Source organism: Miscanthus floridulus, chromosome 9 (assembly GCF_019320115.1).
Source record: "Miscanthus floridulus cultivar M001 chromosome 9, ASM1932011v1, whole genome shotgun sequence".
In the NCBI taxonomy this organism is placed as follows: Eukaryota; Viridiplantae; Streptophyta; class Magnoliopsida; order Poales; family Poaceae; genus Miscanthus; species Miscanthus floridulus.
This window is the reverse complement of record NC_089588.1, coordinates 71,958,237-72,102,415: the sequence shown is the minus strand read 5'-3', so window position 1 is coordinate 72,102,415 and position 144,179 is coordinate 71,958,237. Positions and strand designations below refer to the sequence as shown.

Below are 144,179 nucleotides of genomic sequence, written 5' to 3'. Positions count from 1 at the left end.
CATGTCAGTCATTACAAAAAAAAATGACGAGAAAGTCAAATGGCGTGATTCTCCCAGCAGTCGGTGCGTTCTGTTTTATACCAATTTCCTACACTGTTATATCTAATAAATAACGGAGATGAGATTCTCTTTGTTCCCTGGGACCTCTGTGAACAAAAAATAAAACATCGAGCACTGAATGGAAGGGCCTCTGCTTGCTTTTCAATGTCCATATCTGCATGCAGAAACTTGATCTGTCCTGCAGCTTGAATTTCACTGGGAGGGCAGCAGGTGATCTTTGCTGGTATGAGCTCACAGCTTGCATCTAGCTGGTCTCATTTGAACAAATGTATTCCTCATTTTAGGTCCTGTTTAGTTCCACCCCTTACAATTGCAGCAGGCATCTTCACGGAAAGCAGATGCTGCCTTTGCACCAACCATTGTCAGTTTGTGTCTTTCTTCCACTAACAACTTGCTTTTTGTAAGTTCACAACACTTTTGCGGATGAGGATGAGATGCCTGACTCGACATTGGAGCACACTTCCTTATACGCTACTCAAATCTCGCCACGTGTGTAGTGGTCGCCTTTCGCTGCACGCTGGGTGGAGTAGTTCCGCTGTTTGGTGTTGGCCGCCCGTAGCGACGCACCGTGCGTAAGCGCTTACGTGATTCGCAATAGTATACTCCCAAAGATGAGCAACGGGCCGGCACGGCACGGCACGGCCCGAGCCCGGGCCAGGCACGGCCCGATCGGGCTCGGGCCCTTTTGGCCCGCCGGGCCACCGGGCCGTGCCTGAACAGTCCACCGTGCCTGTCGGACGGCCCAGGCACGGTCCGTGGGCCGAATATCGGGCCGTGCCAGCCCGTTGAGCCCGCGGCCCACTGGTCCATCGGGCCGGCCCATAGCCCGTTACACAGTAAACACCATATTTAACAGCACAATCACAGGTTCACATATTCATATTTAACGATCACAGAAACACCGGATGACAAAATATTTGAGCTCTTTATGCAATGCCGCCTCATTAAAAACCATTCTAGGTAAAACTCACATCTCGTGAGATAAAATCCTAGAAAGGAAAATAGTACGACCAGCTCAATAAATTAAAACGGGCCTCCACCGGGCCGGCCGTTGTAAAACGGGCCGTGCCGTGCCGCCCGGCGGGCCGAGGCCTCAGCCCAAGCCCGGCCTGCTACGGGCTTCGGGCCGGCACGGGCCCGGTTAGGGTTCGGACCGTGCCGTGCTCGGGTCGGGCCCAATAACCGTGCTTTGGGCCGGGCCTTTGGCCCACGGGCTGCATGCACATCTTTAACTCCCAGAAAAGTCGTACAAGTTGTTTAAGGCTGTGTTTAGTTAGGTGAAATTTAGGAATTTGACTACCCTAGCATTTTTGTTTTTATTTGATAATTAGTGTTCAATTATGGACTAATTAGGCTCAAAACGTTCGTCTCGTGATTTCCAACCAAACTGTGTAATTAGTTTTTTTCGTCTATATTTAATACTCCATGCACGTATAGCAAGATTCGATATAACAACTACTGTAGCATTTTTTGAAAAACTTTTTTGAGCTAAACGTGGCCTAATAAAGACAGGCATCGAGCGTGACGTGCGGACGCCGCCCGTTGATGGCAGCGCAAAGGGCCAGATTCAGTCGGCAGCTTGCCCATTTTTTTTTCCTTTTGTCCTTGGTTTTGGTGCACCAGAACCAGAACACGAAGAAAAAGACCTGGGCTCGGGGCTCTGTGGTGGGTCAACGAGGAGGGTCTGCAGGTGGGGACGTACAACTTGCTTTTTTTTAACTAATTCTATTGTTTTTACAAATTTTGGGAGGTGCCTTTGCACCCTCTCTTCGTAGTGTAGCTTCGCCCCTGCTGCGCCGTGAGGCTACCGTGCAACTCATTGGAGAGCACGGCGATGTCCACGACCTCTTGCAGACTCTTTGGAGAGTTGCTCTCCGCGCTTGCCACGAGGTACCTCTTGCAGACTCTTGACGGCTGCCGCGGTGGCCGTGCGAAAGAAGGCTGAGCGTGAGCAGCACGACGGGCAGCAACACAGCCAGTGGTGCGCACGCTTGGCCGCCTCGCTTCTGGCCGTCACTCAGCCTCTCACGCTCGAGCTAGAAGCACGCTGGGGCTGGTGGCCAATGGCTATTGTAATGTTGGCACTGCTGCTGTTGGTTAATTGGATATCTCGATGGACCTGATTTGTTTGTTTGTTTTTATGAGACTTCGATGGACCTGATTTCTGATCGGGTTGGATTGGATGGAATACTTTTGCTGAATGTGGGACAAAACTCGACGTAGATATATTGTATGTGAACTTTTTCTTAGATTCAGTTTATGTGGATGTGGATGTGGATGTGGATGTTCATCTATTACTATTCTACTATATCTATAGACAACAGAACAGACACCATATACAACGGAGATCGTCTATTTGACTGTCTACGTACTATTTAGTGTGTGCTTGCTTGGTGGACTAGGAAACCTGTCTGGCCCAAGCAATGATTCCAGGTGGATCTAGCCTCCTGCCAAGCTAGGGAGGCTAGGGAATCTTGCATGGACGAGAGCTCCCAAGCTAGGGCATCATCCAAAGAGCCCCTTAGGCTATGTTTGGATCAATGGAAACGTAAAGAAAAAGTACAGGAAATCTCAATCCAAAGAAATGACTATAATTTGCCTGTTTGGAACGGAGGAACATATAGTTCCGTTTCTCTGGAATCCTATATGTATGGTGTGATTTCACAGGAATCCAAAAATCTGCTTCTTTCCATTGTTTTCTCTTCGTACGCGATGTCCAAGGTAGCTGCAAGCCTGCAACAAAGGCCCCGTTCGCTCGTCTGAAACTTTGCTGAAACTGGTTGGTTGTGTGTGAGAGAAACACTGTAGCGGCTGGTTGATAAACAGTGCACCTGTGAGGAGGAGCAGTCGGCTGGTCTGGTTTTTCTAGACCAGCGAACGCAGCGAACCTTTGGTACCTTGTAACTAGTAACCTACTTGATCTAATCACACGCTCGAGCTTAATGCCGCCATCCTAATTTTGACAACCTGCTGCCATCGTGCTGTACAGCCCATCACTTGATTACGAACAAGATGAGCAGATAATGGATGACAGATATGAATAGAATAGAAAGATTCTAGCCTCACCTTGGGTCCTCACCTATGTTTTCTCGTTCCTCTGTTTTTGTCACCCCATTCCTATGCCTTCCCTATGTTTTCTTCTTTTCCTCTCTTTTCTAATCCTACCTTCCAAAAAGGCCCTTAATGCATACATACAACTATGATCTAGCATGAATATGATCCATTTACAAGCTATTTTCTAGGCAGCAAAGAAATTAATAGCCCAACAAACATGCTGGGGGCACAACGCTACTGTCCAAGTAGTCGAACATGATGATTGGTGCCATAGAACACCTTAATGGTGTAATATGAATACTCAATCGTGGAATATACCATTGATAATCATAAACATCCAAAATAAATCATATAACGTCACCTATATACTATACAAACATCACATATACCTCATGGAGTGCTAGAAATAAAATGATAAAAACCAAAAATTAAATTACTAAAATAGATAATTAGAGTAAAATTATGAAGAAGAAAAAGGGTAATAAAAATGAATAACAAATGCTATGAAATATATAGTAAATAAAATAAATGAACCACTTAAATATAAAATAATATTAATCAAAGATGGAAGAAAACATAAGGGAAAAAGTGACAAAATAAAAACGTTACATAATATAATGGAAAGTAGAAAAGAATATCAAAGGATACTACTCAAACAACCTAAAATATACGTTCCCACTGATCATAGATCAGTTGGTTAGATTTCTTTTAGTGGAACCCGTCCACCTAGGTTTAAGTCCTCGACTTGCACGGGTGCTCGCATTTTTCTGGATTTATTCCAAGATTTAACGACGCTATGCTTTCAGTGGTAAGCGACGTCTCCGTCGACAGCGAGGCATCCATGGTGACTTCATGAATCTCAAGATCTGCCAGCTCAGTCCTTCGGAGGTGCTCATAGGGTAGGGTTTGCGTAAGTGTGTTCATAGGGGTGAGTGTGCGTGCGTGTTGTGAGCGTCTGCGTTGTACTATGTAATTCTAAAAATCAACCTAAAATAAACCGCAGAACATCTCAAGTGTACTATGTAAATAATCAAAATATGTCTTAGAACATCCCGTTTAAACTATGTGAGCATTGCAAAATAAACCATGAAACATCTCATTTATATTTTGTGAATAAACAAAAATGATCATTAAATATCACATGTATATTAAAAATACACCATGAAACATCTCATTTATATTGTGTGAATAAACAAAAATGATCATTAAATATCACATGTATATTATGTGAATATCATAGTATATATGTGTGTAGTCTTATTGTAAGGAAAATTAGAGTCCCTGAAGAAAAGCAGAGATCACATTTCATATCCTACAAAGTGGTATAAACTTCAATTGAAATTCTACAATTGTTATCAATTTGTTGTCTTTTAATTGGTATCTTTTATATGTTTTCCCTATGCATTATATAGACTAAACTCCCTTAATGCATTAAATATTGCCGGTCATGCATATGCTTTGCCACTGACTATATGTATGCATCCACTTAGGGGGAGCTTAGTCTATGTAATATGAAAGTCAAGTTCCACTCCAAATATCAAGGATCACAAACTTGACCCTCCCTTGTGCTACTAGTGTCTTCTTTTTTGATGTTTGATTTCAAAGGGGGAGAATTTTTGGGAGAAAAAGTAAGCTCAACCCATGATAAATACAAAAACCAAATTCAAATTTCTTGAATAGGGGAGAATTTTTCATAGAAAGGGAGGAAGTGGATTACGGAGTTAGAGGAGGCTTAAATCCATAATACCATATAAGGGGACATGTATTCAATTGGTAAGAGCAAAGGTAAGATTTTCAATTTGATACCATGGGTCATGTTACATTCAATTGATATCGTGGTCTTGCATTGCATCCAAGCAAGTAGATAGATTGTTTTGGTCATTTCTATAATTTGTATCTAGTATTTGCTTGCTTTGGTCATGTTTTCATCAATCACAAAAGGGAGATATTGTAAGGAAAATAGCAACCGACATAGGTCATTAAATTGATTTTGGTATTTGCTGAACAATATGACCATTTGGACTAGTATTTTTTCTAGTATATGAAGAAAGTTCAAATGGATGTAAGGTGGACTTGGACTTGGTCAATATGGAGACCGGAGTCATCAACCCCTCAAGAGAAAGACATTAGAAGTCGTGTTAAAGAGACTAAAAGATTGCAAGAAGTCCAAGGCACAAGATGAAATCGACCTAGATGAAAAGATGCGAAGAAACTGAGTAAAATGAAGCTGCTATGCAGCACCGGAATTATCTGGTGCCTTCAGGCAGAGACCACTGGAGAATGTGGCTAGCAGAGCAGAAACTAGGGTTTTTATGCCCCACTAGGAAACTCCGGTGCATTCTAGAAGCCAGCCCTGGACTACGTGCAAACAGTGCCCACCAAAGAGCATTTTCACCGACGGGAAGACTCTGGTGTGGATAGAAGACCAATACCGGATGAAAAAGTCGCCACTAGAGAGGGAAATTATGTGCCGGAAAACTCTGGTGTAGGCCACAAAAAAAAGCATCATCTCCGTTGAGCTCGATGCCAGGAACACGAACAGAGGAAGTGCTCACTGAAAAAGTCCGATGGCACCAGAGAAGTTAGCTTGGAGAAACGAGGCAATGGTCAAATTCTAATGGCGAGTTTTTGCAGAGGCATCGGAAAATCTATGACGGCCCCATTGGAGTATTCGGTGAGTACACGGAAAGTTGCGTACTATTCCAATGACTAGTTTCAAGTGTTTGGGCTATATATACCCCCCGTCTAGCCATCTTGAAGGAGTTGGAGCGTAAAGAAGGTTTAGGTGAGCTCATCTCTAGTTGTTCTAACCATAAAGTGCTTAAAGATTTCATTAGGTGATTAGCAATAGTACTTTGCAAAGTATTTAGTCTACTTATAAACCATATTGGCGCTTGCATAGGCTTAGGCATAGTGTTTAGTAAAGTTTGCACACCTCTTGCTCACACAGTGCTTGCATGCACCATTGTTGTATATTAAAGGGGCTTGTAGTCTTGCGGGCCACACCGACCGTATTTGTGTTGCGGCCGCCACGATGTACCAAAGGGAACTAGGCCCGCACGGTGATTTGGCCGGAAGCTCGATAGTGAAGACGGTGGGAAACGATCTCGGAAAGGCCATCTTAGAGACCCACATGTGCGTGGAGAAGAATCGAGGGGTACCTCAGTTGTCACCTGATCAGGAGCTTGGCCCTTGCGAGGGACTCCGACAAGGATTAGTGGAAAGCATGAGATTATTGGTACCTCGGTAAAAACACCGGAGTAATTAACGGGAGTTTACATCTCTGCCTCAATTTAGCTTCCATATTTACATTATGTACCTAAGTTGTATACTCTTTTGCAGTAGAGATAGTTTTACACTCAGCAAACCGTAGTGCATATCAAGATAGCTCACTTTCTTGTATAGATTTTTCTAAGGTTGACTAGAAACCATAGTTATAGTAAAAGTTTTAAGTTATCTAATTTATCCATATCTTAGGCGTCATAGTCCCTTCACACGCTTGATTTAAACGCTGATCAGCTTGTTGTTGACCGCCTCACTCACTGACGCGGTTGCTAACGCCCTATTCGCTTGACTTATAAGCCGTACTTTTTTAGCCAACGAATAATATTTTTCTCTCAAAACAAATAAGCCAACAATGCTTTCAGCAATGACTTATCAGCCAAGCGAACAGGACAACTGTATCGTGGACCGATGTATCATCGATCATTGCACTAGTCTGATGTAGCACTAACTAATCCGAATGCATTCCGCCATCAAAACTGAGTTGGCCTGTGCTCTTGGCCGCCAAGCCCGAGATTAGACCTACACACTTGGCCACCTGCTAGTTAGGGTGAGCCAATGAACTTGGCCAACCAAACGGAATAATAAACAAATGCACTCGACCAAGATCCTGTTTGGATCTCTACAGATAGGCCCTGTTCATTTCTCTTATAATCCGTCTTTTTTAGCTTATTTTTTAACCGAAACAATGTTTTTCTCTCACAACAAATCAGCAGGAATAGTATTTTGGCTTGTTTTTTTAGCGAAACGAACGGGACCATAGTAGTTATCAGCTAATAATGATCTTTTAGGATCAAACCGATATAGATAATAGACTAATTAATTGTTACCTGGATCCTTAAATAACAACTATCTCACTAGCTAGACCAAATCAAATAATAATGTATTAACCAGCTAACTATTATCAGATAATGAATCCAAACACGGCCTGACCAACCCGAATAAGGTTATGCACTCAGGCGACCAATCTGAATGTGCCGAGCCAAGTGACATTTTTTTTACTGTCAACAATATATATTTGTTGTAATAATACTCCGTGGACCGAGGAGATTAGTTGTGATGGTAGTACCATCACGGTCACTACCAATGCGTGTACCAGTTGAGAAGGCGGGTTGTAAAGGCATGTTCCGTAGTATAGTGGCAGGACATAAGGAAGCGGCCATGCGGCCGGTTGAGGGTAGCAATGACGTGCGAACAACGAAGGGAGGGGGACTGAGGTCCTGTTTGCTTGAGACTCTGGCAATGCTGCCTGGTCGAGGCAGCAAATCCAGGCCATCGATTTTGTCTGCGTGGGGTCCAGATGGCTACCTGGCTCAAGCCACCACATACGCCCTGAGTAACAGCGGCGCAGTGACAGATCCTCGTGGACTACGGAGGACCACACATCTGACGCCAAGGAGGACAAAACGCTGGCGGAGCTAGAGCTGCCCCTCAAACAAGGGCAGAATATGTGGTAGCCTGGTAGAGGAGCACGCAACTGCAACGTGCAGGACCCCTTAAAAAAAAGACTGCAACGTGCAGAATTGCCACCTCCTTAAAGTCTCCGCAGCACAGTGACGAAATCAGTATAACAACAGCACTGAAACCAGCAAGCTCCAAGCCCATGTGGACACAAGTGGTGTACCACACAGTCCCGTTTATGCTTTTCAACGAGTCCAAGTCGATTAGGCCATCGATCTGCGCTTGAAGCTCGAGGGGGTAGTTTTACACATATGAAGGCTTATTGGAGAGGACGCAATGCAAGTGCAACGATGGACTGACTCTACGGCGGTTCAAACACTATCAGCGTCTTTGGTTAGCGTCATGATACGGTGCGGAATCATACGGACCTGTATCCGAGCCTGAATCTGAATGTTGCGTTTGGTTTGCCAAGCGGACGGGAGTCGTCCGGCATCATGTCGCACCTGCCGCAAGGCGTAAAGGCACCACCACCTCACTCCTCGAAATTCGTCGGACGACACCGTCCGCCAAGCGCCTTCCGAGTCTAGCTGGGAGTGATTCCATGCCGGATGACAGATGCCACTCCACAACCAAACACGCTGTATATTCTTTGCAAGAAAGATGGGAAGGCAACCTGGCCGTGGAAGGACACCTCCCAATTTGGCTGGTACATGCCACCTCCATTTCAAATGTCAGTTCACTTTGGTTTTAGTCCGTCCATCGACCCGTGCTCTCACATAGGCTACAACTTTAAGAGATATAATTGAGTATTAGTTATTGTTTAATACATATAGCTAATAAAGAATTACTTATATTAAGTTATATGGTTTTTCTCTTTGTTTATTTTTTAACATAATAGACATAATAGATACTCGCAGTCTATATTTACTTATCATAAACTTATTAATAGTCTTTTTTGCATGTGGCGGATCTATACATTTTCTTTATATTTATATATATTTCTTTTGCATGCCACCTTTGTATATTTTAAATATGCCATTAACTATGATGGCTCTTATTCCACCATATATCATATGAAGCCATGAATCTAAATTTTAATTTTTTTTATAAATTTTATTCTTATTGACTACTACATTAAAGCTTTTGTGCTTATTGTATATTTAATTAACTCATTTTTTACACTTTTTAAAATAAGGATTTTAGCTTGTAGAGTATGTTCTTAAATACTATACAATACCACACGAAAATATTTGAATCCTGCACCATGTCGCTTAACATAAGTGATAGAGCTTGAAGTGTGATCTTAGATGAGGGTAGGTGCTAACCTCAATACAACTTTAATACTCAAGCCTTATAATGATCCGATAGTTTACTCTAAAGTAATCTTAAATGGCCAGGAAAATATAGCTACCAATAGACTCCCACGTGCAACATTGGTCAACTTCACAACTACTACAGGCTACTAACGGGCTAAGATGTTGTGTTCTAATAATATGATGAAAAAGAGGTTACACAAGCTATTTATCGTAATATGAGGACATGGGTAATTAGATGTAAAATTAGGTCTACTTTAGATCATATTTTTTAATGTCATAGGTGGGTAATTTGAACATAGAGTTATTGGTTACTTTATGTTATTTTACATAATAGCACTGATGAGTAATTATTTAGAAAATAGAGTATATCCAATAGCTATTATTAGCAGTGGTGATTAGGTTATGTCAAATTGATGGTCAGATGTTTCTGATTTTTTAAAAAGATTTTCTAGGATCTATCTATAGTTTTTCTATCGAGTCTTGTGAGGATTAACGTGGAAGCTCTATTAGGCATCTAGTTAGAATTTATAGTATTTTCCTTTTTCTTGCACGGTATGTATTTAAGTTGAAACCTAATCTAAAAATATATAAACTCTTGTTGCATCTATTTTTTGTGACTATATGAATTTATATGCAATGTTATACTTGCTTTTGCCAAACAGAAAAATCTTCATTGCCAATTCTCAAGGCCAATTTTGATAATGTTCATGGCATGATTTGAGACCGGAAGTAAATGAATGAGGCAATGCACAATAAATTGCATAACTGCAAAACGGCATAGCGGCCGTGTAAATGCGTGCGGGCCATATACTTTGTTAATTAGTCAGTAATATAATAGTATAAGATAACTATTTTTACAGTCATGATCAGCTGAATTATGACACTGTGATTCTACAGAACGGCACGTACCTAAGGAACGGGCCAGGTCTGTGGGACGTCGGCGGCCACTCCTCCCACCACATATTCGACGGGTACGCCGCACTGGTACGCATCTCTTTCCGGCGAGGACGCGCCACCGGCGCACATCGTAAGTCGAGTCGGACGCGTACAAAGCTGCCATGGCGCACGGCCGGCCTCTCCACCGGGAGTTCTCTCAACTGTGTCCCTCCGAGCCCGGGAGCCTCCTCGGCCGCGTGCGCAACGTCGTCGGCCTCGGAAGTGGCACTTTGCTGTCCGACAACGCCAACATCTCTGTGCTGCCGCTCGGTGACGGCCGGGTGATGTGCCTCACGGAGACCACCAAGAGCTCCGTTCTGATAGACCCGGAGACTCTCGACACCATCGGCAAGTTCCATTACACGGACAGGCTATGGAGCTGGTTACAGACCACGCACCCGGTTGTGACAGGGACCGAGTTGTTGACGCTGCTCCCGGACAACTTCCGGCGTGGCCATCGTGTCGTCAGGATGGCAGCCGGGAGCAACGAGAGGAAAGTGATTGGGAGAGTGCACTGCCGGGGAGGGCACACACCGGGATGGGTGCATTCGTTCGCCGTCACTGAGAAGTACATTGTCGTTCTCAAGTCTCAGCTGACACCTTGGTATCAGCCTGTTCGCTTGCTCGTAAACGATCGTAAATTTCCAGCCGGGAACAGTGTTTTTCTCTCACACTAAACCAGCCAGCAGTAAATAATCCACGATACGATACGGCCTCCTGAACAGGCTGTATATCTTCGACTGGCTACCGGAGTCTGGGAGCTACACGCACGTCATATGCAAGTTCTCCGGAAGGACCGTACACTACTGGAAACTCGAAAACTTCTGTGGGTGATGAATTTTTCTGTGCGTGTTTCTCTATACACATTTTCTGTACGTTTCAAAAATCCCGACAGAAATATTCGAAAACCCACAGAAAAATTGCGTGATTTTTCTGTGCGTGTCAATACACACAGAAAAATTGACATTATTCTGTCGGTCTTTTCAAAACTCACAGAAAAACTAGATACACGCATAGAAAAACTATATACACGGAAAAAAAACCTAAACCTATCTCCAGACGCGGCCGCCCATCCCTATCCCAAACGCGCCGCCCGCACCCACCTGAGACCACGCCCGCACTCCCGTCGCTCCTAGGTCTCGCAGCGGCCACCCCCTCCTCCACCGGTGAGGCCACCACCCCCTCCTCCACCAGATCTGCCTCCCGGCTCGCAGCATATGCCTGCTCCTCTCCATACCTTTCCCCTCCGCCATCCCGCACGCCTCCATCTTCTCGATTTCTCCTTTCCTCTTGGTCCTAGACGCCACGATGCTTGGCGGGAACGATTTCGGCTTGTGCGGGAGATCTTGTCGTCCTAGGGCCTGGGCTAGGGTTACCGCCCCCATTTCGCGCCTCTCCTTCCTCCTCTGGTTTGGTGCGCTCTCTCCTCTTCCTCCCCATCGAGCTCGCTTGACCTATACGGTCAACCTCCACCGGCGGATTCGTGTTGGTCCTCCAGTGCTCCGACAGTGTATATCTCACCTGGCCCCATCTCCTACCTCTCTCTGTGCGGTGATTTCTGTTGAATCGTTTATGGATTTTGTTTGTCGTCCACCGATATTAGGGTTCATGTTCTTAGATACTTAGATCTGGAGGACATTTTTGTTGATCTACATGTTTACATTTGCTTTCGTCTTGTTCCGCCCTTAGATCTATGTGATCTGCACCTCTTATTTGTTGTACACATGTGTTGTCGCCTAGATTTTGCACATGATGATGCCTAGTCCGATTTACAAACTGAGCAAAGTGCCTTGGTCGATGATGTTTACTTAACCCTAGGCGCTGGAGGAGCACCCTATGGTGTGGCAGCCGCGTCTTGCTTAAGTCCATAGCTCTGATTCTAGTGAGGGTTCTTTGTGCTGAAGCATCTAGAATTTATGACACTGATGTTCAATCTCTTGATATGACTGTGATGTTCAAACTCTTGATATCTATTTGGCCAATGATGCAACATGAAAAATAAACTCTAAGGTGGCTGCAATTTGTTTTTTGTGCATTCTGTATGATTCTCATGACTGTCATCAAACCATGGGACATTATCTTAGTTTTCTTCTATCTGTTTTTTTTGCCTTGGCAGCCACCTATGATTGAGTATCTGGAAATTGTACCAACATATCGTTAAGCTAAGGCCTCACTTACTTTGCCAATGATGATATCATATTAAGCATGCCAAGAACTGATGACCTTGAGCTTGTGTTGAGGTACTGGAACTTTGTTTCTTACTCTGTTTGTTTCTTATGCTCCAAGCTCAAGGTCAACCGAGGAGCAACTGATATCTGAGGCCAATGTGTTGAATACTACATCATTTGATCACCATCTTATTATTGGTATTTTGTGTACCTGGGCTACATGCCATGCACAGCCACCTATGGACTAATGGATGGGAGAAATAAAACCCCATCTCAATAACTGATTCTTTTGGGACTTTTAGATGCTCATCAGACTCCATCTTATCTTTCTCACCCCAACTGGATCCTGCATTAGACTTGGCACTTCCCATGAATTATCTTGATCTGCTGGCTTTGCAGCCGCTCCACCTCCACTACTCCAGCCTCCCCAATCAGTGGAATATTTTGTGAGTTTTCATTTCCATTTAGGTAGATATAGCAATTTAAGATATTTTGTTCTATTTGCTGCTTTCTCTCAATTCTCTTGGTGCACGTAGGGGACTGGTGGTAAATTTCTCTGATCTACAGGAATTGCTCAATGGATGTTCTCAGCTAGAGGTAGGTTACAACTTACAAATGGTTCGATTTCATTCTCTGATCACTAGTGTGCCAACAGATTGGCACAGTCATTTGGTTTCTTTATTACATGAATCGAGGAAAGCATGCTCCTAGTGTTTATAATTGTCCAATTAATAAATTGAAGTCAACTGATATAGAAAGTTTGTGGTATACATACCATGATCTGTATCTTGCTTTATATGTTATTACTTATTAGTTCTTGCTTTATATTAGTCATTGATGAGCCACTATGATCAGACTGTACACTTCTACTAGTGCATACCTTACTGATTTTGAATTGGCCTGACATTGTTCCAACCTTTTCAGAGTCTGAGATTGGCACTTGATTTCTCAACTTTTGATGACCCCAACTGTAAAATCAGTAGTAAGAACCGACTGCTTGCACTTGATAAATATGAGCTTATTTTTGTGAAATCGCTAATTGGCGTAGCACCTCAAAGTGTGATTCTCTCAACATTTGACTTCAATAGGATGCTCTCTGATTTGTATCATAGCTGTCTTTAGTGTTTTTCTTAGTGTATGGTAGATGTGCTGATACCAGCTCTGTTTTTGTGCTACGATTGATGCTAAGAGTTAGGACTTGAATGTTTGTTCAGATTAGATCAGGTTTGGCTCTTATTGAACTATGCAATTTATTTTTGGAATTTGTTGCAATACAGTAGGGTATCGGGGACTTGGGTCTGTCAGTTAACCTTGTCCATGGGATAAGTATGTATGCAACTTGAGCCCCGGCTACTGTCAGTTAACCTTGTCCTACACTATATCATATAAGATCTTTAGTTTCTGAGCCCCGGCTACTGTGTCTTTGAGAAAAATTAGATATGCTAATTTGGGCTGCAACTAAGTGCTCTTATTATGACGCAACTTGCTTAAGCATGTCACTGCTATTCTGTGGTTGTGTGAAATAATTTCTGTAACTTAGGAAATGATGAACTCCCTAATCAGTGGAATTGTCCTGCACCGTAGCATGCACTTCCCATGAATTATCTTGATCTGCTGGCTTTGCAGCCGCTCCACCTCCACTACTCCAGCCTCCCCAATTAGTGGAATTGTCCGGCACCTTAGCATGCACTTTCCATGAATTATCTTGATCTACTGGCTTTGCAGCAGCTCCAACTCCACTACCCCAGCCTCCCCAGTCACCAGAATCATTCGCAGCACTAGCATTTTGTTCCCAACTTGAGTTTATTGTTGTGCCATTTTCCCATGAGCTGCCTTTCTGAATATTTTGCTCTCCAACTTAAGTATTATACAACACTTGCTTGAAGCTTCCTTTCTTCAATTACCTTTTGCCATAAGCTTGCCACCAGGGAAGAATTGCAAGGGAGTCCGTAGTGATGTGGCGGCCAATGCTCAAAACATTGAGCAGATCAGGCAGTCATAGGTCAGCCTTGCTGCACACCTCTACCAGATCTTCTAGCCGGCGACTCTAGGTATTCCTTTGTTATTTATTGCTCTAGTTGTGTCCCTTGCGCGTTTCACAACCTCTACCAGATCTTCTCGCCGGCGACTCTAGGTATTCCTTTGTTATTTATTGCTCAAGTTGTGTCCCTTGCGCGTTTCACTCCTTAAATTTCCTTATTACGCTTTTCTGACTCAAACCTCGCCTTTCTTGCAGGTGTAGCTCCGGCGTCCTATCCAGCATCATACTCTCAGGGATACACTACATTAGGCTCAGCTTTGATCGGTATTGACTTAGGTTTTTCTTCGCCTTCCTGGATTTTATGAGTTACCTAGTCCTAACCTAGAGAACTTAGTCCTAACACTTGCTTCTTTGTCGCTGCAGGAGTGTCGCCGACCATGCCTACCACTGCCACCTTTCCGTCGCCGCACTCCTCGCAGCAGCAGCAGGAGCAGCTACCGCCGCCACAGTAGTGAAGCTCATCATGGTGTCCTAGTCGTCCTCTCGTGATGGTTTAGAACTTTGATGTCGGTCATTTGAAGTTTGCTTGTCGCCCAGCCACATCGGGCGTGATACTTGTTTTGGTACTCTTGATACTTATCGGTTGTGTGGTCATCCATCAAGGTCCCTTCGAGTACTGTATTTATGTATTATTTGAATAAAACCTTATTGTCATGCACAGAAATTACTGTATGGAAAATATATATTTTAATATGCTGTTGCTACTGTTTTAAAATAATTTTTTTTTTGCGTTTAACTCTTTTTTTCTGTGAGGCTGGCTACACAGAAATATTTTTTTTAATTTGGGCAAAATGAATTTTTCTGTGAGTTTACCTAGACCGACAGAAAAAAAACATGTGTTTTTCTGTGCATTTATTTCTTTTTCTGTGTGGATTAACACACAAAAAAAATTAGTTTTAATCTGGGCGAAAACAATTTTTCTGTGCGTGTGAGACCCACAGAAAAATTGTTTCTGACGGTGAACTCACAGAAAAACATTATATTTTTGTGGGTATTTTTCTGAGGGTACACCGTCAGAAAAATATTTTTCTGACGGTATTCGTATTTTTCTGTGTGTTTTCGCACACACAGAAAAAAAACGAGATTCCAGTAGTGGTAAGAACTCTTAACTAACATCATTATTAATTACGTACTGTGTATTTACGTTGATCTTTCCGTGGATGTTTTCTTGATGTTATTTACATGTACCTTCTTGTAGGTGGCGAGCGTGGAGGTTCCTCCTTTCATGGCATTACACTTCATTAACGCATACCAACAGAGAGATGCGATCATCGCTGACGGCTGCGAGTACTATGCTGATCCATCTGTCATCAAGGCACTTGCACTACATAGACAAAGATCGTCTGGGATTAACAAGGATGCATTCCCTGATGCTAGGTACTTGATATACCGCTAGCTACAGGAATTATTTTGACAAGTACTGTACTAATCCACCGTATGCGTCTTGTGTGCAGGGTGGCCCGGTTCAGGATACCACTGGATGGAACCACCTCTGGCCAGCTGGAAACTGTGCTGGACCCTGATCGGTGCACGGTCGGGGAGTGGAGTTGTCTTCCATCAATCCGGCCTACCAGGGCAAGGAGCATCGTTATGTTTACGCATGTGGTGCCCAACGGCCATGCAATTTCTTCAACTCGCTCACCAAGATCGATCTACTGGAGAAAGGTGCCAAGAACTGGCACGAGGTGGGCTCTGTGCCATCAGAGCCCTTCTTTGTGGCGAGGCCAGGTGGAACGGCTGAAGATGACGGTAAGTTTAATTGCTGAAAAAGTGCGTTTAAGATGATGATTTGTGCTTCGTTGAACCATAGGAATGTATGTAGGGGTTGTGATATCTATTGTGACGGGTATGCGCTGCTGCTGGATGCGACGACTTTCAAAGAAATTGCTCTAGTAAGGTTCCCATATGGCCTACCATTCGGCTTCCACGGCTGCTGGATTCCAGAGAAGATATGAGAATGTCGTATTGCCCCTCTGTTCAAATTGAAGCATGACCTATGAATTACTTTAGTACATAGATATGTTTCGCACACAAATGCTGAAACCTCACACAAGGATTGGTTCGATATATATCGATTACTTCCGTATATCGATATGTGTTCGCATACAAATGCTGAAATACTACACAAGGATTGGTTGATTCGGCATGGCAGCTCATAGAAATAAGAGCTATGCAGTTTCTTTTTTGCTTCCGATGGATATGTGCGCGGTGTTTTAGGTTTCATATATATTGGTCTTTCGTGTTGAACACAATTTTTCTTGCATAGCAGAGTCACGATTGTAATATATTATATGAACTAATGCCTTTTTTTTGAAGATGTTCGAAGCCAAAATCTTTTCATTATCTAAACAATCTGTTATGACCGGCGTGACTTACCAGCGCCGGGGCCACGACGGCAGTAGGCGGCGCAATGCCTAGGATTTTATCTCATTTATTTGTTTCCCTTTATTTCCATAAAAGCAAGAGCTAGATTGATTTGTTAAGAGAGGATATATACCTCTAAACTGTGATTGAGTTAATTAAGCGTGGCAATTAACTTTGCCTGGCCTCAAGGGCCATCTTCCACGCCTACCCCCTCTCTCTCATGCGCTTCTTGCTTGTCCTCCATGGCACCACACGCCACCGGGGGTTTAGGCCCGGCCACTGATCACCTACCCCAACAACCTAGTAGCCGCAGTAGGATCACCCATCCTATCAATCTGGTATCAGAGATGTCGAGTGAAGATGACAAAGATGTGCAGCCACCGGTTCCACCGCCGGCCACCGACGCCACCGCGAAAGCCCTAGCAGACATCACCAAGCAGCTAGCCAATCTCTCCACCCGCATGTCGTCCTTGGAGAACCAGCAGGCATCCTCTTGTGCGGGCGCCATGCCCTAGGGTTTACCCTACGGGATGCCATGATACAGGACAATGGTGTTCCTAGCCTTCTCCACCACCACCGCTGTGCCGCCTACCACCACCCAACCCACCACGACGCCCACCACCCTCCTGCTAACTACAACAGCCACAACAGCCCCATCCGCCCCCCTTCCCATCCACTATATCAACTTTCCCTCCTTGCCATCCCCACTGCCAACGTTTCCACAGTGGCCACCCTTCTCATCTGTGCCAATACCCTCCATTGTCGGTGCTACCGGCGAGCCCGCTTCAGCAAGCTCAACTTCTCCACCTACGACGGCAAGAAGGACCCCCTGAATTGGCTCAACCATTGCGAGCAGTTCTTCCATGGGTAGCGTACGCTCGCCTCGGATCGGGTCTCGCTCGCATCGTACCACCTCGTGGGTGTGGCCCGGACATGGTACTATGCCCTGGAGCAAGATGAGGGCATGCCATCATTGGAGCGATTCAAAGACCTTTGCCATTTGTGGTTCGGCCTAGCCATCCGCAGCAATCGCCTCGCCAAACTGGCATGGCTACCCTTCCATGCCACAGTCCAAGAGTACCAGGAGCGCTTCAACGTGCTGGTGTGCCACAAGCTGAATCTTCTGCTGGTCTAGAAGGCCGACCTCTTCATCGGGGGTGTTTTGGAACACATTCAGGTCGACTTCAAGCTCCGAGAACCCCAGGACCTATAGACAACAATGCACCTTGCGCGTGGAGGCCGGGAAATAGGCTAACCTTCTTCTTGCTTCAGCATGCAGTCGCAGTGCACCGTTGACCGCCTTTCGTTGCAGGTGTATACGCCGCATGCCCTTTGACTTTCTTCACGGAGGTCAAAGGACCCATCTTGTTGGCGGTCGGCACCGGATCCTTCATGTTGCCGCCTTTCCCCCAACTAGCGGCAGTCGATGTCGCCTCACCTTTGCCACATCCCACGTCGGTCCACGCCCTCACCTTTGCCCGCCCTGTGGTGGTTCCGCTACTCTGCAATGCGAGGCACATGGCGGAGGGCTCACGTCTTCATCGGAGTCAAATAGGTAAAGGACATCGCCATGCACTGGGATCCAACCCCCTCTGCCGCCCGAGGGGCGAACTGGCCTTCCTCATTGCATGGTTGGGTCTTGGCGTTGAAGCCACATGCACCTGCCACTCGACATTGACATGTGCACGCTGCCAAGTTCAGAGGCGATAGGGTTTGGGAGAGGAGAGGCGATTGTGTTTGGGTGAGGAGGAGGCGATGCGGTTTGGGAGAGGAGAGAGTGAGCGAGGGGCAGAGTATACATTTATTTCTACTAGAGGTGGCTCCAAATGGTTCTTTAGAGGCGGCTTTACCAACCGTCTTGCAGAGCGTCCCTATGAGGGTACGATTCCCTCAGCTCGGGCCACACCTCTGGTCATCCAATATTATAGGAAGGATTGCTAGTACTATAGGTAAGCCACTTTACATGGTGAAGCAGACTTATACCAAATCCCCTCTCGTGTTTGCTAGGGTCTATATTGAAGTTAATAGAGCAAAGCAGCAGCCTTCGAAACTCTGAAAATACAATCATTTTCATAGACGACCGGTAAAGCTAGCCGCCTCTAAAGAACCAGTTCTAGAGACGGTTGGCTTTGGAGCGTCTCTGAAGATGCATCTCCAGAGGTGGCTTGGTTCACAGAGCACTATAGAGGCGACCCCTGATTGAGCCGCCTCAGTCCAAAAATATTGTCGTGGCTGAAAATCGTTTTTTAGCAGTGACAAGCGTTGCCTGCGTTGCCGTGCACGGAGCCAGCCAGGCCCATTAGAAATGAACATTGATTCAATATCTGCAGAGAAATCTTGGTGGACGCTTTTTGCATCGCGAAGACTAGGTTCAAATGCTTTTCCAGGCAACCAGGGTGTCCATTTGGTTCACATACAGCGACGGAAACGCAAATTAAAGGGAATGCATAAACGACGATAATGGAAATGGACCAGTTGCTTGCTTGTTTTATTTGGCTGAGCAGGCAGTCAATCAAATGATTACTGCAATCCTTTACCACACAAATCGAGAGGGAACGGATTTTGGCAGCATAATACGTTGAATATTAAACAAACAGAAATTAATGTAATTGGTTGACGCTGTGATCGGTTCGCCCTGTAAAACGAGGAAACCTAACAATTGCATGAGGTTCGCATGGACGCACTGTATACACGCAACTAATGACATCCTTTTATTCGAAAAAAAAACTAATCACGTCCTTAATGTGGGTCAACGTCGCGACGGTGGCCCCTCATGCGGACCATTGGATGGCCGAGAGCCTTCAAAAACGTTTTGAAACATGTTTTTTGCACAAAAACAAAATCTTAAAGCCGTACACAACACCTTTTTTAACGCTTATGTGAATATTAGTTTTACTTTAGAAATATTATTTTGTTTTAACTATATTATTTTTTGTTGTTCAACTAGATGCTAGATAACTTTTTTGAAAAAATGTGAAATTAAAACCATTATTCTACTAGTATTATTTATATAAATTAAAATTAGATTTTGGGTTGTGACACGTGAATGAATCATGAATGCATAAAAAACATGGAGTGAAATCTAGAAGAATGTAAAAAAAAAAATAGTCTCTTTGTGTTACTTATTCACACATCTCGTGTTAGTGTGATGGTCTCTTGCTGATGTTTCTTTTTTTTTTATTTGTCACTATTAGAGCCGCTGGGTAATCTTATGACACTATCTAAAGAAAACATCATTAATCTATGACATATTTCTCTATTTTCATAAGAAATGCATCAGGGAAGGCTTGATTTGATGGAGTATGACTAGTGGACATGCACGTGCGACACTCATGTGGATATCAAAGGAAAACTAGCTCATACATAGCTGGCATTAAAATTCTGGTTTTTTTTGAAGTGGAAAATTCTCAGTTATTGGTGCCAAATTGACAACATCAGGGAAGGCTCTATTTTCATAAGAAATACATCAGGGAAGGCTTGATTTGTTCTAGTATGATCAACAAACGCCTGTGATTTTTTACTTTCTAATAACGTCTGTCACTATTTAACTATTTTCACCTGGTACCTACGGATATGGCAGCGTGGTTTGTGTGAGATACCGAATGTGTGGCCCAAGTACTCAACAATGTCCCTGTCCAGCACGTCGTAGTCTCTCAGTTACACCATGGTCGCTATTTTGATGGTGCCTTCTGCGGCCCCATCAATTAACCGTCAGCTTCGGCCCCGCTGATGCTGCTTGCCGAGTTGCTATTTTGTGCTGTGGAAGCTAGCTGGTTTGCAGCTTGAATCAATAGGACACTGACCACTTTAAGAAGCTTTGAAAATAGAGTAGGTATTTAGCACCGTTCTGGAATCAAAATACACTACGATAGCAAAAACAATCCTGATTTTCACCGATAATTATTGTTCCATACCGGCAGTACAAATGATTTTCACCATCCGTTCGAGAGAGGAGATGACAATGAAAATCGAATGAACCTAGCCTCCGTGCATGTGGTCACGTGACCCTCCACATGTGGCCCCACGTGTTTGTTCCCACCACTTGTGCTGTCTCGGGTGGCTGATGGTTAGGTTTATGCAGCCATGTGTCGACACATGAATGGGAGCACACTGGTCGATAGGCCCATCCATCTATCGCATGTTTCTATTCTCCCTCAACATCTCGGCTAGGACGTGCCCGTGTGGGCTCGGTGCATAGTAGTGCACACTAAGGTGGTGCCCAGCGTGGGCTCGGCAGCCCCGAGCACAGGGTGCGTTATGGCTCCCCGGCAGCAGCCATTTGGCACACGACGGCCTTGCTCCCTCCCTAGCGTTTTCCTCCATCCCTCCCTAGCATCTCCATCGGCATGGCACACGGCGAGACGGAACCGGTGTGGGCTCACCGGCCTCCCTCCTTCCCTACCACCTTCCCGCCTCCCTGGATCCTCCCTCGTTGAATAAGGGCCCTGCTTGGCAAGACGGCCCCTAGGGTTGCTAGCCCTAGGCACGAGCCTATTGCTGCTCCCCGTCGGTGGCTCCGGGCGTGGCCTGCCACACCCCTCGGCGCATGGTGGCCCCACTACTTGAAGTGGCGGGCGGGGCTTGGTAAAGGAGGCCGTACGACGTCGATCTATGGTTAGGCAAGTGGTGGATATGCGTGGCAGTGGGGCAGGCAATGACATGACATCATGGGGTTGAGAGAGGGCACGATTGGGCAGGGACGGACGTGACTGGTCGGGGCTCGCTAGGGCCCCGGGCTGCCGAGCGACGGTGGCTAGAGCCTGACTCCATCCCATCACTGACCCGAGCGAGTGCTCGCACTACAAGGAATGTGGCTTTACATGACGGATTACTTTGGTCACAGACACTCAAAAACGCGTCACGGTTAACCTACCTTGACGATCGAAAAAACCGTCATATATCTCGTGTCATACATTTGCTGGAATAAATTGGGCCGTCGTAGATTGATATTTGTGTTCATCATGGATTAGTTGTCCATTCACTAGACCCAATCCATATCCAAGCCCAGATCCAAACTATAGTGACGAAAAAGAACATCACAGATTAGTGCGAAATCATCACTGCATTAGCATGCAACACATCTCATAATACACCAATCATACGAACAAACATTGATTCTTTCATTTATTGGCATGTCCACTATTGTCACATATAGTTTGAGGACAATCAATTTACAGCCAAGCTAACAAGTACGTATGAACTAAGATTTCATTTCTAGGGAGTCTAAAATAAACAAACATTATCCATAATTCCAGAAGTACTTCAATTGGCTTGTTGTCCATATGATGTGCTACCAAGCACCTCCAGAAGCTACCTGAAAATCAATTGAATATGAAATAAGTAGTTTTGAGCAAAGATTCTAAAAATAAATGCCATCTATTTATTAGGAAGCTTTGTAAGAAAGTTTTATTGGCCCAGGTGCAATCATACAAACAGTTTCCTATGAGAGAAGCACGTGGATCATGAAAGCAAGAACACATTAAAGTAGAAGACAGAAACAATCACAGTAGATTGTTCTAGAATTGCACTAGTCAAACTATGTACTGACTAATAAAATTGATTGTTGTAGCTACCAGTGTGTGGTAGAAAAACCAACAAGTGACCAACCTGAACAAGACATCTTTGATTACTCTATGGTGTTGACAATGCTGTGGCAAACCATTTTTTTCTACATTCAACATAAAAACTAAGCATCTAGAACCGATGTCTCGAGCAACAAGCAACCCTTTAAACGGGCGCGAGGCGCTGTCCACCACTCCCTCGACAGGGTCACGCAATCAGCGTTTCGCAATGGGACAAACAACTTCACCAACTCTAAGGACATCGGGCTCTAGGGCCCACTCGTCAGACGCTCAGCCAAGGAAGCCTCGAGAAGGCTTACCCCGAGGAGGCCAAACCACAGCAGACAGCCCCTGATGGTCAAGTGTCAAGCAGCAGCGACGTCAGGCGGCACCAGCAGCTCCTACAACTCCCCTACACGATGAAGCCGAGGTCCATCCGCGCCGCGACAGTACTCTCTTGCACTCGGCGCACGTAGGCCATAGACTGAAGCTACAAACCTACTTGTACCTGACCTTCCTCGGAATATAAGGGAGAGAGGCCGATTAGACAACAGAAGCATCGGCCGAGAGAAACGCAAGCGAGTTCCTCCCTCGGCAACTTGGCAAGAGAGAGGGCCGGTCCCTTTCTTGCTCGGAAGAACCTCACCGCCGCCGAACCATAGGATAGCACCGAGCGATCCCTTGTCAAACTCTCATTCTCCTCCATTGTAACCCCCGATTTGGGTGCTCCTGATGAGTACGAATAATACTTCACTGTTGGACATAGGGTCTCGATAACCCGAACTAGGATAAACCGTTGTGTCTCTTATGTTTTTTAGTACCTGAGCCATCGGAGACCCACACTTTTGGCTTCTAACTAACAACCACGATGCTTGTCGCGGTTACAAACTCGCGACAGCTATGAACGACATCAACTATCAATTAATTGCAATATAATAATATTGTTGCCTAAGTAGCACCATGACTATATATCCAGTACTATAAAATAAATGTAATAGATTTGCCGGGTAGCCTCGAGCTTCGTCGTCTATCCCTCACACACAACACAAGAATGGCTACCTATCCCTCCACGCTACGTGCTGCTCCTAAATCATTCTTCTTGTCCAACTCTCTCTCCAATCAGACCTTCCTCAATATCAGCTTGGGAAAGGAAAGTCGTAGGCATGTCAGCTGTGTGAAGGTCGCTGGAGAATGCTGGACGAAGCATCCTGCATGGAGCAATGTTCGGCAAGAACGGTGGGGGTGATATGGACGTGGAAGGACACCTCCCTACTTGGCTGGTACGACCTACTTTTCAGCAGAACATCTTATAACATCATGAAAGGATCAAGATGCCCAAGAGGGGGGGGGTGAATTGGGTTAATTATAAATTTCTTTGCAATAATCAAAACTTATGGTTAGCCCAATTAACACCTTGTGCCTAGAAAGTGTTTATATTGATCTAATGCACAAAAGTTTAGCACCCTAAGTTCCAATCCTACTCTAGCATGGCAATTCTAGGAATGTAAATGACAAGTAATGAATTGCTCAAAGTAAATGCTTAAAGTAAAGAGAGGAGAAGGAACGTGGCGATGTTTTGTCGAGGTATCGGAGAGTCGCCACTCCCCACTACTCCTCGTTGGAGCACCCGCGCAAGGGTGTAGCTCCCCCTTGATCTGTGCAAGGATCAAGTGCTCTCTACGGGTTGATTCTTCGACACTCCGTCGTGGTGAATCACCCACAACCGCTCATAACTTGAGTTGGGTCACCCACAAGCTCCGCCGGATGATCACCAAACTCCCAATCACCACCAAGCCGTCTAGGTGATGGCGGTCACCAAGAGTAACAAGCATGAACTCTCACTTGACCACGACAAGCCTAATGAGAAGGTGGATGCACACTTTGCTACTCTTGATCTTCACTAATGACGGCTCTCTTTGGGATTCTCAAATCTCAATCACCTCACTAAGACCTTGCTCTTTTTGGCACTCTCAAACGTGTTTCTCAGCTGTTGGAATGAGCAAAAGTACCCCCACACACGAGTGAAGGTTGTATTTATAACACCGGCTGAAAAACGAACCGTTATGTGCCTCTGCGGGGTGACCGGACGCTCCGGTCATGTTGACTGGACGCTCCGGTCAGTACACCCTGAACTTCAGTGGTTAAATGTTGAGCGAACGCTGGCCAGCGTCCAGTCACGTTTCCCCTCACTAGAACCTTACTGATGTCGACCGGACGCTGGACCCCTAGAGTCCAGTCACATGCTGAGCAGCATTCGGTCAGTAGCCGGAACCTGATCAGTGTCCGGTCAGCAATGACCGGACGCGCCCGATCAGGATTCTCCCTCTCTGGGACCCTACTGGAGTCGACCGGATGCTGGCCCTCAGCGTCCGATCACATGACCTCTCAGCGTCCGGTCACTTCTAGACGCTTTCACCTTGGTCAAATGAACTGATCGGACCCTGAGCCAGCGTTCGGTCACACCGGAGCCAGCGTCTGATCAGTATTTGACCCTCCATTAACTTCCAACTCTCAATCATATGTGAATGTAGTTTGCTCCATTGGATCAAAGGGTTGTTTTGGAGCTACCTAGTGCTAGTTTTAACAAGTGTGCACCACACCTAACTCACTAGACTCACCTAGGTCAAGCTACCCGTTCATACCCCCCTTAATAGTACGGCCAAAGGAAAAATAAAGTCCTAAACTACTCTAAGTGTCTCTCCAACTCCAATCGACACTTAGAACTAGTCCATTCTTAACCTTATCGTCCATCCTTTGAAAACTGAAACAATTTCCATCGTAGGGGCATGACAACCATAATTGCCTAATCGATCTCCATTACCGTGACCTAACTTAATTGCCTCTGCAAAACACACATTAGTCACAGTAATCACGGATTGTCATTAATCACCGAAACCCAACTAGGGGCCTAGATGCTTTCAATCTCCCCCTTTTTGGTGATTGATGACAATACTACCTCGAGTGAAAGAGATGAGGTTTTTAACATGCTTGGTTCATATAAGCTTTTGGCAATAAGAACAAAAGTGTTAGGCAAGCTTATGTGACCCAAGCCAACATGATGTACTCAAAAGATATGAAATAAGCATGAGTACAAGTAATGAAGCTCATTTGCATCAGAGTAAAATGCAAAAGCAAAGGCAAATGAGCATAGCACAAGTGATATGACATGTAAATAAATTCACAGTAGAGAGCACACATGTCATATATCATGATCACGTAGAAATCACTATCACATAGATATAGTTTAATGCATAAATGTAAACACACGACAAATGCATAATAGTGTATCACACATAAAAACTCCAAATGTAAATAGGTAAGCTAATATAATAACTAAGCTCCCCCTAGATATGTCGCTCCCCCTAAGGCTAACATACTCGAACCCTCTCCTCCTTTGGCGTCAAACACCAAAATCTAAGGGTCGGTCGGCGGGGCTGCAGCGGATGAGCTGGGCATTGAGGTACGAGGAGCGAGGTGGAACTGGGTGCCATCATCATCTGATCCTGAGCTCTGAGCTGTCTGGCCCTCTGTAGCTAGAAGTGATGCTGAAGCAGTCGGGGTCGGATCAGGAGCTGGTGCTGCTGTAGGCTGTGCTAGTATGACTGAAGCAGCCGACTCTGATGATGCCACTGTGGAAGGGAGCGTCTCTGTAGTCATTGTGATATGTGCAGCCGTAGAAGGACCTGGAACATGCAGGTATGGAGGAGTGGGCTTCCCTGTCAACTCGCTGAAGAAAGCTCCAAGACTCCTGGAGACTGAAGTGTCTGGCACTAGCAGCGACGACGTCTGTGCCGGTGTGAAGCCCGTCTGAAGAGGTGTGAACTGCGGGGCTATCACTGGCGAAGTGAACCACTAGGACACCTACTCTGTAGATGAAGCATAATGTGCTGGTGGTTGACCCTGACTCTAAAGCCCACTAGGCTGTAATGCTGGAGTCATCGAAGTGGTGGCAGGCTGACCAGGCTAGGGCAAAGCCTGTGGTGGTGGGGCCCCAATCGCTGTCACTACATGCTGCATGAATCCGAGAAGCTGCTGCTTCATGAGGATCTACTGCTGATGCAAGGCCTGCTGCTGCTGCTATAGAGCCTGCGTCTACTGCTAAATAGCTAACTGTTGTCGCTGAAACTCGTCCTACCGAGTCTGGAACTGAGCAAATGTAGTAGCTATCTCCTGAGTCTATCGTGCCTGGTCCTGCCTCATCCGCTCAAGTATAGCAAGAAGAGCAGGACCTATCTATGGGGTAGGTGGCGCTGAACTGGAGCTACCGGCCTCAGCATCATGTCATCATGGAGGCATCTGAGGAATGGGCTGATAGTCATCATCAGAACTGTCACTGGGCTCGCTCGTGACCATCCCCTCCTGCTGAGCAAGCTGCTCATCCTCTATAGCTGCAATACCCCTGATAATATCATCCTGCTGGGCTACAGTCTCTGGCACCTCTGGGCGACGGCGCGGCTGGCTAGGTGCCTGTGGTGCACTATGGCAGATCATCTAAGTCAGGTTATAAGCAGGAAACTCTATAGTGGCACCACTGTACTCAGCTAGCATCTCAGGCGGCCTCACTGTAACTGCTCTGTGGATAAGGAATGTGATCTAGTGAGCATAGGGTAGCTGCCTGTGACCTCTAAAGCCCTTAGCTATAGTGTCCTCCATCTCTGACAGAAGAAGATCCCAAATATCAAAAATTATCTGCTGCATCAGAGAATTGAGAAGCCATAGCTATATACGAGTCAATCCCTGTCTATATCCCATCCTCAGAAGTAATGTCCTCCTCATGATAGCCTCAATCACGCGAGTAGTGGGAGTGAGATCACTAGGGTTCCTCCTCGACCCTTCGCCAAAAAGGCTCTGTGAAACAGTGACGAACCAAGTCCGTAGGAGGCACCATACCGCTATGAGGGCGTCTAGGGGGTGCGGTCTGTCCATAGCAAACCTCATGAAGCCTGACTAACTGCTCTTGAAGCCTGAGTATCTCCCTGACCCTAGTGCTCGTCAGCCGGTAGTCTCTGCCTCCGAATGCAAAGTGTATAAACCTGTGCTGCAGGTCAATCCAGAGTGAGGCATAGAACTGTCGAACCCAAGATGAAACATACAGCCCTGTCCGTCCAATAATATCTATCAGCCCTGGTAAATAGGATAGATACGGACGAATATGCTCTCCAGCTGCTGCTACTATAGACTCTATGTTGCTCTACGATCTGAATACTGCTCCACTGTTGAGATAGGCATTATAGAAATCCTCCTACAAAGGTGTGTAGAACCCCTCTAATGCTCTCTCATCCCTCCTGGGTGGAAACCACACCTCAAAGTTCATGAACCTCAGCTGCTGCACCTGCTTGGCCGTGGTGGCCCTCAGGTCAAGATGGGTCACTAGAGGCGGACCCTGTGGTCTAGGCGGTGGACGAGAACCCCTCCGCTGAGTGTCTGCCCTCGGCGTGACTGGAGCACGAGTATGACCAGAGCGGCGTAACTGTGGCTGAGGTGCTATTTCTATCTCCTCAGCCTGCTCACCCTCCTGAGTCTGCTGTGCTGGCTATGCCTCCTGAGTCTGCTGTCCTAGCTGTGCATGTGGCTGCTGCTGTGACTCCCCCTGAGGGTGAACCTCATCAATGGCAAGACGCCGTCCTCCAATCATGAGAGTCCCAGCTAGACCACCATGAAGGCGCTCAACTCGCTCAAATGAAGCCCTCGCTTCTGGTGAAAGCTGATCAGCAATCCAGACTCCACTATGAGCGCCTCCTCTCTCGGCATGCTCTGTGGCCTCTGTAACTACGATGGCTCTCACTGTCTCTGCATCTAGATACTTGCGCTTTCTAACTGCCAACTTCTTTGTCGCCTTGCCTTTCGGATCTGCAGGCTGGCGAGGCGGGGCCTCGGATCCTCGTCACCAGGACCACCTCCAACATTCTTCGTACGAGCCATCTGATGGATCTGAGAAGAATCAACTATGCTGACAAAGATCAACTATCACTTTCGAGGCTTGGCCTTGTTCCATACTCGCAAGCTTGGCCCCGAGTTAACTGACAACTGCCACCGATACCTCAACGGCACCGACTCGCTGCACGATGGAATAGATAGGATATACAAATAATTATAATATATCTAATAGATACGAAACCCTAGGAAGCAAGCAATTTAGGTACGAAATTGAAACAGAGGCTTGCTACCTGACGAATCGGCGACCCGAGAAGAGAAGAGAAGCGACACACGGGGAACCACCGAATTGGCTAGGGTTAGGGTTCGTGGATTCCGGCGAAGTGCGATGGCTAAGCGATGCAATTTTAGCCCTGGTGCTTGGTTGTTGCTAGAGTGAACTAGGGCTATGGCTCAGCGGTGAAATCGGCAGCACTGGCACGAGCGTTGATGGCGCGGTGGCGCGCGGGCGGTACTGGTGAGCTCGATGGCGTGGGAGGCAAGGGTGCGGTGTGGCGGCGGGTAGGGCAGTGGAGGCCGCACACGGGCATGACTGTGGTGGCGTGGGCACGGGATTCGTGGCGAGCTTGCGAAGGCGGCGCTAGGGAAGGGCACAGCGGTGCGGGGAGCACGGCGTTGGCGAAGAGAGAGCGGGCGCGGCTGCACGGGGAGCGGCGGTGGCGAATCCAGAGGTTATGGCGATGCAGCGGCGCAGGGATGATGGCGCAGTGAGAATACAAGTTAGGTCAATGCGCACGTGGCTTATATGGGGTCCCCCACGGAGTTGGATAAGGAAAGAATAAAAGAGATCCCATGCCGCACGATTCCTATTGACCGGACTCTCTGGTGGCAGTGATCGGACGCTGCCACCTAGTGTCCGGTCGATTCTAGAGAGGTCCAATTCCTCTGGAATAGCGACCGGACGCATCCGGTGGACACCGACCAGACGCAGCCAGAGTCTGGTCAATATAGCCTTCGTCTTCTCCACACGATCGGACGCTGAAAGCCTTCTAACCGGACGCTAAAAGCCAAAGTCCGGTCACTCCTTCGCAGCAAGTTCACCTCCTGTGAACTGACCGGACGCTGGACTCCAAAGTCCGGTGCAGCGTCCGGTCACTCTTTCTTCAGCAAATCTTCAAAGTTCTTCGTGCTGCCTGTTCCCAATCAAGTCCCAACTTGAATAAGATCCAAATAAACACCAATTGGGACTGATGTGAGTGACCTCTCTCAAACCCTCAAGTTTTTCAAAATATTTTGCCTTAGGCTATAATTCTTTTTAAGAAAATAGGCAATAAGAGGGCAATTTGAAGACAAATGACAAAATAACATTCATGCATATGCAATGCAATACTTATAAGTAAATCTAGTTGCTTGTCAAGTTTGATCCAAGGTTAAGCTTCTTCACACGCTTTTCGGCGGTTATCTTAACCATGTTAGACAAGCCCTATATGCATTACAAAATATTAAACATGTTGTATATTACAATGCAATGCAAGGGACAACACACGCTCATTTTTTAGTGAAGTTACTAAAATCAAGCACATTGAGCTCATTCCGCAATCTACAAAATGTCGCCTCATCTAGCGGTTTAGTGAAGATATCCGCCAATTGATCCTCGGTCCTTACACCTTCTAGTGAAATATTATTTTTAGCAACATGATCTCTAAGAAAGTGATAGCGGATATCTATGTGCTTGGGGCGAGAGTGTTGAACCAGATTATTTGCAAGTTTTACCGCACTTTCATTATCGCACAAAAGAGGTACCTTTTCTAGAACTACTCCATAGTCTAGCAAAGTTTGTTTCATATAAAGTATTTGTGCACAATAAGCACCTGCGGCAATGCATTCTGCTTCGGCGGTGGACAAAGCCACACTATTTTGTTTCTTAGAGGACCAAGACACAAGTGATCTACCAAGCAAATGGCACCCTCTGGATGTGCTTTTTCTATCAACTTTGCAACCGGCATAATCTGAATCGGAATAGCCAACTAATTTAAATATAGCTCCTTTGGGATACCAAAGGCCAATGCTTGGTGTGTGCTTAAGATACCTAAGGATTCTTTTTACGGCAATTAAATGAGTTTCCTTAGGATTAGCTTGAAATCTAGCACACATACACACACTAAACATGATGTCGGGCCTAGATGCGATCAAATATAACAAGCTATCAATCATAGAGCGGTAGAGAGTTTGATCAACTGGGTTACCTCCCTCATCTAGGTCGAGATGTCCATTAGTTGGCATTGGTGTCTTGATTGGCTTACATTCATCCATCTTGAATCTCTTGAGAAGATCATTAGTATATTTCTCTTGAGTGATGAAAATCCCTTCTCTCATTTGCTTGACTTGAAAACCAAGAAAGAATGTAAGCTCTCCAATCATTGACATCTCGAACTCCTTCGACATCAATTCACCAAACTCTTTGCAAGAATCTTCATTTGATGATCCAAAGATGATATCATCAATATACACTTGACAAATGAAGATATGCCCATCAAGCTTCTTGGTGAATAGTGTGGTGTCGACCTTCCCAATGGTGAAGCCCTTCTCAATGAGGAAGTCCCGAAGGCGCTCATACCAAGCTCTTGGGGCTTGCTTAAGCCCATATAATGCCTTGGATAGCCTATAAACATGATTAGGATATCTAGGGTCTTCAAACCCGGGAGGTTGATCAATATAGACTAGTTCATTAATAAAGCCATTTAAAAATGCACTTTTCACATCTATTTGATAAAGTTTTATTTCATGATGTGATGCATATGGAAGGAGGATACGGATAGCTTCTAATCTTACAACCGATGCAAAGGTCTCTCCAAAATCCAAACCTTCAACTTGAGAGAACCCCTTTGCCACTAGTCTTGCCTTGTTCCTCACAACAATGCCTTGATCATCTTGCTTGTTTCGGAACACCCACTTTGTTCCAATGACTCTTGCACCTTTTGGCCGCTCTTCTAGAGTCCAAACTTTATTGCAGGTGAAGTTGTTCAACTCTTCATGCATTGCATTTATCCAATCCGGATGTGTTCTACCTTAGTAGGCTCAAAGCAAGAGACAAAAGAGTGATGAGCAATAAATGAAGCAAGTTTTTGTGATCGAGTCATTACACCCTTTGATGGACTCCCTATGATGAGATCTTGTGGATGATCTTATAGTAGAGGTGTATTTCTTCTATTGACCACTTGAGGGGGAGGTTGTGGAGCATCAACATCTTGTGCTTGTACCACCATTTGTTCATAGGAGATATGAGTATCTTCATTTTCTACTCTCCCATCTTTTTCATCATCTTGTGTCACACTTGATGAAGAAGGTGGATTAATCACTTGTACATCATCTTCATCATCTTTAGGCTTGATGTCTCCAACCGGAATGCTCTTCATAGCCTCCCTCAATGGTTCATCACCTACATCATCAAGATTCTCATGTGCTCCTTGGGAGCCGTTAGATTCATCAAATTCCACATCATATGTTTCTTCAACCAAGCCAGTGGCATGATTAAATATTCTATATACTTTAGACTTTGATGAGTAACCAACAAGAAAACCAATATCACAACGTCTTTGAAATTTCCCTAGGTGTTGCCGCTTCTTGTAGATGTAGCATTTGCAACCAAAAACCCTAAAGAAGGAGACGTCCAGCTTCTTTCCATTGAGCAACTCATAAGGTGTCTTGCTAAGGAACTTTTGAAGGAATAGGCGGTTTGATGCATAGCATGCGGTGTTGATAGCTTTCGCCCATAGAGTTTCGGGGGTGTTGTACTCATCAAGCATTGTTCTTGCAAGAGTGATCAATGTCCGGTTCTTCCTCTCAACTATACCATTTTGTTGAGGAGTATATGTTGCGGAGACCTCATGTTTGATCCCAACTTCATCACAATAGGCTTGTATGTTTGTGTTGTCAAATTCCTTCCCATTGTCACTTTTTATCTTCTTAAGCTTCACTTTAAATTCATTTTGTGCTCTCTTGGCAAACTTCTTGAAGCAAGATGCAACTTCGGATTTGTCATGAAGAAAGAATACCCATGTATACCTTGAATAGTCATCAACGATCACAAGACAACAAAGATTTTCTCCCAAACTCTTGTATGTTGTTGGTCCAAATAAATCCATATGAAGGAGTTCTAGCACTCTTGCGGTTGACATGAAAGCTTTTGTTGGATGGGTATTTGCAACTTGCTTGCCGGCTTGACATGCACTACAAAGCTTGTCCTTCTCAAACTTCACATCCTTCAACCCTCTCACCAAATCATTCTTCATTAGCTTCTTGAGTGAGCTCATACCAACATGAGCAAGTCTTCTATGCCATAGCCACCCAAGTGTTGTTTTGGTGAATAGGCATGTCTTCAAGTTTGCATCTTCGGAGGTGAAGTCCACTAGATATAGGTTGTTGTATCTAAATCCTTTGAATATCACATGATCATCATCCTTCTTGGATACAACAACCTCCTTCTCGGTAAACAAGCATTGGAAGCCAAGTTCACACAATTGTCCAACGGATAGCAAGTTGAAACTCAATGAAGCAACATATAGCACATTGGAGATGGAATGATCATTTGATATAGCCACTTTGCCCAATCCTTTGACCTTGCCCTTTGAGTTATCTCCAAAAGTGATTCTTTCTTGTCCATCTACTTCTTCATCTAGTGAGGTGAACATACGAGGATCACCATTCATATGTTGTGTGCAACCACTATCAATAACCCAATGACTTTCACCAGTCTTATAGTTCACCTACACATAAGAGATCAAGCTTTAGGAACCCAAACTTGTTGAGGGCCCTTCACCTTCTCAACAAGTGACTTTGCAACCCAAATTTTTTTAGGCCTATTCTTGTTGGGAGGACCTAAGAACATGGCTTTCATCTTTCCACTAGAATCCTTTCTAAGCATGTAGTGAGCATTGAAGGCAAAAGGTCTAGCATGCTTGGGCAAGGGTTGTGGTGGTGGAGTTTGGCACTCATGAGCAAAGTGGCCTTCTTGTCCACACTCAAAACATCTCTTTGGATTTGGCTTGGACTTATGTTGTTGTTGAGCTTGAGCCTTCTTCTCTTGATTTGCCAAGTACCCAATGCCACTTCTATCCATCTTCATGACGGTGTTTATTAGTAGCTCACTTTGAAGATGCTTGCCTCTAGTGAACTTGCTCAATCCAATCTTAAGATGCTCTTTCTCCAACTTGAGCTTTTTGTTTTCTTCCTTGAGAGCATCATTGTTTTTCTCTTCCTTGAGCTTCTTGTTCTCATCTTTGAGCTTCTTATTCTCAAGGATCAAACCATCATCATGAACAATAGTTTCTAGCACAATAGCCTTGGTGGTTTTGAGTTCTTCAAGATCTTTCTTGAGCTTTTCATTGTCACTCTTGAGCTTGACAAACTCATCATAATCATCGGCTTCAACCACTTGCTTGCCCTTGCTACTAGAACTTTGCTCAATGCTCTCAATAATCAAGTCATCACATGATGTAGCTATATCAATCTTAACAACATCGTTAGTAGCATCATGTGGCTCATTGGATAAGAATTCTTGAGCAATAACAAGATTATCATGATTAACCTTAAGAGTAGTATATTCTTCTCTTAGCTTGTTGTGGCTAGTGATGAGCTCATTATGTGTCCTCTCAAGTTTATCATGTTTTTCTTTAAGCTCTTTCTTAGAAGATTTGAGCTCCTTGAGTTTGGATGATATAGCATCATTTGCTTCTTTAAGCTCAACACTAGCCTTTTCCGTTATATCACATTTGGCTAAAAGAGAGTCATTTTTAGCTTCTAGCTTTTCATTTCTAGCTCTAGTTTTTATAATGATCTTAGTGTATTATTTTAGCAATCTAGCAAAATCATCATAAGAAGGTGATTCATATTCTTCATCATCACTATTGCTATCATCATCACTAGCATGCTCATCATCAGTACTATCATCATTGTTAGATACCTTGCGGTCACCCTTGGCCATAAGGCATAGGTGTGTAGAGGATGATGGCGGTGGTGGCGATGAGGATGATGAAGAGTTGATAACAATTGCGGCCACCTTCTCGTTGTCACTATCATCATCGGATGAGGCACTAGATGAATCAATGTCCGTGAGCCAATCACCGACAATGTATGCCTTTCCACTCTTCTTCTTCTTGTGGAAGTCCCTCTTCTTGCCATCTCTCTTCTTGTATGGCTTGTTCTTCTTCTTCTCTTCTTCTTCTTCATGGCTTGAGTCATCTTTCTTGCCCTTGTATTTGTTCTTGAACTTGTCTTTCTTGGGCTTAGTGCATTGGTGTGCTAGATGACCAAGTTCTCCACAATTAAAGCAATCCATCTCGGAGATTGGCTTCCTTCTAGAGCTAGTGAAGAACTTCTTCTTCTTGCCATCAAACTTGATGCCACTCTTGTTGAGCTTCTTTAGCATCTTGGTGGTCTTCTTCACCATGAGAGCAAGACTTTCATCATCAACTTCATCATCACTTGAGCTCTCATACTCAAGTCTTGCTTTACCCTTCTCTTGACTAGCTTTGAATGCTAAGTCCTTATCTTTCTTCTTGGTAGAGGATGAGCCATCTTGTGGCGTGATGTGCATGTACATCTCATGAGCATTGATCTTTCCCAAAATTTGTGTCGGTGTAGCGGTGGAAAGATCACCTTGATGAAGCACGGTCACAACATGTCCATATTTATCAATGGGGAGGACACTCAAAATCTTTCTTACAACATCAGATGGTTGCATTTGAGTGAGTCCAAGCTCATTGACTTCCTCTACAAGAACATTCAAACGTAAATACATCTCATTAGCACATTCTTTAGGAAGCATTTCAAAAGAGTTGAGCTTTTTCATGACAAGATGATAGCGTTCCTCACGCTCACTCTTAGTTCCCTCATGGAGCGCACAAACGTCCGACCATAGTGCATGGGCGTCTTTGTGGTTCCTCACCCGATTGAACACATCTTTGCAAAGGTCTCTAAAGATGGTGTTTCGAGCCTTTGCATTCCACTTCTCATAGTTCACCTCATTGCCTTGTAGGTGAGTAGCATCCCGAGGTTTTGGGAAGCCTTGTGAGGCGGCTCTAAGAATACCAACATCTAGAGCTTCTAGATATGCCTCCATGCGAATTTTCCAATAAGGAAAATCATCCTCCTCAAAGATAGGAGGAGGTCCATCCCCGTGAGACATCTTGCTCTAGGCGGTTAAGCCTAAATATGTGAGCACGAGGCTCCAATACCAATTGAAAGGATCAAGATGCCCAAGAGGGGGGGGGGGGTGAATTGGGCTAATTACAAATTTCTTTGCAATAATCAAAACCTATGGTTAGCCCAATTAACCCCTTGTGCCTAGAAAGTGTTTCTATTGATCTAACGCACAAAAGTTTAGCACCCTAAGTTCCAATCCTACTCTAGCATGGCAATTCTAGGAATGTAAATGACAAGTAATGAATTGCTCAAAGTAAATGCTTAAAGTAAAGAGCGGAGAAGGAACGCGGTGATGTTTTGCCGAGGTATCAGAGAGTCGCCACTCCCCACTAGTCCTCGTTGGAGCACCCGTGCAACGGTGTAGCTCCCCCTTGATCCGCGCAAGGATCAAGTGCTCTCTACGGGTTGATTCTTCGACATTCCATCACGATGAATCACCCACAACCGCTCACAACTTGAGTTGGGTCACCCACAAGCTCCGCCGGATGATCACCAAACTCCCAATCACCACCAAGCCATCTAGGTGATGGCGATCACCAAGAGTAACAAGTATGGACTCTCACTTGACCACGACAAGCCTAATGAGAAGGTGGATGCACACTTTGCTACTCTTGATCTTCACTAATGAGGGCTCTCTTTGGGATTCTCAAATCTCAATCACCTCACTAGGACCTTGCTCTTCATAGCACTCTCAAACGTGTTTCTTAGCTGTTGGAATGAGCAAAAGTACCCCCACACACGAGTGAAGGTTGTATTTATAACACCGGCTGAAAAACGAATCGTTATGTGCCTCTGCGGGGTGACCGGATGCTCCGGTCATGTTGACCGGACGCTTCGGTCAGTACACCCCAAACTCCAGTGGTTAAGTGTTGATCGGACGCTAGCCAGCATCCGGTCAGCACTGACCGGACACGTCCGGTCACGTTTTCCCCTCACTGGAACCTTACTGATGTCGACCGGACGCTGAACCCCCAGAGTCCGGTCACATGCTGAGCAGCATCCGGTCAGTAGCCAGAACCTGATCAGTGTCCGGTCAGCATTGACCGGACGCGTCCGATCAGGATTCTCCCTCTCTGGGACCTTACTAGAGTCGACCGAACGCTGGCCCTCAGCGTCCGGTCACTTCCAGACGCTTTCACCTTGGTCAAATGAACTGATCGGACCCTGAGCCAGCGTCCGGTCACACCGGAGCCAGCGTTCGGTCAGTATTTGACCCTCCATTCACTTTCAACTCTCAATCATATGTGAATGAAGTTTGCTCCATTGGATCAAAGGGCTATTTTGGAGCTACCTAGTGCTAGTTTTAACAAGTGTGCACCACACCTAACTCACTAGACTCACCTAGGTTAAGCTACCCATTCATACCCTCCTTAATAGTACGGCCAAAGGAAAAACAAAGTCCTAAACTACTCTAAGTGTCTCTCCAACTCCAATCGACACTTAGAACTAGTCCATCCTTAATGTTGTCATCCATCCTTTGAAAACCGAAACGATTTCCATCGTAGGGGCATGACAACCATAATTGCCCAATCGATCTCCGTTACCGTGACCTAACTTAATTGCCTCTGCAAAACACACGTTAGTCACAGTAATCACGGATTGTCATTAATCACCGAAACCCAACTAGGGGCCTAGATGCTTTCACATCACATGTCTTGTAACTGCGCTTCTACAGAATAGCACGTACCTAAGGAACGGGCCAGGTCTTTGGGACGTCGGCGAGCACTCGTCCCACCACATATTCGACGGGTACGCCACACTTGTGCGCATCTCCTTCCGATGAGGATGCGCCACCGGCACTCATCGTCAGGTCGAGTCCGACGCGTACAAAGCTGCCATGGCGCATGGCCGTCCTCTCCACCGGGAGTTCTCCCAACTGTGTCCCTCCATGCAGCCTGGGAGCCTGCTCGATCGCGTGCATAACATCGTCGGCCTCGGAAGTGGCACTTTGCTCACCGACAACGCCAACATTTCCGTGCTGCCTCTAGGGGATGGCCGGGTGCTGTGCCTCACCGAGGCCACCAAGGGCTCCGTGCTGATAGACCCGGAGACTCTCGACACAATTGGCAAGTTTCGGTACGAGGATAGGCTATGGGGCTTGCTACAGTGGCGCACCCGGTTGTGACAGGGACCGAGTTCTTGACGCTGCTCCCAGACATCTTCCGGCGTGGCCATCGTGTCGTTGGGATGGCAGCCGGGAGCAACGAGAGGAAAGTGATTGGGAGAGTGCACTGTCGTGGAGGGCACGCATCAGGATGGGTGCATTCACTACCGGATACAGGAGATTTGCCGAGTGCCAGGGACACTAGGCGAAGTATAAAAAACACTCGGCAAAGGGTTTGCCAAGTGTTACACTCGGCAAACGACACTCGGCAAACTTGTTTACGGCAAACGCTAGTTTGCCGAGTGTTTTATGTCGGGCACTCGACAAAGAAGTTGCCGAGTGCAAAAAAATCACTCGGCAAACTTTTTTTCCAAAAAATAAAATAAAAAAAGGTACGCCGACACCACTGCCGAAGCACCAGCACCGCCGCCACGCCGGGGAAGAAGGGAGGGCCCCACCACGCCGCACCACCACCATCCACGCCGCCACCACCATGCCGGGGAAGAAGGGAGGGCCCCACCACGCCGCACCACCACCATGCCGCACCCCCGCCGCGCGGGATCCCCGCCGCCACGCCGCCAGGGAAGGAGGGGGCGCCGGATCCGCGCTGCCACGCTGCCGGGGAAGGAGGGAAGGAGCATCCGTGCCGCCACGCCGCCGGGGAAGGAGGGAAGGAGCTGGATCCGGCGAGGGGGCGCTGGGAGAGGGAGAGGGCAGGGCGCCGCCGCGCCGGAAGAGGGAGGGGGGAGGGCGCCGCCGCACCGGGAGAGGAGGGCCGCGCGCGGCGCGCTCGGGAGAGGAGGGCTGCCACCACACACGGAGAGAGGGAGGCGGGGCGTGCGGCGGATTTGGGGGCGGAACGCGCGTGGATTTGGGGGCAGGGCGCACGGCGGATTTGGAGAGAGGGCGCGCGACGGATTTGGAAAGAGGAGGCGCGGGGCGCGTTGCGGATTTATTACTAAAATTTGTTTGCCGAGTGTTCTGGATCTGAGCACTCGACAAAGTTTTTTTTTTCATTTTTTTTCTTCTCCTTTGTTTTTAGAAAAAAAATTATTTCTTTGCCGAGTGTTTTTTTAACACTCGGCAAACACCCTCTTTGCCGAGTGTTTTTTTTTACACTCGGCAAACCCCATATTTGCTACGTGTTTTTTTTTGTCGAATGTTTTTAGCGTAGCACTCGGCAAATAACTTGTTCGCCGAGTGTCCGAGGAAATACACTCGACAAACATAAAAACGCTCGACAAATTTGAGGATTCATTCGCCGTCACGGAGAACTACATGGTCGTACCGGAGATGCCCCTCCGATACTCCCTCGCCGGCGTTCTCAAGTCTCAGCTGACACCTTGGTATCTCTTCGACTGGCTACCGGAGTCTGGGAGCTACATGCACGTCATATGCAGGTTCACCGGAAAGACTGTAAGCACTACTCACATCACCATTACGTATTTACTGATGTTGATCTTTCGTGGATGATGTTCTTGATGTTTACAAGTACCTCGTAGGTGGCGAGCGTGGAGGTTCGTCCGTTCATGGCATTACACTTCATTAACGCATAAGAACTAGGTATGCGCTACTGCTGGACGCTGTGACTTTTGTAGAAATTGCTCAAGTAGGGCTCCCCTACGACCTACCATACGGCTTCCACGGCTGCTGGATTCCAAAGAATGTATGAGAACGCCGTATTGCCCCTCAGTTCAATATTGAAGCATGACCTATCAATTACTCCAGTACATCGATATGTATTCGCATACAAATGCAGAAATCCACTTCGTAGCTATGATTTTAATTACTATCCCATCACCATGGTAACGATGTCTGCTACTATTGCAAGCATGTCAACAGAACATGCTTCATCAGCAAAAGACTTCTAGATAATCAATCCCTTAATAATAGAATATAATTTGCTAGCACTACGATGTTTTCACTTTTCTGAGGCGTCCAAAAGGAACTTAGAGAGGCGGATCATCACTATCAGAGGTTGTCCGTAATGGTGTCCGTCTCTGAAATCGTGTCTCCGCATACCAGCACAATTGGCTGTGTGCCTTATGTTAGGCAGAGGCAACTTGATGTATTGCTTCTGAGGTTTTAATAAAATCTTCCTTTATAAAAAAAACATACTAGCGTAATTACAACACTTGGCTCTAAAAATGGATAAAAAACAAAAAAATAGTGGCCACCATCGGCATTGCCATCGGGACCACCTGCTGCCAAGGCCTGCCACCGTGCCCAACACGAGCCCCACCGCCGCACCTGCCGCTAGGCCTCACCACCATGCTCCCTAGCGAAGCTTGAATCCATGGACACTGTAGAGGCCTGCGCCTGCAAGCCTTCCATCCTCGAAGATACGCTCCTCCAGGCCCAAATGAGATCTATCGCCATTCCCAACCTGGGAAACTAGAAGAGTGAGGGTGAGCAGAGAGGAGAGGAATGAGAGAAGAGATGAGAGGCTTACCCTTGCCGCCAAGGTGGATCCATCGTAGCTTGATGGAAGGAGCACCAACTCTTGGCCGAGCCGCCTTCGTGGCGCCGAGGGCCAGAACTGCCGAACCCCATAGATGAATGACGTCGAACCAGGGAAGGGTCGACAAAGACGACAAAAGCTTGGTGCAGGTGGCGGTGAGCCTGTAGTGGAAGATGACGAGGCGGACTCTGCCGACCCCCATGGTGGCATCATGTCCAAGTCTCTTGGATTTGCGGTCCTCTCGTCGGATCGACTGTCCCCGCGCCAGATCTCGCAAGAGAGAGCACGTCGAAGGGAGCTTTGATGGTTCGGAGACAGTGGTGGCGCAGATCGAGCAAAGAGAGGAGGTGGCGGAGAGGGCAGCGTTGTAGACCAAGAGGTTGAGGGAGGATATCAAGCGGAGGGAGGAAGGAGAGGTGGCAGCACCCATAGCAACACCATCAAGAATAACGACCCCAAGCATGGAATTGAGGCAAAACGGGAAGAAAAGAAGATAACCAACCAGTTTTGGAGGAGAAACGCATACAATCCACGAACGAAAATCAAAACCCTAATTTCTCTCCCTCTCCTGTCTTCTCTATTCTCCGATCTTCTCTCCTCGTGTGAATATGAGGCGGCAGTGGCCGCTCATCAAAGGATATAGGTATTAGGTTTTGTGGGGAGAGATGAGAAAGACATGGAAAAGAACTGGGCTCGGTTACAATACGGGCTCCTTTTTCCCATTAAAACTTGTGTAATCTATATCTTTGTGACTCGATATCCAAACGACATGTAGTAGTCAAACAGAATGCATTCGACGAGCTCTATGTATCTATGGCATCTGATCATCCATCCAAGCAAGGAACAATTTTTTTTCACTCATTAAAAGTTTAAAACTCCCGTTGAACCATATACCACTTTGCACTTTCTAATATAAATAACATATTCTGGATGTCACACAGAATGGAAACCAACGTATTCCAAAGAGCCTTCGACCCTGGCTGGCCAACGGTACCATGAGAAAACTCGTAAAGCAAGAAGCTCAGGACAAACGGCGAAGGCCCCTAAGTATGGCGACACCTGCACCAGCCCGTGGTGCGCGACATCGGTCGCCATGGACCGGCCAGCAGCAGAGGCCTTCAGAGAATACCACGAGAAGTCTCATCCCCCAAGAAGCCATCAGCACCAGCTAGCACCGAATCAGCCGGTGGAAAGCCAAAGGCCTGGTAGGGCCCCCAGAGCCAGCAGTGAGAGTGCCCAGAAGCTAGTGACCCCGGCACCTAGCCTCGGACTCACTCCATGGCAACGTTCACTCGAAGGAGACGAAGACCACAGGCACATGACAAGCATGAGTTCGACAGCCTTCGGAGAAAGCCCACAGAGCACAGGAAGGCGTGTAGAAATCTGCCCACGCTCGTGCTTCCGTATCCCGAAGTGCTAGAGCCTCTCTGTTCCGAGAGCGCAGGCCAGAATCCAAAAGCCCAAGATCAGAGATCCAAGGCACAAGGGAGCTCACTTCTATCCAAAATATTTGTATAACTATCTCTCTTTGACAATACATAACACATAATGCCTTTGATCTCATTCGCAACTCGTAACTCGCACTACGACAAGAGTAAAAAAACCCAAGGGAGCAACGCCCAAAAGGGTATCACACAAGTTATCGTCTAACATTGGGCAAGCCACAAAAGCAAAGAGCCGAAGGCCCTCACGTTGACAAAGGCCTTAGGGGGGAGACCCTCGAGTTGTAAAGGGCCCCAATTTGTCAGCCAATTACAACATTCGAAAAAGAAATAGTAAGAAAAAAGTAGCATCTGCATATGTACTTGTGTAATTCGCAAAAACAAAAAGAGGGAGCAACACCCCTCAAAGACATGCAAATCAAACGTTGTGAGACACACATTCCTTACAACCGTAATATGAACAAACAATTCACAGCAGTTACAACAGCCCCGAAGGGGGAACTAGCCCGAAGGCAAAAGAAAAGGCGTTCCAGATAAACCGCAAGTAAATTAATCAAACAACTCGAAACGTAAAGGATCTCGTGAACTCAGTGCCTTCGCCGTACGTGCTTTCCACGAACTGCCACATTTCAGCAACCGAAGGCCTTTCATGACTCAGTCGCCACGTCTCATAACTCCCCATCAGCATATAGGTTGTCATACATCATTGTTATAGGGGTAACATCTTGCATAGGCCCCCAGGAGGAAACTTGCACAGGACAAAATATATTCAGCTCAGACAAAATACTCCGCCCTTTTTACAAAGCTAAAACAACTAAACCTTCTACTCCTAAGTAGATAAGATGTACACCTTCGGGTTAGCCTCAGCAGGAACAGGGCCTTCGACAGGAGCCTCCGTCAGCCAACCAGCAACTGTCGTCGAGGTCTTACCAATCTGGGCCTTCTCAGCATCACCACCAGCTTGAACCCCGGCAGCCGCTCCCGGTGTAGCCTGCGCAGTCTCCTTCGGTTTCGACTCATGCCAAATAAAACTAAATAACGTCAAACCTACACCAAAACCAAGCCTCTAAGAGAAACCTTAACAAACCAACACAAGCCTGGGCACAATGAGCCTCCGCAAGTCTGCGAGCATGATCCCGCCCAAACAAAACCCAAAACTCCTTCATGAAGCGCCAGCTCGCCATGCTCACAGTCTTCGAGAGCTCTCCAAGTTTATCAGGAGAATCAAACACAAAGCTCCTCTTGTGGAAGTCCCCCATATGCCGACAACCTGCCTTCTCCAACATCGACAACACATTCGTCACACTAGAGAAAGTGGCAAAGTCGCTGGCCTCCCCGAAAAAGACCGACAAAATTGTAAAATTATTTGAAAACCACTTCAGCACGTCGAAAACCGGTGCATCCGTTGCCACGGCCTCCGTCACACAGCCAAAGGCCCCAAGCACACTGGCATACTCATGAACAGAAGCATGACCCAAAGCCTTCACACACGACAGCTGCTCCTCCAAGAACTTCACACCATCTTTGAGCTCAGAACTCAACGCACGCTCTCTCTCTCCACTTTGTCGCGAAGGCTTTGAGCAACATCGGCCTACTTTTTCAGGCTCTCAAGGGCAACCTCGATCTTTAGCATTCACAGATGCACTCAAATTTTTTTCCATGTTGTCAATCTTGTGATCCGCTACAGCCTTCCCTTCCCTCAGCTATTTGACCTCAACATCCATATTAGCCCTTTCAGCCATCAGTGCCTCGTTCGCCTTATGGAGATCTTCAACCTCCTTAACGAGCCTTTCCGTTTCGGCCTCAAGACCTTCGACCTGCACTTGAAGGGTGCTGATCGAAGTCTCTCGGAGAGCAAGAGTGTTGATAACCTTCTTCTCGACAATCTGCGCGATGTTGAAGCTCTGCAGCAAATGAAAAGAGTAAGGCACCCACAATAAGCCAAGTCAAACTGTCCAGAAAACAATAACCTTGGCCTTTTTCATAAACTTCCTGGTCTCCATACTTTGCACCAATTTCTTCAAATAGCCGGTTTGGCCAGGGAACGCGGCCACCAACGACGGCAACTCGAGTAGTATACTCCCACTACTACAAAAATGATTTTGCGAGTAACCGAGGTGGTCACAAAATCTAACCGCCTCGGAAAATGCCGGACAATTAACAGAGGTGGTCGTTTCATTTACTGAGGCACCAAAAAATAACCGCCTCGAAATTGATTAACAGAGGCGGTTGGTTTATTTACAGAGGCGGTCAGAAAATGGCCTCCTCCTTAAATTGATTTACCGAGGCGGTTGCCTTAAGACAACCGCCTCTGAAGACTATTTTCGAAGGCGGGCAACTATAAGGTGTGCCTCTATTAATATAGTCGAGGCCCTCTCTCCTCTCCTCCCTCTCCTCTAGGCGAAACCGTAGGCTCTCTACCTTGCACCGGCGGCTCCCTCTCCTCCCTCTCCTTCTCTAGCATCCGCAGGCAGGGGCTCATACCGGGGCGATAGGATGCACTCTCGTGCCTCATGGTGGTAGGCCACATGCCCCTGGCCGGCGGCGGCGTGTGCGGCAGGGAGCAGCGGGGTGGATGCAGTCGAGGCACACGCACCACGGTGGAGGCCCGACAGCGGGGAGGCGGAGGCGAAGGTCGGACGGGTCTAGGCAGAGGTGAAACTGCATTTGCCACCTATGTGGGTTTTGGTGTATTGATGACATCCAAATTAGGGACTAATGAGGTCTTAATGAGATATATTGCAGCTTTAGTCCCTTGAAAGCTCTAAAAGAGTTGATCTAAGATGAAATGGTATCCTCAATTCTTTAAGTGCAAAAAGCGGACGAACCCAAAGCGCTCTCCAAAGCTTTTTTATTTTGTTTTGGGTTTAGATATGTCGTACTATAAAGAGGGATGCAAGTTTAGGTGGTCTAAGAAAGATAGAGTGCTCAAGCATAAAAATAAAATTAAAAGAGAGACACAAAATCACCTCACGAACACTTGGACATAGTTTATGGACTTTTGGTAGCTGGAAGTCCTGGCGTGAGCCGGGAGTTTCGGCTGTCGGAAGTCCCGACATTTGGTGCCAAAAGTTCCGGGGCTTGCTGAATTAGACGCAGCCCGCCTGCGCATCTTTGCCCGTCGGAAGTCCCGACGGGAGTCGGGAGTTCCGAGTGCCGGAAGTTCTGGCTCCCTCCGAAAGTCCCGACACTTCACGACTTAGCTGCCTACGCATCTTCGCCCGTCGGATGTCCCAACGGGAGTCAAGAGTTCTGGGTGCCAGAAGTCCCGGCTCCCGCTGGAAGTTTCGACACCTTGGGACATAGTCACCTGGCTCGTCATGTCTGTCAGGAGTCCCGGCGACCGCTGGGAGTTCTGACGATAGCGAGCAAGCCCAGTGGACTATCTGCGTGAACAATGTTTTTGCGTTGAGCCAGAAGTTCCGACGATCTGTGTCAGAACTTCTAACTCAGATCTGAACGGTTGGATTTGCCTTTGAGTATAAATAGCTCTCTCCTCTCTTTCAAACCAAGAACCACTCATTCTTTGCTCACCAACCTTCATCCAAAACAGCTCCCAAGCATTCAAGGCACCCCTCTCCTCTTCCCTTTGGTCCAATCTTCGATTCCCTTAGGGTCTTGAGTGAAAAGAGAGTGAATTGAGTGAGAGGATCACTTTGGCAAGCTTGAGCACTTGATTTCTTCGTCAAGCGGGTTGGATTTGTGTCTATTACTCTTGGGTTCTTGGAACCTAGCTAGCTAGGCGTCGCCCAAGAGCTTCCATCTTGTGGAAGAGCCTTGGGAAGTTTGTATTACCCTTGATTTCTTAGTGGAAAGCTCGAGTGACCTTTGTGGTTGCTTTGAGAGAGGCAAAGAGGTGGAAGAGACTCCGACCTTTGTGGTCACCTCAACAATGAGGACGTAGGAGCTACTTTGTGGGGTTTTCGAACCTCGGGATAAATTCTTGTGTCCCGCGTGCTTGTTGTTGTTGTTGTGATTTGTGCTATCATATTTGTTCTAGTTGGTTTGTCTTCCTCTCCAACACTCCTCTTAGGGTTTGGACTCGATCTACGAAGTGATGACCTTCCGGCATCAAAGAAGCAACCCTAACACTTTACCTTACCACTAGGGAGTGGGGTTGTAAGATATCCTTCACTCAAAGTTCATTTTAGCACTTGTAGTGCAATTCTCGTAGGTGCCGGAACTCCCGGCTATTTGCGTCGGAACTTTCGGGTTCTGGCCCAAACTATCAGGACTTCTAACTGTCACTGACATTTGACTTTGAGATTACGTAGAAATTTTTAGATACGCCTATTCACCCCCCTCTAGGCATTGTTTAGATCCATTGAGGAGGTTTTGGTCGGATCTAGGTCGAGGTCGGCCAGCTGTGTCTCCCTCTCTCTCGCATGGTGGTGGCTCCGTCCCTTCCTCTCCCATGGCGGTTGCACGGGGCCATGCCTAGATTCGATGAGGAGGAGGTTGGCCACGCCCAGATCTAGCATGGAGGAGGCTGGTTGTGCCCAGATCTAGCGGGGAGGAGGCGCACCTAGATTCGTCGGGCCCTCCTCCGACGGACATGGTGGCAGTGGCGGCAGTGGGCTCAATTGGGCTTGCTTAGGCTTTTTAAATTTTTAAATTGATTAACGGAGGCTGGCGCCTAAAGGCGCCAGCCACCGTTAATGGATTAACCGAGGCGGACCAAGCAACCGCCTCCTTTGGACCGAGGCAGTTACTCTGCCCTCCTCCGTAAATCCAAAATGACCACCTCTAGAAAGTTTTTTTTAGTAGTATCCTTCTCTGAACTCTCCCAAAGAATCTTGTGAGCCAAGCCTTTGACCCCCTTCTTAATTATGATGTCAACCTTGCCCTTGGCCCTTTGAAGACCAAAAAGAGGGAAAGGCACGCCCTCTTCCGCACCCAAAATCAGCAACCTCATCCTTCCACAAGAAAAATCCTTCCAAGTATTGTGGCCTAGATGCCACACTCCCACAGCAGCAAATCCTCTACTAGATCGCATGCACCGCTAAACCAGACCGCATACTCAAAGGCTTTTTCATAGGCCTCCCGCTTCTCTCTCCTCAGCTGTAGCCCAGGGCGAAGGGTTCATCTCCTCCATCTTTCACCCAAGAGGAAACCAGTAAGCCTCTTTGCCTTTCTCACCCTTGAAAGCAACCCTTGGGGTCCTCACATAAAACCAATAGTGGTACCAACTGTTGGCCTAACGATTGCGCCGAGCATACAAAATCTCATTCTCTTGACCTTTGGAAGTCCATCATGGCATAAAAGTGCAACTACTAAACGGAGCCTACTTCATCATGCCTCTGACTGCAAACCTCTTTGGCTAACGTTGAAGCTCATAATCAGCATCAACATCGAAGGTCGAGCACACCTAGTAGAACTTGGCCAAAGTCAAAACCCCCTTCGGTGTCAAATGATGCAACTACACAGAGAAGTCCTCCAATACTTCTCTCACTAACCTCACCGTCGGCATACACAAACCACATATGAAGAAATCGCGAAAGACTACCGCTTTGCCAACCTCTGGCCTCAGCATAGATTCACCTTTCGGTGCCCTAGCCCGACCTTCAGCGAACCACTTGAGCCCTTCATACTTGTTCACATTAGCCTCAGTGGTGAGCGAAGGACCAAACTCAAAGGTCTTCGCAAACTCAACATCGCCTCTGCCACTGTTGCTCCCACCTCCGACTAAGTCCCTAGGGCTAGCTTCAACACCATCCAAAGCCTCTTCCAAATCCTGAGCCCTCGCGCTCGCCATCATGGACCGCTCAAAGTACAGATCCCAATCTTGAACCCTAATAGCGAAAAGCTTCGACCACGGACCACAACCACAGTAAGTAGCCACTTCTAACAACTACAAGCGAAGAACTCCAAGAACGAAGACTAAAAGGAAAAGCTATAATTTTTAACTATAGTGAAAGAGACTAGGGATACCTCTGATCTAGCCCCCTCATTTTATAGTCATCCAAGTGACCGTCCAACTTTTGCCACGCCATGGTCAAACTTTGCTCAGCATTTCCAACTGCAGCGCGTTGAGAAGGCCTTGGGCAGTTCACACGTCAGACGTAAACGATCCCAGGGGGAGTGAACCCTCGGGACTCAAGGCAAACATGTGCCAGAAGTCAAGGATCAGGCTTGTCTACGTCAAACCTTACCCTCGAAGGGGGCATTGTTGGCAGCGAAGTCTTGCGCCCGAAGGTTCACTATCCGATCTTAGCATCACATCACAAGTTCCATGGTTGTAGGTAACACAAACATAGGTCTTCGCTATGAAGGCCTCCTAGGGACCAAGGAGGGGGCTGGCGCCGAAGGCATAAGGAGCCCTCAGCGAAGGTAAAAAAAGCCAAGCCTCTGCCTATGGCGCCCGAAGGCCTCGACGAGTCTTCGTTGATCATCAGTGATTCGAGCTTTCGAGTAAGTGTATGAATGCCTTTGAACCATCGGCCAGATGCTGCAGCCAATGGGGACGAGGAACCTTCGGCGGAGGGCACTAGCTAGAGTCCACAAGCCCAGCCAGGCAGCCCGGCGGGCAAGCGATATGGCTCAACAAGGGCCCATGAAGCGAAGTGGTTCCACATGTAAAAGTTGCTTAAGCCCCTAGCGTGTTGTACACTATGAATGAGAGAATATGCTAGAATATGCCCTAACTAGTACAGGGCATTTGTGTACAAGTGAGTACATGTAACCGTTGCCAATAAAAGGGGGCTCAAACCCCAATGAGGAGGGGGTTACTTTTTGGCTTGACACCCAAGAAATGTTTGCCTCAGTAATCATTCCTAGACCAAGCGAAAGGCCTTAGCCTTCGCATGAAGGCCTCCATCGACTTGAGTTAAGTAGCACTGGGCTTGACTCCCTATCGGGATCAGCCACATCCCAACAGGTGGTACAATAAAGTCACTCACCGGGCCTATACCTTGAAGCACCAAACATGTACTCCGGAGGATTCTACCAAAGAGGATGCAGAGAAGATTGGAGATAGCCATAATGAATCAGACATATCCAGTGTGCACCAAACGTCGCACCTAACGGGTAATGTTCCCAAACGGTCGGCAACAGCTAGTTCTAATGGCTTGCTATGGAAGGGCACTAGACCTATCTGGTGTACCCCACCGGACACATCTAGTGATTGAGCAAAAAGCTACAGTAGGTTCCAATGGCTAGTTTTGCATTGGTGGCTATATATACCCCCCGTGACTAGCCATTTGGGTGTGTGTGGGGGTTAAGGAAGTGTGTGGAGAGTTGAGGCTCATCCATTTGTGCTCTAGCCACCAAAAGTGCTTAGGAAAATATGAGGTGATTAGTGTGGGTGCTTTGCGAAGTGCTTAGACTAGTTAGACCACCGCTATTACGCTTGCTCTAGGTTTAGGCCTAGTTTTAGTGAGGTTTGCATACCTCTTGCTCACTCGGTACTTGCGCGCACCATTGTTATACTTGGAGGGGCTTGTAGTCTTGCGGGACATACCACACCAACCTTGTTTATGGTGTGGCCACCACCATGTACCAAAAGGGAACGAGGGCCATGGAGTTTTCGGCTGCAAGCTCGATAGTGAAGACGTTGGGGAGCGGTTTAGGAGAGGCCATCTCGAAGACCCACTTGCATGTGGGGAAGGCCCGGGGCTATCCACGGAGTTACCCAACCGAAAGCTTCGCCCTTGCGAGGGCCAGACATCCTTATGAGCGGCTCCGTCGAGGACTGCGGGGAAGCAAAGAGCTTCTCAATACATCGGTAAAAATACCAGTGTCATCAAATGGTAGTTTGCGTCTCTATCGCCCTTTGCCTTTCGCAATTACTTTATGTACTTAGGTTATGTGCTTAATATTCCTAGCTTAGTTTGATAGGCCAGTGATAGGATTGGAACCTAGGTTGCATAACTATTTTACGGTAGATATAGCAACACACCTAGCAAAACCCTAGTTGTACATCTAGATAGATTATTTTATTGCATATGTTTTGACTAGGTTGAAATTGGAGGCCTTAGGTTGTCTAGAGTAGACAGTGATATCGTAGCTATCACTGCTGGTTTGTAGCTTCACCCGGTAGTGATATATTGCTGTCGGCTAGGTTTTAGCCGACAGTGATAGGTGCCATTACTGCTGGGTGAATAGCTGCCCGCTAATTTTCTGAATTCTAGGCTTACGACCGACAATGATGCTCCAACGGTGATTGCTCTAGGACAACAGGCAGTGATACTCCGATAGTGATTGCATGTTCTGGCGTAGTGTCTTTGGCTTTTAGTTCAATGAGTTTAACATATTCTAGTACATTGCCTTAACACTCAAAATATTAAGTGGTACAAAATGTTTTACACTAATGGAGAACTCCAATAGGTAAATGATTACTCATAAAGGTATACTGGAAATCCATCTTGCAAACATTGTGAGGCACTCCTTGGGCTTGTACTCCGGAGCAGTGTGGCCAGCACCCTATGTGATTAAACAAAATTATGTAAATAACTATCTACATACCCAGATAACTTAATAATTGGGTGAAGTTGCATAGCTTTTAGGTTGCCCAGAAGACTTTAGATAACTTAAATATGCTATCGGAATGGAAAAATAAACATATCCAAAGCATATACCTTCACAGTTGCATATGTTAAATTACTCGAGTAACCTGTAGTAAATCTGAAAAAAAGAGGAAAGATATCGTAAGTGCTTGCAAGGAGATCTAAAATGTTCACTTGTTGAACATGTGCAAACAAGGGGAAAAGATGTTAGGGGTATAATTCAGAACTTGTTGGGAACCTTGTTGTAACATTTTCTTATTAATAAATATCTTTTTCAATATTTCAAAAACATTATGAGAGTGGTAAAGTAGATTATATACCAAGAAAAAATGTGCTGAAAACATTGAACTACTTAATATAAACATCTAAATCCATTTGTAAGTGTTTTGGTGATTAAAAGCAACAATATTAATGTGACAAATATGAATTTTGTAGGGATACCCAAACCTAGATCACAGTGATCCTTATATGGGATCTTAAGCACTTTAATATTCAAGAGCATTGGTCAAACGATTGAGCATCAGATTAAGCACTGACTCGTTTAACTGTCATTTGGTGTTGAGAGACACTTGAAGTAGCATAGATATTTCATGTTTGTTTTCCCTTTGGGCCTTAGAATAAAAATAGTCAAATCTTTGAAAGGTGTGGTGCACACTCACATGATGATCAATTCAAAGGAATGAGCATCAAAATTTAGGATCAGGAAGTTTAAGTGTGATTTGGTGTTGAGAGAGACTTTATAGACCTTTGTTTTCCCATTGGGCCATACCATGAACATGAAGAGAGGTTAGCTGGTGGGGCGGGGGCACTGTGGCTCCCTAACACACGCAAATTCGGATCCGAACAGGCAACGGGCAGGAGCTTCGCTGGGCGGCAGCATTGGCCATCCTTTTCTTTTTTTAGCTTTCTTTTGGTCCTCTCCTCTTGCAGAGACCCGCATGGTGGCCATGGGAGGGAGTTCCATTGGACAGCAGCAGTGGGTGCTCAATAAAGCAGACCTGAACTTTTAACATTTGTTTTTGGTAAAACCCCATGTTCCTAATAAACCACTAGCCGATTATATCATATATGCCAGTTTGTGTTTCTACTTTCTAGATGAATGTCCAGTCTCACGTCTTAGGTTTTCTTCTCCCCTAACGAAGCTTGCTGTCCGAGCTCCCCTAACGTATCACCTTGAGCAACCAGCTAAGTACTCTGGATTTTGGAGTTGCTTCTTCAGTTTTCTTTTACAGAAGGCATGTGTGCATATATAGTAGGGAATGATTGATGATATAGTGGAACTTATTCTTTCATATGACTCTAATTTCAGCTGTAAGTTTAGCTTCTTGAAAGGGATGTCTGATTTATTTTTATGTTCATGTATCTAGTCACTCTGTCATACTAGAAGACTCATAAACCTTTCATCTATCGATTTTTTTTTTCTAATTTCCTTATGACAAATGGAGCACCTTAGTTAGTCTTGAATACTTTGTGCTGCTAAGCATGATGCTTTAAATTAACCACTGACTGCTTAGGTTCAATAGAGTCGTGTGCTTGGTTTATTTAAATTTACTTTCATTGGAGTCTGGGCCAATCATTTTGACTGAATTTTACATTGACAGTTAACTATGCATATGCCAGGTTGACTTGATTGGTATAGGAAGTTTGCAATGGTGAAGGTGAACTCTAGCATGTAGCGTAGATGCTTAAGAGGCCCAGTCCCATGATTATATTCTATCCTTAGAAAAAGAAACTCGAGAAAAAACAGCCAAACCTTAGAATGCTACTTTGAACCATTCAAACAAATAAACAAGCAGTTGCATCGAGAAATTACATAAGCTTGTTACAAAATGAAGACGTTGTTGATATAAGTGATATTTCATTTTCGAAAACTTCTCTGAAAATTGTCACTGACTGCGAATTCATATTGAATTTCAGGAATTTTGTGAGCGCTTGATGGTTGGTAATTTACTATACTGATCCAGATTTTGGTGCATTGGCCTGATGCTTTTTACAGCTGCGTCGCCTTTTTATCGTTGTATGGAGTGACCGAAACATATATATGTATATTATACACACACACGTGTGTGTATAATCCAAGCAATCCAGGCGAAAAGCAACTGATCCATCGTCAACATCATCAGCATCCCCCGCTCTCTGGAGCAGACGGTGCATAGCGATAAAGCTCATTTCTGCTGGATTTATGGTACCCCATACCTGAATCTGGATAAATTTGTGCCCCATATGCTACCCCTCTGATTGGATACGTTGGTCACTCGTCGGATGGTAAAAACACCGACAATTGCTCTCCCCTTCCAAATTGCTAATCATTTTTGTTTTTCTAAACGCATAGCTTTAACTATTTATATATACAAAATATTTTGTATGTGTATAGCAAAAGCTAAGTACCTAGAAATTGCAAGACAACTTATAATTTGGGCGCATTTGGTCACTTAGGTTTTATGTGGCGGTGTGCGATGAGAAGTGCAAAGGTAAAAATGTAAGGTATGATGGGTTCCATACCCTGCAACTTGGTCATCAACATGCCATGGTCGCCAGTCTTCATTGATAGACAGGTTAAGAGATCTAATCCATGCTTGTGTGCCAACAAAGGAAAATGCACTGTCGTGATCGCCACTGCAACATTAAGCAACAAACCAGCAAATTATGTGAGCATTGGAAATGAGCACTCTAAGGATTCCTGACTGGGAAATATTGTGGAGAAGCTGACATTTGAAATATCAGAGATTTAGTATCTTGCAATCGCCTTTTGATCTGATTTTCCCGTCAGACAACTGAATCTAAGTGGAATCACGTGTACCAATAGAGAAACTTGAAGCTAACAAGCATATTGCAGAGTACATTGTGAGTCACAGCGAGTGTTCATGGACACTATAACTAACCTGTATATCAGAGCCTGATATCCACTTCTGCGTAGCATCCGATGATGCTCTACTGTACTTGGGATATCCTTTTCGTAAAGTATGGAAATGTTACATCTTCTCCATTCTCCGACTGTTTCCTGTAGTGAAGCAATGTTACAGGAATATATAACGTGGACCAATATGCAAAATGTCCCACATATGGGTTAATTCCAATTTACACCCTCCAACTTGCAGCAAAGTTCGGATTTCAACCTCGAACTTCAAAACCGGACAACTTTGGCCCTCCAACTCTCGAAAAAGTTCAACTGTCAACCTTGTGGGCGGTTTCGCGGGTGAACAGTAACTTTTGATATTTTCGGGAGTGCCGAAATTTTATATTATTTTTTTGAGCATCTTAACATCCTCAAATGAAAAAAAACTCAAAACTACAAAGTTGTAGATCTCATCGAGGTCTACAATTTACATATAAAAATTATCTTCATCCGACATCGTATTGAAGGGTTTTCTATTTTTTGAAATTTGAGTCTCATCACGCGATAAAATATGGTGCTGAAATTTTATATTATTTTTTTGAGCATCTTACTGTCCTCAAATGAAAAAACTCAAAACTACAAAGTTGTAGATCTCATCGAGGTCTACAATTTACATATAAAAATTATCTTCATCTGACATCGTATTGAAGGGTTTTCTATTTTTTGAAATTTGAGTCTCATCACGCGGGAAACAATTTTGTCGCGTGCTTCTGGCTGTTGGTTGTTTGGACTGTATTCAGAATTGGGACTCTTTTTTTTTGCTGTATGCACATGTTTCATTTTGAATTTGCCATCGACCAATTCAAAAATGTATAGTTGTCTCTTTCTGAGCATGCACATACGTAACTATTGAGCTGCCTTGTTTCCCCTTCTCTTAATGAAACATGCGCGTAGCGCGTTCTCTCAAAAAACTATTGAGCTGTCCTTACCGATCAAATACACCCAAACCAAACGTACGTATAAGGTTATTATGAAAATGGGGACAAAGAATTTTTATCTATACCACAGAATTAGTCGACGGCTTTGGTCTGGCACATCAAGTGGTGGTAGAATAAAAATATTCGATTCTCTTACTTCGTAGCCTAACCCATGATTCAAACAGGGGACATAAGTATCTTTGCTATGAAATGAGCTGCATGCATCGACCAATGGTAGCTAAAAGTCTAGGCCGGTGTATACCTGTCGAATGCCCAGATTCTTCCTTACACTTTCATCATTTGTCCATATATATAACAACTCATAAGAGTCGTGCTGCAAGGAAACAAAGATCGGTAGGACATGAGATTAAGTATAGACGTCAATAGGAATGAATGCTACTGGACATATGTTTTCTTTTTGTTTTTGCTAAATTACTCTGCACTTGAAGTGCATAGGCACGCCAACGCCATCGGACTCCAGCATGACCCTGTGCATTTCGGCCTTTTCTGTCACATTTCTCCAAAGCGTTTTGCATGACGGCTCGAGGATGTGAAACTCATTGATGTCCTTTGTGCACTGCTTTTTCATTATCAATTAGAGCCTTAGTGAGATTTGCCGTATACATGCGGCGCTAAATTGAAGATGATATACATAAAGTCAGATAGGTGACAATTCCACATGCCATCTGAAGCAAACCACTTTGCCAGGGAAAATTAATAACATAATAATTCAAGGGAACACTTAATTTCTTGAGGGTGTACTATAAGATCGCAGTCAAATAAATGGAAATATAATTCAAGTCAAACAGACTGATACAACTCTTCAGAGCAGTAGGTTTACTTTTAAATTTTTTATACTGAGGAAATCAATATATGTGTGCTTTTTTATTGGTTCAAGAAAAATATAGGTGTGCTTTTTGTTCATTCCGAATAGGTAATTAACATCATTTCATTTTCTGATGAAATTAAAATTATTTATTGATTTATCGAGCCTCCACCGTGGATGGATACACTGGTATGTACATGCCATTGAGCAATTCAACTGTGGAATGACTTACATGGTTTATAGACTCAATGCATTTTGCACATTGATGATTGGCGGGCGGATCATAGCTTCCTCTACAGTTCACTTTGGCAAGCTGCAAGCAAAAAAATATATTTGTATCCTTGATAAACATGCAACCTTCGTGTAAGAATACATCAGGTCGCTTAGCCTTCTGATGTAAATATGAGAAACGACTTTTTTTTTTGGTTTTATTCGGGGCCAGGATGCAGGATGCTTCTTTTAGAGTGGCTAGAATAACTGCATGCGAAAATTATATGAAACTATACAAAAACTGTGTTATGATTTTCATCACCTCATAAAGCTCATCTGATATAAGTCCCATTCCATGAAAAAATTTGATTTTTCCATCTGTGTCGAACTTCTTGTCGGTCATTGGGTTGCCAGCAATGTACCCCTGAAGCATTTTCATTCAGCCATGAAAAAGATAAATAAACAAAAAATAACTACCCATATGCGCATACTGAGGTGAGGTTTAGGGATGGGCGGAGACGGAGAGTGAGCACAAATAATAAGAATATAAATATAAGGATCCTATTCCACAGCACTTGTCAAGCCTACAACTGGCAGCATATATAGCTAGTCGATTGGCATGATCCAATGCTCCCAACGAGACAGTTTTTTTAGTTAGCCCAGTTCAAGATCCGATTGTTCCATTGCTTAATTTCCTAACCTACGTCAAGACTATTTCCCTGAAGTCTAGTTTAATTGAAAATTTACTATATATTGGCAATGTGTAATTGCCTAGATGGTTGCGAGCCCTGGATTTAAAAAGCATAATAATAAGCCAAGAGCGGTTGCATTGGGCAGGGGGAAAAGTTGTACGCCAGTGGCTGTGTAGGGTATGAAAAAAATTTGTTGAATTATGAAAACCGGTAACTAAAAACATCTCCAAGAGACCCTATAAATAGTTCTTTATCATAGAATTTTAAAATGAAAAAATCAGGTTCTAATGGATTTTCTAAAGCACTCTTCATATTTTCACTCTTCATAACCACCCTTCTCGTTCTCCATTATTGGAGGGGCTAGATTACTTTGTAAATTCAATATATGATAGTTCTATCATGAGTTTATCACTTAAGGAACATTATGATAAGCCATTTGAGTATAGAGAATGAAATTAGAGTGCCTGCTGGAGACACGAGAGATATATAAAGAGAATATTATTGGGATTACTCTTCAAATAGAGATGTACAGATTGATGTTTAGAGAGGCTCTTGGACTTTTTTAGCGAAGGAGCAGCAATGTAAGTGAAGGTACATATTTCCCTTTTATGAGAACCCAATAAGATAATGATGATTAAAAAAAAAAGAACCCAATAAGATAAAAAAATTTATAAGCATCATGCATCAATAGTCTAGATAGTTTGCTTCCTAATGTCGAATTCTTTGTCATAGTTCTTCTGTGACTATATAAATTATGTGCTCCCTCGTGTGTCTCCCTTATTGGAGAATGATGACCTAGTTAGTGTGGCACACTAGTCATATGCTTGAATTAATATAGAAACTTATGAATACCTTGAGATTAAAATGTAGACTTTCGCCTGATGCTTTTCCTGAAAATGAACATATGTAAGCATTAATAAGTATTGTAAAATAACAACGTTATCTTGAATTGGTTGTGATAACTAAACAATCCAAGTCAACAAACATGAACTGCTTACCATACGAATAATGAACTAGTAGTAGAATCAAAAGTATTAAGCAACAAAATATATTGTAGTCCATTTATTTTTATAATTTTTATAATATACCTAATTATGTATAATTAAGTCATACAAATTTGTTTTCATCATTAGTTTATCTTATACTCGCGGTCGCACTCAGTTGACAATACTTGTCCATGGTCATGGGAGAAAATGTCATAATACTTGTCCATTGAGGACATCAAGAGAATAATAGCTATTGAAGGGTCTGGTTGGTTCCTCGGCAAGACCCTCACCTCACCTCAGTCGTCAAGGCTGAGTGTTTGGTAGCAATGAAAATCCTCATCTTGCTTGGCAAACTCGCCTTCCTAAGTAAGTTTACCCATGCTGGAGAGCCAAATTGGCTTGGCAACATGGGCACGCTCGTGCAAGCGGAACCTTGCTTGATCCCTAAGAGACTTCTCTTTGTCTTGTAGGGATCTGTTATTCTTGATAAGCCTTGGCTTACTAAGCTCATGTGATGTAACTCTCCTTTCCTCTTAATGAAAAATGTGATTAGGCATGATCGCGAAGAAACCTACCTTTTGTTCTGTTTTCCGTTGACGATGGAGGCCGAATCAAGTTCTTGTCACCCTAGTACCTGTCGCCCTTGCCCGAATCAAGTTCTCAATCACTAGATTGATCTATTTACTGGTCCATCTACGCCTAAACAAGTTTTAGAATCCTGATTTGATTAATTCCCCCACACAATTGGAGCTCTCACTACGCCTGAACATGCAATCACTATCGGAGCATCACTGCCGGTTGTGCTGGAGCCGGCAGTGATTACTTATCACTGTTGGATGTAATCCTATGATCTGCAAAGTTTGTGGAAAGCTATTCACCTTGCAGTGATGGTACCTATCACTGCCGACTCCAACTACTACCTGGCAAGACAAAAATCGGCAGCGATAGCTAAGATATGACAGTCAGCTCATGCTACAATCCGGTAGTGAAATGTCATTGCCGGGTCAAGCCACTACATCACTGCCAGTTTCTGTAATGACCCATCTGTATTCTTTTTTACCATTGGATGCACGTAACTATCACATCATTGATTCTCCATTATTGATCCTACCTACCACCATTTCTTTTGGTTATAAAAGCGGCGTCCGTATGGCTTCATGGACAAAGATGAGATCCCCTTGCGGCCGACTTAGTATGCAAGATATCTCACCATAATGTTTTGCCACTTATGGTATCCACATATATGGCTCTTTTGTGGGAGAAAGTCCTTGACATACACATTTCATTATGTGTAGTCAAGATGATGCACACGAGAGGTACTAGAAAAATGTTTTTGAAGATGGAGACACACCGAAGGTTTGGATGTGTTGTTAGCAATCTAATGCTATATGGCGCCCCGGTTGGTTGCCGGTCTGCATTGAGCGAGCGGTGCGGAGTTTCTCATCACGACTCCATGTTTGTTGGTCTATGCTAAGATAGCAGTGGCCACTTGCTCATCACAGGCTCCAAATCCTTATGCACCCAAGTTGGCTCTCGATACCCCCTCGGTATGTTCTTGCACCTTTGAGACCCACTCAGGTGCTAGAAGAATGTTCATGAGGTGGTTATATTATAATGTGTTCATAGACTTCGATTGTAACTTAGACCTAAAATGTTCTATGTGTTTGTTGTTTTTTTGTATTGTGTTTGTAGACTTCAATGATTCCTTATTTTCTATAGTTTAAATTAATTTCCATGTGCCTAGCATCATTGTCGGTTTACAAATTGCACCAAAAGTGATATTAGTGCATCCCAAACATTATTGAAACCCTTGTGATAGGCTACAATTAAATTCAGTTTGAAAACTCTTGCCTTTAGTTGACTCCTTGTTATTATTTTTAAATAGTATTTGCATCACACTTTTATGTTTATAGTTGGATTCCAACCTTAAGGTTTGATGTTCTTGCCTTAGTGACATGTTTTTATGAATAAGATACTGCATATGGTTCTTTGTTCGAAAAACATGGTCTCTAATGTGCCTAACTTGGTGGTCTATAAATAATATGTACAATATTGGTCTTGTGGGCGAATGTTACATAGAAATTGGCATTCAATATTACCAGGAACAATGAAATATTACGGGGAAATTGCCACCATGCATAGCGTATTGTTGAAACTTAGTTACCATAATGCCGTTTTGGCAATGTGCTAACTTTGGATGGTCTTTTGACACTCACTAGCAATAATGCAACATAATATGTACGGAGGCAATTTTACCAAAATACTATTGGTCAATTTTGTTTTTCGGTTTCACCAGATTACGGCAAAATAGTTATGGTTTCCACCCAAAACAAGATGAACAAAGTTAATATGGAACCGATTTATGATTACTATGAGAAATATAGTCTGGTGCCTATGGGGGGGGGGCACTGGATCAATTTGGTGCATGCAAATAGCGTACATTGGACTTTGTTTCTTCATGTCTTCATGTCCGGTTTGGTTCCATCTTATGTCTTTGACTCTTTGCATATCTCGTGGGTCTTCAACACAGCTTCTAATGTCTTGCTTGAGGTGTTGAACATTCAGATCACCACTTTGCGTAGGTCCAAATCCACCTTGTATCCATTTGAACTATACCTTGTATACTAGCAAAAATCATTAGGTCTCGATGAGAGGAACACAATGGTGGAGTCCATTGTGCACTTTGACAATGACCCAAACAGGCCTAGGCCACTGTGCAAACCAGCTAGGCTAGTTTTACGGCAAAATAGTTATGGTTTCCACCCAAAACAAGATGAACAAAGTTAATATGGAACCGATTTATGATTACTATGAGAAATATAGTCTGGTGCCTATGGGGGGGGCACTGGATCAATTTGGTGCATGCAAATAGCATACATTGGACTTTGTTTCTTCATGTCTTCATGTCCGGTTTGGTTCCATCTTATGTCTTTGACTCTTTGCATATCTCGTGGGTCTTCAACACAGCTTCTAATGTCTTGCTTGAGGTGTTGAACATTCAGATCACCACTTTGCGTAGGTCCAAATCCACCTTGTATCCATTTGAACTATACCTTGTATACTAGCAAAAATCATTAGGTCTCGATGAGAGGAACACAATGGTGGAGTCCATTGTGCACTTTGACAATGACCCAAACAGGCCTAGGCCACTGTGCAAACCAGCTAGGCTAGTTTTTCCTAGAATTTGCAAACTGACCTAGGCTCTAGGTTTAAGGTTTTTAATTAAGCACCCAATTCTACCTCTTGGATGCTAACAAGACCCTTTTAGATTCTCCTCTATCCTTCAATTGCTTGTGGCCCCCTTAGTATATGATGAAGTTCGGAGTCACACACTTGTGCATCGTGCCCTTGCAATATAATCTCCCTCCACTGCACTAGCTACCGACTGACGGATTATTGTTGACTTGTTGTGTGCTCCCTAGCTCACACTGTCCATCTTGAGCCTTAGCTCAGAGCCCTAGACCTAGGCTATAAAACACAACATCATACCTCACTCTATCATACTCCCCAGCCGCTACCACACACCTCTCCCCTCTCCATTCATCCATACCTCCCTTGAGCAGCATCACTGCCCTTCCAAGCCAAACACGCATGATACGATTGAATGTACTCCATAGGGACAATAACACATATGGTGGTGTCCATGTTATCCCTTGTTGCACATGATGTCAAGAGCATGAATGTTCTCCATAGAGCCACACATGACAACGATGCTGCTCATGCATTCTTGATAACTCAAGCAAGGGCATAGCTTGGCTTCTGTAATGGCACTCCTTGTGGCACCCATCTCGCTACACACCTACACAGAAATACGCCTAGTGCCATGTGACGCATGTAGGGATCATCATTGCAAAAAGTTTGTCTGTTGCAAGACAATTTGTGAGCCAAGGCCTCCGAAGACCCAATCTTTTCAAGTGTCATAGTTTCATAATGAAAATGTGTTCATCGCTGAACCAATGGCTCACTTTGTTTGTCACCGAAGGTGTACACTTTTGGGAAGATATATGGTTTTCATCACCAAAGAGTCATAAAAGGTATATCGACAAAAAAACACCTCAGGTCTATGACAGTTTTTTTATCTAAAAGGCAAAATGTGTTGTAGTGCCTCTTTGGCTTCTCTACGACTCTACCATTACCATGATCAAAGGCATTACTTAGTCCCTACTACTTTGTGCTTAACCATGGTTTAAGGTACAAGATAAGGAATGATGCTTGTGTGTATTGTTAACCTATGATTATATAGTGTTGATGTAGATGATTTCACTCTCGCATTGTTCAAATAAGAAAATTCTATGATCAGAGCATCATTACCTGTGGAAGGAACTCAATATGTAGATGACAACAAAATAGATCAAATATGTTTCTCATTTGTTTCATGAAGAAGGTGGTGAGAAGGATATTCTCTACATGTCCTTGCATGTAATACTGTGAGGAAAGCACTACAAGAGTCAGAAGTTAAGACTAGGCTCATTTTTTGATATTATAAATATAGTTAAAATAAAAGTGCTTGAAGCAAATGAAATATGTGGTGAAGATTCCTCATATTATTTCACTATGTTAATTCAGTTTTTTGTTGCATTTTGTGTATTTTAAATAATATAATTTGTTACTCTATGTTCCTACTACTGTTTCCATATAGGGCATCCTCTATAGCTTCATGCACATTGCTAGTTGTTTATAAGCAATCTTAGCTCATCCCCTAGCCATTGTAATACACAATGATGATAGACCCTGTCGGTGTGAAAAATGACCAACTAGTAAATATTTGTCGTTTTGCCATACGTTGTGATCGGATGTTGCCTAGCACTCAATGATATAGGATTTATACTGGTTCAAGCAACGTGCCCAACGTCCAGTTTGAGTCGGTCGGTGACTTTATTCCTAAGCCCAGGTGCTCGAAGTTTGTTGTGGGGTTACAAATGAGAGGGAGTAAGATAGGGGGTATCAGAGGTCCGGTCGGACTCTAGACCGAAGGGCCAAGAGTGATGGGAGCTCCGACGTGCGCTAAGTGTTCGAACGTATGCTCTATCTAGCATTAGAGTTCTAGAGCCAAGCGGAGAGAATCGGAATCAACTGTCTGAATTGTCCTGCTTTTGGAGAGAGCACATCCCCTTTTATAGATGAAGGGGATGGCTGTACAAGAGAGAGTGTGAGAGAAAGAGAGTGTGTGTGTTACCTAGTCTTATTGCCCACGCCGTCGGGTACAAGGTGGTTTGTCGGCGCCCACAATACTGTTGATGGCTGGATGCATGTGGTCGGTTCACTGGGTTCTTCTGGTATGGCAAATGTCGGCGCCTACCATACTGTAGGTCAAATGTCGACGCTCACAACACTGTTGGTGTTCTAACATGTCTAGAAGGTTATAAAGCACCTTTCTGACCTGACCTGATAGTACTATCTTGGAGGTGTGCAGGGTACGGTCTTTGGTATTGTGGTTGACATGAGCGCCCCGCCTTACTTGCTCTGTCTGTTTCCTGGGTCTTCACCGAGAGGGCGTCCCCGATCGATCGTTCCCTAGTCAGCTCTGGCCTCCTAGTTAGAGAAGAGTTGTAAGCAGAGGTTCGGTGTATTCCCGGTCAGAGAAGTGGGTCAAAGTCGGAAGCGAGCGTCGTTCCTCTTTGGCTAGGCCCTTCGGTCAGAGAGGCAGGCTAGAGTCGGAAGCGAGCGTCGGTCCTCCTTGGCTAGGCCTTTCGATCGGAGAGGCGGGCCAAAGTCAGAGGCAAGCGCCATTCCTCTTTGGCTAGGCCTTTCAGTCGGAGATTGGATCACCATTCTGGCCTGTCGTTAGGTTCCTAGGCCAGCCCAGGAGTTGCGCGTCATTCGCAATATCATCTGCTGGGCTGAGCTTTTGCTGGTAAGCAGGTCCATGAGGGACCCCGGGTTTATGAACCCGATAGGAGCCCCCGAGAGATTTGGGTAGAATCATCTGGGGGGTTTTTGTCTTGACAGCGGGTGCGCACGAGCGCACCCGTGGGTGTAGCCCCTGAGCCCTCGGGTGATTCAGGTAGAATCATCTGTGGGGGTTTTTGTGTTGTTAGTGGGGGGATTTTTTGTTCTGACAGCTGGTGCCCGCGAGCGCACCCGTGGGTGTAGCCACTGAGCCCCCGGGTGATTCAGGCAGAATCGTCCGAGGGGTTTTTTGTTTTGTCAGCGGGGGAATTTTTTGTCTTGACAGTAGGACAATGGGTGCGCGCGAGCGCACCCATGGGTATAGCCCCCGAGCCTGTGTCCGACTAGTGAGTTGGTTGGAGGCTGAGCATCTAGGTACTCTTTCCTAGGGCCACAGACTGTCGTTTGGCGTGTTCGCCCGTGTTTGTCCCGCCCGTGACCTACGTGGTCGGTTGATTTCCTGAGTCGGTGTCGGGCGACCTGAGCCCCTAAGCCCCGTTGGGCTTGGTAGGGGTTGGTCTAGTTCCGTGCATTACCCTGTCCGCGGTTTCCACAACCAGAGGGGCTGAGCTAACATCGCTTGACTCGATGGCTCGAGTGATGCGCTCGGTGAGCTCGCTAATGGGTACGTTCGAGTGGAATCTGGGTCCGTTGTTCGTGATGGGGTCGGCATAGCCCTCATGTGGCATTCCACTACTCCTTAACCCATGTCCCGGCAGATGCCCAGATCATTTCGGAGACTGACTCAGGTGCCCGCTGGCCTCCCCTCGATGGAGATTTTGTGGGCATGGCTCGAGGTTAGGATCGAACGAGAAGGTTGAGATGACCCTATCTGCCTCTGAGCAGATTGGGTGAGGTCCGCTGGGGCTCATCTGCATTTTCTCCTCTAGCTCTGTTTGATGCGAGGCGGCCTTGAGCCCTTCACGGGCCGACCTTCGAACATCGGTCGGTCGTTGCTCATGTCGAATGAGGCAACTTTCGCTTCGTGATGCAACACGGAGCGTTGTGATGCATTTAACTGCATATGCAATGCTTCAGATGTATGGGATGAATGAATGAATGAATGTGCGAATGCGTGTATGAGAATGGATGAATGAATGATCATGTATTAGAAAAAATAAAGTAAGTGGGATCGGTAGAGTTACCTTGATGACTTGAGTGATAGGCTTGAGGAGTTTTTATCGGATATGTTCGAATGGGATCCATGCTCGTCATTCGTGACGGAATCGGCATGGCCCACATGGGGCATCCCTCTGCTCCTTACCCTCTCTCGATATTCACTTGAGCCGTTCGATCAACTCAGGATGCCTGTTGGTCTTTCCTTGGCAGAGATCCCGTTGTTGGGCCCTTCTAGGTCCTTCCTAGGAAGGCAAAGGGCCACCTACATGTGGTTGCGCCTTGTTTCCCATGCCCAGCATGCGATAGTGGTGGGCCATGCCTAGGCCACGTCCCGTCTAACCAGGCGCTGTCTCGTCGGGCAGGGCGCATCCCATCGGTCAGGACGCGTCCCACCGCATCCCATCCGCATTGAATGGGGGAAGGGAGAGGGTTTTTCGCCCCAATCCTTTGCCTTTCCCCAACTGCTGCACCTCTTCCTTAAATAGGGGAAGGGAGAGGGTTTTCATCCTATTCCTTCGCCTATTCCCCAACTACCGGCTCTCATCCTTCTTCCTTCTCGCCAAGAGCGTTCGTGTGCCACGGTGGTTCCTAGGAGAAAAAGGGTAGAGCGAGGGAGAGAAGAACTCATAGATCTGTTCATGAATCCATAGCGCAATGTCGAGCTGGAGGCAATCCAACGTTGATGAGACGGTGCTGACCGCCTTCACCGAGAAGGGGCTGCTTCTGCCAATGGAGGTGGCGCACTAGAGGGCTCCTGCGGGGGAGGCTTTCCCACGACCTCGGGCTGGCGAGGTCGTCTCCTTCCTCGCCTTCCATGAGCACGGGCTAGGATACCCCGCGCATTGGTTCCTACGTGGGCTCCTCAATGAATGGGGTCTGGAGCTACAACACCTTAATCTGACTGGGGTGCTGCACGTCACCGACTTCATGACTGTCTGTGAGGCCTTCCTCAGGATGGAGCCACACGTGGATTTCTTCTGGCAGATCTTCACCGGGCGGGCTTTGCCAGAGGGCAAGCCACCCAGGACCGTGCCGGTTGGGCGCTTCGCCCTACAGAACAAGCCTAGTGCGTCGGGCTCCTACCCCGTGTACACCCTCTGTGACTCCAATCGAGGGTGGCATGGGGAATGGTTCTACATCAGGAACCCGGTGGAGGCGCCATTCCTGCTGTTCACTGGTAGAAGGCCAGAGAGGCGGGAGAGCTGGTTGTGGGGCCCTTCTAGCCGGCAGAACAAGCTAGAGATCATCATGGCGGAGCTCTAGAAGCTATTGCAGTACGGCCTCGACAGGCTGCGGGTGTTCCACACCTTCTTCCACCGTCGGGTCACCCTGCCGGTGGAAAGGACGTGGCCGATGTGGCTATACTCCGGCCCGACGGACCCCAACCACGCGTCGCCGGTGGAGTTGGCGAAGGACGAAGTCTAGAGCCGACTCGACCGGGTGCTGCAACTGAAGGCCCTAGAGACCCTCGAAGGAAAGCCTGGACCTCTCCACGCTAGGAAGCTGCCCAATCTTGTATGTTCTCCTCTCCTTATTCTATGTCCCTTTCGATCTTGCTCTCCTGTAATCTGACTTCAAGTCATCCGTTTTGTAGGGACTCACTGGTTATAAATCCCGGTAGCATCTTCCAAAGGGGTCAGAGGGTGTGGCTCGACAAGCCGCCCTGAAGGAGGCGACGGACGGCAGGAAGAAGAAGAGAGCTGTGAAGGCTTGGAGGGGGCACCAGAAGGAGCAGGAGGTCACCCAACACGTGCGAGCCAACAAAAATTAGAGTGACATGGAGGCCAAGCTTGAGTCGAAGGACCCCACGGAGGTAGGTGGCGACGCAAGCTCTTTCAGGGATGAGGGTAGCTAGAGCGTCGTCGTGACTTCAGTGGAGCGTCATGAGCCTGTGGCTACGTCTGCCAGCGGTGGGCTGGATGTAGAGAGGCGTGGCGATGTTACCACACCAAGGAAGCACTCCACGAGCTCGGACGCCGTCGGCGAGCGGGAGGAGAAGCGGACGCGATCATCGCACCCTTCAGAGGCATCACTGGCCTTGTCCCCACCAGCTCCGGGCATGATGGGGTAGGCCAGGCAGTCGGAATAGTGGGCTCGCACCCCCGCATCATTGGGGCTAGCGCCAGCGTGCGACCCACAATGGGGGGATGTCCCACCAGCTGCTCTGGTTGGCGCTCCTCAAGCCGGCAAGCGTGGCGACTCGTAGGCCGATCGAGAGCCAACCGGGTCGACTCCCCCCCGGTCAAAGTGATGGGGTGTGGCTCATGACCTATGAGCAGCCCTCATCTGGTGGGCCCATTGCCAGTGGGTCGGGGCTTCAGAGTCCTGCCGCTTACATCCCAGTATGCTTTCTTTGTTTCTTTTTGATATCATAGTTTGAGTTTTTTTAGCGCGACTGACCTGTTCCTTTTGATAGGGGCCAGATACTGATGGGGTTGAGCATTGCCCCACCTCCCGTGCAGGAGGAGTGGAGACCCAGCTTGCACCGAGTCATGATGAGCGGTGGGGAAAGCAGGCTAGCGGTGGAGCATCCTTCCCTTCCGGGGGCACGCCCTCCCGGCCAGTCGCATGTACGGCAGCAGCAGCAGCGATGGTGTTGGCGGCGATCCTGGTGACAATGGTGGAGGTTGGGTCGGAGGTGACCCTTGTGGCCCCTCCCCTAATAGTCATGGCCAAAGAGAGGAGGGAGGCTAGGCTCCCTGCCTCGCCCGATGGAGGGACGAATGGCTCACCCTCCTAGTTGGAGCTCTCGGGGTCAGGAGGAGACACGGCCAGACCGAAGGCAGAGCAACCGCCAGTGGGCCATGAGGTCGAGGAGGTGGAGATCCCCTGCCTCGGTGAGGTAGGCGCCAGGGTTGAGCCGCTGGTCATCCCACCATCGCGGGAGCTGGCGGTGGTCCAGTCATCGATGGGGCCTTCCAGTGGGTTGGGGCGACCACTGACATGGTGTAGCCCTACCCTGGTGACCCAAGGAAGGCATGGTTCATCCTTCAGGATGAGGAGGTGGTGCAGCTCTAGGACGTACTTGGGGGGAGAGGACTCACGATGGAGTCTGATCTCGCCCAAACCTGGGAGAGGCTCGAGGAGGCCTTGGAGCAGGTCAAGTCCATCCATTAGGCAGTTATGGTCGACCTACCCCACATCGTAGAGGTAAGTTTTCTGCATTTGTCCTTGACTCCTTGGTTTCTCACTGGTTGCTTTAGCGTGTTTGCTTCTTGCTTTGCAGGGCTTGGAAGAGATGTCAAGCCACAAGTCATGTTTCCTTCGGTAGGAGCATGCTCGGATGGAGCGGGAAGCCATGGCGTGGCAGTAGGTCACTGAGCTCGAGTGCCAGCTGGAGTCCACCCGCCATGAGTCTCAAGACCGGGCGGCCGAGGCGATGGAGGCACGGGCGGCGGAGCTACTCGTGGTGGAGCGGGCGACCGCCGCTAAGCGGGGACTTGACGCGGCAAAGGTCCACCAGGTGGAGACCGAGATGGCGCTCGAGAAGTCCCTAGCAGAGACTGAGGCAGCGCTCCAAAGTTCCCTGGAGGCCCTAGAGTTGGAGCAGAAGGCCCGGTCGGAGGTCGACCAGGAAGTGCTCGTGCTCTAGGGCAGGTGCTGGGGACGGAGGAGTCGAACACTTGGCAGCGCGAGTAGGTGACTCAGTAGGAGGAAGGACTCTCCATCCTCGAGAACACCTGCCTTGGTATGTACCTGTTCTATCTTTGATGTCTTGGTTTTTTCCTTTAGCTTGCTTCTGAGCTTGTCATCCTTCTTCCAGAACTGGGCGAAAGGGTTGGTTCCCTGGAGCAGGACCTGGAGATGGCCAAGGCGATGATCGGTCCGAGCGTGGAGGCGCTGGCCAAGTCCCTTGAAGAGCGAGGTGCTCTCAAGGGGAGCTTGACTAGATCCACAATGTCACCTAGGTCGTCGTCTCGGAGGTGTTCGGGTCGGCACCAAGCACCAGCACGCCTGCCATCCGACTGGTGGAGGACCCAGATGAAGTTCAGGCGCTTATCTCCGATAGGATGTTTTACGGGATGTCGAGGGTGTTAACTTCAGTGGTGATGCACCACCCGGACCTAGACTTTGCCGCCATCTACAGTGGGTATGCCAAAGTCTAGAGCCCGAACGCCATCCATGCGCTCAGGGAAAGCTTGCCCACATGCACAGTTGGTGGCCGAGCAAGTCTCCGCGCAGTGGGTGATGGAGGCTCGCCATGCGAGCGCCGCTGAAGGCACGCGTTAAGAAGACATCGTCTAGCCTATGGATGGAGTGGAGCCTGGGTTGGAAGCAAACGTCGTCTCGCCTCCGACCGAGCCGAACGTTGTCCTACTGGAGGGCGAGCAGCCCTTACCTTCATCGGTCGCGCCGTCAGCCGATGCCGCCGGGTGGCCACAGTAGTATTTAGAGTAGAAGGAAATCAGCACATGTAAAGGATAAGTTCGTGGGGAAGCCCCTGTGTGAACATTTTGTGTATTAATGAATACAACAATTTCGTTTTGTGATGAGTCACTTCGTAAGGGAAAGCTTGTCCCATCCATTCCTTATTTTGATCCTAGCATAGCTTTGTTTTTTATTCTTTCTTTCTCGCACCTACCTGTTAGAACCATAGGCTACAACCTTAAGAACTCGGGCGTGGCCCATGAGGCTCAGCTGCTCATAACCATAGGTTGTGGCAGGGTGTGATCGGTCGGAATGTTTAAAGCAAAGTTATGTAAGGTAATTAAAGGAACGGACTACACTTTCATTCGGGTAAAAAGGTATTTACCATATGATAGTAAAAAAGAGAGGTGGTATCGCACCTCCGTGGAGCCCCCGAGCGACCCAGGCCAAAAGTGTTCGAGCTAGGGTGCTTTGTAGGAGCAAACTTGAATGAAAGAAAGCGGTAAGGCCAAATTTTAGGGGAAGAAACGATGTAACTGTTCGATGTTCCAAGTGTTGGTGAGAACATCGCCGTTGTTGTCCTTCAGTCAGTAGGGGCTCGGTCGGATCACCTCAATCACCGTATAGGGTCCTTACCAAGGAAGAGAGAGTTTGTGTTTCTCCTTGGTTGATTGGGTCCTTCAAAGCACGAGGTCTCCGACCTCGAGGATCCTTCCTATGATTTTCCTCTCATGGTACCTGCGAAGAGTCTGCTAGTAGCGAGCGGAGCGGATGATAGTCGTCTCACGGGCCTCCTAGAGCAGGTCGACTATGTCTTGCTGAGCCTTCGTGGCTCAGTCGCGGTCGAAGGCCTTCACTCTTGGGGCGCCATGGTCGAGGTTAGAGGGCAGCATTGCTTTAGCTCCATAGGCCAGGAAGAAGGGTGTGAACCCTATGGATCAGTTCAAGGTCGTTTTCAGGCTCTAGATTATCACTGGAACCTCTGCAACCCATCGCTCGACATACTTGTTGAGTCAGTCAAAGATGCATGGCTTAAGTCCTTGGAGGACCATGCCATTGGCATGCTCGACTTGACCGTTAGTATGTGGATGTCCGACCGAGGCCCAGTCGATCCTGATGTCGTAGACATTACTAAAGTCCAGGAACTTCTTCTCGGTGAAGTTAGTTCCGTGGTCAGTGATGATATAGTTAGTGATGGGCTTGGCCTCTATCCACTTGGTGAATTTGTCGACCGCTACGAGCAGGTGAGTGAAGCCACCTAGGCCCTTTTTGAGGGGTCCTACCATGTCGAGGCCCTAGACCGTGAACAGCCAGGTGATGGGGATGGTTTGTAGCTCATGTGCTAGCAAATGAGTTTGCCGAGCGTAGAACTGGCATCCTTCACACCTACGGACGACCTCCTCTCCATCTCATAGCACGGTAGGCCAGTAAAAACCTTGGCGAAAGGTTTTTCCGACCAGCAACCAAGGGGCCGCATGATGTCCACCGATTTCGGCATGGACCGTGAGGAGGAGCTGCTTGCCTTGGTCGGTAGAGACGCACTTCATGAGTACTCCCGACGGACTCCATTTGTAGATTTCGTTACCGATCGCGACGAATGTCTTGGCGCGTCGAGCGATCCATCGTGCTTTAGTCCTTTTGGGTGGGAGAACCTTCTCATGGAGGTAGGCAAGTAGCGGCGCTCGCCAGTCGGCTTGATCGAGTGCAACCACGGTGACGTCGGCGGGCGTCGTCGTCATGGGGGCACCGGGGTCAGAGCCCCCGAGCGCCGGGTTGGCATCAGGGTGTTCCTGGATCGGACGTTCTAGGATGCGGGTAGACGGTTCATGAATGTCGTTGATAAAGACCCCGTCCGGAGATGGAACCCGTCTGGCAGCCAATTTTTTGAGAAAATCGGCGGCATCGTTGTCCTTTCGGGGGACATGGTGTAGCTCGATCCCCTAGAATTTGTCCTCGAGCTTGCGATCCTCCTGGCAGTATGCTATCAAGAGGGGGCTTTTGCAAGAGGATTCCCTCATGACCTAGTCGACGACTAGCTCTGAGTCGCCACGAACATAGAGCCGTGTAGTGCCAAGCTCGATGGTGATGCGCAATTCGTTGATGAGGGCCTCGTATTCCATGGCATTGTTTGAGGCTAAAAAGTGGAGGTGGATTGCGTAGCAGAGCCTACTCCCGTCCAAGGAGATTAGAACAACTCTAGCCCCTGAGCCAGGCGCCATTATGGACCTGTTGAAGTACATCGTCCAGTACTCGTGGGTGACGTCTGGGGTCAGGAGCTGGACCTCCATCCATTCGGCGACAAAGTCTGCGAGAGTCTAAGACTTAATAGCGGTACGGGGGATATACCTGATGTCGTGGCCCATTAGCCTAAGTGACCACTTGTTGATTCATCCCACAACATCGCGGTTGCGGATGATTACCCCGAGCGGGTATGAAGTGACGACCGAGACTTTGAGGTTGGTAAAGTAGTGTAGGAGCTTCCGGGTCGCCATCAGTACAGCGTATAGGAGTTTTTGCACCTGGGTGTACCAGACCTTGGGGTCAGCGAGTACCTCCCCAACGAAGCATACGGGTCATTGGACCTTAAGGTGGTGTCCTGGCTCCTCTCTTTTGACGACTAGGGCGGCGCTCACCATGTGGTTGCTTGCTACGACATAGAGGAGGAGGGGTTCTCCCATTCGGGAGCGACGAGGATTGGGGCCGACATCAGTGACGCTTTGAGGCTCTCCAAAGCATGTTGTGCTTCCTCAGTCCAGACAAAAGCGTCTGTCTTTTTTCGAATCTTGTAGAGAGGCATCCCCCATTCGCCGAGCCGGGAGATGAATCGGCTCAGGGTGACCAAGCACCCGGTGAGCCTTTGTATGCCCTTGACGTTGCGCATGGGGCCCATGTTGGAGATGGCCGTGATTTTTTCGGGGTTGGCCTCGATGCCGCGTTCGGGCACGATGTGTCCAAGCAGCTTCCCCTTCGAAACCCTGAAAACACATTTTTCGGGATTCAATTTGATGTTGAACCTTTGGAGGTTTGCGAACGTTGTGGCCAAGTTTGCAATCAGGTCGCAAGCTTGAGCCATTTTGACCACTATGTCATCAACATAGATGGCGATTGTTGGTTTTAGCCGCTCGACTTGGTCAGGCTGATCGAGCGGGTCAATTTGATCGGCGAAGCATTGCTGCATGCACCATTGATAGGTGGCACCAGCGTTCTTTAGACCAAAAGGCATGGTTACATAACAGTACGAACCATATGGAGTGATGAACGAAGTCACGAGTTGGTCGGACTCTTTCATCGTGATCTGGTGATAGCCTAAGTAGGCATCTAGAAAGGAGAGGATTTCACATCCTGAGGTGGAGTTGACTATCTGGTCTATGCGTAGCAAAGGAAAAATGATCCTTTGGGCACGCCTTGTTGAGGCCGATATAATCAACGCACATTCTCTATTTCCCAGTCTTCTTTTTGACAAGAACAGGATTGGCAAGCCAGTCGAAGTGGTATACCTCCTTGATGAAGCCAGCTGCCAGGAGTTTGGCAACCTCCTCACCTATGGCCCTGCGCCTCTCATCATCAAAGCGGTGTAGGCATTGCTTGGCAGGCTTCGAGCCTAGGATGAGGCATAGTGCGTGCTCGGTGACCTCCCATGGTATGCCTGGCATGTTAGAAGGTTTCCTTGTAAAGACATCACAATTGGCACGTAGAAAGTCAGTGAGCTCGCGTTCCTATTTGGCCAAGAGCTGGGTCCCGATCTGCACCGTCTTGGTAGGGTCAGTGGGGTCGATCCCCACCGCCTTAGTTTCTTCGAGTGGGCGGAAGCCAGTCGAGGAGGTTGGCTTGTTGCAGTTTGGGACTGCTGGCGTCAATAATTCCTAGAGCCATAGGAGCTCGGACAAGTTGATGATGGCAGTGGTGAGCTCATAATGCTCGTGGTCGCACGTGTAGGCGTACGAAAAGGTGCTACCCACAGTGATGATGCCGTTCGGTCCTGGCATCTTCAACTTTAGGTAGGTGTAGTTGGGGACCGCCATGAACTTGGCGTAGCATGGCCGCCCTAAGATGGCATGGTAAGACCCCGAGAAGTCCACCACCTCGAAGGTAAGTACCTCCAAGAAGAAGTTGGCTCGGTCGCCAAATGTGACAGGCAGGTCAATCTACCCGAGCGGGTATGCCTATGTCCCCAGGATCACACCGTGGAAGGGAGAGCTCGCAGGGTGGAGCTCCGACTGGGGGATGTGCATGGTGTCGAGGGTATCGACGTAGAGAATGTTGAGGCAGCTGCCTCTGTCCATCAGCACCCTGGTGAGGCACTTCTTGCAAACGATGGGGTCGACGATGAGCGGGTAGCGACCTGGTCTAGCGACGTGGGAAGGATGGTCCCTCTGATAAAAAGTGATCGGAGATTCTGACCAGTGAAGGAAGGTGGGGACGGCCATCTCGGCGATGCATGCCTCTCTGTAGCGCACTTTGTGCTGGCACTTGGTGTAGATGGTATCAGATCCACCAAAGATCATGATGCATTCCTTAGGGTCGGAAAAACCATCCTCATCCTTGCTCGCCGTGCCTCCTTTCTTGGTTGTTGCCTCCTTGCCCTTTCCTTCTTTTGGCCCGCCGGCCTATCGTAGGAAGCGCTTGAGGAGCTCATAGTCCTTGTAGAGGTGCTTGATAGGGTAGGCGTGGTTGGTGCATGGGCTATCCATGAGCTTGTCGAAGTGGTCAGGCTAGCCCTGCTAGGGCTGCTTGCCCGCGCGATCAGCCACGGCGACCAACGCGGAGTTGGCCAGTCGGCGTCAATCCTTCTTATTCTTTTTACCCCTCTGTGCGGAGGGGCCCTCGTCTTGGTCCTCACACTTGGCCTTGCCCTTGTCCTGGCCTCCATTGAAGACCGCTCTGACCGCTTCCTCATCGAAGGCGTGGTTCGTGGCGACGTCGAGTAGGTTGTGGGTGGTACGGGGCTTCATATAGCCAAGCTTGTGGATCAAGGACTCACAGGTTGTTCCAGAGAGGAACACGCTGATGACGTTCGTGTCGACAACATTAGGAAGGGAGTTGCATCGTTTTTAGAACCTATGGATGTAATCCCGCAGGGACTCATTGGGCTCCTGCTGGCAGCTCTTGAGGTCATAGGAATTGCCAGGGCAGACATACGTCCCCTAAAAATTCCCAACGAAGATCCTCTTAAGGTCCACCCAGTCTATCGTGCGGGAGGAATTCGAGCCATGCTCGAACATGTTCCCCCACGCAGATGGGGAGGTACTGAATGATGAAGTGGTCATCATCCACTCCTCCGGCTCGGCAGACGAGCCAGAAGTCTTCAAGCCATATACCAGGATTCATCTCCCCAGTACACTTGGTGATGTTGGTAGGTGGTCGGAAGCGCTGTGGGAACGACGCTCTCTAGATACGTTGGCCAAAGGCCTGTGGTCCTGGGCCATCCGGGCTAGGACTCTGATCGTCGGGTCGGCGACAATGCCTGGGGTGTGTCTCACCGATCCCCTCGATGGTTCAGCCGAAGCCCGAGCTGCCTACTCTCACCGCTGCGCGATGGACGTCATCGTCATGCCAGGCCTGACGTCGATTGTTAATGACGCTGCGAGCATCTCGGTTTGGCCCGAGGCGTTCGCGCATAGGCGGCCGATGTGGAGCGGGCGCCAGGTCAGGCCGTGGTGTAGCTGTGGCCTCCTGTTCCATGCCCGATGGCTGTAGAGGTGAGCGGATGGAGTGATTCATCTAGTGTGTCCCCACTCCCCTGGTGGAGAGAGAGGCCACGAGTCAGTGTCGCGACGCAGAGCTCTCCGCCTATTAAATGGTGGCGGTTTCCACCAGTGCCCGGAGGTTCTGGTGGACCGCCTGCTCCTAGGGGTTGATAGACTCTAGAAGGCCGCGCAGAAGCATCGCCGCAGCGGCGATGTTCTGGCCAGCCCGAGCGAACTGTGGGGGATCGTTCCCCCTATCCATGATGTTGTGCTGGATCTGGCGAGCGCAACCCCGGGCGTCACTTGCTGGGTCACGTGCATGGGGCGCAGCGTGCTGGGCCAAGCGCACCGACGTAGGTGGCGACTGCTTCTGCCGCCTTTGTTGTAGCTCCTCACCGTGCTCCTGCGCACATGCAAGGGCCTCCGCGTGAGGGTCCGAAGGGGTGTGGGTATGTAGAGACTCTGCCACCACTGGTGGCTATCCTGGAGCATCCGCCATAGCGCACTCCTAGGATAGAGGGTGGCTAGGTGCCATAACATCGCCGATGCTAGAGCCGTCGCTCCCAACCTCGTCATCCATGAGGTTGTGGAAAGAAGCGGGAGCATAGCTCACCATCCCCACGAATTCGGATGTGAGAGGGGGCAGCGCCAGCATCCTTTGAAGCCCCCAGACGTACGCGTCCATGGGGGACGCGAGGCCGTAGGGGAACCGGTTGCATGGCGGTTGCGGCAGGGACAACGGGGTCCCTCCGGAGAGCCGATGGAAAATATAAAAAAGCGAGTAAAGAACAGTATGTACGTTACTCATAGTGGGGTTTGAGCCCAGCGTGGGTTCGGAGCGAAGCGTAGGTGCCTCGTCGGAGAGGTCGCCGGGTGGCTCGAAGCCGATGGAGGGCGTTCCTCCTCCGAAGGGCGCCAGGACAAGTGCCTCCTCGTGGAGGCGAAGCACGCCAAGCTGGTCAACGACGAAGTCCAGGCTTCCAAAGAGGAAGGCCTGGGATGGCTCAAAGACGGGAGGAACCCACATCCCAACAAGTGGGAGTACGGGAGACTCCAGCGAGCCAAAGCGAGTCATATCGCTTGAGCCTGCCATGCCGAAGATGGTGGAAAGGTGGACCATCCGATGACCAAAAGTGTGAACGTACGGCATCTTCCCCACGGACGGCGCCAACTATCGATGCGAAAAGTGACCAACTAGTAAATATTTCTCGTTTTACCGTACGTTATGATCGGATGTGGCCTAGCACTCAATAACATAGGGTTTATACTGGTTTAGGCAACGTGCCCTACGTCCAGTTTCAGTCGGTCGGTGACTTTATTCCTGAGCCCAGGTGCTCGAAGTTTGTTGTGGGGTTACAAACGAGAGGGAGTAAGATGGGGGGTATCAGAGGTCCGGTTGGACTCCGGACCGAAGGGTCAAGAGTGACGGGAGCTACGACGTGCGCTAAGTGTTCGAACATATGCTATGTCTGGCTTTAGAGTTCTAGAGCCAAGCGGAGAGAATCGGAATCAACTGTCTGAATCGTCCTTCTTTTGGAGAGAGCGCATCCCCTTTTATAGATGAAGGGGATGGCTTTACAAGAGAGAGTGTGAGAGAAAGAGAGTGTGTGTGTTACCTAGTCTTGTTGCCCATGCCATTGGGTACAAGGCGGTTTGTCGGTGCCCATAATACTGTTGATGGCTGGATGCATGTGGTCGGTTCCACCTGGTTCTTCTGGTATGGCAAATGTCGGCGCCTACCATACTGTAGGTCAAATGTCGGCGCCCACAACACTGTTGGTGTTCTGACATGTCTGGAAGGTTATAAAGTACCCTTCAGACATGACCTAACAGTACTGTCCTACAGGTGTGCAGGGTACGGTCCTTGATATTGTGGTTGACTGGAGCGCCCCGCCTTACTTGTTCTGTCCATTTCCCGGTCGGAGAAGAGCTGTAAGCAGAGGTTCAGTGTATTCCCAGTCGAAGAAGTGGGTCAGAGTCGGAAGCGAGCGCCGTTCGTCTTTGGCCAAGCCTTCCGGTCGGAGAGGCGGGCCGAAGTCGGAAGCGAGCGTCGTTCCTCCTTGGCCAGGCCTTCGGGTCAAAGAGGCGGGATGGAGTCAGAGGCGAGCGTCGGTCCTCCTTGGCTAGGCCTTCTGGTCGGAGAGGCTGGCCAGAGTTGGAGACGAGCGCCGTTCCTCTTTGTCCAGGCCTTCCGGTCGAAGACTGGATCGCCCTTCTAGCCTGTCGTTTGGTTCCTAGGCCGGCCCAGGAGTTGCGCGTCGTTCGCAACGTCGTCTGCTGGGCCGAGCTTTTGCTGGGAAGCAGGCCTATGAGGGACCCCGTGTTTATGAACCCGACAAACCCAGCTTTTGTTGGGAAGCAGGTCCATGAGGGACCCCATGTTTATGAACCCGATAGACCCAATGCCGAGAATTGTTACCAAGGGTTTGTATCAGATCCACATTCATTTTAGCTTACCTACCAATAATTTCGCAATCCATGATGATGCGTTGAAATCTACAAGGTTTGGAGGACCTTTAGTCCGGGTTGGTAACACCAACCGAGACTAAAGGGTGGCTTTTAGTCCCAGTTGGTGTTACCAACCAGGAAGTGAAAGTCATTTCTCTACTAGTGAAATAGTGCACTCATATGGAATGAGGTTCAAATCCTTTGAGTTGACATTATAGATTTAAAACCTCCTTTCTATCTTATACGAGAAGCAATTATAGCTTGTGATTACTTTTATGTGTAAGTAATAATAATCTTTTGCACATTTATTTATGAACTTATACATGAATGATACATGTGAAAGTTATCAATGTGCTTATGTGAATGTGCTATGTGGGAGGCTTGTCATGTGTGAATGTGATAATATTGTTCATACGATAAACATGTGAATGCATCTTTTACTCAAAAATCAATATCCATGTCGAATTGTAAATAACTTAATCCTTATTGTTTTTACCAACCAATAGTGAAGCTTACCAGCCTGTGTTGAAAACTGCCAGTAATTATCAGGCATCACTATTGCCTGACTCTTCCAACAAATTATGATGCCTACTTGCACTACTAGTTTTATAACCACATGGCTATCACTCCCTCCTCATTACTACCAGTATAATTCCAAATACAGCAGTAATACCAGTTTACAACCATTTGTGATTGCCTTTCCCCATAGTGAAATGTAGAAGTGTTAGGAAACTTACTAATTAATTTGTCAATTTCTAATGTGAGAGCAGGTATAATGATGCCGCAGTACGATTCACCACCGATATATAATGGATTTGACATAAACTGAGGGTGTTGATCCAGCCACTGCAAATGACAATTGTTTTTAGAAGAAGTAAGAGCTACATATGTTATTTAAGAGCATCCAAGAGTTCTCCTAAACATAGTTCCCCTAAATTCTCATAAAGGATGCATTCTAACAAAAAGTCCTCCATAAATATTTCTCTCCTCCAACACTTATCCTATCTCAATTAATATATAGGGTGGACAACATGACATCTCAGATTTGAGGGAGAGAGGGGGTGATTTAGGGTACCAGTAAATATAGGAAGTTGAATAGGGGGGCTATGGAGGGTAATTTTGTTACATAAGTCTTAATTACTCTAGAGGATTAGATAAGGGAACTTTTGGAGATGCTCTAAGAACATTAAATTTGATTTGGTAACCAATCTAACGTAATATCCAATTGTGGCAATTGTGTAGTTTTAGTTAGAAATGTCATCCTTAGCAACAATAAGTACTCCCTCCGTCAATTTTTAATTATGTTCTCACATATGAGGAGCCAAATGTAGTCAACTTTGACCAAATATATACAAGAGATTACTAATATTTATGGTGCGTAATAAGTATTATTAAATTAATCATTGAATATATTTTTATAATATATACTTATTTGGAGATACAAATATTATTAATATTTTCTATAAATCTAGTCAAACTTAAGGCTAGCACGAAAAACTAGGCGACACTTAAAAAGGAACGAATAGAGTACTTCTTAGCTTATTTGTCTTGTATTGAACCTTGAAAAACAACTGATAATTTCAGGAATCAAAGTACAAATCCTATACTTTGAATGAATATTTCATCCAAGTGGACTAAGTTTTTTCTTCCTGTCATTTTGACTTTTAAGCTTAATTACCAGTAGAAACAGTCACAGTCACAGGTTTAATTTAAAGGTATGTTGAACATGTCATACCTCAAGGCGACCGGCCTGACACGAAAAAATGCTTACTGATATCATAATATTATGTTGTAGGTGTCCACGTTATCATCATGAATGCTAGATTCAGCAGATGGGGACTACACCTAAGGATTCAATTATGAACTTGCAAAGCTTTGGAGAAATCCAGGATGCGTTGTTGCAGTTAAGTTGTAACTTGTATCCCAAATTATCAAATAAGTATGCATAATGTTGTTGTTAAGTGAGCTAACATATTAACTTTGCTAGAAGATTACTAAGCATTCCACAAAAATAATTATTGTATCTATGATGCTTCCCATGTTTAGGCTGTTCTTAATGGTTTTCTCAATTGACTACTACTACGTTCTCAAATAAATCTTAGGATTTTTGTATTTTTCTGCATGTCTCATTTATGTTTTCCAGATGTAATTTTCCAAATGAAGCCAAAACTAAAGCTATTGGAAGTTTCAATAGGATTAAATGAACACCGCATGATTGAGGATTGTGTACTTATTGGTCAATGCATGTTTTACTTTATTTATTCTTGTTTATTTCGTGGATATTTTTTATGAAATTGACATTTTTTGTTGTTGTGTGTAAACCCAAAATTGGCAATAACAAGTGGATCAGAAAAAAAAAATTCAAGCATATTGTCGTATTTTTTCCATGTCAGACATTTATGCCTAATAGGGAATAATATTACAACAAGAACTATTTACAAAACATGTATGATGTCTTGAAAAGGAATGAACAAACCTTTTTAAGGAAGATGACCAGCTGTTTTATTGCGATGGTATCACTGGACTTAAAACCTTCCTCTGTAGAGGCATATGAGAAACCAGCCCCAACAGGAGAATCAACAAATATTATATTGCTCACCTGCAATGGATTTCAGTGATAGAAAACTAAATAGTTTTAGACACATATTTTTCAATAATTTAATAACATAGCATATTTGAAAACAGAGACTAATTACAATTGTTACCTTAGTCCATGTTTGAGGTCTATAGAGCAAACGGGGGATGCCTCCTTCATAACCATTTACTTTGTATTGCACATCAAAAAGGAACGGCCCTACATTGCAGGTGAGGGTTTAATGTGCTATGACATTATGTACAGATATTTTTATAATGCCATTATTAAAATTTTCAACCGGAAAATCCAAACAACTACCAATATTTTCACATTTATAAAGTGAGATTCCCGGATGAGTCCAACTCGTCATGGGTAGGAGCTAGTAGGCAGGGTAGACGGATAGGGCTACGTGTTAGACACTAATATTTTTTTTTTTTTTGAAATGAGCCAGGAGAGCTACAGATTATATTAAAAAGGGAAGCACCTAAACTCTACAAATACAGCACACAACAGAGCGATAAAGACCCCCAAAAGGGTCAAGCAACAAAAAAATATCTAATATCCTGGTTGGCAATAAAAAGCAAATATAATAACAACTATATAATGGTAGCCAATTGGAGGGATCGACCTCAACACGTCCGGCACCACACCACATCGGCCCAACTTTACAACTCTACCATACTAGGGCACTCTACAACTAAATTGTACGAGCACCACTCACCACCCACCAATTACCATGCAGCATCGACATCACCTAGATGACAAAACCATCATGTAGAACACTTATTTTACAACACTACAATACTACACCACACTACAACTAAACTGTAGGACCACAGTAACTCCACAGGCACCACTCACCACCCACCAATTATCATGCTGACCAACATTACCCGAATGACAAAGCCGTCATGCCGACATAGTAGACACAACATTGTCATTGCTTGCGTCGTGATCATCGATGTTATCCCACATCGATCCAACTGCTACCAGTACGCTGCAACCAAAACACATGTCATGGCCTTGGTTCCACATGTGTCGCCTATTGACACTGTCCAACATCGAAAATTACAAGAAATCCAGCCTTGTTCCAGTAAACCTCTCCTCGGAAAGGGCTCAACTCTTAGCTGGAGTTTTTGGCTGTAAATTGGAATCCTTGCCGTTCACCTACCTAGGTTTGCCGTTTGGAACCATGCACAAAGCCCCGGGTGGAACACTTTGGATCCATTAAGAGCAAAACAGAAAGGAAACTCACTTCCACCTCAAACTTCCTGACACATGCAGGAAGACTTCAGCTGGTTAATTCTATTCTCTCTTCATTACCCACCTTTGCTATGTGCACTTTACAAGTTCCAGCAGCAGTACTTTATTATATTAATAGGCCAAGAGGACACTGTCTTTGGAGAAGTTTTGAATCCAATGCCAAAATGAAGCCCTTAGTAGCCTGGAAAAAATGCTCAAAACCCAAGAATAAAGGAGGGCTGGGAATCATCAATCTCAGAACCCAAAACAAAGCACTCCTCCTCAAGCATCTGGACAAGTTCTACAACAAAAAAGACATCCCATGGGTCAAATTGATTTGGAATGCTCACTATCCTCAGGGAAGTCCCCCATGCAACTATTGATAAAGGCTCCTTTTGGTGGAGAGATGTACTGAAACTTTGTGACCTCTTAAGAGGAACTGCTAAGTGCAAAATTAGTGATGGCTCCATGGTCCTCTTAATGACAATACTTTACAAACCAGGTTCCCAAGGCTATTCTCCTTTGCAAGGCACAAGAATATCTCTGTAGCCAAGTTTCTAGAAAATAATACCACAGAAGCTCAGTTCCTCCTCAAAGTTCTATAACTTCCCCTATAAAAATAGAGACAATTCCCTGTGTGTCATTAAAAAAGATCGCAATGCCCTATGTGCCCCTGAAAAAGGTCAGCGGTCTTCAGCGCCACTGCTCCAACTTTTTCGTGCCCTCCATGCTACTTCCGTCAGTTTGGGCTCTAACGCCGTCAAACTGCAGGTGTGAAAAGACGAAAATGCCCTTAAGTGTAAATATGTTATTAATTTTTTTGAGCATCTTAACGACTTCAAATGAAAAAACTCAAAACTAGAAAGTTGTAGATCTCGTCGAGATCTATAATTTTCATATAAAAATTATTTTCATTTAATTCCGCAAAAAAAATGATTTGATATGATTAATATATCTTAGAAAAATCATATTATTTTTTTGCGAAATTAAATAAAAATAATTTTTATATGAAAATTATAGATCTCGACGAGATCTACAACTTTCTAGTTTTGAGTTTTTTCATTTGAAGTCGTTAAGATGCTCAAAAAAATTAATAACATATTTACACTTAAGGGCATTTTCGTCTTTTCACACCTGCAGTTTGACGGCATTAGAGCCCAAACTGACGGAAGTGGCATGGAGGGCACGAAAAAGTTGAAGCAGTGGCGCTGAAGACCGCTGAACTTTTTCAGGGGCACACAGGGCATTTGGATGTTTTTTAATGGCACACAGGGAATTCCCCCATAAAAATATACAGCCACCAGCTCCCTTCCTCTGGATTTAGAATTCTAAATGTTGCAACAAGCTTGTTGTTCTAGGCCACGGCCTTCGAATACCGGTTGCCGCTCAGGCGAAATCAAACACGAGAAGTGGATAAAACAAGACTTGAGCGAAACAAGATGAACGATTTCATTGAACTTGTTTCTCCTTGCTTTACATCCCCTCAATGGGGCTATTTATACATGCCCGTGAGCTTTTCATAGGACGTAAATGCACTCTCAACTTCTACAAATTCGGGGAATATTCCCCGCGGCTTTGGGCTTGTTCGTCATTCGAAGTACCCGCCTTCCCTGAGTAACGCTGAACCGGATGGGCCCGACTAGCTTGGCCTCATGTCGCCTATCCAGCCGATTGGGTGGGGCCCCCGGTGACAAGCTGTCGGCCATGCGAAGACGGGTGGCTCCTCCTTTGGCGAAACCTATGGAAACTATCAACCAAACCTGTTAACAGCTATTCGCCCAAGCGAATAGCCGAGACCAACTGCGCGCCCTCCTTTGGCGAAATCTATAGAAACGATCGAGCGAACTGTTAACAGCTATTCGCCATAGCGAATAACCAAGACCGTCAGCGGGCCTGCCGCTAGGGTGAAAGGAAAAATAACCAGGTATGACCTGGTCTCGGAAGCAGAGCACCTCCTTTCGCCATGGCGAAAAGGGGATCCTAAGAATGGGACGGCAAGCGGTGCCTTTACTTCGCTGAAGCGAGAAGGGGGCCCGACTCATCCTTCTCTTCACACACGGCCAACCATTTCGCTTCTCGTTATAGCAAAATGAGTCCAACTCCCGTTATTTCACTCTTGTGAGGAACTAGGACGACGATTGAGCCACACAGGGTGCTCATAGGCGGGGCACACCCCCAACAAAGCTCAGATTCTTTTCATGGCTGCTCTTCATGGATAGAATAAATACAAGAAATAACTTGAAAAGGAAAAAGTAGAAGCTTGAAGGAAATAACTATAGTTGTGTCCTTTGTAACAACAGTATCGAAGAAACTGCTTTCCATCTTTTCTTCGACTGTCCTTAATTTTAGCAAAACCTGCTGGCAGCACCTTGGAATCAATTGGGATTTCACTAGAGAGTTCTTCGAGATAATGCAGCAGGCTAAAACTCAATCTCAGAACCCCTTCATGGAATCCTTCATCAATGTGGCATGGAAAATTTAGAAGCAGCAAAACAACTTCATCTTTGATAGGGGTCAGCCCTCTTTTATCTCTTGGAAGAGCTCCTTCTGTGAAGAAGCTAAGCTTCAAGCTCATAGGTTCAATGAAGTAAAGCGTAGATCCTCTAGCCTAGTTCTTCTGCATCCCCAGGGCTTGCTTCCTAGTAGCTCCTCCTCTTTTTCTCTTGTTGTGTTTCCTTTGTACAGTGTTGTCTCCCTTTTCGTTTTAATAAAATCCACAGTGGGGGCCTCCCCTGCTGTATATTTCGCTCAAGAAACATGTGTCGCCTATTGACGCTGTGATCAAGACTTGCTTGAATCCAGATAATGTTCTCATAAGGTTAGAAGTTAGCAAAACTAGCACTGCTCGATTTCAAAACCAGCTTAGGTCGGTGTTTGCTAAGTGTGCTCAACGTCTCTTGTTTTGACATATGATCGCTTCCGCATCTTCCTTGCCTAGTTTTTAGGGTCCGTAGGTCTGCCCTGATTATGAGATCTTAGCTAGCATTGTTAAAAATTTAAAGCTCCCATTCACCTCCCCCCCCCCCCCCCCTCCCCTTCGTATGTTCTGGTCTTTCACACGGCCATGCTATGTGTCTTAATCCATCTTTTGTGTATTAGTGACAACTCTAAAGAAACTAATACAATCCCGTATGCTGAAATAATGCATGTTTTGGTGGAGAACACATGGGAATTTTAACTTGATTTTTGTGCCGTTGACAACCAAAATTGTCTAGATGGAGATGATTCTAGGAAATCTAGGAAATTTGACATGACCAGTTTCCCCAAAATGGTTTGTTATCTTCTTTAAGTTGAAAAATAGACTTCACCATCGCATTCCTCTTGCCAAGGCGATCGAAATGCATATATATAACATTTATTAGTTTGGAGTGCAGAGATGAAATTTCAGGCTCAGGAAGATTCACCCCATGGTTTTCAAAACTGGCTAGGTTGGGTTTAATAGCCCAAGTCCGAGTTAGATTTGTAAGTGTTTGGACTCCCATGGGATAAGTCCGTCCCATCCTATATAAATATAAAGGGCCACCACTGATTAAGGTGATCTAATCGTACCAAAATCAACATATTACCCATTTTTACTCATTTTACTTGTATCATGTTCCAATCTGGATACAATGTTCATCATCTAATCTTGACGACCGAAGATGATAGCTTGGGTTGTTGTCTGACCAAGGACAACCCGCTGACGTCCAAGCCCTGCCGGAGTACCTCCTTAGCAGGAGCATTGGCAATTTCTTTACTAATTTGCTCAGAAACTAGTCGTTCCTCGTTACGTAAATGCAATAGGTATGTTTTGCTGGTTTGCGTGTAAACCTAACTGTTTTCGGTGAAACCCTATCAAAACAGTCCTGGCTAGTTTATAAAACGGTCTTGGTCAGTTATGGAAGATTCACGTTGAATTAATTTGTTTGCGATCCATGCCCTCAAACACTTACATGTGGGATCAATCTTTGCGTTAAACGTGTGCGTTCCCAAACATAGGACTATTTCGTGACACTACAAAATGTTCCCAATCCTCGCCATATCCGAGAATTTTGGGCCCTAGTGCCAATACAAAATTGGGCAAAAAAATATAAATAACCAAAGTTTATTTGAATTTCACACTATAACATTTTTCTTTTGCAATATTAAAAACTACAATAGGCATTCATACTAAAGGAGTTATGGGTGAATCTTACATAAATCTTCTTAACTTATACTTCCTCTGTTCCCAAATAAATCAATTCCTATAACCCGTAACAGTCAAACTTTTTTAAGTTTGACTAACTTTATAGAAAAGAGTAACAACAACTATGATATAAAATAAGTATTTTATAAAAATATATTCTATGGTAAATCTAATGATATTAATTTTATACCATAAATCTTAATGTTTATTCTAAAAATTCGGTTAAAGTTTAAAAAGTTTGACTTAAGACAACCCTATAAATCTATTTATTCAAAGACAGTGGTACTAAAAAGCATCATTCTTCTTATATTCGAAATAAAATCTTGATTATATCTTCATATTTAATTTTCCCTAAAACAACATTAGAAGTAAAAATAGACCTCTTTGTTTATAAATCACAAACACAATAAAACTAAATGTTAAATACTACAATTTGCATACTGAATGTTCACGTACCCTGGCTACCTACAACTGCAAGAATGTAAGTCTGCAACTGCAAAGTGCCGTGCGTGGCTTCCTGCCTGCGTGGAGCACTGCAACCTGCTAAATTGTTGATGACTTGCTCCGAGACACGAGAGCGACGAGCAGGCAGTCAGCCAGTCAGGCACGCAGGTTTGCAATACAACCAGCAGTCTGCTGCAGTGCCGCTTCCGGCCGGATCGCCGAAAGCAGACGCGGACAATGACGGCGGATCACTACTGACTGTCAGCTTGTTTGTGTTTGAACACATGCATGGAGTATTAAATATAGACTAATTACGAAACTAATTACATAGTTTGCGACTAATTTGCGAGACGAATCTTTTGAGCCTAATTAGTCAATGATTTGACAATGTTTTACTACAGTTAACATGTGCTAATGACGGATTAATTAGGCTTAAAAATTCGTCTCGTGGAGTACCGACGGACTATGTAATTTATTTTTTATTAATATCCGAACACCCCATGCAATATCCGAACATCCCATGCAATATCCTCCCGACACGCCTCCTAAATTTTCAGCAGTCAGATCCAAACACCCCTTAATGATGGATCGCTCGGCCGGCCCTAATCGTCACTCGTCGGTTCGTCTACTCGTCTTTATGTCGGATGGGTGCTCTGATGTTCCGTTCCGTCTTCTCCATGATAGGCCATCAAAGAAGGAAGCTCTCCACGTGAAAATCGAGTCGGATGGGGCACCAAAATTTTCGGGGCCTAGCCCGATTGGTCCACTTGCACTGGACCATATACGGGCAGTAATGGTGCTTTATTTGCTATGGGCCCGTTAGATAGCGTGGGAGGCTGGTAGCAGATCTGCTGGCGAGACGACCGTCGTGCGTGTGTTTATATGAGTGAGTGTACGTATATATTGTGGTTGTATTTGTTGTACCGTGTAATTCTAAAAAAACAGCGGTAACGTAGAGTTGCGAAACTATTGTTGTCTTTTTCACTTTTCAAAGCTTCACTCATAGGCTCGGTTTGTTTCACCTTATCTGAATCTCGCTCATTTGATAAGCAAACTTATATAAAAAGCAGGCTTTTGTAAGAATCTATCTCAGAGTGTTTGGCAACCTAGATTATTTCAATCCTGATTATCTTGCCGAGGGGAGGGACGCGTCGTCGCTCACGCAAGGAAGGGACGCGCGTAGATGCGAACCGCCGGTGGCTTTCATAGAGCGGAGGGGTGGCGCCGCCGAGCGGCTCGAGCGGACGAAGGGGGTGGCGCCGCAACCTGGAGCCTTGCTGGCGGCCAGCGGCCGACGAGAGCGTCTAGAGATCCGTTGTCCAGGAGCCTTGCGATGAGGGAGGGAGCTGGCGGTGGGAGGGGTGCGGTCATGGAGGCCGCCAGCGGAAGGCCAGATCTACCCGTCACGGGCGGATCTGGCCCAGGGGAGGCGGTGACCAGACCAGAGGGAGGCACTGAAGGTGGAGGGAGGCAGCAACGTGGATGGAGCGGCGGTGCAGCACCCGCAAAAGAAGGAGAAGGGGGCGAGCGCAGGAGAGGAGGGACAGGCAAGCAGGGAACGCAAGTGGATGTTTTCCAAATCGCGGAGCGGGGCTTACGTTTTCACGCACCGTTGCGGGCGAGCCTTCATCGTGAACGTGCATTGGCGTTAAACCCGCCATCGCCGGCGGGATTATCAGCTTCTGCCGATCGCAGACGCTCTCAAACGCAGAAACAAAGGGCTATAATCGATCTAGGCTCGCCGCTTTTGAGTGCACATTTGTCTTAGTACACATCGCTAGGTTTAACGGGATGGTGTGATTCCGTGTATTGCCCGTACTCGCCGGTCACCAAGCTTTGGGGCTAGCAGCCCTTCATCTTGATTGGGATCAGCGGTGGACAGGGTCGTAACATAAGCTCATCAACGTACTAGTAGAGTATATATACTTCCAGAGCTTTAGGGATGTCATTAGGTTTTCTACTGATGTTAACTTGTTTAAAAAGTGGTCCGATCTAAGAAAAAAAGCTTTGTTTAAAAAAGGTTACCAATCTCGTAGACAAGGCCCGAGAGCCCCGAGCAGCCGGGCCCGCCTTGCAGCCACAGCAGCAGCGGATCTCTAGCAGGATCCCTCTCCGACTGAACGAAGTAGTAGAAAAGCTGCACACCATTGCTCTCGTCCACCTCCACATACCTGCGGCATGCAAATGCTATGCTGAAGCTTACTTCAATTCATTTCCTGCAATCACGCAAAAAACCAGCTGAATCGTTACCCGGTTTCCAGGAAGAAGGGAAGGGGGCCGTCGAATCCCGGCAGTTCCCTGACGACGAGCGCCGACGACATCATCGGACAGTAGAGGACGAGGCACCACAGCCCTAGGAGCAGTAGCAGCCACAGCCAAGAGAATGCATGGCAGGTTGGCGCATTGTTTGCCATTTGTGCGGCGTCTACACCAGGACCTTTGATCCTGATCTAAAAGTTCAATTGGAGAAGAAGCGAGAGCAGAATGGGAATCGGCGCCAAGCTTTATCTATGATTGCTCTCATAAGTGCTGTGCAGCCTGGGCACTAGACTAGACAGGAAGTACTGTGATGGCAACTCACCACCACACAAATATCTAATGCATGTCTGCAATGTGACCTACCACGTGTGAGCTGTGAGTTGTGACATGGCCACATGGGCGGAGCTATAGTCATGAATGCGGGTGCGCGCACCGCGTGAAAATTAAAAAACAGTAGAAAAGACTAATTTTTCACCATATTTACACCTAGAAATTATATATATCATATTTGTTCACACCCACGAGGCAAACGCACCCACTCCAATTGGTTCTAGCTCCGCCATATGCTGTGTGAAACTTGAGCTACCCGGGCACTTAGGGTACATTTGATTGACTGGATTGGGATGGAGCTTTTCGGTAATATGGATCCAGGTACCTCACCGTTCCGAATATTAGCCCATTACTATCGGGATGAGCCGAAGCTAACGAAGATAAGATCCACCCGAACTAGAGCACATCATTAGGCGTTCAAGGAACCTGAGCCTGGACACGGACTTCTACAATACATGGTGGTTAATCTGTTATGATTTCTTTTGTGACCGACTTGGAAACGCATCCGTAAACTGATCGGTATCCTTGTAATCCTACTCGCTAGGCTATGTAAGACAGGGTAGAGAACCCCCATCGATATCTTAGAATATTCTGCTATATACTGTGTAGACAAATTAGTCATTATTAGCTCTTTGTAACTCGAGCATACAAGATAATGAGATCTACTCCAAACTAGACGTAGGGTACCACGTACCTGAGCTAGTACAAATCTGTCTCATGTACTACCCTTCTGATTACTTGTGTGGAATACGCTGATTCATTGCTTAAAACCTTTGATAGTTGGTACAGTAGGTAGGGGACTTTGCGCACAGATCTTTCACGTTTCAATCTTTAACTTCGACGATGTGGAGAAAATTGCCAGCAGCTTCGTATAAGAAAAATCTAGCTAGTCGATGTGCGTCGATATTGGCCCTGCTTCCTTCATGCAAAAATTCAACCTTCTCAAACTCGGCAGACCTTGCTTTGATCTCTTGAACTACATGGCCGTGACGTCCCATTGCTTGCCCCCGGATACTGCTAATAACATTGGCACAATCACTTGCAATCATGAACTGATGAAACACCCTAGGTCGCTTGCTAGTGATAGTCCTTCCCTACATGCTAGGCCTCCATTATCTCCGGGTCTCTAACTCCGTCCAAGATTATTGCTTATATATCCAGAAGTACCTCGTAAACATCTCCGCCAGCCAACTTTTAGCCTGAGATCTCGCATATAAGCTCGACAAGCTCTTCTCGCTCAACTGCCCAAACACACTGAGCCATATTGCAACCAATTAGAGAATGCTTCCACGAGTCCTCCGTCCACACAAAGCACACATGTTCCTGTTTGTCCTTAAACTACTAACTAGAGCCATGAAGGAAAGGGGTGGTTTGTGCAACACGAGACATGCCCTTGCCGTGGGCTATCATGTTGGATCGGAGCCTAAGCCTGCTAGTTGATATCTCCACAACAGTGGGGTCCAGCCCACTAGCCTAGCACAGGCGCAACGGATATGTGACACATTTGCTGATTACTGGGCTGTTGTTCCTATGCTGATTGATTGTTACATGAAGTAGGAGCACACGGTTCCTTATTTTACATTACTCCGACATGATCATGCTAAGCATCCAAACTTTTCCCCAACAAGCAAGTACCACGGCGATGCAACTAGCAAGCTTACATTTATTTCTTGCTGTGATCATCAGAAGATGTATTCTGGCACCTCAAGAGGGAACGGCGCCACCATGACTTCGAACGGCTTCCCTTCAGGTCTGATCAACCTTACAAAGGAAAGCAGATAACAAATGATAAACAATGACGCCTAACCAGTAGATTTACAGAATGAAGGTGATAAATCCATAAACAGGAGCGAATTGAGTAACTGCCTTTGCCTCTGGGACTGCTCTGACGGGTGGCGGCTTGTAGCGACAGTACACGCAGCACACGAAGTGATAAAGGGGCACTGGGAGAGCGGAGATCGAGATCGAGAGGTTTAGAATGAAAATGGAGGGCGTCTCTCGGGGGTGCAAACGGTCAGATAACTATGATACCGATACAAGTTGCTACAATGTTTCTCGCATTCATATTCGAATACGGATATAGTGTCAGCTATGTCAGATAGAATACAAATGGATATCGACATCATAAATATGTGATTTTAGTATTCACATACGGATATGGTATCGGATGTTGAATATCCGTGTTTGGAATGGATGGATCTGAACCCCTCTAAGGCTGTGTTCAGTTGTCAGGGAATGGTGATCAGGAACCATTCCTACCAGAAATGTATGTATAATTTATATAGTTAAATCCTCACCGAGAACTATTCCTGCCAGCCCTAAATGGATTCAAACTCAGATACGGTCAAAAAAAAAAATATGTATACCATTTGCAGCCCTATGCGTCACACATGTGACTCTTGCGAGTGCGTCGTGTGCAGCTAGAGTATGTGACTCGTGCAAGTGCGTCGTGTGGCAGCTCGCGGTCAGAACAGGATTTGGTAGGGTTCGCGGAGACGTTCTAGGTTTGCTGGGCCAGCTACTGGGCTATATGTGTGGGCTTGCTTATATTTTTGTCAGAAATGATAAGAAAGAGCCATTCGCTCAACTGCTTGGTCTCCCGTCACATCTCATGGTGGCACGAGGCCAGTAAAATAAGCCACACGCGCCTGGCGTGACAGCGGCTCAACATCGCGATATACAGCATACAACACGGTACATGCACGGAGCGGCTATCATATATATATATATACCTCTCAGAGTAATCAAGGCTACATTATTTACTGACACCTCATAGTCCACGGCGAAGAACTGATTAAGAAGGCCATCAGAGACGAGGACAGCAAACCGTGTCCAAATTAAGTCAGGCGATGGAAGAGTTGCCAAGAGCTAGTGTAAGAACACCGGTGAGCCTTCTTCAGCAACTATTGCTTGGCATTACTGTAATATTCACGTCACTCTTATCGTGCATGCATGCTCTCTCACGTGACTTCGGAGCTACTACCTAGCTCCGCTCTAAAATATCACTACAGGAAACTGGCTCTTTGCCGACTGCAATTTTCTTTGCCAACTATTTTTTTTCGACACTCGGCAAAGAGGTCCCTTTGCCAACTGGAATTTCCTGCAGTCGGCAAAGCAGGATTTGCCGACTGCCTGGCTTTGCCGACTGCCAGGCAGTTGGCAAAGCCATGGCTTTACCGACTGCCAGACAGTTGGCAAAGAATTGCAGTCGGCAAAGGCAGGCCATGGTTGACGCCATCCACACCGTCACCTTTGCCGACTGCCACTCCGTCGGCAGTCGACAAAGGCGCAGGCTTTGCCAACTGCCATCCTCCCTGGCAGTCGGCAAAGAATTTTTATTTTTTTTGATTTTCGATCCTAGTTTTTTTGTGTTGCCTTGATACAGTAAGTACATGATATATTAAGTTTGGGATCATTTTGATTTATTTTGCTATATTCCGTAGATTTTTTCTGTTTCTTTGATTTTTTCCGGCAGCTCCAGATTTGAACTGCAGGTACATGAAATAATGGAATCCGGCCATTCAGAAAATGATATTCATGATGTTTGGAGCATGTTGAGGAACTGCAGGAGCATGATATTGACTCTTGCTTTAACTTGTGCGTCCATGCTGCAGATACTAATGACATCACTTGGCGTTTAACTTGTGCAGGTACAGTCGGCGGGTTCGAACCCGTCTCCTGGAGGTCCCGGCCATCAGATGATGTCGTATCCACCACCTGCACCCTATCCACCGTATCCACCTCCGCGTGGCCCTCCTCCGACGTACTCGTGGCCGCCGGTGCGCGGAGGGTGGCAGTACGCGCAGGCGCCTCAGTTTGGTCCAACGGGGTTTCCATGGGCAAACCCTGGGGGCTCTGGGGGCGGAGCGGACGACGAGACCGGGGACGGCGCGACGAGCTAGGTACTTGTCGATTCTGTTATCATGTATCCACCGTATCGTCGAAGTTGTTGTCATGTATTTCTTTTCTTCGTTATGGACCTAGACTTGTTATGTTGAACTTCGTGTGATGGACGTCGACTTGTGGTGTTCGACGTGTTGGACTTCATGTGATGGTTGTAATGCACTTGTGTGGTTGTTATTGTGACATATATGTGAGATATATGTGATGTTGTGCGTTATTGTGATATATGTGGTGATGTTGGCGACAAATGTGATGAAATTGTGATATAAATGGTGCTACCGGTGCTTCTGGTGAAATTGGATTATAATTTGTGATTTTGCAGGGTTTTGATGCGAGAAAACAGAAAACAAAAGCAAAAAAAAAATTCCAGCTTTGCCGACTGTTTACAGTCGGCAAAGCTGGGCAAAAAATCCCCAGGACAGAATCTTTGCCGACTGCAACTCCGAAAGCAGTCGACAAAGAACATTTCAAAAAAAAAATATTTTCTTTCTTTACCGACTGCCTAGCTGGCGGCCAGTCGGCAAACAATTTTTGAAAAAAAAATTCTTTGCCGACTGCCGAGGAACCAGCAGTCGGCAAAGCCTGCCGTCAGGGCTGACGGCGCCACGTGGCTATGCCGACTGCTGGCGTGGCAGTTGGCAAAGGATTTGCCGACTGTGTGCCACGTGGCAGTCGGCAAATCCGCCTTTGCCGACCCAGGCTTTGCCGACTGCTCTTTGCCGACTGCCACGTGGCTTTGCGGTCGGCAAAGCCTTTGCCGACTGGGTTTATGCCTTTGCCGACCGGGGCAAGCAGTCGGCAAAGAGGCGTTTTCCTGTAGTGTATATTCCCTCTTTCATAATAGTTGTTCTATGTTTTTAAAAAAATATTAATGTAGTTTCCATGTTTCTGTTTAGTGCTATTTTGTGTAGACACGTAGTGTGGAACAGATGGATTAAATATTTTTCACTTTTCTTCCTAGTCAAATTACTCTCACCTTTATCAGGTTTATAGAAAATATGTGAAAACCTAATTAATTCAATAAATACAATGGAGTTATAATAATTTTTATGTAGTTTTCATGTTTCCTTGGGGTAAAAAAAGAGTGGTTAAGGGTCACAAAGATCACCATTTCTGTTGGCTAAAAATGAGCGGTGGTAAAGGTCCTAAAATATCGCCCTTTCTTTTGAATCTGTCTATACTATGTTCGTGCATTTCACAAGGACCTAGCACTCGATTTTTTTTGGATGTGTGCCCGTGCCCCCGCCCCGCCCTCCTCCTCCATCTCTGGCGGCTCCCTACCGCCGGATCTGTCGCCGCCCATCGTTGCCTATTACCGTGACACCCCCGCCCCGACCTCCTCCTCCTCCATCTCGATCTGGTGGCTCCCCGCCGTCGGATCAGCCGCTGCCCACCCCTGCCACACTAACCTGGCTTCGCCAGGTTATCACTGTGATGCCCTCGCCCCGCCCTCCTCCTCCATCTCTGGTGGCTCCCCGTCGCCGGATTTGCCACCACCCACCACTGTCACGCTAACTAGGCATCGCTGAGCTATCACCGTGACATCCCCACCCCGTCCCCTGCCCAATTGCCTTCCTCCACCGCCCGGCCAGCGGCACCACCTCCGCCTTGCCCCCTGCCGCCCCCGCGGCCACCACCACCGCCGGTCCGGCCTTCCTCCCGAGTTTTTTATCTAAACCCGCCGGAGTTGGAGAGGAAAGGGCACTCAACCCCAAACCCTAACCATGCTAATCACAGGGTGCAAGATATCGAGTGTTGGGTTGCTCCAAAACACTCAGTTGTGGTATAGCAATTATGTTTCTTTTTTCTTTTAACCAAGTCATATACAAAATCGGAGCCACTGACCTTGCTTTTGAATTTTAATGATTATTAATAAATTTGAGTGTTGGTTCCCTTTAAAGTGTAGGGTTATGGACACTCTCCATAAGACATGATTCATGGGGTTGTCACATTGTGCATGGTCGTGTTTTGCGTAGAAGACTAAAAGATTACAAAGTTTTCGCCACTAATATGTATGGAATCTATTAACGTTATTTTTCTACAGATGATATCACCAGATTTTGAACCGACGATATGGAGTAACTTCTTTATCAATTACCAACCACAGCCATTGCAGGCATGTTATCACTTTTACATGCTAAATTACAGGATTTTTGTTTTGTTGTGTCTTGCAGTTGAGTACTAAATACACGATGATTTTGAGTTTATTACTTTATAATATCCTTTTTTTTGTAAACTTTATTACTACTACTTTTTCTCGGTGTAATAGCCTAGCTTCAGTTTGGTGAGGTTGAGTTGGATTGGAGAGGATTAAAATGTGATGGCGATGATGATGACATAGCCAATAGTTATGGTAAAATACACATACGTGTCGCATCCGTATACTGAACTCATCATGGCTGCCATTACATGTGTTTATAGCAAGATTATTTTTACTGGACCAACCAGGACTACATCTTGGATCAAGATGACGTATATGTTCCAGAGCGGAAAGAGTATACAAACAAACAGTCAAACCATCTTAAATTGTGTTGCCCTTATCTTCCTGAACGAAAAGAGTATAACCAAGAATTATAAGATTGTAGATTATATGTATATTACTTCGCACATAACTTTTACATAAATGACAGTGAGTGTTGTATAATGTGTGCTTGTATGACTCTAGATGCCAGAAAAATGGCTGAACGATCGAGTTAATGCACTGAAGAACAGGGTCAGTCAGTTCTTTGAGGCTTCCAAAGATATGGTTGAGAAAATGAACCTAGTGGACACTGTTGAACATTTGGGTATTGGGCATCATTTTGAGGATCAAATTGCTGATACACTACGCGACATCCAACATGAGGAATTCAATAGCTCTAGTCTACATGAGGTTTCTCTACGATTTCGTCTGCTTAGAGAGCATGGTCTTTGGGTGTCTCCAGGTTTGTATATAATACACTACATGACTACAGCATATGAATGATTTTAAGACTCGCCACTTTTTTTTTTCTAGATATGACTCCATAAAAAACACCTCTAGAAACGCTTTCATACGGCCCTAGCTAATATAATAAACCGCCACTAGAAATTGATTTATATAGGTGGGTGGTCTCAATAGCCAGTCTCTAGAACTTTATCATATTCCTAAATTGATTTGACACATGTATCTCATCTCTCTCCTTTATCTCTTCTCACGTGCAACACTACATGCATGCACGGTGGCCACCATGGTGACCTCTTTCCGGTAATGCGGTGGCCACTATTAGTGGTGCGAGCACGGCTACACAGCTGAGCAACCTGATGGCAGGAATCCAAAAGTGGATTCCTTGCTTCTTTCTCAAAGTTGTTTTTTAGAGAACAGGAGGGGTCAAGACTCAAGACCCCTGACCCCCTACTGAAATTCTTTCTCAAAGTTGTGCATGGGACTTTCATCTCGCACGGCTGCACGCGGCACGATGGGACACATGGCAGAGTGGTAGGTCGTAGTAGTATGACAGTGTTTCTATTATTTTTGTTTTCTCAAATCACATTCTTTAGGAGCGAACCACATTGTCAATCGTCCCTTGTAATTCATTTATGGCACTACTACACAAACAATATGACCGCCGGGATGAAACCCAGCTTGAGTGCCAGTTTTGCAAGGCTCTGGTGAAGGTGGATCGTAAAATCATATTCGTCACCACTGATTGCAAACCGGCAATGATATTTTATTAAAAAAATTATCTGACAACCAGCCTCCTGCATTGCTGCCACCTTCTTCCCGCATGCCATCTGCACACTGCTGCCCTTGAAAGCCACCACCGCTAAGGGAGAGCCGGTGCTGTCCGAGCTCCATGAGGTGCATCCTCCCTTGGAAGCCGCTACAGGCTACATGCTACTGCTGAGGGAGAGATGGCACTACTCGACCTTAACATGTTGGCGCCACCCAAGCCCGCTGCCATGGAAGAGAGCGCCCTACTGGAAGGGGCTGGACAAAGGTGTCACTGCCGGTGTGCTGTAGCACTACCGTGGGGAGGTGGTCGCCGTGGAGAGGTGGCGGGATCTTGACAGGACTTGGAAAGGGGGCAGGATGTGTCATCGTCATGTGGAGAGAGAATGGAGACCGATGGGAAAGGGAACTGTGGCGGCACCTATGTGTGGATAGATACAGAAGGGCGGTGGCTCGGTGGGGAAGGAGAGTGAAGAGACCGCGATCAGGTAGAGATTGAGAGACAGGAGAGTGAAGGGGCGGGCGACCAGGTGGGTGGGCTTAGGGCTTACATTCCTCACCTCTGTTTATATACTATGTGCCATGTGGGATCGAACACGCCTTTTACTACAGGTTCTCATGGTTCCCATTGGTGGTGAAAAACAAAACCATTTCCACTATGGACGACTCTATTATAAACTAGCAGTGACATTTATCACCAACAGTCTGAATAGAACAGGTGGTGATTATACCATTGACAAAAATCATTTCTGTAGTAGTGTAGAGGCGAGTGACATAACCAATCACCTCTGGAAATACATTTCTAGGGGTGGTTATACCCCGTCTGAAAATACATAGATTTCTAGACACGTGCCTAGCAACCATTGTAATAGCCGAGGCTGAAAATTTGTTTTGACCGTTACTGAAAATGGATTATGTAGTAGCGATGAATACTACGTTTCTAATTCATCACAATGAGTCTATTTGATTAAAGGAGAAGCATTTCTACAATATGAGCAGGACAAATATTATTTGCTTTTTAAAGTTATTAGGAAATGTCAAACGAATCAATTGATATAGTTATGTCTTGCAGATGATTTCAACAGGTTTAAAGATACAAATGGAAGGTTCAACCTGGATATAATTAATGAGCCAAAGGGACTCCTAAGTCTATACAATGCTGCTCATCTCTTAACTCATGATGAACTCATACTTGATGAAGCTATCGGTTTTGCAAGGCTACATCTTGAATCAATGAGACATCATCTTGAATATCCATTAGCTGAGCAAGTTAACTGTGCTCTTCACTTGCCATTGCCAAGGACAGTTAGGAGGATAGAGGCACTGCATTATATGTCAGAGTATGAACATGAACCAGCATGCAACCCTACCATTTTGGAGCTTGCGAAGATTGACTTCAACATTTTGCAAAGTCTACACTTAAAAGAGCTAAAGGCCGTATCTGAGTATGCCACTTCTTCCTAGACTTCTAATAAGACAAAATGTTTATTTCTGGTTAATGGAAAGAGCACGCACAATAAAGGTGTGTCTGTTTTTATTGTATCGCATGCAAACTAGAGGGGGTACACATGTCTTAAGGTTGCATGAACTTAGGCCATTGAATGCGTATATACAGTCAAAATATATACCTTATCGATCACTAATTTTGCATTTTACAGGGTGTGCAACTGCACCTACAGTTACATATGTAGCTTTGGCCCTAGGCATTGCTATAGATGCCAAGAGGATGTTCATGTTTTACAAAATTTACCAAGGGAGCAAAACGAAAATTAGCTAGAAAAATGTTGGGCAACGTGCTGTCGAAATAATGACCTTTGTTTAACAGTGTATTCTATGGCAAAACCGCAGTAGTGCTTTGTGGCAAACAGGCCACCCCTTTATGTTGTCCTACCACTACTTGGTGTCTTCATTCGTGTATATATAACACCCGCTTCACAGCAGAAAACCTTAATTTCAGGTGGTGGCAAGATCTTTATGCTGAAGTGGCGCTAAGCTATGCTCGGGATCGTACTGTTCAGTTATACTTGTGGGCTCATACAATGTGCTATGAAAAGGAATACAGTTGTGCAAGGATAACCCTTACCAAGTTGTCAGCCCTAGTAACCATGATGGATGACACTTATGATGTCCGTGCTACCTTGGAGGAGAGCCAAAATTTCAATGAAGCAATACAAAGGTATGACTAGTCTGGCTATATCACTGTTTTGAAACAACCTCTGTGGATCACAATCATTAGTCACTGAAATACTCCATAAATCTCATTGATCCTTTATTTGTATTGTCATTAATTCACCAAAATCCACAATAGGATTATATGCACTTTCAACCACACGAGAGGAAAATAAGGTTCATACTTAAAACCTACTTATCAAAACCTATGCAAGAAATCCATATGAATGAGCAATTAGGTTTTCTAAGTGTTGCTATCTCTACTGCAAAATAATTCCAATGCTACCAACTAATCATAGACTAGGAAGGTAAAGCACACAACCAAAGGAATGCAAATAGGTGTGAAAAGTAAATGTGGTAGAGAATGCAAACTCCCCGACGACAACCGATTTTTTCTGAGGTATTGAGAAGCCAAAGCTTCCCCCTAATCTTTGTTGGAGCCTCTTGCAAGAGCCAAGTTTCCTGGTCGGGTGACTCTGTGGAGCCCATGGGCCTTCCCCATGCGGAAGCTAGTGGGTTTCTATGTGGCCTTCTCGCAAACACCTTCCCATTGTCTTAACTATCAAGCTTCCTACTCAAGCGTCGTGGGCCTCGTTCGCTCTAGTACAAGTAGGAAGCAACCCCACAAATGATGTGGGTCTGATGTCGCAAGATTTCAAACCTCTAGTGTACAACAACGGTGCACACAAGCACCAATTGGCTAGAGGTATGCAAACCTTACTAAATACTAAACCTAAGCCTAGAGTAGAGCACCAATATAGTGATCTAACTAGCCCTCCCAAAGCACTATGCTAATCACCTAATATTTCCTTAAGCATTTTTTGTGGCTAGAGCACTAGAGATGAGCCTCAACTCTCTACAAATGATCGTTAGCTCCAACAACACCCACATGGCCGGTTGAGGGTATATATAGCCCCAACATCTCTACTGTGCATATGCAGACCCCTTTGGACTTAAGCTTTGATGCTTGATGTTTGGTGCCCACCCGAGGGTTCTGGTCCACATTCTGTTGCTCTGCCTCGGACTCCTTCACCTTACCTTCTGGTGCTCTTCCCTCAATCACACCGGAGAGTTCTGGTGACTGCAATGAGCCGGCAGTGAGCTCCATTCTTCATGTCTTTTCATGTAGGCTTCGTCTTATTGATGCGTTGGACTTCATGAAAGTCTTCTAAGGTCTTCAACGATGCTCCATGCATGTTTTTGCTTGAGGAGTTCATCACTTGAGATTTAATTATGTCACCTTTGATCCAAGTCCAACCATGCATCCATTTGGAGTAAACTATAAAATGCATGTTGCCAAAATCAACTCTCTACAAGTTCAGTTGATCATGTTCTCATCATAATCATCAAAATTATAAATGGCCCTAGCTTGTTAGCAATTTTCTTACAATCTCCCTCTTTTTGGTGATTCATGACAACACAACCAAAGCAAGCAAACAATACATAGCAAATTGAAACCTATCTATTGGATGCAATGCAATAGCAAGATCATATTATGGTAACTAGAATATGCATGATACCAAATGAAAAAAACTTATTTTGCTCTTACCACTTGTTATTTTTTCCCTATATGTGGCATTATCGAGTTAAGCCTCCCCTAACTCAAAAATCCACTCCTCCCTTTCTAGAACCAAATCTCCTCGCAATAACTTGTAATCACAACAAAATATGAAAAGTTTTGATTTGGTGATTTTAGTAATTATTATCTGTTGGGCTCGCTTTGGTCCACAAATTCTCACCCTTTGGAATCAAAGTGAAAATTTTGCATTTTGATCCTTTTTCAAAACTTTTTCTACAAATAGACCCCTAGCGAAACATTTTCTAGAAATAGACCAAAATTCAGCGTATTAGAAAGGCACGCCGGTACGAGGCTTGGCGTCATGTCAGACATCGCCGAACCCTACCACATCAGCGCAGACACCGGTCGCCTTTGCCACACAGGATCCAACGTGGTGCTCGGTCCCACAGACCTCGGCGTGCAGCCAGTTCACGACATGTTTCACACCTTGGCGTGCTTCAACCCAACGCCGAGGTCTGGGCACTTAGCCGCACTTGCCTGGGCACTTAGCACTACCAAGGCTCGGCGTTATTTTGTATTACGCCGACATCTGAGGCTCAGCTTCCCATTAATTAGCGCCGAGTTTTTTTTTGCAGGCCATCCAACATAGCAGTCAACACAGTCAACATATTTAAATGACAGACCAAGATACATTAAGTCCATACTGCAGCCTACATAGCAACATTCCCAAGAGCAATATAAAACGTCCAGCCTAAGAGGAAGACCATACAGCAGCCTAGATAGCAAATACATCACATAATTAAGTGTCGTCCACTACATCAAGTCCACAAGACCATACACACGAGCATAGTTACATCCTAGATAGCTGAGAAGTATTTATCTCATCACAGTCGGCATCATCTTCTTGTTCTTCGCCTTCCTCTCCTTGGTCCTCCTGTTCGTGGCCTTCTCCTCCTTGTTCGTCATCCTCTTCCTGGTCTTCCTCTTGGGTGGTCAAGGTTCGAGCTCTAGAGGTTGATGACACCATTTGATTTCACTGTACTCAGTAGATTTGATGTGCCATTTGATTTCAATTCTGTCTATGAAGTACAAAATGCAGCATCCTATGAGTGCAACCATACTAATAATACTCTGTTTCCTCAAACATAGGAAGACAAAAACAGGCAACTGTTGATTTAAGTAAAAAGGGAGAGATCTGATTCATACGGCTCACTTTTCTAATACAGGCAGTCCTATGGTGCATGATCATGCCAACAACCACCAAGCTAGTGACAGATGCATGGTTAAACAAGCTAATCACTGACAACACTAACACAAGCCTTACTTCACATGTGCTAATTTACAACAGAAGCATAACACACATTACAAGCACTAACACACATTGAATAGCAAAACCTGTGAGAGAATTTTTTTTTTGAATGCAAATGAGAGAAAAATGCTTACCTTCTAAAATCAATTTCTGAATAAACAATATGACAGTTAGAAAGCTCTATGTTTTTATAGATGGCCTACACTGCAACTGACTTGATTCAGTCCATAGGCAAGCAACTGACTTGATCTTAGCTCTATGTTTTAAGAAATTGCAGCCAATGGCAGGACCATGTCTAGGAGTCTAGAGTGGGGGCTGATTTGCATTCTGCTGTTCTGCACTCTGAAGCACAGTAGCAGGCAACAAATATTAAAATATCCCTTCTCAAAGAAAAAAGGAACAAAAATTCCACAATTTAAACATGAAAAGATCAGACAAATATTAAAATAATGGCTATTAGTATGATTGTTATTTTACATCTCCAGGCAACAAACCAGGAATGAATCATTGATGTCCAATGGAATGCATAAATAACCAGTGCCATAGTCATAAGTTTCAGAAAAAACGCTAGAAGGGGAGCAGTCTACTGCTCAGTCTCTCTGTTTCAAAAACAGCAGTGCACACATTCAGAAAAATAGCTTGCTCTAACTGAAGATAGGATCAAGTTCACAGTAGCTGCAGAATTCAAAATTCAGATAGGATAACAAATGCTAGATACAGTTCCGGGTAAAACGCCGTGACGGACTTGATGCCGCTGGCCACGCCGGCGCCGACCAGCCAGACTGTGCACACGCACAGAGCTATAGTCAGTTACCATTGCCATCAAATTGTGCCAACTGATGGACTGATTTCGACGTTCTTTTGCAATGGATACAGGGAAATTAAAGGTGCTCCTACGACTGATCAAAGGGGAAGAATTGCGTAACTTGTGGAACTTGAATGCTGAACTTGTTTACCTCATCCTCGTACGTAGTGAACCCCTCCTGCGACTCTTAACAGCCGACCTCCAGCGGCTTCCTGCTTGGTGCCTGCACAGATCCGACGGGAGGAGGGACAGATCCGGCTATGGAGGCATCGGATCCGCTAGATCCGCCGGTGTGAGCCTCCGCCAGCAAGGAAGAACGAGCAGGCAAACCTATATCGGGCAGCAAGAGAGAGAGCGTACCTGGTGGCGGCGGCATCCGGCTGGCGCGGCCCGCGCCCGCAGCGGTTGCGTGCGCGCCCGGGGCCAGGCCACGCTCGCACCACCGCCGAGCCCCACTCGTGCCGTGGGCGACCTAGCCCCACGCCCGTGCCCGCGCCGGTGTGCGGCTGTGCCGCAGCATTGGGAGAGAGAGGGAGAGAGAGAGAGAGAGGAAGGAGAGAGGGTAGAGGTGGAGTGGAGAGATGGCGCAGAAGAGGCAGAGTACAGGCTATCCCTTCCCTCGGCGTTGAGTCGACCGCGCCTAGCATACGAGGCACGGCGTTAGCTGAAGAGACGCCGAGCTCTGTGGGGCCCATATCCTGCGTGTCTAAGGCGACTAGGGTCTTTGCTGATGTGGCACGACGCCGAGCGGCGTATCTCGGCGTTTCTTCCTATGACGCCGAGTTTTGGTCTATTTTTAGAAAAGATTTGGTCAGGTGTTTATTTGTAAAAAAAAAGTTTTTAAAAATGATCAAAATACAAAAATTTCACAGAATCAAACACCAAAACAGAAGACATTAGTAGCACAAGTGAGGTTAAATATTGTGATCATTTGGATTGGAGTGGAATAGATCACAATACTTGACTCTCACATTACATAGGCAAAGCTCCCCCTAAGTGTATGCATACATATGGTGGAAAGCAAAGCATCTGCATAACCTGGCAAATAAATAAAAAAGAGAGTTTAATCTATAAAATGTATAGAGAAAATATATAAAAGGATACCAATGGAAAGACACGAATTGATACCAATTTGAAGATTGATACCAACTGTAGAATTCCAATGAGGTATATACCACTAGAACCATATGAAGATTGAACTCAATACTTATCTCTAGGGAATTCATTTTACAGTTTTAGGGACATGTTTCTATGAAGTGTACCCAATTATAAAAAAGCACACTCGGGCATAGAAATTTTGTAGTTGTTCTCTTCTACTGAGAGAATTGAATTCAACTAGTTCTTCTACATGGAGTGCTAAGGTGTAAAAAACAAGTTTACGCAAGAGTACAAATCAAAAGAACCATGTTGGTAGCAATTGACATAAAAACGGATACTGGTAGTAGTAGATTTCTTCATTGATGGGCATAGAAACCTTGTGGGTAACCGACTTTGTAAAAGTTGTGACTATAAAAGGTGTCATTTCTAAAGTATAAAAACAGCTAGTTATGCAAGTATAAACCCCACGATGTGAACCTAATATTCCTATGATTGCGTGGTTAGGTTTTTATACATGATATTAGTCTATACTTTTCTAATGATTAGATTAAAAAATCGAACCACAAAAAAAAATCTTAGACATAAAAAGAATGACTTTTGTATTTTCTTTGCTCGCATTTGTGGAATTCTATACTCTAAAACACTTCATAGATATCTCTATCTCCAAAAGTGTAAATTTATGAGTTTAAAATTTTCAATAAAATATATTCAAAATGGATGTCAAATTTTGCACAAAAATGTTAGCAATATATTGCAGAAAACCGCTTTTGAAATTAGTAAATCGTACTTAGTAAAATACTTCCATACCTGCAGAATAAATATTTTGACAAAATATTTTTTTATGCTCTCTGGATTCTTCTAGGAATAAACCACATGAGAATGTGTATTTAAGTAATCATGTGAATGCAGATGGGATGAGAGCGATGTTTCTCTTCTGCCCGAGTATCTCAAGAAGTTCTACCTGAGGATAATATTCAGCTTTAAAGAGATTGAGGATGCGTTGGAACCTAATGAAAAGTACAAAGCTTCATATGCCAAAAAATCGGTATCACATCAAAATATACCAGAAGATGGGTTTTTCATTTCCATTAGTTTGTACTCCCTCGGTCCCATAATCATAAGCACATTTTTGTAAGGGGAAAAGTCCAATTTTACAAACTTTAACCAATAGTTAGTCAAATTATATACAAATTTATTATATAAACTTGCATCAATAGATTTGTATTCAAAGTGCATATGAAATGATACTGTTTTTTTAGCAAAATACAATATATTGTAAGAGAAAGTAAGGTTCAAAATCTTTTTGTTTGACCTTTCCCTATGCAAAATATGATTATCATTCTGATACATGGGGTATTAAATAATATGTTTATGATACAATCATTTGTTTCATGCATAATGTAATTATCTTAATAAATTTCCATTGAAATAGCATAGAAACTAGCTTGAAACGTTAATTAACATAAAACATCATTGATCTAAATCTTTGTGTTACATGCAAATAGAATTATTCTTCAGGAACAATGTTTGTTTATGAATTTTTCACGAACAATATTAGTGCAACACAAATAAGTTGAAATAGGTTGTCTTAATTTTGGATTATTTCCATCTCAATAATCCCATTTTTACAGAATATTCAGTTTAGTGACATGCAAAATGTGTTCTCAAATGGGAAAAAATATTTGTTTGTTGCACATATTTTGAAGGCTAAAGGACCAAAGGTTGTCCATACTCTCCTCTAGCATATTCCTTATATACACAGCTCAAGTTTTCTAAGGTCAAAGAGAAATACTATTCTATTCAAAGCCATCAGATCTGCACATTTATGATTTTCGGCAAAATCAAGTTTGCCAGAGTAACACTAAGAATTTGTTCCTTATATAGCTAGATGTAAAATTCTTGCAAGTACATGCTCCTTAGATATATGAATGCATTTTTGCACAGGCCACTGAACAAACGTGATCAGTCAGAACCCTATGAATAGATTTGTTAGATGACACGTACATGTCTTTGCTAGCTCTGAAGTGCAAGATAATTTAAACATTCAAATATAATAGGTTGCACCAATTTTGGAATCTTATCATGTTTACATAATTCACAAAATCACGTGAATTCTTGAAGTTTTTATTTTTTTTTAAAAAAAATGTTGAACTTGATGGTGTCGGTTTTCCTCTTATGAAAACATATTAGAAATTCATTTTACATCTCATGTTTCAAATGAAATATTGCAAGGGGATCCTCTGTATTTTATTGTGTTATTTTTATCAGAACTCGATTTGTTTCTTTCTTCTGTGCAGTTTCAAACATTATCAAAGTTCTATCTTCAAGGCGCAGAATGGTTCCATCACAATTATATGCCAACATTCAAAGAAAAAATAGAAGTTTCTCTCATGGACTCCGGTAGTCCATTCTCAGTTGTTGCTCTACTGGTTGGCATGGGTGATACAGTGAATAAGGAAGCGCTGGACTGGGCAATTGGTTGCACTGATGCTGTGAAAGCCTGTGGGGAGCTCACTCGTTATATGAATGACATCTCTGCATTACAAGTAGAGCCTAAAGTTTAAAATTACCTACACCTTTTAACCATGTTTACATGACGATACTCATATGGACATGTGTTGTTTGCAGCATGGTAACAGGAAACAGGATGCTCCAAACTGTGTGCAGTGCTACATTGCTGAGTATAATGTTACAAGCGAGGTAGCCATTGCAAATATAAGTCAGATGATGGAAGATGCTTCGAAAACTACAAATAAGGCACTCTTAGAACTTCGTACGTTACATGCAGTGGTAAGACGAGTTGTCAACATGACAATATGCTTGACACTCATATACGGTAAAAAGAAGGATGTGTTTACATTTGGCGACGACCTTGATGAGGTCATTAAACAAGTGTTCGCCAATCCTATCTCCATCCGCTTCATGTTGTAATTAATTTGTATCATTTTCATTGAGCTGACAAATTTTACAATCACTAGTAATGCTGAAGACGCATCGATGTATGTCACAGTCATTGAGCCGTGTTAGTTGGTCAATGTAATGATTGTCAAAAATATTATTTGCTTTCCTAAATAAGCAAACTATTTATGATCCAATATATAAGAATGAAGGGTTTATATTTTATAAATTTGAATGTTGTAAAATTATCCTCATTAGCTATTTATCATTTGTAGAAACTATATTTGCATAATTAACATAAGGTGTAGCATAATGTTATCATTATAGAATGACATAAAGTGATGTTGGCGTCATTTTAATAACATATGAATTAATGTTTGAATACGGAAAAATGCACCAGAGACGAGGTTCCACATAGAAGCACTCTTTTCAACAGAGGAATAGGAAATATATATGTAAACCGATCGGGATCCTTGTAACCCTATCCTCTGGACTATATAAGGAGGAATATGGTACCGCGAATCAGTACCTTCAATACTCATAGGCTATATTGCATAGGCAACTAGTCATCAGCGCCCCTTGTAATATAAACTCGAGCATACGAGATAAGAGATATATTCTCAACTGAACGTAGGGTACTCTATACCTGAAATAGTATAAACCTGTGTCCCATATGCTACCCTTTTGATTTCCTGTTCGTGATATACTGATTTGCATTGATGGAGCCAATACCTCCAACATGACCAAAGTAAGGTGGTGGGGAGGAATCCTCGGGGTCGACCGACCTCCCCACGTACCTATGGGCCTCCCACCTTTGTTACAGAGCTTGGTCTCATGTCATGAGGTGTTTTATGTCGTGTAGGTTCACATGGTTGTGCGAGACGTTGATCATGTGGGCCCAGCGCATTGATCCTTGTGAGATGTACATCTTTGGTTCAGAAGAAAATACATAATGCATTCAAAGGTATGAAGCCCTTAAAAATATGTTTCCTCGATTTGCACCCGGATTGGGGGTTGGTGGGGCCACCAGTGGGGTCGGTCGACCCCACCTAGGGTCACCCGACCCTATGGGTGGCCTCCCTAGCCTCACTCCTTCCATATTTGCTTCCTACACATGTAAGACTCAAATACAAATGGAACTTTGTTGTTTGAATAAGATATCCTTATGAAATGGTCATTTTTGTTTGTTCCGAGGTACGTTGACGGTGTTTGGTGTAAAAACGTGACATAACAATCGTCAACATCACGTACAAAGGAGGATATATACAAGCTATTAACAACTAAAAACTAGAAGTTAAAACTAATTTTAGAAACAATTTAGAGGTGCTTGGATTGCTTTAGAGCTGTTGCCCACATTTCCCATATATCTTAGGTGTCTGGATATTTCCATTGTCGACCATGCTGATTATAAGCTTTGAAAAAGCACTAAATGCATACTTGAACGAGCAGCTCGTTATATGGCAAAGATGACTGCACAGAATACTTGAGCAAGCCACAGTGGATGGGACACTATCACCGCTGCGGGGTAGAGAGGCCAAACTCCGCCTTTCTTTATACGCTGATGACGCTGTAATTTTCCTAAACCCGGTCCAAGAGGAAGTGACAGTGCTTTTCAGGATCCTCGACCGTTTTGGATCAGCCACAGGCTTAAGGCTTAATTTGGAGAAATGCATGATGGCTCCCATCAGATGCACGGATTTGAACCTGGACTACATTCTGGAAAGTTTTCTGGGCAGAAGAGTAAACTTTCCTTTGACATATCTGGGTCTTCCCACTACTACAGATATCATTTGTAGGGGCGGGTCAAGACCATTTGTAGGGACGGTTTAGCCAGCCGTCCCTACCAAACCGTCTCTACAAATAATACATTTGTAGGGGCGGTTCCTAGACCGCCTCTACAAATCGATTTGTAGGTTGTAGGGGCGGCTGTAGTACCGCCGCCCCTATAATACCTATTTGTAGGGGTGGTATATTTTTTCGTCAAAAAAAAATTCAAATTTACAATTTAATTTCAACCAGAACACTGTTTGTTTCCGCGTATTCCATCCAGCGTTCGCGTTGCCGAACGCCCCGCGATCAACATTCCGCCGAACGCCCCACGACCAGCGTTCGTGTTGCCGAACGCCCCGCGACCAACGTTTGCGTTGCCGAACGCCCCGCGACCAACGTCTTTGGGTAGGTTCTTTTCCACAACACTGATCTTCTTAGGAAAATCTGTGAATAGCGGCATCTCATCGTAGTTATTGTAAGCTTCAACATCGTCCACGCCATCAACTCCGATAATGTGTTGTTTCCTGGAGGCAACCACGTGCTTTGTCTTCTTCTTCGGGGGATGTTACTTTGTGGGTCAGACATATAGAAAACTTGTGTGACACGTGAAGCGAGCACCCAAGGGTCATCTTGGTAGCCTAGATTCACGAGGTTCAGGACTCTCAATCCGATCTCGTTCAGTTGGTGTTGTTTGATCCAGCGGCATCGAAACAGGGCCACCTTTTTGTACCCTTCTTATTCCTCTTTTTTCCCCGTGGAGGCTTCGTCCCCATCGTAAAGGTCATTGTTCTTGTACCGGCTGGCCCCGCACCGAGAATATTTATCTAGTGACTTGAACGTTTCGCCATAAAAAAGTATATAATGGTTGGGGCATGTATGGATTTTTTCAACCCCCGTTGTCAATGGACTTATGACCTTTTTTGCTTGGTATGTGTTGGCGGGAACTGAGTTTGGTTGTGGCAGCACCCATGACATGAGATGCAATAGATCATTGAAACTACAGTCTGACCTGCCGTACTTAGCCTTCAGGATAAGTAGCTCAAGCACAAAACGTAGCAATGTCCAATATGTCGGATAGCTTTTTTCAACACCATACACAGTCTCATTCGATGCTTTTGTCACCCTTTCCAAATTTTCTATACCTTTCGGGCTATTTAGTAAAATCTCTGGTCCAAGGGCTCGAATCATGTCCTTTAAATCATCTTCATCCTCAACACGTGCTCCACCATCATTATTGGCACCACCTTCGTCGTTACCATCCCACCCACCAGCATCACCACCTTGTTCATTGTCAAACTTGGAATCCATTCGTTCATCAAGCTCTGCTAAATATTGGGACAGGGATTCTAGGGTTTCGTCGTCGTATTCCTCCTCATCCTCGTCGTTAACAATAACTGTTTCACCATGATGAATCCACACTGTGTAGTCCTCAACAAATCCTCGCATAATCAAATATGATCTGATGATAGTCACATCTGTCCATGCCATACGGTTCTTGCAATCTTTACATGGATAAATAATTGTATCATTATTCTCTGTCAACGTTGCTGCATGCTTCTCTGCGGCTTCAATAAATTTGTCCACCTCTTCATAGAAACCTACCTTGAATCTTAACGAACCATACATCCAAGAGTTCTTGTACTCCATCTTTTACAATAAAGGACTACTTATTCAGATATATATAAAAATAAATCAAATTAATAATTACTTGAGAATAATTGTATATACTTCATTTATATATGAATATAAATCAAATATAATTACATGAAGCATACAAACACACCATGGTAGAGAAAAATTAATTAATGGCTCATTTATCCATAAATAATTAAAATACATATTTGTTGATTACAATAAAAAATTTCAAAGACAACAATTAGCAACAATTATATTTTACCCAATATCTTTCATACAAACCCTAGTCTAATTTCATCAAACATAAATTTACAAAAACGAAATTAATAAAAAAACCAAACCCTAGATCTAGATCTACATGCACATGAAATATCCATAAAACTAACTGATTGTTCACTAAAATCAAGAAACATGGACCAAATAAGGGTATGATCTCGTTCCCCTACCTAATTTACCCAAGTACATTCAAAACTTGGGTCTAATTTGCTTCATAAGTAGCTCAAGCACCATAGAAGAGAGAGAGAAACAAAACTCTAATTACTCACTAACCAACTATTAAAACTTTAAAAAAAGTGTGGAATAACATTTTCTTACCTTCTACAACCTCTCCACCAAAGGATTTGAGACCAAAACACTCCCCCTTAGTAGAACAATTTTTTGGAGGTGCCCAAGGTCTCCCCACCTTTCTTTCACGAGTTAGAGTGAGTGACCCGATAAGGAAGAAGGTGCTACAGCCTTTTTATATGTGGGTCATTTGTAGGGGCTGCTGGTGATTGAACCGCCCCTACAAATCAGAGGTATTTATACCCGAGCATTTGTAGGGGCGGCTCAATCACCAGCCGCCCCTACAAATAGCAACACCGGGGGCGGCTGGTGAGTGGACCGCCCCTACAAATCCGACCCATTTGTAGGAGCGGCTCGTATCACCAGCCGTCCCTGCTGTTCCATTTGTAGAGGCGGCTGGTCTCTAGGCTCCCGAGCACGCCACTGTAGGAGCGGCTCCATCACCAGCCGCCCCTAAAAAAAAATTTATCCTGTTGCTAAAAACTGTTTTCATGTAGTGTCCGCTGACCTTGGGTAGGATTAAAGTGGCTCACGTGCAAGGCATCATTGACAAATCACGGTGTCGGCTAGCGGGATGGTAAGGCAGGCTACTAAACCCAGCGGGGAGAAGAGAATTGGTTAGATCGGTCCTAAGTGCAATTCTGGTATATCTGCTGACCTCAATTAGAGTGCCCAAACAAGTGCTCAAAGACATTGACAAAATGAGGCGTCGCTTCCTCTGGGCAGGCGACTCTGAGATTTCAGGCGGGAAGTGCAAAGTAGCTTGGACCTCAGTGGCCAAGCCAGTAGATTTCGGTGGGCTGGGTGTGATCGAGCTAGAAAGGTTCAGTCGAGCCCTTCATCTGCGGTGGCTATGGTTCCAATGGACAAACCCGGAGCGCCCATGGAATGGAACCGAGGTGCCTATTGATTCGACGGATTTGGCGCTCTTCAGTGCGGCGACGACAGTGACTGTTAGGAATGGTCGTAAAGCATCCTTTTGGCATGGTAGCTGGATAAATGGACAGGCACCATACTCTCTATGCCCGCTGCTTTACAAACACAGCAGAAGGAAGAAACGTTCAGTAAGAGAAGCAACCACTAATGGAAGATGGATCGCAGACATTGCACACAACCTGAACCACAACCTTCTGGATGAGTTTTTCAAACTTTGGAGAGAAATTGAAGCGGCCAACCTGAGCCTCCAAGATGACGAAGAAGACTGCATAATTTGTAATCTAGAAAGCTCAGGCCAATTCTCTACCAGGTCAGCCTATGCTATACAATTTGCTGGACATACACTCTCCTCTTTCCCATCACTGATCTGGGAAGTATGGGCTCCACCCAAATGCAAATTCTTCCTCTGGCTACTATTACAAGACAAGCTGTGGACTGCGGCGCGCCTACAGCAACGTGGTTGGGAGAACAACTACTTTTGCGCCCTGTGTATAAGGAATCTGGAGACTGTCCAGCATCTCTTTTTTGAATGCCCCTTGGCCCGGTCTGTCTGAAACTTGGTGGCCGATTGGAGCTTGTGTGAAAAATTGAGACCATCAGGATGGGAATACCAAGAGCACATTGAGGATTGGTTCGCTCAGACAACGACTAGCGGCGACAAAAAGGGCCACACGATGTCAATCCTAACACTCTGGTACCTATGGAACCAAAGAAACGCTGTCATTTTCAGGGATCAGTGGAAATCGGCAATAGGAGTATTTGATGAGATTAAAGACACAGTCCATTGCTGGTCCTTAGCTCGAAGGTTGGCACCTGAGCCACCAACGGTTGTACATTTAGGTAGTGAGTAATCTTTTTCTTGTTCCTAGGCCCTATGCAGCCTAGGCTGTGTTAGGGAGCGCACCTCGCGCATGTAAACTGTTGCACTTGCTGCCTTCTTATTATTAATCAAAGCCGGAATGTTCGGGATCTTTCAAAAAAAAATATGGCCATGCGCGTGAAGAGTCATCGATAGCTGCCTTGGCTAGTGCGACGTCACCGTAGGATTCATCAGCCTCATGATGGATTAAAGTGCGCGACGTCTCCAGTGCTTCAGTTTGTTTGTTTGGGTGTTTTTTTTTTTCTGTGTGTGGTACACAGGTACAGTGGTAGAATTTGAGTCTCGTAGCTTGAATAAAAACTTGATTTGACTGAAATGGGATCGGTGATTAATAATTTATAACTATGACGAGGCCAATGTCGCTTCGCAGTTGTGATACGTGGACTTGTGTTGGCACTGCTATATGTTTATGCACTAAGCATTGGCTACATAAATTGTTTACCTGTGTTCTAATCTGCAAGCTTTTAATAGTTGGACAGTGAATTACTGGAGACTATGTTCTATTACAGTTGCAACAACGGTTTGATTATTTGGAAGTCATGCTCCTAAAATGACTGGAAGGGTCACAAAGTGGGGTCTAACTACTCTTCTGCAAACCTCAATGTGGTGTTTCTCTAATTTGAAAATGTTAGGTCCAAGTGGGCATGAAATTTGTAACTTCGAATGTACATAAGTTTTCACACAAAGGTACATTTATTCATTCTTTGCTTGCCCGGAAGAAACGGAAACGATTTCCTCAGAGCCAGGCTCGGCGGGGCGTGCTGCCAGGCCCCGGTGCGTGTCCTGGCAACTAATCACCACGGGGCTGCATGTGACAGGCTAGGACCGACCGGAAGCGGTCTACCAATCACGCCCTTGATGGTCACTGGGCTGGCTGTTGTTCCAGTGCTGATTGATGGTTACATCAAGTGAAAGCACATGCTGTTGTTCTGTGCTGATTGTTTGCTACGTACATCAAGTAAGAGCACAGGGTTCCATATTTTACATTAGTCCAACAAGATTTGCCAAGCATCTAAGCAAGAACTACAGGGAAGCAACAACCAAACATATATTTCTTTCTTGCTGTGATCATCAGAAGATGTATTCTGGAACCTCAAGAGGGAACGGCGCCACCATGACTTCGAACGGCTTCCCTTCAGGCCGGATCAACCTTACAAAGAAAAGTAGAACAAATGATAAACAGTGTGGCCTCCGAAAAACTATAGCACAGAATGAAGGTGCTAAATCCATAAACAGGATCATATTAAACATAACTTCTCTAGATAATTGGAATTTGGAACATACTTGCCAGGCACAAACGAAAAAGAGCCCTCCACAGATCCAGGTACTTTGGGCAGTGGCGTGCAACTCTCGTAGATAAACTCATCCTCACCAGGTAACAGTACAGGATACTGCACAAGACATGTTGATTAGGCACATTAACTAAGCACCTTTCAAAGGTAACTGCAGTCAATAACAAAAAAGTAGTTATGTTTCCCAAGCCCAGCATACCTGTCCGATAACACCTCCTCCGCTCACATCAGAAACAACCCTGTCACACGATCTGATGGTCCAGTGGCGGGAGCAAAGTTGGCAGGAAGAATAGTACACACCACCTAGCATACATGCCTCTGGAACTGACATGCGAATTGAGTAAGTGAGCATATATTTTTCCCCAGGCCCCCCAGGATGTTCTGGCACAAATACAGCAGACGAGCGTACCTATTGGTATCAGATACGTCAGACCAAAGCTCAAGAAATCAACCATGGGAATGGTCTACAGCTGTAGCCATGACAAAATAGCTAAATATAGAGAAAATCTGAGCAGTCCACAGTAGTTACTTACACAATCTGGGTAGTAAAAAAACCAAATGTGATACTACTGAAGTATAAGCACGAATGCAAGAAAGTTATGACATGCAATTAAATGACTAGATAACTGTGTAGGAAGTGAAGAATTACAACCTTAATGCCATTTGTAACAGCTGAACTGCATGATGGAGGTGCTTCTGGATATAAGCTGATATATCTCGATGTCATCAGCATACGGGTCTTGATCATGCCATTCTGTAAACGCCTAAGATGCTCTTCTAACCACAGAAGTAGTCCATCTTGGGCTAGATCATTCTCTGCTGGCTTTATCAATGCTTTAGGCACACAGGGAAGCATTCCTCCTATAGGTAAGTTGTATGTACCAACATAAAGTTCACCATTTGAGCAATCTAGAAGAAACGTTTTCGGACGAAACCATGAAGTCGCCACTACAATGAATTTACGCCCATGAAAGACATCAGGGAACTCCCGATAGAAGTCCTTTGTCTCTTCAACTATTTGCTCAAGCGGTGACAAATGCACATTCACCCAATGATCATAAAACGCATAGCCCCCAATCAATCCATGAGTGGAAATGCTTTTATTTGCGTCATGGTCTTCACTAAAAGGCAGTTGAGCATTGCAAAAGCGATACAACAGCTTTGTGGGCATAGGGAGCTTGAAACCAAGATCATCCTCTGCCAACTTTAATTGAGCTTCAGAAACACCTTTGCACAACGTTCTGTATGCCTCAGGAAAGTTTTCAGACAACCAAGTTTTCATTGAAGTCCAGAATTGTTTCACTCTCTTTACCATAGGTAGAGGGTACATGCCAAAAGACTCCAGCCAAACCTTATATGCAACCTGAAAACAGATTGAACTTTGATATAATGAACCAACAGTTATAAGGAATTTAGAATTGTACACCATATGATTTCCCTTCACTTGTTCTTTTTTAAATTACTATGATATACAGCAAATATATGGGGTGAAACAAAACCAAGCATTTGCAACGGACTACAAATAGTTGCTGCCCTAAAAAACAGTCTGGATGCTCCTAAAAGATCATGCATGAAATAATCGCAAGTGACTACTGCTTGTCCAACATGCTTAGTTGCTCATTTGGGTAGCTGAAATGCCTTTTGATGCTTGGCTCAACTATCTTGCTTCTGAGAATTTCACATATATGGGAAGACACATCAAACAACACTGAGAAAGAGGAACGTGTTTGGTTCAGCCTTTTTGGCCACAGCGCTAATGGGTTCCGTTGCTATACATGTTTGGTTGGTCCAGCCTGTAACTGATCACAGTGCTATCAGATAGAGGCCCATACAATCCGGTTGCCTCTCCTCTGCGCGTGTTATCCGATCCTGTCGCCCGACCCTTCTTCCTCGTGAACTCGCGATTCTGCTCACCCACCACTAAAGAGCGCCGCCGCCAAGGAGCATCACTGCACGCTAGCCCCGCTGCAAGAAGAGCCTCACCGCTGAGGACCACCCTCGACGACCAGCGCCTTCCTCCCAACAAACTCGTATTGGCACATGCCCGCCGCTAAGGAGCGCTCAGATGCATCATCGGCCATGGTGAATTCAGGAAGCAGATCCTCCTCCACTGCCACCTTGTTGGCTTGTTCTGGTTCTGGTTCGGCCGCCACGACTTCGATCGCCATGGCCGGCCGGCGCTGGCGATGCCGATGCGACGGAGGAAGAGAAAGAAGATCGATGGGTGAACAGGGAACATACGAGAGAGAGGAGTCGTCGCGTCAGATGTTAAGCGTTAACGGAGCTAACCAAACAAAATCTGCTTTCAGTTAAACTGTAAACGATAGCAGCATGATTCATTTACATTCACATTACTGTTCCCTAAAATGAACCAAACAGCACCTAGGTTCAAGTGCTTAAGAAGATGCAACTGAAACATGCATTTACCCAGCATCGCACATAACAATGTATAAGTCCATTTTTCACTCTCTCTTATTCCATCCAATCTCTTAATCCCTGGTGCTGATATGTGCTCTAGCCGCCCTGTTCGAGGTAATCTCAGGTTCTCTTTTACCTTTGCAGTATTCTGTGGATTTGATAACAAGATTTGTTTTTTTCCTGCAGCCAATTTATGATCGTCTCCTAATCCTTGGTCCTGATCTGTGCTCTTGCAGCCCTGTTCAAGGTAATCTCAAGTTCTATTTTACCTTTCCAGTATTATGTGGATTTCATGCTAAGATTTGTTTCTTACTGCAACCAATTTATGATCGGAGAGATTAGTGCAGTTCCTTGCAAGTTTGACACTCTTTTATCGATGTATTACTGCATGTTTGTACTGTCTTGTTCCACTTAAGAGGGCAAACAACATACTCTTGAATAGTAAAAATGTTCAGAGTTCTAAGAGAATAGAAAATAATGTTTCTAATTGCTTCAGCATCAGCTACTAGTACTCTGGTACTTTTGTCTTGACAGTTTGTTTTTCATTTAGATGGACAATGCTTCAGAGTTCAAAAGAAAATTGACTTTTATGACTACATTTATGGTGGCATATTGGGCAGTAATCAGTTATATGAATAACAGAAGTAGTCCTGTAAGGTCTATTTTGGAGAGGAACAGAGGATAAAATACCTAGAGAAAATATATTATGGCCAGAATTCAGACTGTGTTAATCTTCTTAGAATGAATAAAGATGTATTCTTCAATATATGCACCAAGTTTCGTTCCATGAATGCACTCCGGGACACTTGGCATTGCTCGGTTGAGGAACAAGTTGCTATGTGTCGTCAAACTTAGGCCACAAGAAATATAATTGGGACACAAAGTTTCATTTTACAAGGTCAGCTGAAACTGTGAGTGGATATTTCAATGAAGTTTTATATGCAATTGGACAACTTGGACCTGAGATGCTTAAACATAGATAATGGATGTACTTTCTATAAACAGAAACAGCCGAAGGTTTTACCCATATTTTGAGGTACGCTTCACCCATTCAGAAGCTAATATGCTAACTGATATTAGTAAATAAATTTACAAGTGTCTCATTTATTTTTCTAGGATTGTATTGGTGAGGAACCCATATACCCTGCAAAGTTCCTGCAAGAATGGAAGATCGTTGATGTGGCCGAAAGCCCTTCGCAACGCAAAATGTGCTAGTAGCTGTTGATTTTGATTTGATGTTCACTTATGTGTTCTGCTCATGATTCTACTGTCTTGATACACTCTCTTGACCATCCAAATGGCCTCCGTGTTTTAGAAGGTTTGCATACAATGTTGCATACTTCACAATTGAATTTTGCAAAATGGGAGAGCTGATCTGTTTGTGTACTCTGAGGAATTATGGAGACAGCTATCATCACCCAAAACGTTACCATCAAGACACTATTGCAGAACAAAGGCAGATGACTCAGCTAAGTTATGTTATTGCAAATAGAATGTTTGAAAATAGACAATTATTAGAGATAATCCTTAATGTTTCTCTTGTGGGGTTGCACTATTATTCATGTGCTTTTGTTGTACCTGTGTAGAGTGATAGAATTGGGAGGCAATTGGCCACACCTCAATAGGAGGGGGCGCCTTCTGTTATATAGGGCCGGCTGGCCTTGCTTTACAAGGCAAGGGTAATTCCCTTGATTTACATCTACTAAATATAGTAACTAATCCCTGATTTACATCTGCTAATTATAGCAACTAATCCTTGATTTACATCTACTAATTATGGCTACAAATGCCGCAGCATATGGTAAGGGGCTGCGGCATATTCTATTGCCTAACACCCGCCCGCAGTTGCAGCGGGAGGCTCCCGGACGCAAAGACTGGATCAAAATTCTCGAAAGAGTGCTGTCGGAAGCCCTTTAGTCATGATGTCGGCGAACTGGTGAGAGGAGGGCACATGGAGAACCCGAATCTCACCGAGGGCCACCTTTTCGCGGACGAAGTGAATGTCGATCTCAATGTGCTTCGTTCGCTTGTGGTGGACGGGGTTGGCTGTCATGTAGACGGCGCTGACGTTGTCGCAGAAGACAACGGTGGCGGAGGGCAGCCGGATGTGGAGCTCCTGGAGTAACTGTCGAAGCCAGCAGCACTCAGCCACAACGTGAGCCACGGCCCGATACTCTGCCTCGGCGCTGGAGCGGGACACCGTGGTCTGGCGCTTGGAGGACCAAGAAACCAGATTGTCACCGAGATAGACGCAGAAGCCGGAGGTGGATCGTCGAGAGTCTGGACAGCCTGCCCAGTCAGCGTCAGAGTAGGCAGTCAGCTTGTCGACAGACCCGGTGCCAATGTGAAGACCCGAGGAGAGAGTCCCCTGTACGAAGCGTAGGAGGCGCTTGATGAGCGCACGGTGAGGCTCGCGCGGGGCGTGCATGAAGAGGCACACCTGTTGAACAGCATATGCCAGATCAGGACGAGTCAAGGTTAGGTACTGGAGAGCCCCCGCCAAGCTCCTGTACTCAGATGCATCCCTCTGACAGTAGATCCCCGTCGGCCGCGGATAGCTTGGCGTGAGTGTCAACAGGTGTCGTGGTCGGATGACACTCAGCCATGCCCGCGCGCTGAAGAAGCTCGACAGCGTACTGTCGCTGGGAGAGGAAGAGGCCATCTGAGGAGCGTGTGACAGTGATGCCGAGGAAGTGGTGGAGGGCGCCAAGATCCGTCATGGCGAACTCGGAGCTCAGCCGAGCCATAATGCGCTGAAGAAGAGCTGAGGACGAGGCGGTGAGAACGATGTCGTCGACGTACAGTAGTAGGTAGGAGAGGCTCGTCCCCTCTCGTAGAATGAAAAGGGACGTGTCGGAGGCGGAGGTGACGAAGCCGAGCTGCCGGATGAAGGTGGCGAAGCGCTGGTACCAGGCCCGCGGAGCCTGCTTCAGTCCATACAAGGACTTCTGCAGACGGCAGACGTAGTCTGGGGCGCCAGGGTCGACAAATCCTGGCGGCTGCTGGCAGTAGACGGTCTCCTCGAGGTGGCCGTGAAGAAAAGCGTTCTTCACGTCCAGCTGATGAATCAGCCAGGCGCGGGACGCGGCGATGCTAAGTACAGACCGAATGGTGGCCGGTTTGACAACCGGGCTGAAGGTCTCGTCGTAGTCGACGCCCTCACGCTGGGAGAAGCCTCGGACAACCCAGCGAGCCTTGTGGCGGGCGAGGGACCCATCGGCATGGAACTTGTGCCGGAAGATCCACTTCCCCGTCACGACGTTGGCGCCGGGGGGCCGCGGAACGAGCTGCCAGGTGTTGTTGTCGACAAGGGCCTGGTACTCATCCATCATCGCGGCACGCCAGTTAGCGTTGGCCAGCGCGCTGCGGTAGTTCGTCGGAATCGGCGATGGGGAGGATGACGTTGTGGCCGCCAGCCCTTCATAGTTGACGCGAGGGATGGCACCCGTCATGGTGCGGGTGACACGCGGCGGCGGTGGCGGTGGCGGAGCAGGAGATGCCGCCGGTGCTGGTAAGGGCGCCGTAGGTGGTGCCGGGGCGTCAGGAGCCGCAGGGGCTGCTGGGGCAGCGGCCGGCTCGGACGTAGTCGTCGTACGGGAGCGGCGGACGTAGACCCGTGGGAAGGGAACCACGCTGGGTCCAGGCGGGGGCACGTGACCACGCCCGCCCGGTGGCGAAGAAGGCGATGCCGCAACGTCTGAGGGCGGCTGCTCCACAGGCGTCGAGGAGAGAGTCCCACCTGCAACAACAGTAGGGCAAGGCACCGAAACCATATCGTCGTCGAGGAGGAAGTCGAGGGAAGCGGGGGAGGAGGTGTCTAAGGTGGCTGCAAAGGGAAAAGTGGTTTCGTCAAATATGACATGGCGAGAGATGATGATGCGACGGGTCGATAGGTCGAGGCAGCGGTAACCTTTGTGCGAGGGGGGATATCCGAGGAAGACGCATGCTGTGGAGCGAGGGGCGAGCTTATGTTTGGAGGTTGCTTGCATGTTGGGGTAACAGAGGCACCCAAAAACACGCAGATGACTATAGGTTGGTGGCTGGTTATGCAGTCGAGTGTAGGGAATTTCATGCTGAATGGAGGAGGATGGACGCCTATTATGGAGGTAGCAGGCTGTTAGGAACCCCTCAGCCCAATATGTGGGCGGCAGGGAGGCATGAAGGAGCATAGTACGAATGGAATTGTTGAGTGTGCGGATGATGCGTTCGGCTTTGCCATTTTGGGGTGATGTGTAGGGGCAGGAAAGGCGGAGGTGAGTGCCTTGAGCAGCGAGGAATTTGGTGGTGGCGGTGTTGATGAATTCAGTGCCGTTGTCGGCCTGAACACATTTTAGGGGAAGACTGTTGTGTTTTGGCAAGCGCAGCAAGCTCGACTACGTGTTGGTGGACCTCAGATTTTTTTCGGAGCGGAAAAACCCAACAGTAGTGACTATAATCATCCAAACATACCAAGTAATATGAAAAACCAGACAGACTGTTGATGGGGGAAGTCCATACATCACAGTGAACAAGTTCAAAGGGTGCATGAGTTATGGAATGCGAGGAACTGAAGGGTAGACGCGTATGCTTGCCTAACTGACATGAGTGACATAGGGAGCGGTCCACTTTATTACAGGAAACAGCATGAATTTTATTAAGACGTTCTAATGTAGCAGGGGCTGGATGGCCGAGACGTTGATGCCACAGTGTCGACGAAGCAGCCAAGAGAGCATGAGATGGGGCGACAGGAGTGCCGGCAGGCATGGTGTATAGGTCCCCGTCGCTGTTACAGCGGAGAATCAGGCGTCCCGTCCTGAGATCCTTAACAGAAAAACCATGTGCGTCAAATTCAAAGGAACAACTATTGTTGCGAGTGAACTGACGGACAGATAACAGGTTGCGGACTATGGATGGTGCGACAAGAATATTGTTAAGAGCGAAATTTGTTGTAGGTGTAGGAAGGACGGAATGACCTCTAGACGTAACAGGAATGCTAGTGCAATTACCTACTGTTATTGAGGAGATGGAGGGGGGGGAGGCGTTGGGTAAGCATACCATCCGAGGACGTCATGTGCGTGGAGGCGCCGGAGTCAATGACCCAGGGCGGGTTGCCCTGCAGTTGCATGTTCTGCAGAGCAGCAATGAGGCCGGCTGCATCCCAGGTGCTGGTGGAGGTGTTGGAGCCGCCGGAGGACGCCTGGAGCGGAGCGAAGGCAGTGTGGGCCTGCGGGGAAGGTCCGAGGATGCTCTGGTTGCGCCCAGCCTGGGCACCAGGACCTCCAGGGGCGCCAAGACCTCCTTGGCGGCGCTGTCCAGGAGGGGTGACGCGCTCTCCAGGGGCCACACGTTCGCCGGTCCAGGGATTGAAGTCCCAGGGAACGCGTTTGTTGGTGCTGGTGCTGCCGGAGGTGTTGGAGAAGCCGCCGTAGGAGTTTGGGAAGGGCTGCTGGCCGCCCTTCTTGGTGTTAGGCTGCCTGCCGCCCTGCTGCTGCTGCTGGTTACCGCCCTGCTGCTGCCGCTGGTTACCACCAGGAGAGGAGGCAGCAGCCAGGAGGGCGGTGGTGGCGCGCACTTTCTCCTCGTTGTGCAGACGCAGTTCTTTGAGAAGGAGCTGGTGCCGGGCGTCGGCGAAGGTGAGGGGCTGCTTTCCGGCGATGGTGTCGGCGACGTTGGAGTAGACCTCGTTGAGCCCGCGCAGCAGATTGAGGACGAGGTTGGGCTCAGATACGGGCTGCCCGACGTCGCGCAGTTCGTCGGCCTTCTCCTTCATGCGAACACAGTAGGCGTCAATGGACAGGTCCCCCTGAGTCATCGAGTGGAATTCGTGATTCAGGAAGATGGTGCGAGGAGCTTTGTTCGCCTGGAACACAGCGCTGATGGCCGTCCAAAGGGCGCTCGCCGTCTGCGTGTTGTCGATCATGGCGAGGTTGAGGACGGCGTCGGAGACGGTGCTGTACATCCATCCGCGGACGCAGAAGTCAGCCTGCGTCCAGGCCTCGTCGGTGGGGCGCGAGGTGGAGGCGGTGGCGAGATGATGCAGCAGCCCGAATTTCCCACACGTGGCCTGGAACGCCGTCGACCACTTGGTGAAGTTGGAGGGCTTCAACTCAAGGGTCGTGGGGACGTGGAGCTTGATGTTGATGGTGGCGAAGGGGCAGATGGCGGGGGCAGAGTCGGCCCCTAGGACGCCGCTGGTGGCAGAGGAGATGGCTGCGGTGGTGTCCATGGCAGGGGGGGTGGGGGGGCGCAGGAGGTCTGGGCAGAAGGTGGAGAGGGGCCGGGAGATCAGATCGAGACCCGGACTGCTGATACCATGTAGAGTGATAGAATTGGGAGGTAATTGGCCACACCTCAATAGGAGGGGGCGCCTTCTGTTATATAGGGCCGGCTGGCCTTGCTTTACAAGGCAAGGGTAATTCCCTTGATTTACATCTACTAAATATAGTAACTAATCCCTGATTTACATCTGCTAATTATAGCAACTAATCCTTGATTTACATCTACTAATTATGGCTACAAATGCCGCAGCATATGGTAAGGGGCTGCGGCATATTCTATTGCCTAACAACCTGCTTAGAGCATCTCAAGAGTATCCAAAACTGATAGGTGGCTGCTAGGATTGAGAGGGAGAGAGAGCTGAGGGAGAGGCGGCGACGGGGGGCTACAATACCCGCGGTGCTACAGTAAGGCGGGTACTGTTCACGGCCGTAATTGTGACGGCTGGGGCTGCGAGGGAAGCCGGGGGCCTTGCCCACGACCGAGCAAGAGGGAAGGGATTTCCTTCTTAATTCTTGCTTGATTAGATTAATACATCTCATATCCTTATATAGAGAGGTTTACTTGACTCCCAAGCAAGGCTTACTTGACCCTTAAGCAAGCGACCCTTCTCTCTAATTAACCCTAACACTAGCGGGCTATACCGCCAGCCCAGGCCCAATAGGCTCATGACGTACTCTAACACTACACCCCACCTGGACATGCAGCTCGTCCTCGAGCTGCAACCTAACGAACTTATAACGCTGACTCGACTCGTAACACCTAAAAACAAGCCTTTTACATCTTGGCTTATTTTATTATTCTCAACCTGAAATGGACTGGGACTCTTTATTTTTGACTCCTGAACATAAGGTGGACACCATCCGCACGCCAAACCTGCATGTGTATAGCCTCCTGGATCCCATGGACACCATGTAGACGAAAGGGGTGCATGTGTATGGCCACCTGGAAGTGGTCGCAACAGCGACCACCGGAGGCGCCCTCGCGGCGGCCAGTCGCGGAATGCGACGGCGCTACGCAGTGCGCTCTCACTGGTGACCCCACGCCTTCTCCCCGCCAGACGGCTGTTGGTCTGCACCGCACAAAGAAGAGCGGAGGGCTTTCGATGGAGAACGAGGTGGAGGGATGCACCTCCCCAACCACCGCCCGCCGAGAAAATAGCATGCCCGCCGCCCGTGGGGGAAACCGCATGCCCGAGATCCCCGACGCAGCGGACGAGATCGAGGTCCTCCGCGTAGCTAAGCGCAACTTGGAGGAGCTGTGAAGGGGTGCAGGGCTGAATCAGCTGCAGATCGCGCATCTCCCGCACCCGCCGACGTGCTAGGAGGCCGCGCGTAGCAGCCTGCAGCCGCACCGCAGCCGACACCTGGCGAGTAAACATCTTCCCCGCCGACGTCATCGCGATGTCCATCGACTGCTTGATCTGCTGCAACTTCTCGCCCGTGGATGGGATCTGCTGGGCGCCGGTTATGGAGACGGCTGTCGACATCGGGAACTCCAACTTGTAGAAGCGCGGAGGGTGGGCGCCGTGGCTGACACCCGGAGCTGCTGGTTCTAGAGCAAAGGCCGCGGACGACGAGGCGCCGTGGTGGTGCTGTATGTTGCCGCCGTAGAGTAGAGGGCCCTCAACGCCTCCATAGAAAACCCCCTCGGTGTAGGAGGGCTGCTGTACCGCCCCACCGTAATGGATCAGGGCGGTAGGGGCTGGGGCAGCCAACATCGTGGTCGCCGGGAACGTTGCCATCGTATACACTGGCCCGACCGTCGGGGCCAGGGTATAAGATGGGATCGGCGACGGGGAAGGCAGCATCCGGAGGAGATGGATGGGAACGCCCGTCGTGCTGGAGTAGGGCATCCCATACGACAGCACCGCTGGCAGGGTGGTCGCAGCCGGTTGCGACGGCGACGGCTGGGGCTGCGGCTGGGGCGCATAGGGCCCGACGAGGAAGGCCCTGATGCCCGCCACGGCCTGCCCTAATTCCAGGATTGCGGCCGTCATCTGCTCCGGGGTGAAGACGAGGGCGGACAGCGCTGGGGCAGAGGACGCCAGCGCGCCCAATGCCGGCGCGCCTGCTGTGTGGGGCAGCAGCGCCGACGAAGACGCTGGTGGCAGCGGGTGGGTGTGCGGCGGCGGCGGGTGGGAAGAACTCGGTAGAGGATTGGACATGATCGAACCAGAGATCTCTGATACCAGATTGATAGGTGACTGCTAGGATTGAGAGGGAGAGGCGGCGACAGACGGGCTACAGTACCCGTGGTGCTACAGTAATTGTGGCGGCGGGGCTGCGAGGGAAGCCGGGGGCCTTGCCCACGATCGAGCAAGAGGGAAGGGATTTCCTTCTTAATTCTTGCTTGATTAGATTAATACATCTCATATCCTTATATATAGAGGTTTACTTGACTCCCAAGCAAGGCTTACTTGACCCTTAAGCAAGCGACCCTTATCTCTAATTAACCCTAACACTAGCAGGCTATACCGCCAGCCCAGGCCCAATAGGCTCATGACGTACTCTAACAAAAACACTCTCCCAATCCAGAATTTTTGGCAAGTTTGAAAAAAACTCATCTCCAACAAGTCTCAATCTTACCTCCCAATCTTTTGGCACTTGCAAAAATCCACCCCCTAGGTGCAGAAAAATACATGCATCCACGTCGCGCGGATCCTGCTCGCGGATTGGTTCCCCGCGCTTCTGCTCCGTCGCGCAAAAAGAATTCACGTAGCACCTTTTGCCGAAACTCCAAAACCGTCCGCGCGGAGATCATCCAGCAGTGGAGCACGCCGAGCCACCGCAGACTCTTCCACTGGGGGGGGCGGCGTCATGTGCTTCGTCTTCAAGAGCTCGAGCTTCTGCCTCCAGCCGTGAGGGGACACGCTGACGCGGCGGTCCACGTTTGACGTCATCCTGTGCTCATCATGCACACCGATGCTCACCTCCCCAAGAATACCAACAGGCAACAACTAGCAGCCTGTTCGCTTAGTCATAAACGATCGTAAATTTCCAGCCAGAACAGTATTTTTCTCTCACACCAAACCAGCCAGCAGTAATAATCCACGATCGTATACGATCGTTTCAGCCCTAGCCGAACAAGCTGTAGTAGTTCTCATCATGCACACCGATGTGACTGGCCAGAACATGAGCATCGAGTTCACGCTGAGCAAGATCTCGCCGGCGGCGGTGAAGGCCGATGGGACCAAATGTTTGATATTTTAGGGATGATTTTTTGGAAACTGTTGGAGAAGCCCTTGTTTAGTGCTCCCAAAAAATTTTGGCAACTTGGAAAACTCGATGATTTTCAGAACTATTTTTTGGGTGCTCTTGGAGATGCTCTTATACTTATATTCATGTACCACGTGTAGACTATAATTGTGAGGTTATTTTGAGTTGTACCTGCTTTTAGACTAATGTGTCTCTTTTATTCACTTAACTTTGAATTATGCATTCTTTGAAAAATAAAGTTTTAAATATGAGCTTTAGTACTGATCCTAATCATCATTCAAATTCTGAGTTCTCATGTGTAGTAGATGACTGGAACAGTGTGATGTGGCTGCCCCAGGAAGCGGAAGATCTCCTCTATTTCAAAGAGAAAATACAGGAATGCAGGAAGGCCTCGGTTGGTTCTCAGGAAGGTGAAGAGCATTGAGTTTTTTTTCTCAAACACGCAGGAGAACTGCATATCATTTTATTAAGAAGAAAATAGAGGGACCCCTACAAAACACCACATACCCAAAACAAGTATTGAGTTGCATGCACTGATCAGTTCAATGCAAAAGCTTAAGCTGATAGGGAGTCTGTTACGGCGTGCCTTACTGCGGAGGAAGTAGGGAGGATCCACGGGTGCGTGAGGGAGCGTGGGCTTGCGGCGAGTCGGCGCCGTGATCGAGATCGATCTCGGCGACAACAGGGAGACGAGGAACAGGGAGACGAGAGAAGCACCGCCAGGCGCCCAAGGGAGATATAATCTCAATCCTGGGCTGCTTTCCTTCACTTGGTTTGGGACTCTTATAGTCCTTATACATGACGACGATTACTTGCTAACAAATCCCTTGATTTTCTAACAAACTTAGCTAACCAAATCTCCTTGACTCAACTAGACTCCCTGAAACTAGGACTTGCCCAACCGGCGTCGTGGTGACCGCACACGGCGAGCTCCCGCGCATGCGTCAACCACTAGTTTTGTCCCTCCTCTTGTAGACGTTCCCCACCATAACATCTCTCCCGTCCTCCGGAAACAGCTCGTCCTCGAGCTGGAAGGTCGGGTACGCAGCGCGGAAGTCGTCCACCGGTTCCCAAGTGGCGTCAACGGCAGGCAGGTTCGCCCACTGCACCAGTACTTGCCATGCACCGCGGCTAAGACGGGAACGCATCACGCGTTCTGGTTGGAGCAGGGGTCGACCGTGGCAAAGCGGGGGCAGGGCCGGTGGTGCGTCGGGTGGAGTGCCGCAGAACGCCTTGAGCAGACCGACATGGAACACGTCATGGATTCGTGCTCCGGCCGGCAGGTCCAGGCGATATGCTACCTCATTGATGCGCTCCAGCACCCGGAAGGGCCCGGCAAACTTGGGCCCAAGCTTGCCCTTGCGACCGGGCGCGGCGGACTGGGTGTGGCGAAGGAGGCGAAGAAGCACCCAGTCGCCGATCGCAAACTCCAGGGCGCGATGCTTGGCGTCGTAGAAGCGCCAGGCGTGCTCCTGAGCCTGCAGAAGACGAGCGCGAACCTCGGCGAGGAACTCGTCGCGGTCGGAGAAGATGGCGTCCACAGCGTCCGTGCGGGCACTGCCGGGCGCATACGGCAGGAGCTCCGGGGGCGCGCGGCCGTAGACGACGGTGAACGGCGACGTGCGGAGCACTGAGTGATAGGCGGTGTTGTAGCAGTACTCTGCCCATGGAAGCCAATCCAGCCAGTCCCGTGGCCTGTCGCCGGTGAGGCAGCGCAGATACATGGCGATCGTCTTGTTGACCGCTTCCGATTGCCCATCCGTCTGAGGGTGGAAGGCCGTGCTCATGCGAAGCTTGACGCCGGCCTGCTGGAACAAGTCACGCCACACGTTCCCGGTGAAGACGGGGTCTCTGTCGCTGACAATGGAGTCGGGAAAGCCGTGAAGTCGAACAATGTCGTGGAAGAAGGCGCGCGCGACGGAGGATGCCGTGTACGGATGACCCAAGGGAATGAAGTGCGCGTACTTCGAAAACCGATCCACAACGGTGAGGATGACGCTCTTGCCGTGGACTTTAGGCAGTGCCTCGATGAAGTCCATGGTTATGTCTGCCCACACACGAGAGGGCACCGGCAGCGGCTGCAGGAGTCCCGCCGGATGCAAGGCCTCGGTCTTGTTCTTCTGGCACGTGGCGCAGGTCTGGATGAAGTCGTGGACGCGGCGACGATCGTGCTCAACAAAGAACTCCGTCCGAAGCCGTTGCAGCGTCTTTTGGATCCCTTCGTGCGCCTCGGTATGCGCGAGCTGGAGCACGACCTCCAGTAGTGGGGAGGTGTCGGGGACGAAGACCTTCCCCTTGTAGATAAGGAGCCCATCATGGAGGGCCCAGTCTACGTCGCGTGCTCCGGCCTCCACGTCGGTGCAGTGTCTGGAGCTCGGACGAGGCCGCCAGCTCGCTACGCAAGTCCTCGAAGAGCTGGAACGTGGGGATGGACATCGCGGCCAGCGCTGGTTCGGCGGCAGGAAGCGCGGCCAGCAAGGGTGTCTCCCCGTCGTGCCTAGAAAGAGCGTCCGCGACGACGTTGAAGCGGCCCGGCCTGTACTCCACAGAAAAATCATAGCCGATCAACTTACTGATCCAGTGGTGTTGTGGGATTGTCGAGAGTCGTTGATCCAGCAGGAACTTGAGCACGTAGTGGTCTGTCCGGACGACGAACGCGCGGCCCCAGAGGTAGGGGCGCCAGTGCCGCACCGCCTGCGCCAAGCCGATCAACTCCCGCTCATAGGCCACGACTTTCAGGTGGCGCGCCGCGAACGGCCTGCTGAAGAACGCGACAGGGCCATCGCCTTGATGTAGAATAGCCCCGAAGCCCGACCCTGACGCGTCGCAATCAACGAAGACGCGGTCGAAGTTGGGCAGGTGCAGGACGGGCGCCTCGGAGAGCGCCTGCTTCAGGGCGGCGAACGCCGTGTTCGCCGCTGTCGACCATTGGAATGCGTCCTTCCTCAGCAGGCTAGTGAGAGGCGCCGCTATGGAGCCGTACTCGCGGATGAAGCGTCGATAATAACCAGCGAGGCCGAGAAACCCGCGCAGTCCCCGGGCAGAACGCGGGTGCGGCCATGACTGCACCGCGGCCACCTTAGTGGCGTCCATGGCGACCCCCTCTTGTGATATGACGTGGCCGAGGTACTGGACGGTCGATGATGAAAAGGTACACTTGGACCTCTTCAGGTGCAGCCCGTGTGCGCGGAGAACGTCGAGGACGGCGCGGAGCTGCAGCAAGTGTTCCGTCCAGATGTCGTCGAAGAAGACGAGGACGCAACGACGAAGGAACGGTTTGAGCACCAGATTCATGAGAGCCTGAAATGTCGATGGCGCGTTAGACAAGCCGAACGGCATGACCAAAAATTCAAAATGGCCGTGGTGCGTGCGGAACGCCGTCTTGGCCACGTCGTCGGCGTGCACGCGGACTTGGTGATAGCCCGATCGAAGATCTAGCTTGGAGAAAAATTTGGCGCCATGGAGCTCGTCCAGTAGCTCCTCAACGACGAGAATCGGGAACTTGTCTTTCACCGTGGCCGCGTTGAGCGCCCGATAATCAACACAGAAGCGCCATGATCCGTCGTGCTTCTTGACGAGGAGGACGGGCGCCGAGAAGGGCGATGTGCTGGCACGAATCGTGCCCTGGCGCAGCATCTCCTCGCATTGACGCTCCAATTCGTCCTTCTGGAGCTGCGGGTAGCGGTACGGTCGGACGGCGACCGGGTCCGTGCCCCCCTTGAGGTGGATCCGGTGATCGCATGGCCGGGCCGGTGGTAGCCCGGTTGGCGGTGCGAAGACGTCGTCGAAGGACGCCAGGAGGCGCTCCAGCAGGTCGGCCTCTGACTCCTTGGCGGCCACAAGCGAGTGGAGGTGGCGTGGCAGTGAGGGTACCGCGCTGGGCGCGCCCACCCCCGTCCACAGCACGCGGCGTCCACGGCGGTGGAAAGCCATGCGGCGGCCCTCGAAGTCCCAGAGGATGGGGCCCAGCGTGCTGAGCCAGGAGATGCCCAGCACCATGTCGTACGCGTCGAGAGGAATGGAGTAGCAGTCGATGTTGAACTCCTCCCCCCCGACCTGGATGGGCAGGCAACGGGCCAGGCCACGGCAGGCGACGCGGTCACCATTGGCGACCACGACGTGGGCGCCCTTGCTGTCCCCGAACGCGAGGCCGGTTCGGCTTGCGGCAGCCCCACTGATGAAGTTGTGGGTGGAGCCCGAGTCCAGCAACGCGACGAGGTCCTGGCCGCCGCAGCGGACGCGTAGCTGCATGGTGGCCGACGCGCGGATGCCCGTGATCGCTGACAAGGAAATCATGGGCTTCTCGGGGTCGAGTGGCTCCGCTGCGTGAGCTGGGGCGGGGCTGTCGCCCTCGTCGTCATCGTCGGGCTCCTCGACGATGTAGTCCTGCGCTTCCAAGTAGAATAACCGGGCGCATTTGTGTCCCCGGACATATGGTTCATCACAATTATAGCAAAGGCCCAACTTACGGCGCTCGGCCATCTCCTCCGACGAGAGTCGCTTGAAGGTGTTCACGGCGGTCGTCGGCTTGGTGGATGCGCCGCCGTAGCCCTCTGGCGTCGGGAGGGATGGAACGCCTCCTGCGCGTCGCGCCGGTCGTGACGGTGGGAGCGCGGGTCGCAGATGGATGTTGCGCCGCTCATAGGCACGGGCTAGGCGCATGGCGTGCTGGATATCCCTCGGCTCCATGAGCTCCACGTCGATGCGGATGTATGTCGACAGCCCACCAGTGAACAGCTTAGCCTTCTGGAGCGTGGTGAGTTCGCCAGCGTGCGCCGCACGGGCTTGGAACGCCTCCATGTAGGAGTCCACGGAGGAGCCGAACGGCAGCCGCGCCAATTCGGCGAGGTGGTTTGTGCCAATGGCGGGGCCGAAGCGCTGCTGGACGTAACGACGGAGGTCTGGCCAGGACGGCCGGCCGATGTCTTGCTCCAGGACGAGGTACCATTGCTAGGCAACCCCTTTAAGGTGGTAGGACGCCAGCCAAACCTTGTCAACCTCGCGGGTGAGCTGACCGCGGAAGAATTGCTCACACTTGTTGAGCCATCCCAGCGGATCCTTCTGGCCGTCGTAAGTCTCGAACGAGATCTTGTTGTACTTGGGAACGCCGGCGGCCTCCCATGCCGGAGCCTGCGGGGGGTATGGCTGGGACGATGCCATGTGGGCCGAGGCCGGCAGGGGCAGGGTCTGCCCAACCGATCCGTAGTTGTGGTTGGGGATTTGCGACGGGGATCGAGGGAATTGGATCTGATGCAGCGGAACTCCCGTGGGCGGTGGTGCCGGCGCTGGTTGCGACTCGGGCAGCCCTGCAGACGTCAGTGGCAGGGAGGGGAACACCGACGCAGAGGAGTCGCCCGCGCTTGGCGTGACGTCCGTGATCACCGGCATGGAGGTGACGGGGAGCTGTGGAAGGCCGGCGAAACCCGGCATGCCAAACTGGGGAAACGCCGGGCGGCCATCGAGGGTCGTCAGGCGGCTGCTTTGATCCGCCAGTTGATGATTGATGGCGGTCATCTGCAGCTGCATATTGTTGAAGGCGGTGGTGAGCGAGGCGAGCGAATCGGCGATGGAGGCGAGGGTTGGCGGTGGAGCGGGTGGTGTAGTGTGGACGAGCGGCAGCGACACACCGGACGCAGGCACCACAGAGGAGGGCACCCCGGTGGATGGCGTCACCGTCGCCGATGCAACCCCAGACGTCGCCATACAGTCTGATACCAGGTTGTTACGGCGTGCCTTACTGCGGAGGAAGTAGGGAGGATCCACGGGTGCGTGAGGGAGCGTGGGCTTGCGGCGAGTCGGCGCCGTGATCGAGATCGATCTTGGCGACAACAGGGAGACGAGGAATAGGGAGACGAGAGAAGCACCGCCAGGCGCCCAAGGGAGATATAATCTCAATCCTGGGCTGCTTTCCTTCACTTGGTTTGGGACTCTTATAGTCCTTATACATGACGACGATTACTTGCTAACAAATCCCTTGATTTTCTAACAAACTTAGCTAACCAAATCTCCTTGACTCAACTAGACTCCCTGAAACTAGGACTTGCCCAACCGGCGTCGTGGTGACCGCGCACGGCGAGCTCCCGCGCATGCGTCAGCCACTAGTTTTGTCCCTCCTCTTGTAGACGTTCCCCACCATAACAGAGTCCCCCTCACGTCGATGCTCTCCTAGGACGTGGAATAGGAGCAATTATTTTATTTAATAGCGCTAACTAGGATTCGAACTCAAAACCTCACTCTGATACCATATTGAGTTGCAGCACCGACGAGTTCAACCCAAAAGCTTAAGCTGATGGGGAGAGGTGGGCAATTCACTTAAACTTCAACAACGAGGATTATGCTCAAAGAATCAACGAAAAACATGGCTCTAACTTCACAGCAAAAACAAGTCTACAAGTACCACAACATCAAGAGAGAATGGAAGGTAATATTTTGCCTAATATGTTATATGCGGCATACTGCTAAAACATGTATTTATGCCTTGATATGGTACATGTATTGTAAACTTTCATACAGGTTGTGTCCATAGATGGATGTAGGAAATCTTACCAACAAGGCAAAATGGTGAGTGTATCACAATTAGCAAGAGTACCAAAAAAATAAAACCAAAAACCTAATTTTGCCCAGCCAGGCAAAAGAACCAAACAGCCACGTTGTTGGATATAACTTTATCAGGCAAGGCTAATTTGCCTAGCGAAACAAGGGGAGGTGGAGCTAAGGATCAAAATGCGCCCTAAAAGGCTTCGTTCTTGTTGTATATACATATTGAGATTAAAGGTTGAAAAGAAGAAATAATTTCAAGTCATGACACAAGAAGAGAAGATGAATTGTGACATTATAGTACCCCTTACGCACAATAGCCCCTGGAATCAGATATAACATCATGAGATACAGCACAAGAATGTATACTCACATGAATTACGTAAATGAAAACCATGGAGAGAACTAAGAAGGAAGGGCGCCAAAGTAAGCACACAAGACCAAAAAAAAAAAAATCGGGTGAAGCACAACCTCAAAAAAGTATAAAGTATTGTCCCTCTAAAAGCCTCAAATATTTTAGGGCCCCTTGAATTCATTCCTCATGCTGTTATATAATAATCTACCACTAAATAATAATAAGTTCCTTCCTTTTGTTTTTGTTTGCTTTGCATTACTTTGCCTTGGGTTTGGTTGTTACACCTTCACAATATTGCAATTATAGAGCCCCGAAAATGTCCCACAACAAAGTGAGGCACTAGTACTACAAATAAAATTAGGAGTCGGCCAAGTAGTAGGATTAGGAATGCTAGTGGGAAACTTCTCCTTGCCGTAATACAAATAGGGCATGTGCCATCCTAAATGTTATTGCATCTAGTAAAACTTTGGTTTAAGGATAATCAAGAACTGAGTTATGCCAATCATTTGAGTAAACAACTTTTAGTATTCAATCATTGAACCCCAATGGAATCTCGCATGAAGTTAGATTCTTTTTATTGCAATAGAAACTGTGCTTTTAAATACATAACTGTTCACATACAAAAGCAAGAGGAAATAACCAATTTCCTTTATTTACACAAAACAGCATATTCTTTTCTACATATAGATGCGGATTATTGTAAATAAAATAATTCTTTACAAGGCCAACAGGAGGGTCCTTAGAATAAAGTGCCTAATTTGCAAAGCTCTAGCTCCGAAATCCAGGTTGGATCTGTAGTCTGAAGACTGAAATTAAGGTGGTTTAAATTTTTTAATTAATCGAAACTATGTAAATAAAATGCTTCACCAAAATGCTCTGAACATACCTAGAGCTCCAAATTTAAGAATTCAGCTATAAATACCCAGCTCCAAGAATTCCACAAATTTCTTGGAACTGAAGCTGTGCGAAACTGAGCCATAATTGCTCTACTTTTGACATTACCTTTTTTCCTATTCTAAGGCATGTTTGGGATGCTGACTTCACCCAAAAACTGGTGTACGATACAGGCATGTTTTTGTTACTTCTATGTACTGGAAAAGTTGTTTGGATGACTTATAAGCGCAATTATTTGCCCCTGCTTTGAGCCAATATGGCCCAAAATTTAAAGAAAAATCATCTATCAAGCCCACACTGTAAAAGGACCCTATTGCACGCTTGTACGCAAAATATTACAACCGGAAGCTAAATTATGGGTGTACAAAATGACAAAGTAGCAAAACAAGAGCTAAGCACTACTTCCATCTAAGGAAACACTGAAACGAGCAATTGACTAGCTCTAAAGCGTGACCACCCTCATCCACACCCGTACCTCTTTTTTTTCTCGAACTGTCAACAGATTCCTTGTTCTGAGTTTTATTTTTTTTCCATTTTCTTGGTTATAGCTCCGAAAAAATCAGGGTGTATAATTCAAGAGTCAGACGTTATCATAAATCCTAAAGTCGAACTCAGTGGCAACAATACAAGATTAAAAAAAAACGAATCATCCTATACTCCAAACACAGCGAACAGAAGCAAATGAAGAATCAACAACCGACTCCCGGAGATGGGCCGCTCGCTCCTCTGTTGCTCCAATCGGGACAAAGGGGCAAAACAGAAGAAAAAAAAACGAAAGACCGGGGTCTAGCATCGCGAACCTGGAAAGAGGGGAGAGGCTGGCCCTCCGGATCGACGGGCGCGTCGAGCCCCAGGTCCTCAGCGCAGAATCCGCGCCAGATGGAGTCGTCAGCGACGGCGGTGCGGAGGCGCGTGCTGGCGCAGGCGAGCGCCGCTGCGGGGCGCGCGCCGGCCCTTGAGATGACCGTGTCGAGGACGAGGCCCTCCATGCTCTCCAGCCCCGCCTCGGCCGGTGCGGGCTCTGGCGGCGGCGGGGACGCCATTGGCGCGGCGGAGCCCTCAGATACGGTGGGAGATTCGGGAGAGTGGGGAAGTGTTGCGGTGGCGGAATGGGAGAGGAGGCAGACGGTCCGACGCATACCTGACCACGTCGTATTGGGAGCTGCCGTGGGGCCCACTGTAGTAAAAAAGCAGAAACAGCGCCAAGTCTATCCGCTTGGATTTATAGACGGGAAAAAAAATATTTAAGGCGAAGTACTCTAGTTCAGGCGCCACTTGCATGCTATACATGTCGGCATTTGTACACTGATTTATTTTCGGCGGGCAGCTGCAACGCCGCCGTTCAGCGCAACCACCGCCGACTCGACGTGGTCCAGCAGGTAGCCGTGTTGAAATCGAAAATGGGTTAGGTCTAGCGGCTTCGAAAATATCACGGGTTATGAATGCGATATCGAGAGTAGAGAGAGAGAAATATAAGAAAAACGTGTCGAACCTGACAGTGCAAAGGGAGATGGTTCAGAAGCCGTCATCTTGTTCGTCGGTAAAGTCTACGTACGGGCAGCGACGTTCGGGGAAGAGATCGACGTCGGTGGAGCGCCACCGGGAAGAGGTCGACGGTGGAGCGGGGCGGCGCGGCTGGTGGCTTCCCGTCACTGGCTGCGTCCTTCTCTGATCGGGATTAGGGTTTAGGTTTCGGTGGGGAGCTTGACTCATGGTAAACCTCGTCCTTAGAGCCGCCGGCCTCCACTTTTATATATAGCGCAGTGTGACAGAGGCCCTCCTAGCCATAATGGGCTGGGTGCTACCGATCAGGGCGCAGATCAAAGGTCTAACTGAGCCATTGGGCCTAGTTTGAAATTAGAGATCAATCTAACAATCTCCCATTTGATCTCCTACCAACTTTCAATTTCATATCATTTACTTTTGTTCATTCCATTACAAATTAGCGCATAGAGCATGTTTTATCGTCACGGTCAATTACCGATAGATTTAACAAGTACAACACACAGCTCTGTTCTGAAATAGATCCTTAACTTTGGGCCTTCTTTTGTCCAGAAATTATAGGCTTTCCCTTAAACCCATGCCGGCTATATGTTCTCTTAACACGTTGGATGGTAAGCCTTTTGTAAGCGAATCCGCGAGCATCTTTTTGGTACTTATATGCTCAAGACTTATGACATGATTCCGGACTTAATCTTTCACAACATAATACTTTATGTTAATGTGTTTGGTAGCACCACTTGACTTATTGTTGTGAGCATACTGTACTGCCGGATTACTATTGCAGTATAACTTAAGTAGTCTATAGATGTCATCAACCACCTTCAAACCGGATATAAACTTCTTTAGCTAGTTCACCTGCCATATTGTCTCATAACACGCTACAAACTCGGCATACATTATGGACGATGTAGTGACAGTTTGCTTTGAGCTTTTTTATGAAATAGCTCCCCCTACGAGAGTGAATACATATTCAGAAGTGGATTTTCTATCATCTCACGCATAATCAGAATCTGAATATCCCACTATATGGAGTGAATTTGATCTTCTATACGTCATCATGAGGCTTTTTATTCCTTGTAAATAACGCAAGACTTTCTTTACTAATTTCCAGTGTTCTGTTCCAGAATTGCTCTGGAATCTACCAAGTAACCTGGTAACAAATGTCAAGTCAGGGCGTGTATATACTTGAGCATATTGCAAGCTTCCGACAGCTGAAGCATATGGAACCGTTTTCATTTGATCGATCTCATACTGATTCCTGGGGCATTGAAAATCCTTATATCTGTTACCCTTGACTATAGGAGCAGGTGAGGGACTATATTTGTATATATTGAATTTCTTTAAGATCTTCTCTATGTATGCCTTTTGTGACAGTTCTAATACCCCTTTACTTCTATCTCGGTGAATCTCGATCCCTAGAACGAACGAAGCTTCACCAAGATCTTTCATATCAAATTTTTTAGGACAAAAACTTCTTTGTCTTCAGCAGTAGACTGACATCACTACTAGCAAGTAAGATATCATCCACATACAGGACAAGAAATATAAACTTCCCATTCTTAAACTTTGCATAGACACAATTGTCCTCTACATTCTTTTTAAACCTAAAATTCCTTATTGTCTGATCAAACTTCAAGTACCACTATCTTGAAGCTTATTTTAATCTATAAATAGATTTCTTTAGGCGGCATCACATTCGTTCTTTTCCTTCCATGATAAAACATTTCGATTGTGCCATGTAAACATTTTTCTTCAAGTCCCCGTTGAGAAATATCGTCTTTACATCCATATGATGTAATTATAAATCGTAATGTGTCACTAATGCCATTATGATTCTGAAGGAATCCTTACATAAGACTAGAGAAAATGTCTCATTGTAATCAATGCCTTCTCTTTGCGTAAAGTCTTTTGCCACAAGTCGCGCTTTATATCTCTCTATATTCCTTTGAGAGTCTAAGTTTTATTTTGTAGACCCATTTACAGCCTACTATTTTGGCTCCTTTAGGAATTATTTCTAAGTCCCAAACTTTATTGGTATTCATAGATTTTATTTCATCTTCCATGGCCTCAAGCCACTTTGATGAATGATCACTTCTTATGGTTTCTTCAAATGAGGTGGGATCATCCTTCATTTGAAATTTCTTAGTATTGTATACTTCATAGTCAGCAAGAATAGCTGATTTTCTAACTCTTTGAGGCCTTCTAGGGGCCTTTATATTTGGCACATCTTCTGTTTTGAGGCTGTTGTTGCTCCCCCTTATGTGTGGCAATAGGTTCTACAGGATCCTGAAGAACAGGTTTATCATCGTCATTCATTGTTGCCATAGGTGGAATAACAACAGGTGCTGGCACCACAGTATCTTGCACTGTCGGTGCAGCGATAGCAGGTAGTGAGAAAAATGGCTCATAAATCATTGGAGTGGGCGCATACACCCGCTTCTCTTCAAGGTCAATTTCTCGAGCTACCATGCTCCCCCTCATCATTTCGTCCTCTAGGAAGACAGCTTGTCTTGTTTCCACAAACTTTGTATGTTTGTTTGGACAGTAGAAACGAAAACCTTTTGACTTTTCTAGGTAGCCAATGAAATGGCAACTTACTATTTTAGGATCTAACTTTCCAATGTTTAGGTTAAATACTTTAGCCTTAGCAGGACTCCCCCACACACGTAAGTGGTTTAGTGAGGGTACTCTTCTAGTCCACAACTCATACGGTGTTTTGGGCACCGACTTACTTGATACTCTATTGAGAATATGAATGGCGGTTTTTAACGCCTCCATCCATAGGCTCAATGGTAAGGTGAAGTAACTTATCATACTGCGCACCATATCCATCAGGGTACGATTGCGTCTTTCAGCTACTCCATTCTGCTGAGGTTCGCCCGGTGTATAATACTGGGCTACTATGCCATTCTCCTGTAAGAACCTTGCAAAAGGTTCAGGAACTTGGCCATATGGGGTATGCCGACCGTAGTACTCCTCTCCACGGTCGGACCTGACTATCTTAATCTTTAAATTGTGTTGGTTTTCAACTTTTGCCTTAAATATCTTAAATTTATCCAACGCTTGTGTTCTTTCTTTGATTGGATAAATGTAGCCATAACAGGAGTAATCATCTGTGAATGTTATGAACAAATCATAACCATCCACACTCCTTATATGAAACAGACCACAGATGTCTGTGTGAATAATCTATAAAATTCCTGCACTTTGTTTGGCATCTTTCTTAATTTTCTTTACATACTTTTCTTTTATGCATTCTCTGCATTGTTCTAAATCTGAGAACTCTAATGGATGAAGAATATCATTCTTAACTAGTCTTTCTATTCCTCCCCTCGAAATATGGCCTAAACGACAGTGCCATAATTTTGACGACACATCATGAGCTCTCTTTTGTTTTCTGTTTACATCCGCAGACGAGGATACATTCTCATTGTCGCACATAATGTTCCCATCATCGCATACAACATTCACATCATCACATAGTGATAACAAATAAAGCTCATTTTGTAAGATAGCAAGACCAACACATGCATTATTAAATGTTATCTTACATTTGTCATTTTCAAAATGGCAATCATATCCATCATTGTCCAAGCATGAAACACTAATCAAGTTTCTCTGTAAAGAGGGAACATAAAGTACATCTCTAAGTAAAAGTGTGAAGCCATCAGCAAGCTCTAGAGAAAGATCGCCAACGGCTTCAACATCTGCTCGGACTCCATTTGCAACTTTAACATGTCTTTCTTTTCTTTGTGTAGTCCTCGTCGAACGGAATCCCTATAAGGAATTAGCAACATGAACAGTTGTACCTGAGTCAATCCACCAAATAGATTTCAAATACTGTACATACAGGGATTCATTTATGAACGTAATAATGTTCTCACCTTTCTTTGCCATGATCATCTTTAAGTAATCGGGATAATCTTTCTTATAATGTCTCATCTTCTTGCAATAGAGACACTGGTCTTTCTCTATTGTGAACTTGTTCTACTGAGGCTGATGCAGCATGGGACCCTTTCCCTTTGACTTTGAGGAGGAGTTAGCATTATTATTCTTTTTCTTGTTGTCTTTCACATAATTGATAGTGCCACCATTGGCAATTTTCATTCTCTCCTCTTCTTGCACACACATAGCCATGAGCCTCTCTAAGTCCCACTTCTCGGGCTGTATGTTGTAGATGACAACAAAAGTGTCAAATTCCTTTGGCAAGAAAGTAAAAATCAGATGGATAAGGAACTCTTTCTTAAGAGCCAGATCCATTGGTTTTAGCTTGGATGCCAAATTGCTCATCCTTAGTATGTGCTCTCTTATGCCACCATTTCTAGAGTACCTCTCTATCATCAGCTGCTTTATCAGCTGGGTAGCATATGTCTTTGAAGAGCCAGTGAACTGACTCTTTATTCTATCGAGGTACTCGGTGACCGTATCACACTTTGGGATTGAGCCCATAATTGCAGGCTCAATCGTGTTCTTTATCACAGCCAAACATTTCTTGTTGGCAGTGACCCACTTCCAATGCTCAAGGTCATATGACATCTTTTATGATGCAAAATCCCTCTCTCTAGTTGCTCAAGCGGCATCAGCCTCGTTTGTCTCCCTCACCGGTGCCACAGACTTAGTGGGACATGGTGAGGTGACTACCTAGTCTACCTCAGCCAAGATGAAGGCTAGGTCAATCTTTTTCTTCCACTCTGTGTGGGGGGGGGGTATGACTCCAGATACCCACGACCGACCACATAGGCTGCGCCCTCAGGGGTGTCCTAGCCCACAAGACGAAGCCTTACGAGGCACGACTCTGCTCGGCGCCTCCCACAAGTCATCTGGAAGATATCCTAAAGATACTACGAGATCTATTAGGATATGTATGATCCCAAGATTCCTGTAATCAGTTATTACTTTTCGGTTATCTCTCAGATCTAACCAACTTGTAACCCTGCTCTCCAGACTATATAAGGTGGGCAGAGACCCCCTCCAAACTCATGCAATATCATACGATAGCTAATACAAACCAACAGACCACAGAAGTAGGGTATTACATCATACTAATGGCCTAAACCTGTCTAACTCATGTGTCTCTGTTACCTTCTTAGTCTTGATCTCATGTTCCTCTGCCAATCAATCTACCTTCGTGGGATACCCCTCGGAGGACTGTCGATGATATTCTATCGACAGTTAGCACGCCAGGTAGGGGCTTGCGTGCTGTTTCCCTATCGAACAAGATGGCTTTTTCCGTAGGCTCTTCATCCCTCCCACAGCCTGACCAGATCTTCATGGTCAGATCGATCTCCTAGATCATCAATGCTGACGGAGTCGGAGAGCTCCTCGAGCCGGCACAGATCGATTCTGTGCTGATCATCCCCACACCTACGACTGCAGATCTGATCTCGGAACCACCTCTAAGGTCGCCTTTATTAGCAACTCACCACCTGCTTCCTTGCTACCAGAGAAGGCAGATCAACAATGACAATCTGATCAAATCCATTGATCAGGTCGGTCTGAAGCTTGCCGATTGCCTCTCCATCGCCGAATCGGCTCTAGACACTTTGGTTTAGCGCCGACCACCCTCTGATCCAAATCTATCGAAGGCTGCTCAGAAAACTCTAGGAGTTGCGGCTCTGCCCTTTGGGCTCACCAACGTCGCTGCTACCTACCAAGATGCCCTGAGGGGCAAATTCACTGACCAGGTGGGAGACGCCCATCCACTCGTCGTCCAGCCTCCACCAGCCATCAACATGCTACACATTGGCCGGTGCCCTGGAACATCCCTCCAGACCATCCTAGAGGAAAATCTAGGCTCCGAGTCTCAGGGCTCTATGGAGACCCTCGCTGAAACCTTCACCGAGCAACTCCTTCTCCCTCCTTTTTAGGGTGGCATGATCTTTAACATCAGTGTCGATAGCCACCTCGGAACAGCAAGACCAAGGAGGAATGCGCCACTCATGAGAACCGGAACATCAACCACGCACAACGCTAAGCAAATGAGAATGCCCTTGCTATGGCCGAGCAGCAGCTCGACTCACAAGGAAGGCCACTCCAGCGCAACCTCAACGAAGAGTTTCTCCGCGTTGACGGCCATGACATCTTCAAGACTCCAAGCGCCAATCTGGCAGTGACCGCCAACGAGCTTGCCCACCTCCCGTAGACGCTCAAGCTCACCAAGGTCACTGCCATACTTAAAGCGGCGCACTACCAGGTCAATGAGATTCGACAGGATCAGAGACCTTCATACTCCACCACTTTGATTCGCCGATCAGTCGCCACAAGAACCGATCGCCGCCAAAGTTGCTTCACCGACCAGCACCGTGATGATAGGCAACCCCTCCAGGGTGGAGCTAGGGGCAACCACGCCGAACATCACCCCCAACACGACTAGGTGGTCGACCAGGACGTCCGGGTGCACCTCAACAATCTCTGTGATGCACGACGACGTATCGACGAACGCCGCTTTGGTCACCATGAAGACGAAGTACGCCGCCACCAGGAGTATGAGCAAGAGTACGGCAACCCGGACTTAGCCTCGCGCCAATCACTGGTAGCAACGCTGCAGATGATGGCACCGATAACCCCGAGGGGCCTCCTGCATTCATAAGGGCACTCTGAACACTTCAGTGGCCCCGTGGTTTCAAAATCACCAGGGTCGAGCCCTACGAGGGGAGGATGAATCCAACATAGTGGTTATAGGCTTACGCCACTGCTGTTCACACCACCGGAGGAGACCAGTGTCATGGTGAACTATCTTCCCGTCAAGCTCGCGCCAACTGTCATGAACTGGTTTACTAGCCTTGCCTCGGACTCCATCGGATCCTGGGAAGAGCTTGAAAAAGTCTTCACCGATAATTATATGGCTATGTGTACACGACTGGGAACCAAGCATGATCTTAACCGCATCAACCAGAAGCCATCCGAGCTCCTCCGCAGCTACATCCGATGCTTTTCCGAGATGAAGAATTCTATTCCAAACATCACAGAAGCCGAGGTCATCACCGTCTTCATCCAAGGACTCCATCACCGTGAGCTTTGCTCCAAGTTCAACCGCAAGCCACCCACGAGGATCAGCGAGATGATCACAACCACCAACTAGTACACCAATGCCGAGGAAGTCGAGGTGCGCTTCATGAGGATGCGGGCACTCATCGCCCAACACGCCGCTACGATGATTGCCCCGACGACTGCTACCACAACGACCACCACCACGACGACCGCAGTTATCATCGTGACAACGGCTGTGATCGGCCAGAAGGAACCAAGACTGGTCAAAATCGCCGCCACCGGCCAGACCACATTGTCGCTGTCGTCAATGAACCTTGCACCAAGCGCAACTACAACGAACAGTACAAGAATATCCTTGACGGCTCGTGCCCTCTCCATAAGAACGCCAAGCACAAGATGAAGAACTGCCTCGGTTTAGCTAAGGAGTTATAGGACAAAAAGCTGGATGATGATGCCAACAGAGGAGCTAGAGGTCACCGACCACCTAGGGGCAATGATAATGCCTTCTAGGACCACGACAAGGTGGTTGCCACCATCTTCGAGGGCCTCGCCTCCACCGAGAGAGAAGAGAACGGAAGCTCATCACCACGGAGGACGTCGTCGCCAACCCTAGCTATCGCCCATGGTCTGAGGTCCCCATCACCTTTAGCAGGGCTGACCAGTGGGTGGACATTCCCTACACAGGGTGTTTCCCCCTCGTCCTCGACGCAACCGTCCAGAAGGTGCTCTTCATAAAAGTGCTCATCGACGGTGGGAGCGCTCTAAATCTCCTCTTCGCTAGAGCCCTAAAGGAGCTAGGCCTCAGATTAATAGATCTCACACCCTCTGACTCCTCCTTTTGGGGTGTGGTACCTGGCAGGGCCTCCAAACCACTTGGAGAGATCACCCTACTAGTACAGTTCGGCATGGCAAGCAACTACCACGTCGAGCACATCAACTTCTACGTCACCGATTTCAACACCACCTATCATGCCATACTTGGTCGGCCAGCTCTAGCCAAGTTCATGGTTGTACCGCACTATGTGCATCTAGTGCTGAAGATGCCTTCACCTGCAGGAGTTCTGGCCCTGCGGGCCAACCTCTCCATCGCCTACGCTTGCGAGACAGAGAGTCTCGCCCTCGATGAAGCCACCGACCTCTCCATCCAAATGGCCAGCGTGGTCACCAAAGCCAAGATGTTGCCCACCGACGACATGGAGATCCCAGAGCTGGAGCCTCCCCGTGCCTCCGCCAAGTCCAAGGAAATAAAGGGGGTCGGCCTTGGCCTCGATGACCCCTCCAAGACCATGAAGATTGGGGCTCACCTTGACCCCAAATAGGAAAGCGCGCTCGTCTCCTTCCTATGTGCCAACGCCAAAATATTTGCTTGGAAACCTGCAGACATACCGAGGGTACCATGGGAGAAGATCAAGCACTCCTTGAATGTCTCACCGACCGCCAAACCAATCAAGCAGAAACTCCACTGATTCTCGTCAGACAAGAAGGAGGCTATTAGGGTAGAAATAAAACGGCTCTTAGCTACCAGATTTATAAAAGAAGTGTATCATCTTGAGTGGTTAGTAAACCCTGTTCTCGTTCGAAAAAAGAATAAAGAATAGAGAATATGCGTTGATTACACTGATCTTAACAAACACTGCCCTAAAGACCCCTTCGATTTACCTTGGATAGACGAGGTTGTAGACTCCACCACCAGCTATGAACTACTCTCCTTCCTTGACTGTTACTTCGGCTATCACCAGATCTCCCTCAAGGAAGAAGATCAGATCAAGACGTCGTTCATCACGCCCTTCAGTGCGTATTGCTACGCCACCATGTCCTTTAGACTCAAGAACACCAGGGCGACTTATCAAAGGGCTATCTAGATGTGCCTCGATCAATAGATCGGCCACAACATCGAAGCTTACATCGACGATGTGGTCGTCAAGTCCAAGACCGCCGATGATCTTATCGCCGATCTCGAAGAAACATTCGCCAACCTAAAAAGGTACCGATGAAAGCTAAACCCTTCAAAGTGCATCTTTGGAGTTCCATCCGGTATACTCCTAGGCTACATTGTCAGCACATGAGGCATCGGGCCCAATCCTGACAAGGTCTCTGCCATCACCAATATGAAACAGCCAACATGCATCAAGGATATACAGAAGCTTACAGGCTGCATGGCTGCCTTAAGCCGCTTCATATCGTGCCTTGACGAAAAAGGGCTACCTTTCTTCAAACTCCTCAAGGCCTCCGAGCGCTTTTCCTAGTCGAAAGAGGCAGACACAGCTTTTGAGCAGCTTAAGTTGTTCCTTACAAAGCCTCCAATCATGGCGGTGCCACGGCCAGACGAAACTCTCCTGATCTATATCGCCGCTACTTCTCGTGTCGTCAGCACAACAATTATGGTCGAACGTGAGGAGGCTGGGCATGCCTATAAGGTGCAATGTCTGGTATATTTCATCAGTGAGGTTCTTAACAAGCCCAAGACTCGTTATCCTCAAGTCTAGAAGCTGCTATACGTCGTTCTGATTACGTCGCGCAAGCTCTGCCACTACTTCAAGTATTACAAGATCGCCGTGGTCACTGAGTTCCCTCTAGGGGATATCCTCCGCAACAAAGAGGCCAACGACCGTATCATCAAGTGGGCTGTCGAGCTTGACACTTACTCCATTGAATTCAGAAGTAGGCCTACGATCAAGTCTCAGACGCTTGCTGATTTTGTCACTGAGTGGATCGAGATCCAAGAGCCCATCGCCGCCACCTGCCCCGAGCACTGGGTGATGTACTTCGATGGTGCCCTTAACATCAATGGTGCTGGTGCTGGCATTCTGTTCATTACATCGACCAAGGATAAGCTCTGATACGTTCTCTGAATACACTTTCTGGCCTCCAACAATGCCGTCGAATATGAAGCATATCTCCACGAACTCCGTGTAGCAATTGAGCTCAGTGTCAAATGCCTTAAGGTATACGAGGACTCTGCGCTGGTCATAAACCAGCTTAACAAAGACTGGTCTTGCTCTAGCGAGAAGATGGATGCATATTACGCCGAAATCAGGAAGCTTGAAGGGAAGTTCTATGGTATCGAGTACCACCACGTGGTACGCGATCAAAATCAGCTCACCGATCACTTGTCCAAGTTGGGCTCCTCTCACGCCGTGATTCCATCGAGGGTCTTTGTTCAAGATCTTCTGGCGCCATCCATTAAGGAAGAAAAGGAAATTCAGGAAGTCCCCCCACCGAGCAGCTGGTACTTACGGTACCTTTGCCGGCTGCCGATTGGAGGGAACATTTCATCAAGTACCTCTCTAGCACCGAAGTACCCACCAATAAGACTAAAACCGAACGCCTAATCCATTGAAGTAAACATTACATGCTGGTGGAGGGCAACTTGATGAGGAAAAGTGTCAATGAAGGGATTCTGCAAAAATGCATCACCCAAGAAGACGGAGTGAAGTTACTTCTTGAAATTCACTCTAGTTCTAGCGGCAACCACGCGGCCTCGAGAACACTGGTCGGCAAATCTTTCCGAGCTAGTTTTTACTGGCCCACGGCCATCTCCGATGCAGAAGACCTCATCCGACGTTGTGAAGGATGCTAATTTTTTGCTAAGCAAATACACGTGCTGGCACAAGAGCTGCAGACCATTCTAGCTTCCTGCCCCTTTACATGCTGGGGACTAGACATTATTGGCCCTTTTAAGCCAGTGCCAGGTGGCTTCCGATACGTATACGTCGCCATTGATAAGTTCTCCAAGTGGATCGAGTATAAACCGCTCGTCTTGGCTACTGCAAAGAAAGCAGTCAAGCTCTTCGAAGACATCATCCACAGATTCGGTCTCCCGAATAGCATCATCACCGACCTCGGAACTACATTTACTGGCCATCACTTTTGGGACTTCTGCAAAGACCGATGCATCTCCATCAAGTACATTTTCATTGGCCATCCTAGAGCCAATGACCAGGTCGAACGAGCGAGCGGCATGATCCTTGCTGCCCTCAAAAAGAGGCTATATCAGAAAGAAGAAAAGCATCCGAGCAGATGGCTCAAGGAGCTACCAGCTGTAGTCTAGGGGCTGCACACTCAAGCTAGTCGCAGCACTGGTGTGTCTCCATATTTCTTGGTCTACGGCTCAGAAGCCATACTACCAGCGGATATTGCCTTCCGAGCACCTAGGGTGGAAAATTATGATAAAGAGCGAGCCACAGCTGTTCGGACAGAGGATGTCGATAGGGCCAAGGAAGAATGCCTAATCACTTGTGTCCACATAGCCAAATATCTAGAAGGCTTGCGGAGGTACTACAACTGCAACATCAAAGGTCATTCATTTGCTGTCGGCAGAAAACAAAAAACCAAAGGGATGCACAAGCTCTCCTCCCCTAGGAAGGGCCTTACGTCGTCAAAGAGGTTACCTAACTAGGTTCTTATCGCCTATGTGACTTGGGCGGAATCAATGTCCCCAACTCATGGCACATCGAACACCTCATATGTTTCTATCCTTGGAACACCCCAGATATGTACTCTCCAGTTTATGATGAATAAAGTTTTGGTCTTCATAATTTGTCTCCATTATTTCTCCATTATGGTTTAATCTTCACTTATGGTAGCCTAGCTTTCAGCTACTCCATAACGAACTCTAATATGAAATTGCCATAACTACGCCGACCACCTTTCTCCAAATCTCCAACATTTTTGCCACATGAGTTTCTTCAAATCACCGAGCATGTTTTCTCTGAA

At 46.8% G+C, this 144,179-nt stretch overlaps 4 protein-coding genes, 1 long non-coding RNA gene and 1 pseudogene across 6 annotated transcripts; 2 read left to right on the top strand and 4 right to left on the bottom strand.

The window, feature by feature from the left end:
* The first annotated feature begins 8,405 nt into the window (after positions 1–8,405).
* On the top strand, positions 8,406–10,726 carry LOC136480066 (carotenoid cleavage dioxygenase 8 homolog A, chloroplastic-like; annotated as a pseudogene).
* A 38,755-nt stretch (positions 10,727–49,481) lies between these two features.
* LOC136483786 (serine carboxypeptidase-like 3) lies at positions 49,482–86,770 on the bottom strand. Of its 2 annotated transcripts, XM_066480947.1 has the most exons (14): positions 86,486–86,769; positions 86,261–86,406; positions 78,515–78,603; positions 78,286–78,408; positions 76,547–76,655; positions 56,165–56,202; positions 54,943–55,044; positions 54,643–54,723; positions 54,021–54,161; positions 53,847–53,918; positions 52,654–52,772; positions 52,274–52,387; positions 49,844–49,889; positions 49,482–49,688 (listed from the first exon to the last, which is right to left on the bottom strand). In XM_066480947.1, the coding sequence occupies exons 1-14, from the start codon at positions 86,647–86,649 to the stop codon at positions 49,605–49,607; spliced, it is 1,428 nt and encodes a 475-aa protein (XP_066337044.1). In that variant the 5' UTR covers positions 86,650–86,769; the 3' UTR covers positions 49,482–49,604. The 2 variants fall into 2 exon arrangements, with proteins under 2 accessions (XP_066337044.1, XP_066337045.1); XM_066480948.1 differs by lacking the exon at positions 54,021–54,161 and having other exon boundaries at positions 86,486–86,770.
* A 5,183-nt stretch (positions 86,771–91,953) lies between these two features.
* On the top strand, positions 91,954–104,249 carry LOC136480065 (tau-cadinol synthase-like). The gene is made up of 8 exons (XM_066477732.1): positions 91,954–92,232; positions 92,772–92,843; positions 93,393–93,651; positions 95,491–95,863; positions 96,376–96,594; positions 102,228–102,363; positions 103,616–103,864; positions 103,947–104,249. The coding sequence occupies exons 1-8, from the start codon at positions 91,954–91,956 to the stop codon at positions 104,247–104,249; spliced, it is 1,890 nt and encodes a 629-aa protein (XP_066333829.1).
* Positions 98,774–100,842, bottom strand: LOC136482129 (uncharacterized). The gene is made up of 2 exons (XR_010764970.1): positions 100,372–100,842; positions 98,774–99,185 (listed from the first exon to the last, which is right to left on the bottom strand). It is a non-coding gene; the product is annotated as an uncharacterized lncRNA (long non-coding RNA).
* A 6,426-nt stretch (positions 104,250–110,675) lies between the features above and the next one.
* On the bottom strand, positions 110,676–132,101 carry LOC136483785 (F-box protein SKIP16-like). The gene is made up of 5 exons (XM_066480946.1): positions 131,771–132,101; positions 111,946–112,656; positions 111,493–111,702; positions 111,286–111,392; positions 110,676–111,151 (listed from the first exon to the last, which is right to left on the bottom strand). The coding sequence occupies exons 1-5, from the start codon at positions 132,011–132,013 to the stop codon at positions 111,073–111,075; spliced, it is 1,350 nt and encodes a 449-aa protein (XP_066337043.1). The 5' UTR covers positions 132,014–132,101; the 3' UTR covers positions 110,676–111,072.
* On the bottom strand, positions 115,305–120,251 carry LOC136482127 (uncharacterized). The gene is made up of 2 exons (XM_066479372.1): positions 118,746–120,251; positions 115,305–117,537 (listed from the first exon to the last, which is right to left on the bottom strand). Exons 1-2 carry the CDS (start codon positions 119,914–119,916, stop codon positions 116,225–116,227), a joined length of 2,484 nt encoding a protein of 827 aa, XP_066335469.1. The 5' UTR covers positions 119,917–120,251; the 3' UTR covers positions 115,305–116,224.
* Positions 132,102–144,179: the final 12,078 nt, after the last annotated feature.

Excerpts from the sequence above, each read along its gene's own strand:
- LOC136483786 (XM_066480947.1), bottom strand. The coding sequence starts at position 86,649 with ATGGCAAACAATGCGCCAACCTGCCATGCATTCTCTTGGCTGTGGCTG. Across the intron at positions 78,604-86,260 it reads GGGCCTTGTCTACGAGATTG|GGCCGTTCCTTTTTGATGTG; the intron begins GTAACCTTTTTT and ends CCTGCAATGTAG. Across the intron at positions 78,409-78,514 it reads GACCTCAAACATGGACTAAG|GTGAGCAATATAATATTTGT; the intron begins GTAACAATTGTA and ends AATCCATTGCAG.
- LOC136480065 (XM_066477732.1), top strand. The coding sequence starts at position 91,954 with ATGTGTGCCCGTGCCCCCGCCCCGCCCTCCTCCTCCATCTCTGGCGGC. Across the intron at positions 92,844-93,392 it reads ACCAACCACAGCCATTGCAG|ATGCCAGAAAAATGGCTGAA; the intron begins GCATGTTATCAC and ends GTATGACTCTAG. Across the intron at positions 96,595-102,227 it reads TTCAATGAAGCAATACAAAG|ATGGGATGAGAGCGATGTTT; the intron begins GTATGACTAGTC and ends ATGTGAATGCAG.
- LOC136483785 (XM_066480946.1), bottom strand. The coding sequence starts at position 132,013 with ATGGCGTCCCCGCCGCCGCCAGAGCCCGCACCGGCCGAGGCGGGGCTG. Across the intron at positions 112,657-131,770 it reads AGCCTCTCCCCTCTTTCCAG|GTTGCATATAAGGTTTGGCT; the intron begins GTTCGCGATGCT and ends ATCTGTTTTCAG. Across the intron at positions 111,703-111,945 it reads CTGTTACAAATGGCATTAAG|GTACGCTCGTCTGCTGTATT; the intron begins GTTGTAATTCTT and ends TGATACCAATAG.
- LOC136482127 (XM_066479372.1), bottom strand. The coding sequence starts at position 119,916 with ATGGACACCACCGCAGCCATCTCCTCTGCCACCAGCGGCGTCCTAGGG. Across the intron at positions 117,538-118,745 it reads GCACATGACGTCCTCGGATG|CCACCTTAGACACCTCCTCC; the intron begins GTATGCTTACCC and ends TTCCCTTTGCAG.